This window comes from Oncorhynchus nerka, linkage group LG10, assembly GCF_034236695.1.
Source record: "Oncorhynchus nerka isolate Pitt River linkage group LG10, Oner_Uvic_2.0, whole genome shotgun sequence".
Taxonomy (NCBI): Eukaryota; Metazoa; Chordata; class Actinopteri; order Salmoniformes; family Salmonidae; genus Oncorhynchus; species Oncorhynchus nerka.
This window is the reverse complement of record NC_088405.1, coordinates 42,543,427-42,687,605: the sequence shown is the minus strand read 5'-3', so window position 1 is coordinate 42,687,605 and position 144,179 is coordinate 42,543,427. Positions and strand designations below refer to the sequence as shown.

At 42.9% G+C, this 144,179-nt stretch overlaps 3 protein-coding genes and 1 long non-coding RNA gene across 7 annotated transcripts; 2 read left to right on the top strand and 2 right to left on the bottom strand.

Moving 5' to 3' along the window:
- The first annotated feature begins 35,673 nt into the window (after window positions 1–35,673).
- Window positions 35,674–56,929, top strand: si:ch211-223a10.1 (putative ZDHHC-type palmitoyltransferase 6). The gene is made up of 10 exons (XM_029669964.2): window positions 35,674–35,987; window positions 42,844–42,979; window positions 43,395–43,505; window positions 46,746–46,878; window positions 47,269–47,447; window positions 47,665–47,738; window positions 47,883–48,045; window positions 48,157–48,242; window positions 51,612–51,802; window positions 55,764–56,929. The coding sequence occupies exons 1-10, from the start codon at window positions 35,876–35,878 to the stop codon at window positions 56,238–56,240; spliced, it is 1,662 nt and encodes a 553-aa protein (XP_029525824.1). The 5' UTR covers window positions 35,674–35,875; the 3' UTR covers window positions 56,241–56,929.
- Window positions 56,930–59,322: 2,393 nt separating this feature from the next.
- On the bottom strand, window positions 59,323–64,713 carry LOC115135345 (uncharacterized). 2 transcript variants are annotated; one of them, XR_003864484.2, is made up of 4 exons: window positions 64,601–64,713; window positions 62,071–62,217; window positions 59,762–59,906; window positions 59,323–59,606 (listed from the first exon to the last, which is right to left on the bottom strand). It is a non-coding gene; the product is annotated as an uncharacterized LOC115135345 (long non-coding RNA). The 2 variants fall into 2 exon arrangements; XR_003864485.2 differs by lacking the exon at window positions 62,071–62,217 and having other exon boundaries at window positions 64,601–64,705.
- A 229-nt stretch (window positions 64,714–64,942) lies between these two features.
- On the top strand, window positions 64,943–89,578 carry LOC115135344 (rho GTPase-activating protein 22). The gene is made up of 10 exons (XM_029669959.2): window positions 64,943–65,180; window positions 71,247–71,425; window positions 72,416–72,503; window positions 79,762–79,887; window positions 80,068–80,284; window positions 80,669–80,801; window positions 80,919–80,992; window positions 83,485–83,606; window positions 84,344–85,526; window positions 85,675–89,578. Exons 1-10 carry the CDS (start codon window positions 65,138–65,140, stop codon window positions 85,889–85,891), a joined length of 2,382 nt encoding a protein of 793 aa, XP_029525819.1. The 5' UTR covers window positions 64,943–65,137; the 3' UTR covers window positions 85,892–89,578.
- An 8,226-nt stretch (window positions 89,579–97,804) lies between these two features.
- On the bottom strand, window positions 97,805–125,959 carry LOC115135343 (mitogen-activated protein kinase 8-like). Of its 3 annotated transcripts, none has more exons than XM_029669955.2 (12): window positions 125,758–125,959; window positions 111,350–111,528; window positions 109,222–109,351; window positions 108,759–108,817; window positions 108,217–108,355; window positions 102,454–102,619; window positions 102,196–102,267; window positions 101,213–101,395; window positions 101,005–101,129; window positions 100,774–100,837; window positions 100,242–100,322; window positions 97,805–99,904 (listed from the first exon to the last, which is right to left on the bottom strand). In XM_029669955.2, exons 2-12 carry the CDS (start codon window positions 111,475–111,477, stop codon window positions 99,741–99,743), a joined length of 1,311 nt encoding a protein of 436 aa, XP_029525815.1. In that variant the 5' UTR covers window positions 111,478–111,528; window positions 125,758–125,959; the 3' UTR covers window positions 97,805–99,740. The 3 variants fall into 3 exon arrangements, with proteins under 3 accessions (XP_029525815.1, XP_029525817.1, XP_029525816.1); XM_029669957.2 differs by lacking the exon at window positions 102,196–102,267 and adding an exon at window positions 101,707–101,778; XM_029669956.2 differs by having other exon boundaries at window positions 99,791–99,909.
- Window positions 125,960–144,179: the final 18,220 nt, after the last annotated feature.

Below are 144,179 nucleotides of genomic sequence, written 5' to 3'. Positions count from 1 at the left end.
AGATGTCATCTAGCCAATGAACCGACATGCACCTAAGGACACACACATTCAAGGTCCTCACAAGTATAGTAATACTAACAAACAGTGTAGTTTGGTCATGTTACCTCCATAGCACCCGTCTCGCTCCCCAGTCATTTGTGGACAGAGCAAATAGCAGAGCTGATTACACCACGTTTCCTCTGGGGGTTGCTAGTCAGCTTCCTCATATTGTCTGACGAGACAGAAAACATCAATCAATCAATTAATCAGTAAGTCAGTCCTTAAGTCAGACATATACACAAAATACACAAGTGCAGACCTGAGGAAGAATAGTAGATCATATTGAAGTGTTTCACTTTTTTATGGCAGGCATAAAAAACTGATATTCTGTGCAGTCTTGCATCTCACCTGTGTGTATACCTAAGTGATGTGTTTGTGCGTCCATGCATGTGTGTGGTCTCACCTTTGTGTAACTGCCAAGCCTTGAGTGATGTCTCCTCCCCTATCCTCTAAATCTGATTGGCTGAAAGCTCACACTTATAGGTGTCTTCTAGAATGGTGCGTCTCTCAGTCAGGATCTTAGACCACACACTCTCAACTAGGGACATCGGCTCTGTAACACACACTCAGCTCAATCTAATAGGTGATGGGTGCAGGCCTCGACCAGGGACATCTGTCACTACTGTCACACGTGCGGTAGTGCGTCTAGTCTTGATAGGGAAAAGATGAGACAGGGTTCTCCGCTGGTGTTTCTTGTGCGTTTCACACCCAAAGCCTTCTGGGCAACTGTAGGGCACAAACAATATCCCACAGCATAGACCTACAATTAATGCAAAGCATCCATGATCACAAAGCCAATCATACAGCAATCACATGACTAACTCTTCAACACCCTGTGCATGTTGTGTCTGTGCATGAGCGTGTGTGTGTGTGTGTGTGTGTGTTTGTGTGCGCATGGGTGCTTACTCATGTGCATATGTAACCGATGTGAAATGGCTAGCTAGTTAGCGGTGGTGTGCGCTAATTGCGTTTCAATCGGTGACGTCACTCGCTTTGAGACCTTGAAGTAGTGGTTCCCCTTGCTCTGCAAGGGCCGTGGCTTTTGTAGAGCGATGGGTAACGATGCTTCGTGGGTGTCAGTTGTTGATGTGTGCAGAGGGTCCCTGGTTTGAGCCCGGCGAGGGGACGGACTAAAGTTATACTGTTACACACGTGTTACCTACCTGTCAAATTGTATAAACAGCAGACAGTGCAGTAGGCAGGTGTTGAAGTTCACTCTGGAGCTATAGTTTGCCATGACTACGTCCGAGCTCGCCATTACCACTCGCAGTGTGCTGAAGACAGCTTCCTGTTCGGCCTGTGTGTGTGGTGGGCGGGATAGGAGGTAGAGGAGGCCTGGTGTTGGTGTTGATGTGACAGGCCTTTCTCCAGAACCTGACAGGAAAGAGCAGGTGAAAAGTTCAGACCATTGCAGATAGGTAGAAGAACTGCGTTCTCGGCAGACTACGTTGCTGTCGCACTGTATCAAATGATGTGGTTAGCTATATGGCAGCTGACTGCAATGTAGTCAGCCTGGAACACCACCAAAGATTTTATGAATAGAGTTGACATGACTCCTTACTTACTCTGTACATGAAGGACAATCATTTTAATCTGAACACTCAGAGTGTTTCCCACCAACACTATCTGCTCAGCCAGGAAGATGAGCAGGTTCTCTGGCTCAACCAGAAACAAGTCGCTGAAGAGTCTCTCCAGAAACATTTGACTGAAAAATACCATGTTCTCCATCTAAGTGTCCATCTGCCCCTCAGGTCTCTGGGAGTTTGAGTCTGGTGACGGAGAGGGAGAAAGATCTGTTGAGTGATACAATACTTTATTGCCCATTCCCAAATGGAAATTCCATTTGTGTGTGTGTGTGTGTGTGTGTGTGTGTGTGTGTGTGTGTGTGTGTGTGTGTGTGTGTGTGTGTGTGTGTGTGTGTGTGTGTGTGTGTGTGTGTGTGTGCATGGGAGACGTGTGTGTGTGCATGCGTGAGTGCATACAATGCATTCTGAAAGTACTCAAACCCCTTTAACTTTTTCCAAATTTTTCTACGTTACAGATTTATTCTAAATTTGATTAAGTTGTTGTTTTCCCCCCTCATCAATCTACACACAATACCCCATAACGAAAAAAGTAAAAACAGGTTTTTAGAATTTTAGAAAATGTATAAAAAACAACTAATTACATTTACATAAGTATTCAAACAATTTACTCAGTACTTTGTTGAAGCACCTTCGGCAGCAATTACAGCCTCAAGTCTTCTTGGGTGTGACGCTACAAGATTGGCACACCTGTATTTGGGGAGATTCTCCCATTCTTCTCTGCAGATCTTCTCAAGCTCTGTCAGGTTGAATGGGGTACGTTGCTGCACAGCTATTTTCAGGTCTCGCCAGAGATGTTCGATTGGGTTCATGTCCAGCCTCTGGTTGGGCAAATCAAATCAAATCAAATGTTATTTGTCACATACACATGGTTAGAAGATGTTAATGCGAGTGTAGTGAAATGCTAAAGACATTCAGAGACTTGTCCCGAAGCCAACCCTCCATATCCCACAGCATGATGCTGCCACCACCATGCTTCACCATAGGAATGGTGCCAGGTTTCCTCCAGACGTGACGCTTGGCCTTCAGGCCAAAGAGTTCAATCTTGGTTTCATCAGACCAGAGGATCGTGTTTCTCATGGTCTGAGAGACCTTTAGGTGCCTTTTGGCAAACTCCAAGTGGGCTGTCATGTGCCTTACTGAGGAGTGGCTTCCGTCTGGCCACTCTACCATAAAGGCCTGATTGCTGGAGTGCTGTGGAGATGATTGTCCTTCTGGAAGGTTCTCCCATCTCCACGGAGGAAGTCTGCAGCTCTGTGAAAATGACTATTGAGATCTTGGTCACCTTCCTAAACAAAGCCCTTATCCCCTGATTGCTCAGTTTGGCTGGGCGGCCAGCTTTAGGAAGAGTCGTGGTGGTTCCAAACTTTTTCCATTTAAGAATGATGGAGGCCACTGTGTTCTTGGAAACCTTCAATGCTGCAGAAATGTTTTGGTACCCTTCCCCAGATCTGTTCCTCGACACAATCCTGTCTCAGACTCTACGAACAATTCCTTCAACCTCATGGCTTGTTTTTTTGCTCTGACATGCACTGTCAACTATGGGACTTTACCATAGATGGACTCCAATTAAGTTGTCGAAACATCTCAAGGATGATCAATGGAAACAGGATGCACCTTAGCTCAATTTCGACTCTCATAGCAAAGGAATATTTATTTAAATAAGGTATTTCTGTTTTCATTTGTAATAGATTTGCAAAAATGTCTAAAAACCTGTTTTCGCTTTGTCATTATGGGGTATTGTGTGTATATTGATGAGAAAAAAACATTTATTTAATCAATTTTAGAATAAGGCTGTAATGTAACAAAATGTGGAAAAAGTCAAGGGTTCTGAATACTCTCTGAATGCATTGTATGTGAGGTGTGTGCATGAGTGCCTGAGTTGTGTGTGTGTGTGTACTCTACCCTGTGTGTTGAGGTGTGTGTTATGTCCATCCTCCTGACTGATCATGTGGAGGACCTCCATGAGAAAGTCAAGCAGTTCAGTCTGGATAACCTGTCTCTGCCCCAACACCGCTCCTTCTGGGGAATACTGCAACACACATACACAGATTGGTGAACATGTGCTCCTAAGGTAGCAGCCAGCCTTGTCTTCTCTCCATCTCCCATGGTGTTTAACTACAACGTGTGACTCAATTAATACTTTGCCACTCTGTCTCATAGCTGGGCCAAGAGCGGCACCTTCTGGAGAAAGCAGGGGAAGACAGTCATTTAGGAAGTTCACCAGTGTGTGTGTGTGTGTGTGTGTGTGTGTGTGTGTGTGTGTGTGTGTGTGTGTGTGTGTGTGTGTGTGTGTGTGTGTGTGTGTGTGTGTGTGTGCGTGCGTGCGTGCGTGCGTGCGTGCGTGCGTGTGTGTGTCTACCTCCAGTAACAGCAGTAGGGTGTGTGTGTGTTCCTTGGCAGGCATGTTGAGCAGGCTGTCCAGCAAGAGGATGCGGATTAAGTCACACACCTGCTTCCTGGTTGGCTGACAATCCCCCTTAGGTGCCTTCCCTGAGGGAGAGGAGAGTAGAGCTAGAACATCACTATTTATCAAAACCCCATTCTAGATCTGATGCTCCCACAGGAGGAAGATTAAGAAGAGCAGAAGAAGGACACACACCTCAGTGTCGTCTGGGGGAAACAAAGTGCTGGCGAGTGTGTGTAGGAACTCCGTAGTCCGTCTCAGGGCAGTGATTGTGTACCAGACACAGGAACTGCATCACACTGCTGGGAAACGCCAACTCCCAAGATGCATCAGTGGCAGACAAACGCTATACATGGAGAGAGATTACAGACAGGACAGTCCCCAGAAATACCATAAGGTTTGATTTGGTAAACCATCATGAAAATTGGCACATTTCAGCAAAGCCTATAGGTCAAAAGTGTAAATGCATTTGCCTGCTTGCACATTGTGGGTCATAGCTTCCCTTGTGTTGGGTCTACCTGGCTCCCAAATAGTTTAAAATGTTTGTATTTTAAGCTACTTTGGTGTTTGCTTTTACCTTGATGATCACAACAATGATTTTTAAAAAACATCCGAAATTGCAGTAAAATTGTTATATTCTCACTTTCAAGGTGGTGTATTAAATACAAAGTTACCTTTTACAGTCTACGTTATAAGTCTTCCCTGAAGTCTACTGGTTACAATGATACGTAATATGATATTATACACTGTGTCACCTTTAAAAAATGTGACAGAAAACCGGCCCTGTACATGTCACTCTAGGTAAAATCCCTTGAGAATGTATTATGTGAATTATGTGAATGAATTATTACAAATTCCCTTCCAGATGACTGTTATTAGCACCTCACAACCTGGGCTGCACACTCCCCTCCCCATCCCCCATGACTTGAGCCTGAGAGTCTTGGGGGTACCATAAACCTGCCTCTCAAACTCTCCCTGACCTGTATGACCTGTGCCCTGATAGGTTGCTAGGGAGGTTACTAGGGGGCGGACATCTGCCCATCTTCTTGACTATACAGGTCAAACAATACTTGCAGTATCCCTCAAGAAGCTGCTCATGAACAACTGGACTCACTCATATCTTTGGACTTGTGGGATGGTGTGCGTGCCCAAAGTGAGTTGCGTGACACGTATATATTGTTCTTAATAGTTAGTTGTTAGTTTTGTGGTATGCTGCCTTTGTGTACATGTATAGCTGTATTGTAATATGTGCAGGCAGCATATTCACTTTCATACAGTCCGTCCCTTGTTTAATAACCTTGTTGCTCTGTTTGTGCTATCAGTTATAGTATTGCGGGCAGTGTATTCATTACCTCTGTTTCTCTTGTTTCAGAACCACTACCATTTCCACTTTTCATCCCCAGGATCACCTTCGTCGGTGTGTTTCAATAAAGTTCCCTGTGTGTAACTCTTGGGCTGGGTTATTCCCCTCTAACTGGGGGGCGGTGTCAGTGAGTCACAAACCAGTAAAATACTGGGTCGCACTCTTTCAAACCTGTATTAACAAAATGCCTGTATGATGACACAACAAAACTTTTACGACAAGCCAGAATAAGTCCAACTAAAGATGTCTAGGTATATTGCCATTGTAGATTTAGCCTATTAGGGAGCTGTTTTCCAATATGCCCACCAACCAGCTCCATGGGGCCAAATAGAACAGGTTTCACATGGGTTGAAAATAGCAGATTTGGGCACTGATAAACACCTAAATTGGGACACAAGAATATGTACAGTAACATGCTATACATGACGTCGGAGCTCAGGCACAGCGCTTCACAGCGCTGTATGGGTTTTGACCAACGGCTAACTGGACAACTTTGGAATTTGTTTTGTTGTCTGATAGGGGGAAATGCTGTAAATCGAGAGGACTCAATGTATTTTGAAATATGAGACATTTAGGACTATAATATACACAGAAGTATGTGGACAAAGCCTCTTGGACCTAGACTTGGTGGTCTGGTACCGCTTGCCGTGCGGTAGCAGTGAGAACAGTCTATTACTAGGGTGGCTGGAGTCTTTGACAATTTTTAAGGTCCTGGATGGCAGGATGCTTGGCCCCAGTGATGTACTGGGCCTTACTCACTACTCTCTGTAGCGCCTTATGGTGAGAGGCTGAGCAGTTGCCTACCAGGCAGTGATGCAACCAGTCAGGATGCTCTCGATGGTGCAGCTGTATAACGTTTGAGGATCTGAGGACCCGTGCCAAATCTTTTCAGTCTCCAGAGGGGGAATAGGTTTTGTTGTGCCCTCTTCACGACTGTCTTGGTGTGCTTGGACCATGTTAGTTTGTTGGTGATGTGGACACAAAGGAACTTGAAGCTCTCAACCTACTCCACTATAGCCCCGTCGATGAGAATGGGGGCGTGCTTGGTCCTCATTTTCCTGTAGTCCACAATCAATCGTGCAGTCATGAATGAACAGGGAGTACAGGAGGGAACTGAGCACACACCCCTGAGGGGCCCCTGTGTTGAGGATCGGCGTGGCAGATGTTACCTACCCTTGCCACTTGGGGGCGGCATGTCAGGAAGTCCAGGATCCAGTTGCAGAGGGAGGTGTTTAGTCCCATGGTCCATAGCTTATTGATGAGCTTTGAGGGCACTATGGTGTTGAACGCTGAGCTGTAGTCAATTAATAGCATTCTCACATAGGTGTTTCTTTTGTCCAGATGTGAAAGGGCAGTGTGGAGTGCAATAGCGATGGCATCATCTGTGGATCTGGTGGGGCGGTATGCAAATTGGAGTGGGTCTAGGGTTTCTGGGATTATGGTGTTGATGTGAGCCATGACCGATGTGACCCATGACCAGCCTTTCAAAGCAATTCATTATTACAGATGTGAGTGCTATGAGTCGGTTGTCATTTCGGCAGGTTACCTTGGTGTTCTTGCGCACAGGGACTATGGTGGTCTGCTTGAAACATGTTGGTATTACAGACTCAGACAGGGAGAGGTAGACAATGTCAGTGAAGACACTTGCCAGTTGGTCAGTGTATGCTCGGAGTACACGTCCTGGTAATCTGTCTGGCCCTGTGGCCTTTTGAATGTTGACCTGTATAAAGATCTTACTCACAAAGGCTACGGAGGGCGTGATCACACAGTCGTCCGGAACAGCTGATACTCTCATGCATGTTTCGACCATACTAGGCCGAACACAAAAACCAACATAGAAAAACAAACATAGACTGCCCACCCCAACTCACGCCCTGACCATACTAAATAAAGACAAAACAAAGGAAATAAAGGTCAGAATGTGACAGTCCCCCCCCCCCAAAGGTGCGGACTCCAGACGCAAAATATGAACCTATAGGGGAGAGTCTGGGTGGGCGTCTGTCCGCGGTGGCGGCTCTGGCGCGGGACATGGACCCCACTTCACCACAGTTTTTCCGCCTCATTGTCCGCCTCCATGGCCTCTTACGAGCGGCGACCCTCGCCGCCGACCTCGGACTGGGGACCCTAGAAACGGGTCACGAATGGAAGGGAGACTCCGGCAGCGAGGGACAGGCGGGAGACTCCGGAAGCTCCGGAGTGAAGGGAGACTCTGGCGGCTCAGGACAGATGGGAGACTCTGGCAGCGCTGGAGAGGAGGAAGGCTCTAGCAGTGCTGGACAGGCGGGAACACCTGTAGGCAGAAGACGGAGAGACAGCCTGGTGCGGTGGGCTGCCACCGGAGGGCTGGTGCGTGGAGGTGGCACTGGGTAGACCGGACCGTGCAGGCGGACCGTGCAGGCACCGAGCCTGCCCAACCTTACCTGGTTGAATGCTCCCCGTAGCCAGGCCAGTGCGGCGAGGTGGAATAGCCTGCACTGGGCTGTGCTGGCGAACCGGGGACACCATGCGTAAGGCTGGTGCCATGTACACCGGCCCGAGGAGACGCACTGGAGACCAGATGCGTAGAGCTGGCTTCATGGCACCTGGCTCGATGCCCACTCTAGCCCGGCCGATACGAGGAGCTGGAATGTACCGCACCGGGCTATGCACACGCACTGGGGAAACTGTACGCTCCACCACATAACATGTTGCCTGCCCGGTCCCTCTCTCTCTCCGGTAAGCATGGGAAGTTGGTGCAGGTCTCCTACCTTGCTTCGCCACAATCCCCGTGTGCCTCCCCCGAAGAAATTTTGGGGGCTGCCTCTCGGGCTTCCAGCCGCGCCGCCGTGCTGTCTCCTCATACCAGCGCCTCTCTGACTTCGCTGCCTCCAGCTCTACTTTGGGGCGGCGATATTCCCCTGGCTGTGCCCAGGGTCCTTTGCCGTCCAGAATCTCCTCCCATGTCCAGGAGTCCTGTGTTCTTTACCATGCTGCTTGGTCCTCTGTTGGTGGGTGTTTCTGTAACGGCATTCCTCCTCCTCTTCTTATCAACGGAATACTGTTGTGAATAGAGTTTGGCCGTTTTAAATGGTGTACATTGTGAAATAAAATAAGCATGTTTTTTTTCAATTATCTGCTGATTGATGACCAACCAAGAGAATTGAGCATGACTCAACAGAAGAACCATATCTCCACCTTAAAACAATCCTTGCTCCTTTGTTCTGTGCAGTCTGCAGCCTCCTAATTTCACTTGCTTTTGTATTTCCCCAGACCACAGAACAGTAGTTCACCTGACTCTCAATTAATGCTTGGATTAATTGCTTAAGAATCTTTCCCGGTAAATATTTAGCTATCCTTCTGATCATGCATGCAGTTGTATTTTTTTTAATACATACTGTTGTGTAGATGAGTTATTTGAGACGACCATGATAAGCAGTTGTCTAGCTGCACAACTAGTAGTATGGTTTCTGCCACTCCCTCAATTTGTACTTCCCCCATACTTAATTGTATTTCATACTGTGTTGACCTTTTCCTGGTGGAACAGACCAACATAACCTTGGTTTTCTTGGTATTCAAAGCAAGTTTGTTACGGTAAACCCGTTCCTGTTATGCAGGTGAGTGAGGACCCAACAGCGATTCAACAGAAACAGAGTCTTTTAATGTCCAAACAGGGAAAACATAAATCCTCTATCTTTGCAGGAGAGTCCTCCTTCTAGTAGTAGAGGAGAATTGCAGGGCTAGCGGCAACAGACTGCAGGTCCCTCTGGGTAGGCGCGGGCCGTAGAGGACAGAGACACCTGCTCACACGCAGCATCTGATGAAGAGGCAGATTACGACAGGACGGGACAGGGGCAAAGCAAACAAGAATCCGACAAGGACAGAAGCAGAAACAGAGAGAGAAATAGAGACTTAATCAGAGGGCAAAAGAGGAGACAGGTGTGAGAGAGTAAACGAGGTCGTTAGGAGAATGGGGAACAGCTGGGAGCAGGAACGGAACGATAGAGAGAGAGAGATAGTAACCTAATACGACCAGCAGGGGGAAACGAAGAGAAGAGAAAGCACAGGGACAAGACATAACATGACAGTACCCCCCCACTCACCGAGCGCCTCCTGGCGCACTCGAGGAGGAAACCTGGCGGCAACGGAGGAAATCATCGATCAGCGAATGGTCCAGCACGTCCCGAGATGGAACCCAACTCCTTTCCTCAGGACCGTAACCCTCCCAATCCACTAGGTACTGATGACCACGGCCCCGAGGACGCATGTCCATAATCTTCCGGACCCTGTAGATAGGTGCGCCCTCGACAAGGACGGGGGGGGGGACGAACGGGGGCGCGAAGAAAAGGCTTGACACAGGAGACATGGAAGACCGGGTGGACGCGACGAAGATGTCGCGGAAGAAGAAGTCGCACTGCGACAGGATTAACGACCTGAGAAATACGGAACGGACCAATGAACCGCGGGGTCAACTTGCGAGAAGCTGTCATAAGGGGAAGGTTACGAGTGGAGAGCCATACTCTCTGACCGCGACAATACCTAGGACTCTTAGTCCTACGCTTATTAGCGGCTCTCACAGTCTGCGCCCTATAACGGCAAAGTGCAGACCTGACCCTCTTCCAGGTGCGCTCACAACGTTGGACAAAAGCCTGAGCGGAGGGGACGCTGGACTCGGCGGCTGGGACGAGAACAGAGGAGGCTGGTACCCGAGGCTACTCTGAAAAGGAGATAGCCCGGTCGCAGATGAAGGAAGCGAGTTGTGAGCGTATTCTGCCCAGGGGAGCTGTTCTGCCCAAGATGCAGGGTTTCGAAAGGAAAGACTGCGTAAGATGCGACCAATCGTCTGATTGGCCCGTTCTGCTTGACCGTTAGACTGGGGTGAAAACCGGAAGAGAGACTGACGGAAGCCCCAATCAAACGGCAAAACTCCCTCCAAAATTGAGACGTGAATTGCGGACCCCTGTCCGAAACGGCGTCTGACGGAAGGCCATGAATTCTGAAAACATTCTCAATGATGATTTGTGCCGTCTCTTTAGCAGAAGGAAGCTTAGCGAGGGGAATAAAATGAGCCGCCTTAGAGAACCTATCGACAACCGTTAGAATAACAGTCTTCCCCGCTGACGAAGGAAGACCGGTAATAAAGTCTAAGGCGATGTGAGACCACGGTCGAGAGGGAATGGAAAGCGGTCTGAGACGGCCGGCAGGAGGAGAGTTACCGGACTTAGTCTGCGCGCAGTCCGAACAAGCAGCCACGAAACGACGCGTGTCACGCTCCTGAGTGGGCCACCAGAAACGCTGGCGAATAGAAGCAAGCGTACCCCGAACGCCAGGATGGCCGGCTAACTTGGCAGAGTGAGCCCACTGAAGAACGGCCAGACGAGTAGGAACGGGAACGAAAAGAAGGTTCCTAGGACAAGCGCGCGGCGACGGAGTGTGAGTGAGTGCTTGCTTTACCTGCCTCTCAATTCCCCAGACAGTCAACCCGACAACACGCCCCTCAGGGAGAATCCCCTCGGGGTCGGTGGAGGCTACTGAAGAACTGAAGAGACGGGACAAAGCATCAGGCTTGGTGTTCTTTGAGCCCGGACGATAAGAAATAACGAACTCGAAGCGAGCGAAAAACAGCGCCCAACGAGCCTGACGCGCATTAAGTCGTTTGGCAGAACGGATGTACTCAAGGTTCTTATGGTCAGTCCAAACGACAAAAGGAACGGTTGCCCCCTCCAACCACTGTCGCCAATCGCCTAGGGCTAAGCGGATGGCGAGCAGTTCGCGGTTTCCCACATCATAGTTACGTTCCGACGGCGGCAGGCGATGAGAAAAATACGCGCAAGGATGGACCTTATCGTCAGAATGGGAGCGCTGGGACAGAATGGCTCCCACGCCCACCTCTGACGCGTCAACCTCGACAATGAACTGTCTAGAGACGTCAGGTGTAACAAGGATAGGAGCGGATGTAAAACGCTTCTTGAGGAGATCAAAAGCTCCCTGGGCGGAAACGGACCACTTAAAGCACGTCTTGACAGAAGTAAGGGCTGTGAGAGGAGCTGCCACCTGACCGAAATTACGAATGAAACGACGATAGAAATTCGCGAAACCGAGAAAGCGCTGCAGCTCGACACGTGACTTAGGGACGGGCCAATCACTGACAGCTTGGACCTTAGCGGAATCCATCTGAATGCCTTCAGCGGAAATAACAGAACCGAGAAATGTGACGGAGGAGACATGATAAGCGCACTTCTCAGCCTTCACGTAAAGACAATTCTCTAAAAGGCGCTGGAGGACACGTCGAACGTGCTGAACATGAATCTGGAGTGACGGTGAAAAAATCTGGATATCGTCAAGGTAAACGAAAACAAAGATGTTCAGCATGTCTCTCAGTACATCATTCACTAATGCCTGAAAGACAGCTGGAGCGTTAGCGAGACCGAACGGCAGAACCCGGTATTCAAAGTGCCCTAACGGAGTGTTAAACGCCGTTTTCCACTCGTCCCCCTCCCTGATGCGCACGAGATGGTAAGCGTTACGAAGGTCCAACTTAGTGAAAAACCTGGCTCCCTGCAGGATCTCGAAGGCTGAAGACATAAGGGGAAGCGGATAACGATTCTTAACCGTTATGTCATTCAGCCCTCGATAATCCACGCAGGGGCGCAGGGTCCCGTCCTTTTTCTTAACAAAAAAACCCCCCCCGCTCCGGCGGGAGAGGAGGAAGGGACTACGGTACCGGCGTCGAGAGCTACAGACAAATAATCTTCGAGAGCCTTACGTTCGGGAGCCGACAGAGAGTATAGTCTACCCCGGGGGAGTGGTACCCGGAAGGAGATCTATACTACAATCATACGACCGGTGAGGAGGAAGGGAGGTGGCCCTGGACCGACTGAAGACCGTGCGCAGATCATGATATTCCTCCGGCACCCCTGTCAAATCACCAGGCTCCTCCTGTGAAGAGGGGGCAGAAGAAACAGGAGGGATAGCAGACATTAAACATTTCACATGACAAGAGACGTTCCAGGAGAGGATAGAATTACTAGACCAATTAATAGAAGGATTATGACACACTAGCCAGGGATGGCCCAAAACAACAGGTGTAAAAGGTGAACGGAAAATCAAAAAAGAAATGGTTTCGCTATGATTACCAGAGACAGTGAGGGTTAAAGGTAGCGTTTCACGCTGAATTCTGGGGAGAGGACTACCATCCAAGGCAAACATGGCCGTGGGCTCCCCTAACTGTCTGAGAGGAATGTCATGTTCCCGAGCCCAGGCTTCGTCCATAAAACAGCCCTCCGCCCCAGAGTCTATCAAGGCACTGCAGGAAGCTGCCGAACCGGTCCAGCGTAGATGGACCGACAAGGTAGTACAGGATCTAGAAGGAGAGACCTGAGTAGAAGCGCTCACCACTAGCCCTCCGCTTACTGATGAGCCCTGGCTTTTACTGGACATGAAATGACAAAATGACCAGCGGAACCGCAATAGAGACAGAGGCGGTTGGTGATTCTCCGTTCCCTCTCCTTAGTCGAGATGCGAATACCCCCCAGCTGCATGGACTCAGCACCTGAGCCAGTGGAGGAAGATGGTAGTGATGCGGAGAGGGGGGAAACGGATAATGCGAGCTCTCTTCCACGAGCTCGGTGACGAAGATCTACCCGTCGTTCTATGCGAATAGCGAGTTCAATCAAAGAATCCACGCTGGAAGGAACCTCCCGGGAGAGAATCTCATCCTTTACCTCCGCGTGGAGACCCTCCAGAAAACGAGCGAGCAACGCCGGCTCGTTCCAGTCACTGGAGGCAGCAAGAGTGCGAAACTCTATAGAGTAATCCGTTATGGATCGATTACCTTGACATAGGGAAGACAGGGCCCTGGAAGCTTCTTTCCCAAAAACTGAACGATCAAAAACCCGTATCATCTCCTCCTTAAAGTTCTGATACTGGTTAGTACACTCAGCCCTTGCCTCCCAGATTGCCGTGCCCCACTCACGAGCCCGTCCAGTAAGGAGAGATATGACGTAGGCGATACGAGCTGTACCCTGGAGTACGTGTTGGGCTGGAGAGAGAACACAATATCACACTGGGTGAGGAACGAGCGGCATTCAGTGGGCTCCCAGAGTAACACGGTGGGTTATTAATTCTGGGCTCCGGAGACTCGGAAGCCCTGGAAGTAGCCGGTGGATCGAGGCGGAGATTGTGAATATGTTTCGAGAGGGCGGAGACTTGGGCGGCCAGGGTCTCAACGGCATGTCGAGCAGCAGACAATTCCTGCTCGTGTCTGCCTAGCATCGCTCCCTGGATCTCGACGGCTGAGTAGAGAGGATCCGAAGTCGCTGGGTCCATTCTTGGTCGGATTCTTCTGTTATGCAGGTGAGTGAGGACCCAACAGCGATTCAACAGAAACAGAGTCTTTTAATGTCCAAACAGGGAAAACATAAATCCTCAATCTTTACAGGAGATGTCCAAACAGGGAAAACATAAATCCTCTATCTTTGCAGGAGAGTCCTCCTTCTAGTAGTAGAGGAGAATTGCAGGGCTAGCGGCAACAGACTGCAGGTCCCTCTGGGTAGGCGCGGGCCGTAGAGGACAGAGACACCTGCTCACACGCAGCATCTGATGAAGAGGCAGATTACGACAGGACGGGACAGGGGCAAAGCAAACAAGAATCCGACAAGGACAGAAGCAGAAACAGAGAGAGAAATAGAGACTTAATCAGAGGGCAAAAGAGGAGACAGGTGTGAGAGAGTAAACGAGGTCGTTAGGAGAATGGGGAACAGCTGGGAGCAGGAACGGAACGATAGCGAGAGAGAGAGAGATAGTAACCTAATACGACCAGCAGGGGGAAACGAAGAGAAGAGAAAGCACAGGGACAAGACATAACATGACAGTTCCCTGATATTTCCCAGATCTACTTGTAGAGCTTGCTGTACCTGTTGAACCGATTGTCTTGCTGTATAAACTGTAGTATCATCTGCAAATATAGTAATTTAAGTTTCAGATAAGGTTTGTTGGTATGTATTAAGGTTGTTGGTATGTATTAAGTAAAGAAGTGGCCCAAGGCAGCTACCCTGCAGTATTCCACAGTTTAAAGCATGAGTGGAAGAAAACTACCCATTGATATAGGTGGACTGTTTCCTGTCAGTTAGATATGACTGTACCCAATTCATTGCTACCTCCTTAAACCAATAATGCAATAATGTCGTCAAAATTATTTCATGATGCACTAAATCAAATTCTGCACTCAAATCTAAAAATAGTACACCCACAAACCTGCCAGTATCCATAGCATCGGACCACTGGTCAGTCATGTCAACCAATGCAGTGGCAGTGGAATGGTTTTTGCGATAAGCATGATCATTGGCTGTAATCAGGTCATTATGTTTGATGTACTCCCATATTTGTTTATTTCAGTGGAGCTGCAATATGGGGAGCAGCATAGCAAAGTAGAAAATTGTCCATAAGATCATAACCTGTACATTTATCATCGGATGATGACTTCAATAGCTTTACCACTTCCTTTGACACCCTTTGTAGATTAAAAGAGCAGATTTTTTTTGCTCATAATATGATCATCATCCATTGGACAATAGCTTGTTTGGAAGAATGGGCGTTGAAATGATCTCTCAGTAAATACATTTTCTTTGTAAAAAAAATGATTCTTCTCCCATCAACCTTCACACTAGATGGGCATGATGAAATAGACAAACTAAGTAAGCCCTTAACTGTATCCCATACCTTTTCAGAATATTTTTTTACAATCAATAAAAGCATTTTTGTCAAATATATTTTTCTTACAATTTAATTTAACTGCATAATTATGTAGTGTTCTATAATTCTGTTAATCATTTTCTAGTTTAGATGTGGCTGCTAAAACTTTTGCCATATTTATTTGAGAAAATGCCTCACCCAGTTCATCATCAATCCATGGAGATGGACGCACCCCAACTGTACAGTACTCTTTTTTACTGGGGCATGATGGTCCATTACTCCTTTGGTCGTAATGGACCAATTATTCCGTAATTATTCCTCCTTTGGTCGCCTTTCCTTCCAGTTCTCTGCTGCCCATGACTGGAACGAATTGCAAAAATCTCCCTCACTAGCTTTAAGTACCAGCTGTCAGAGCAGCTTACAGATCGCTGCAACTGTACATTGCCCATCTGTAAACATCCCATCTATCTACCTACCTCATCCCCATACTGGTATTTATTGATTTATTTTGCTCCTTTGCACCCCAGTATCTCTACCTGCACATTCATCTTCTACCGATCTACCATTCCAGTGTTTAATTGCTATACTGTAATTACTTCGCCACCATGGCCTATTTATTTCCTTAATTTACCTCATTTGCACTCACTGTATATAGACCTTTTGTTTTCTTTTGTTCTACTGTATTATTGACTGTATGTTTTGTTTATTCCATGTGTAACTCCGTGTTGTTGTATGTGTCGAATTGCTACGCTTTATCTTGGCCAGGTCGCAGTTGCAAATGATAACTTGTTCTCAACTAGCCTACCTGGTTAAATGAAGGTGAAAAAAATTTATAAAATAAAAACCTCAGTGAGCAAATAAATAAAACATTCTGTAGCGTGATTTAAATCATGTTCTAGTTAAATCAGCTCCCAGGGTACAGCAGCCAAATCATTGTAAAATAGCTCATGATTAAATGTTTAAAAATGTCCTTAGGCCACAATCTTTGGGGTTTCTTTGGAACCTTGATGTTCATGGTTATGGTCACAATATTATGGTCTGTCCAGCCCACTGGCATTGATCTGGCTTTTAAGCATTGCAATGGTATATTAAAGAAGATCAGATCAATGCACATGTCCGAATGATGACCTAACTTAGTTGATGATCATATCTCATTAATTTAGTTATTTCTGAATTATTGTGATCCTTCCAATTGTTGTAGCGTTTGCTGTCATAATGTGAAGCTTGTTATTTAAAAAAAAATCAATTCTCTATGTGTAATTAAACAAATCACGGAATAGTAATTAACTAGGAAGTCGGGGCACCACGGGAATATGTTGTTTATAGATTTGCAATTTTCTGAATATAATGCTTCAGATATTTTATTATCTTATCGATTACAGTCTTCTATTAATGTATTATTACCTCATCAGTCTCATTCCTGAACATCACAAACCCTTGGATATCTGTACAAACCCTAGCATCATAAATCATGAATCAGCGATATACAAATTGGCTTAATTATTTATTTCCTAACTAACTAATCAATCACAGAATTATATAAACAAACACACACAGTAGGTCATACATTTGTTACTAACATGACACAAAGAAACGTCCCTAGTGGACGAAACTGATATGATGGCTTGGTAGACAAAGGAAAGGGTTGGGGACATCTCAAGAGCTGGAAAATTCAGAGTTGATAACTACACTCATGGAAATGCTAATACTTTGAACATGAATAACTGCTCATTCGAAAATAAATCACAATTGACATATTTATGATTGTATGCCTTTGTCCCTCTCTGCGATCGCCGTTCTGTCTGCTGGGTTAGATTGTCGACAGAAAGTTTCTGGTTTGTCCACCAGAGATCAAAGTCTTTCGTAGTTGTAGCTTGTTATAATGGATATGTCAGAGTACCATTCGGTCGTTCGACGAATGGTGCAGGTCTACAATTTTGTTTCTGGTGTCCTTTGACAGCTCTTTGGTCTTGGCCATAGTGGAGTTTGGAGTGTGACTGTTTGAGGTTGTGGACAGGTGTCTTTTATACTGATAACAAGTTCAAACAGGTGCCATTAATACAGGTAACGAGTGGAGGACAGAGGAGCCTCTTAAAGAAGTTACAGGTCTGTGAGAGGCAGAAATCTTGTTTGTTTGTAGGTGATCAAATACTTATTTTCCACCATAATTTGCAAATAAATTCAATAAAAATCCTACAATGTGATTTTCTGGATTTCTTTTCTCATTTTGTCTGTCATAGTTGAAGTGTACCTATGATGAAAATAACAGGCCTCTCTCATTTTTTTAAGTGGCAGAACTTGCACAATTGGTGGCTGAGTAAATACTTTTTTGCCCCACTGTATATGACACAATTTATATTAAAATCACCCAAGATAAATACATCTCTGTTACTGTCTGTGGTCAGGTCAAACACAGTGCATAAGTCATCCAGATCGAACACCTTAGACGTAGGAGGTCTATACACACATTCTACCAATATGGGTGCCTGGTGAGGCAGATATACTTGAACCGATAGTGCCTCTATTTGACATACATTAAGGTCATCCCTCCTCATCCCTCCTGTGAAAAGGTATGTGATTTTGAATATACAGTGCTACACCCCCAACAATCCTATTCCTGTCCCTTATCGGTAGACTATATCCATGAATGTGCATTTCGGTCAAAGCTAAAATATGAATATTATTTATGTTGACTAAGTTAAAAACCTCATGTAGTTTGTTAGTGTAAGGGGTGCGAACTGGCGGCAGAGAAGTCAGACGCAGGAGAGCATAACTGTGTTTCCAACAGCGTAGTTTATTAACAAACAAAACCCTGGAAAACAGACTAATAAAATAAATGGGTCCATAACCCAACACACACCAGGACAGACGAGCACAAGCACTTACAACAAACAATCACCGACAAGGACATGAGGGGGAACAGAGGGTTAAATACACAACATGTAATTGATGGGATTGGAACCAGGTGTGATGGAAGACGAGACAAAACCAATGGAAAATGAAAAGAGGATCAGCGATGGCTAGAAGGTCGGTGACTTCGACCGCCGAAAGCCGCCCGAACAAGGAGAGGGACCAACTTCGGTGGAAGTCATGACAGTTAGGAAGGCTACATACATTAACCTTAGTTATATGCAACCCTTTCCTTGTCGAGTGAAGATCAAAAGAGCATGTATTCATTATAGTTGAAGTTGTTATGATACACTACAACACACAAACTCAGATTTGAACATTGGATTAAAATAGCCAGGAAGTTACTCTAGAGTCCCGATACAGTTGCCCATTGATGTAAAGTTTATCCATCACCAAGGAGACTCGTTGATTCAGACAATGCTTTGCCATCATGATAGGATACAGTTTTTTTTCTCCTTTCACTGATCTCAGTGTGGAAGTGATCATTCATTCTAAAATCAGTGTTTCTGAGTTCTCTGCTCCTGCTCTTCGCCATTTCCTTTTGCTTAAAATGTTCAAAACATCAAATAATATCCCCTGGCCTATTCCCAGATGCCTTACTCATTCTATGGACTCGGAGAAAGTGACATTACGCACGACATCTGTGGGCAGTTTCAGCTGAGTTGGGACAGTGTCCTCACAGCTTCTGCTGTTGTCATTCTCCGGTATCCCTGAAAAGATTGTGCTGCATTGAAAAGATTGTCCAGCATTGATTGACACTGTACATCAAGCAAGGTTTCTTTAAGTTGTTTGTTCTCCCTTTGCACCACCTCCACCTTGCCATGAATAGAGTCTACAGTACCTTTCACCTCCACCTTGCTATGAATAGAGTCTACAGTACCTTTCACCTCCACCTTGCCATGAATAGAGTCTACAGTACCTTTCAGCTCCACCTTGTCATGAATAGAGTCTACAGTACCTTTCAGCTCCACCTTGCTATGAATAGAGTCTACAGTACCTTTCACCTCCACCTTGCCATGAATAGTCTACAGTACCTTTCAGCTCCACCTTGCCATGAATAGAGTCTACAGTACCTTTCAGCTCCACCTTGCTATGAATAGAGTCTACAGTACCTTTCACCTCCACCTTGCCATGAATAGAGTCTACAGTACCTTTCAGCTCCACCTTGCTATGAATAGAGTCTACAGTACCTTTCACCTCCACCTTGCCATGAATAGAGTCTACAGTACCTTTCAGCGCCGTGTTCTCTTTCCTTCGATCATCAATCTGACGTTGGCTGAATTCTAGACACATAATGCATTGTTGTCCTCTCGTAGTATATCCAAGATATCAAGTTTGGCAAGCTTTCATTTCATGGATTTCAACAAGTCAACATCCATATCCGTAAACCTCTCCCCCCTCTCCAAGCACCCCCTCTTGCTTGGGGTTGGTTCGATGCTTTCATTGATACTGCTTGGCCAATTTGGCTTTGGTTTGTTTTGTTGATTGGGTTTGTTGTCCTTAACAGTGCTTGAATCCTCCGAAACCATCGACATGTTTCTTTGAGCTCGTAAGTATCTCTTGTCAATGAATCTTTCAAGCTCTCAAGCTCATCCAGTGTGTTTGCCGGCAGTGTAAAACAAAAATAACAAAAGAACGCATGTATCTTTCCGGACCTGTACAGGCCATTTGTAGATACACCCAATAATGTTTTGTTTTTTACGATTGTGTACTCACTGAGTGTAGAGGGATGGTTCCCTACAGAAAGATCTTCCTATATAAGGAGTAGTACAGAGGACCTGGAGCAGGTATCAGATATCAACCCTGACAAGTTCATACCTACGGTTATAGGAGCTCTCTGTTCCTCTACACAACAGGAGCTGGGCCTTAAACATGAGTCCCAACAACTGCTGCAGGTTTACACACACACGCGCACACACACACCACACACACACACACACACGCACACACACACACACACACACACACACACACACACACACACACACACACACACACACACACACACACACACACACACACGCACGCACACACACACACACACACACACACACATCTCTAATGTATTATGGATTGTTGTCCAACACAATCTGCTAAAGCATGAGGTGAAATGGACTGATCTGCAGATTTTATTTTCACATCTAATTGTAGCAAATTGTAACACATTTAAAGCATAATAAGCCGGTGAATTTGTTATCTCATCCTCCGGGAGCCTTATTGCATTACAGACAAATGCAGATTGATTCGCTAATACAGGTTTAGCTGTTAGCCAGGGTGCTATTCGATTACCCCTCCAGCCTTGTTCTGTAGCTCTCTGAAGATTAGGACCTCTTTTACATCAGAGAATGGCTGATAAACCTGATTAGGTCTAAATGAGTTAGCGTCTTACTGTATGTGTCCATTTTTATAGATCAGAGTGAAAGGAGTACTAACTCGCAGACGGTGTGTGCGTGTGTGTGTGTGTGTGTGTGTGTGTGTGTGTGTGTGTGTGTGTGTGTGTGTGTGTGTGTGTGTGTGAGCGCGAGTGTGTTTATGTGTGTTAAACTTGGTTAAAGCGCATGGCAATCCAATTGTGTGACCTGGGTTGGCGTGTGTTGATAGCCGTTGTGATTACTCCAATTCTTGTTAATCACATTTCTCCCTGCGTTCTGCCACTCCATTACATATCTGATGGATTAGACCACTAAATTAGCAGGAAGCTTATCACATTTAGCTTTGTCCTCAACAATGGTTGCCCCAAATAATTTATGATTTAGTGATTTATTTATGTCTGGACTATTTTTCATCTGTTCATGACCTGCTTGTTTTAATTGACTGAACAGAACCACGAAAGAGATAGGACTTCGATTTAGCTTCTCGAAAGGCAATTGAATGCATTGTACATTATTACTCATAACATATCTAGCCGCTGGTCATCAATGTTTCTGTGACTGCATACTCACATACCTCATACATCTGAATACTGATTGTGAACTGAATAGCTTGGTCCAGGCTTTTCTGTTCGTGCTGTCCTGTAAAGGGTTAATTCTGTATTGGTTCAAGGACCTGGATTTATGCCTGTATTGTTGCCATATTATCTCCTCAGCAAACACGTTAACTGGTATCTCTCTGCCTTATCCATAGTCAGAAAGGACTAGAGCACGGATGGAGTCAGAATATCGTATGTGATTCTTCTGTAACTCTCTATCCCCGTCTTTCCAATCAGTTCTGAAGGTCCTGAAGACAACCATTTCTGTGAACGGGGTGGTTCACCTAATAAACTGGCCACTGGGTGTATATTAAGTAGCCTTTACATATTGTTTTGCACAGAAGTGGTTGAAAAAGTGTCGGATTACTCTTTTTTTGTCAATGTTTTCACCCCTTTTTAAATGTTGTTTGACATTTAAACCTTTTAAAATGATATTTTGTGTTCCCTGAAGTCTACTGGTTACAATGATACAGTACCTTCAGAAAGTATTCTCACCCCTTGACTTTTATCACATTTTGTTGTGTTATAGCATTTAAAAAATGTCACAATGAGGCCAATGGTGACTTTAAAACAGTTACAGAGTTGAATGGCTGTTGTTACGTTATAGACTTATTCTAAAATTGAATAAATATTTTTTTGTTCCACAGCAATCTACACACAATACCCCATAATGACAAAGATAAAGGTTTTTGCAAATGTATTATATATAAAAACAGAAATACCTTATTTACATAAGCATTCTAACCTTTTGCTTTGAGAAATTGAGCTCAGGTGAATCCTATTTCTATTGATCGTCCTTGAGATGTTTCTACAACTTGATTGGAGTCCACCTGTGGTAAATTCAATTGATTGGATATGGTTTGGAAAGGCACGATATAAGGTCCCACAGTTGACAGTGCATGTCAGAGCAAAAACCAAGCCATGAGGTTGAAGGAATTGTCCGTAGAGTCTGAGACAGGATTGTATCGAAGCACAGATCTGGCGAAGGGTACCAAAACATTTCTGCTGCATTGAAGGTCCCCAAGAACACAATGGCCTCAATCATTCTTAAATTGAAGAAGTTTGGATCTACCAAGAGTCCGCCCGGCCAAACTGAGTAATCGGGGGAGAAGGGCTTTGGTCAGGGAGGTGACCAAGAACCTGATGGTCACTCTGACAGAGCTCCGGAGTTCCTCTGTGGAGATGGGAGATCCTTCCAGAAGGACAACCATCTCTGCAGCACTCCAGATATCAGGCCTTTATGGGAGAGTGGCCAGATGGAAGCCACTCCTCAGTAAAAGGCACATGACAGCCCGCTTAGAGTTTGCCAAAAGGCACCTAAAGGCTCTCAGACTATGACAAACAAGATTATCTGGTCTGATGAAACCAAGATTGAACACTTTGGCCTGAATGCCAACCGTCACGTCTGGAGGAAATCTGGCACCATCTCTATGGTGAATCATGGTGGTGGCAGCATCATGCTGTGGGGATTTTTATATGATTTTTTAAGTAATTTGTAGACTGCAAATTGACCCCAAGAAGACCGAACATATTTCAAATGTGACTAAAACATAATAATTTCAAACCTTTCTTACATTTGTATATGATGACGTGTCTCTCTATTATGTGTGAAAATACATTTTACATTTACGTCATTTAGCAGACTGTCACGACTCCCGCCGAAGGTGGCTCCTCTTCCTGTTCGGGCGGCGCTCGGCGGTCGTCGTCACCAGTCTACTAGCTGCCACCGATCCCCTTTTCCTTTTCTGTTAGTTTTGTTACACCTGTTTCTTGTTTGGGTTTTGGGTAGGGCTATGTAAGCCGGTTATGCCCGCCTGCTTTTGTGCGGGCTTGTTCCTCTGTTGGTTTGTGGATGTGCATTTGTATTTTATTTTCTCCGGACTGTTTGGGTCCTGTTTTTGGGCCGGTCAGTTTAATGTGTTTTTGTTGTGACTGTTTTGTACCGGAATAAATACGATTGTCCTAACCCTCTGCTCTCTGCGCCTCCAAACCCACTACTCCTAGAAGACCTGACACATACGCTCTTATCCAGAGTGACTTACAGGAGCAATTAGGATTAAGTGCCTTGCTCAAGGGCCCAGAAAGATTTTCCACCTAGTCGGCTTGAGGATTTGAACCAGCAACCTTTCAGTTACTGGCCCAGCGGTTACTGACCCAGCACTCTTAACCGCTAGGCTACATGCCGCTCAGATTTCCCAAATTAAAATCACTTGGAGCTGATTTCCTGATTTCCTGATTTCCTGATTTTTGTATGTTCAACAATGAAAATTAAACAGTTGGACCACCAGTTGGGGAACCCTGGTCTATGACTAGGGTAGCTGGAGACTTTGGCAATTTTTAGGGCACTCCTTTGACACTGTCTTGTATAGAGGTCCTACAGAGGTCCTGGATGGCAGGAAGCTTGGCCCCAGGGATGTACTGGGCCATACGCTCTGTAGCGCCTTGCAGTTGGAGACTGAGCAGTTGCCATATCAGGCGGTGATGCAACCAGTCAAGATGCTCTCGATGGTGCAGCTGTAGTTGTAGAGTGTTTTTGAGGATCTGAGGACCCATGCCAAATCTTTTCAGTCTCCTGAGGGAAAATAGGTGTTGTCAAGCCCTCTTCACGTCTGTCTTGGTGTGTTTGGACCATGATTATTTGTTGGTGATGTGGACACCAAGGAACTTGAAGCTCTCAACATTCTCGACTACAGCCCCGTCGATGAGAATGGGGGCATTCCTGTAGTCCATGATCATCTCCTTTGTCTTGATCAAGTTGAGGCTTTGCTGAATGGGACAAACTTCTCTCTTCAATGAGAGCCCAAGCACCTCCCCAGTGATTCCCCCGATCAGGTATGCAGACATTTGCACAATCTAGCACAAACTTTTTCCCCCTGTCACATTTTCTAGATGGCGCTCGTATTACCTTCACTGTTGTTTTCTGTACAAATAATAACGTTGGACATGTATGCGTTCCAGTCAAAGTAAATGCCTTATGTTCTGTATATCTTGTTGTTGTTTCTTCTGTAGTATACCGTATGTATGTATGGAGCATAATGTATTTACTGTTTTATTCATATGTTTTAGACTACTGGTGACAGTACTGGTATCAGGCTTTACGATTCTTGCATGGATTGTAATGGACATATGGTGTGTGTAATATACTTTTTGAAGGTTGTACTGATTATGATGAGCTAATGCTAAACTATTTGCCAAGCTATGTGTGGCACCATGTTTGTTGACATTATACAATACATTCTGGGTGTCAGGTAAATGTCTATCAGACAAAAGATGTTATAACAAAATGAGGTGAGTAATGGTTCACTCATCTTTCGAGTAAACTTTCCGGAAGTGAAAGGGGAGTGAATGATGGTAGATGACACACCCCCTTCAACATGCATACTGAAAACAGACCAAACTCATCTTGTCTCCTCTTCTTATCTTTGGTTGACCTGAAAAAACAAACATAGAGGCATGCACAAACTACCCAACATCAGATTATTTAGATCAATGGTGAGCTCACCCCTGATGTGATGAATTGTAAATAGTAATTTATATTAGCTAATTCATATTATGGTTTCTGTCAGTCAAGAGCTAGGTAAATATGTCAATGTCTGAACATTGCATCCAAAAATAAACTGGTCACATTCAGGACATAACGTTGTAAGGAATGTGTTCTTGCAAAATATTTCTGTGGAAAAAACAGTGTTGCCAGCTCAAACAGTTACTGTTGCTTCAAACCGGATGTTCTAAATAAGTGTTCTAATCAAACCGGTTTGAGCGTACGCTGCAGGGAACACTGTAGAATGATCACACCCATGTACTGTCAAAAGGGCTTAGGGAGTTTTTTAGGATAAAAATAAATGGAATAGAGCTCAGCACAGGCAAAATCCTAGATGAAAACCTGGTTCAGTCTGCTTTCCAACAGACACTGGGAGACAAATTCACCGTTCAGCAGGACAATAACCTAAAACACATGGCCAAATATACACTGGCGTTGCTTACTAAGACAACATTAATAATGGGAATTGATGGGAAATTATGTAAAATATATCACTAGCCACTTTAAACAATGCTACCTAATATAATGTTTACATACCCTACATTATTAATCTCATATGTATACGTATATACTGTACTCTATATCATCTACTGCATCCTTATGTAATACATGTATCACTAGCCACTTTAACTATGCCACTTTGTTTACATACTCATCTCATATGTATATACTGCACTCAATACCATCTACTGTATCTTGCCTATGCCACTCTGTACCATCACTCATTCATATATCTTTATGTACATATTCTTTATCCCCTTACACTTGTGTCTATAAGGTAGTAGTTTTGGAATTGTTAGCTAGATTACTTGTTGGTTATTACTGCATTGTCGGAACTAGAAGCACAAGCATTTCGCTACACTCGCACTAACATCTGCTAACCATGTGTATGTGACAAATACAATTTGATTTGATTTTGATTTGATTTGATGATTTGAATGTTCCCGAGTGGCCTAGTTACAGTTTTAAATTGGCATGGTAACCTATGGCAAGACTTGAACAAATATTGTACAATCTAGGTGTGCAGATCTCTTAGAGACTTACCCAGAAAGACTCACAGCTGAAATCACTGCCAAAAGTGATTCTAACATGTTTTTACATCATCATGGGGTATTTTGTATAGATGGGTGAGCGAAAACAAATATTGAGTTCTGGCTGTAACACAGAAAAATGTGGAATAAGTCAATGGGTATGAATACTTTCTGGAGGTACTGTATTTATGGACGCGAGTCCACTAGCTACTGCTAACACAGTCACTACCTCTGCAGACGGAGCATTTGAACTGTTTTTCTATTTACATCCATTTGGATACGTCCGTAACAATGAGCTAATGTTGGCCGATTTTTACCTGTCATAGCTAGAAAAGTTTGCCTTCTCATCAGGACACTCGACACTGTTCATTAGGAGGAGATCGCATTGCATATCAAACACACTAGACTAGAAGCTAGCTAGAAAACTGGGACAATATAACAACCACATTTTCTTTTTAAACAGAACACTCGTGAGAATTGGCCTCTATAGATAGGGCTACATTGAAATGTTTCCTACAGAAGAAATATGGAAAGCATATGCATAACCATGGTACTAAATGAAAGGGAACAGTTTGGAGATCATGTATTAGACCAAAGGGGAGGACAGAACAGTTCACCTGACACAAGGCTGAATCCAAACATTACACTGTTGATTTGATGTACATTTAGCATTTGCTGTACTTTTCGCCGTATTTGTTGATAACAAAATCTGAAAATACTCTGGGATACATTCAGTAACATGATAAGAATATTCCTGGAAAATATGGGGTAGCTGCAACATAAGACAAAAAAAGTACAAAGGTTTGAGAGAGAGGACTAACTGGTGTCTCCAAGTCGCCACACACCTCTGCAAAGCATGCACAGTTCCTAAGTCATTTCAATGCACTTTTATGACTCAAAAGAATTACAGTCGTTTAACATTATCGGTGTGGAAACGTTATTTGTAGAGTTCACAACCTACTACACTTGTGAGAAGTAAGCTTTTTATTTATTTCATAACCATTACGAGTTTTGTCAACCTTTTCATTGTCTTTTTGTTTGGAGTGCTCCATGAGCAATGAGTATGAGTCTGGTTTCTCTGTCCTGATAACATTGAAGAAGCATGCGTGCCTGTGCAAGCATAGAAGTAGATCTAACTGGCCTGCTGCGTGCAAATGTAGGAAAGTACCCATTTGGCAATGTCTGATTTCTGATTGTCCTAACAGACCACATAAGTTGGTCGTAGAAAAACACGATCTGATCCACCCAGTGGAGGTCTGGCCATGGATGAATACGCTTTGGGGACCGAGCCGTAACATAAGTCAATGATCTTATTTTTCCTTGTTCGACAGGTCACATACTGGGGTTAAGTACTCAAAGTGCAGCCATTGAAATCCCCCCTGATGAATTTGGGGTAAAAAATCATGTCAGCTGCAATGACAATGTTTGCTCTTGAATGCACTGATCAAGTTTGGAAGCGCAGAATTGTCAGAATATTATGAGAGGGTTTTCTATTTAGGAGCTGTGATGTGGAGATGTTTGTGGTAATCAAATATATATAAATATATAAGTGGTTTGTAATACCCTACATTTTTTACTTGTAATCAAAATCACATCACAGGCAAATAAGATCATCTTAAAACAATGTGGTCTCTACGCTGGCGAGATGTGCTCCTCTAGGTGATAGATGGGCTGTGTGTGTGTGTGTGTGGTGTGTGTGTGTGTGTGTGTGTGTGTGTGTGTGTGTGTGTGTGTGTGTGTGTGTGTGTGTGTGTGTGTGTGTGTGTGTGTGTGTGTGTGTGTGTGTGTGTGTGTGTGTGTGTGTGTAAGTGCGTGAGATCGATGCGTAGCCTCTGTACAGTGGTGTTTTATGAATGCGGTGTGTGTGTTAACAGAGTTACGACAACAGACTCTACTTCATCATCTTAGACATAATCACCTCATGGCCTGTTAACCTGAGAGGGTGGCTGGGGGGCAAGAGCGAGAATGTAGGGAGGGGTGCAGGGGGTTGTTTGGAGAGTACAAGGGATGAGTGCGGGGAGGAGAGGAGCCATCTGGTGGTGGGAGGCACACAAGGTTGTATTTTGAGATGTGCCTTGTAAGAGGCTTTTTTTGTTCCACCCATTAGTGAGAGTGCTGTAAGCAATGTAATAACTGTATGTGGTAGTCAGTGGCGGCTGCTGAAAGGAGGACGGCTCATAATAATGGCTGAAATGGAGCGAATGGAATTGCTTCAAACACATGGAGATCACGTGTTTGATGTATTTGATACCATTCCACCTTTTCCGCACCAGCCATTCCAACGAACCTGTTCTTGCGTGGTGGTAGTAGTGCCCCATCAATTTAAAATGTATAGGGTACAGATTGGGGTGGCAGAAAGTCTTAAATCTTGAGCATTTTGCCATGTCAATTTCGTCTGCTTTGCCATGTAGTTGCTGCCAGCTTGGAAGCCTTTGTTAAGGCCTCTAAACGTGGAAGTGACATAAAACACCAAATATTCAGTCATATGGAGAAGGTGGAAACGAGTTTCCTAGGGTTAGAGACAGAAGCTTGACATTTGGAGTGGGAGAAAGTGGCTTTAGCAGCAGACACAGAGGAAGAGAAGGTAGAGATCAGGGAGTGAAAGGATGATAGGTCCTCCGGAAGTTTAGTTTTCCTTCATTATCGCTCAGCTGCCCGCAGCCCTGTTACGTAAGCTCGCAAGGAGTCACTCAGCCACGGAGCGGGATGGGAGGGCCGAGCCGGCCTGGAGGAAAGGGGACAGTGCGAGTCGTAGGATGCGGAAAGGGAGGGGAGTAGGGTCGAATAGACGGAATCAGGAGACAGGAGGGAGAAGGATTTAGCATTAGGGATGGATGATATAAAAGGAGAGAGTAGAGGGAGAGAGAGCGTTTGGGCTTCTTGTGTACAATTTGCTGTCTACAAATTATTTGTAATTATGTTCCCTGACCATCCGCTCAAGAAACTCTATATTAGGAAGGTGTTCCTAATGTTTGGTATACACACTTGGGATTCTTATTTTCCTGAAAATCTTTCCCAGCGTCCTGGCAAATGCCGCAGAAATCATAAGTGCCAATTTAAAACGATTAAAACCAAGACATGTTCACTATGCCATGCTTCTCCAAAATAAGATTGTTGCTGCAACACAATGCCAGCTTGATTGCGCCACTATGTAAACATGTCACGGCAAGTGAAAATGATATTTAACAATGATAGAGTAACTTTGATTGCCAATGACATTGTTGTGAATTTTTGAAACAGGCCGTTCATAAGTTCAGAGCGTTATCATGTTCCTCAATTAATTCAGCACATTTCAGCAGTAGGCCTAAGCTATCTCGACACAGAGCACGCTCAGGACGCACAGAGCACACCCCGAGTAGGCTATAGCATTGTCGAATCATACAAACTTTGACAAGCTTTAATAATGCGACCTATAGATTAAAGAACTAAGTTTTTAGAATCTAGTGATTTGGGGTTTTAGTGGGATTGGGACGATAGCAAAATAGCCTACGCTCTAATCACAGCAATATAAGGCTAGTTTGTGAGTCAATAGATGAAAAAAATACACTTGATTTAGACGACATTGTTGCATGCTAAATATTTCTGATCAGTGAGAGATGAGCAAAGTATCTAATGTGCTTCCACTTCCAATTGTACAGCCAGGGATTCATTAACCAAATTCAGTGCATTTGGAAAGTATTCCAACATTTTGCATCAATCTACAGACAATTCACCATAATAGCAAAGCAAAAACACGTTTTTTGAAATTGTTGCTAATTTATTAAAAATAAAAAACAGAAAATACATTTACATAACTATTCAGACCCCTTACCCTTTGTTGAAGCACCTTTGGCAGCGATTCCAGCATTGATTCTTCTTGGGTATGACATCACAAGCCTGGCACACCTGTATTTTGGGAGCTTCTCCCATTCTTCTCTGCAGATCCTCTCAAGCTATTTTCAAGTCTCTCCAGAGATGTTCGATCGGGTTCAAGTCCGGGATCTGTCTGGGACACTCAAGGACATTCAGAGACTTGTCCCGAAGCCACTCCTGCGTTGTCTTGGCTGTGTGCTTAAGGTTGTTGGCTTGTTGGAAGGTGAACCTTCGCCCCAGTCTAAGGACCCGAGCGTTCTGGAGCAAGTTTCAAACTTCATTGTTTTAAGGAAGATGGAGGCCTCTGTGTTCATGGGGGCCTTCAATGCTGCAGAAATGTTTTGGTACACTTCCCCAAATCTGTGCCTCGACACAATGCAGTCTCGGCGCTCTGCGGGCAATTCCTTCGACCTCATGGCTTGGGTTTTGCTCTGACATGCAATGTCAACTATGGGACCTTATATAGACAGGTATGTTCCTTTCCAAATCATGTCCAATCAATTGAATTTACCACAGGTGGACTCCAATCAAGCTGAAGGGGCATCTAAAGGATGATCAATGGACATTTCAAGTTTCACAGCAAAGGGTCTGAAAACTTACAGTTGAAGTCGGAAGTTTACATACACCTTAGCCAAATACATTTAAACTCAGTTTTTCACAATTCCTGATCAGCTTTTATTTCTTTCATCACATTCCCAGTGGGTCAGAAGTTTACATACACTCAATTAGTATTTGGTAGCATTGCATTTATATTGTTTAACTTGGGTCAAACATTGCAGGTAGCCTTCCACAAGCTTCCCACAATAAGTTGGGTGAATTTTGGCCCATTCCTGCTGACAGAGCTGGTGTAACTGAGTCAGGTTTGTAGGCCTCCTTGCTCGCACACGCTTTTTCAGTTCTGCCCACACATTTTCTATGGGATTGAGGTCATGGCTTTGTGATGACCACTCCAATACCTTGACATTGTTGTCCTTAAGCCATTTTGCCACAACTTTGGAAGTATGCTTGGGGTCATCGTCCTTTTGGAAGACCCATTTGCGACCAAGCTTTAATTTCCTGACTGGTGTCTTGAGATGTTGCTTCATTATATCCACATAATGTTCCCTCCTCATGATGCTATCTATATTGTGAAGTACACCAGTCCCTCCTACAGCAAAGCACCCCCACAACATCAGACCAGAAGACATTTCTCCAAAAAGTACGATCTTTGTCCCCATGTGCAGTTGCAAACTGTAGTCTGGCTTTTTTATGGCTATTTTGGAGCAGTGGCTTCTTCCTTGCTGAGCGGCCTTTCAGGTTATGTCGATATAGGAGTCATTTTACTGTGGATATAGAGACTTTTGTACCTGTTTCCTCCAGCATCTTCACAAGGTCCTTTGCTGTTGTTCTGAGATTGATTTGCACTTTTCCCACCAAAGTACGTTCATCTTTAGGAGACAAAACGAGTCTCCTTCCTGAGCGGTATGACGGCTGCGTGGTCCCATGGTGTTTATACTTGCATACTATTGTTTGTACAGATGAACGTGGTACCTTCAGGCGTTTGGAAATTGCTCCCAAGGATGAACAAGACTTGTGGACGTCTACTATTTTTTCTGAGGTCTTGGCTGATTTCTTTTGATTTTCCCATGATGTCAAGCAAAGAGGCCCATAGTTTGAAGGTAGGCCTTGAAATACATCCACAGGTATACCTCCAATTGACTCAAATTGTGTCAGAAGCTTCTAAAGCCATGACATCATTTTCTGGAATTTTCCAAGCTGTTTAAAGGCACAGTCAACTTAGTGTATGTAAACCTCTGACCCACTGGAATTGTGATACAGTGAATTATAAGTGAAATAATCTGTCTGTAAACAATTGTTGGAAAAATGACTTGTGTTATGCACAAAGTAGATGTCCTAACCGATTTGCCAGAAATATAGTTTGTTAGCAAGACATTTTTGGAGAGGTTGAAAAACGAGTTTTAATTCATCTAAGTGTATGTAAACTTCCAACTTCAGCTGTATGTAAATAAGGTATTTCTGTTTTCTATTTTATTACATTTGCAAACATTTCTAAAAAACAGTTTTTCAATTTGTCATTATGGAGTATTGTGTGTAGAATGATGAGGAACATTTGGTATTGAATACATTTTAGAATAAGGCTGTAACGTAACAAAATGTGGAAAAAGTCAAGGGGTCTGATTACTTTCCAAATACACTGTATATCATATTAACATTGCATAAGTCATTACAAAATGTGTAGAATTGCAGGAAATTTGTTTCTAACTGCAAACATTTCTCTCCACCCCATGTCAAAATGGGTAGATTTGTAGGAAATGAGCTGTAAAACAAAACAAAAAATCTCTTATGCTATATTGGCATAAGTCATTGCAAAATGTGTAGAATTGCCGGAAATGTGTTATAAACTTGCAATCTTCTCTCCGCCCCATGGCAGAATGTGGAGAATTGCATTTTTCTCTTCACAGTCAAGAGGGGAGCCCCCCAAAAAAGGCTAAGGACTTCAATCTTACAGTGGTGAAGTAATTGCAACTTCAATTTGTGCTGGAGGTAGATGGTAAACATCAAAAGGTTCCTTTTGCCATATTAAAGAGTGACAAACCACTCATCATTGGGTTAAAGTCATGTAACTTACTGGATCTAGTGAATCCAGTACTTACAGTGAATTGTCAAATGACTCATTTTGAGAATGCATATGCTGAGGTTTTTGAGAGAATAGGAAAACTCAAGGTGCAGCACGAAATCAAGTTACAGCAGCCAAATAGACCAGTGATCCATGCACCTAGAAAGGTACCATTATCCCTAAGAGACAAGCTAAAAGCAGAGCCACTGAAGCTCGAGTCCTTAGATACCCTGAATGGGTCCACTCACTAGTAATAGTTGAGAAGAAAGGCGGCTCTCTCAGGCTGTGTATGGATCGAAAAGAGAACAAGTATTTTAGCTGCCTACCAGGGGGGGGTTGATATTTGGGGAGATGGCATGGGATAAATACTTCTTAAAGCTAGACGCCTTCTCAGGGTTTTGGTAACCAGGATGTTTATAGAGAATTGTTTTATCTCTTACGGAACAAAACGTATCTTGATAAGGTGGATGTGGCATATTGTATGTGATTTCCCAATCTAATTCCTGCGCAACCTCCATAAATAACCCCCTTGACAGGCGCCCTGCTTTGGAAATCCATACACAAAACATTCCATTCAAAAATATTTTTGGGGCACAAAGCTGTCATGGTTCTTTCAGGCACCAGAGGGTGGCAGAGACAACCCTAGATACTTTCTTTGTTACTCAGGTGTTGCTTATCATTTCATTATGATTTCCCTTTGAAAAGAGCTGTGTTTTCTGTCCATGTTTGCAGAAGCGTGATTTCGGTTGCTCTGTGTGTTTGTCGCCTGAGTAAGTTTTTGAGTCCTTGTTGGTTTTTCCAGTATTACTGTGATCCTTCTTTTACCTTATTTTCAGGAAAGTAATTTATGTTTATCCTGAACCATTGATTCCTGGTCCATTCTCTGTACCTGGGCCCAAACCCACCATGTCACAAAAGCACACTTCTTCTGTTCCGCGGAACACACACAAAATCCGAGTAAGAACAGGGCTTGTTCTTCTCACCGACGTCACCTTACCCAACTCTTCCATGATACTCCTCGTGACTTCGAACGAATCCTCCAGGCAACATTGATTTTGTTTCCTTTACTTTTCACGACTGTAGCCCTCTCCCTCTCACTCTCTGTACTCTCATCTTCACCCGACCCACCATTAGTTTTCAAACAGAACATCTGTTTCCACCATCTTCCTCCTTCATCCCGTGGGAGCCTCCTGCTGCTCCTTTTCCCTTCTGGTCCCTCACTCCACATTGAGACCTGTTTGGCTTGTTATAGACCTGTCATGTTACTAATCTTGATGATGATGATAGCAGGGGAAAAGTGTTGCCAAACATCAACAACAATATTTTCTGTGATATTGCACTTCCCTATACACCTCAAGATATGGAAATGTGTCCATATGAATCATTACGTTATAAGTACTGATAGTTTATTCTCACTTAATATACACTCTAGGTACTATAAAATAGATAATAAATAACTGTACATCAAAGGCAATCACTTTGTGTAATACTGTAGTTTTTTTAATGGGTGAAGAAGTACATGGCTCTCACTATAGTAGTGCTGTGTGAGAAGCCTGCCACTAGTCCTGGTAGATAGCACCATCTTGTGGTGTGTAAACTTCAAATGAGCAGCGGGTACTGATGAGAATTACAACCCTGGATTATCATAAAATAAGGCCTATACATTGTATCTTTCGCTCGAACTGTCCAGTAAAATTCCCATTAACTATGTCTTTTGCATCCCCTACTTTTAGCCACTGACTTTCTTAACAGTAAATTCAACAAGTGGTTATTATTAAACATTACCAACATACTGTATTTCTTCAGAGTTTATTATTTCAATAAAACCCAATTCTTGTGTTCTTTTTTAGGCAGCTCTACAGCGTTGTCCATATGGGTTGGAATATTCTACTGGTTTTGAACCTAGGGGCAAGTAGACCCCCAGCTCCGCTAAAACCATTGACAACCATACTGAACCAAAATATAAACGCAACATGAAACAATTGCAAAGATTTTGCTGAGTTACAGTGCATATGAAGAAATCAGTCAATTTAAATATATTAATTAGGCCCTAATCTTCGGATTTCACATGACTGGGCTGGGGCACAGCCATGGGTGGGCCTGGGAGGGCATACGCCCGCCCACTTGGGAGCCAGGCTCAGACAATCAGAATGAGTTTTTCCACACAAAAGGGCTGTGAGGCCGGTTGGACGTACTGGCAAATTCTCTAAAACGACGTTGGAGGTGGCTTATGGTAGAGAAATTAACATAAAATCTCTGGCAACAGCTCTGGTGGGCATTCCTGCAGTCAAGATGTCAATTGCATGCTCCCTCAAAACTTCAGACATCTGTTGCATTGTGTTGTGTGACAAACTGCACATTTTAGAGTAGCCTTTTATTGTTCCCAGCACAAGGTGCATCTGTGCAATGATCATGCTGTTTAATAAGCTTCTTGATATGCCACACTTGTCAGGTGGATGGATTATCCTGACAATGGATAAATTGCGCACTGTTGGCTGATAATGTTTACTTTGCAAGCTACGGTAGAAACTTTTTGTACTGTTAGCTAAACATAGTGTTGGCTATGCCAGCAACATTCATTTTAAATATGTCTTTCAATGGAAGAGATTTATTATTGAGATTTTCAGTTTCTCTGATATAAATCAACAAATCCATATACGCAGCCTGGTCTCATAGACTAGACGTAACAGTAAAAGTAAATCCGGGACCGTAAAAATAGTATGATTGATATGCTATGTTTGATATGGTTAAATATGACAGAAGGTTACGTCTAGCAATCAAAGGTTTCATATTCGAATCTCATGGACAACTTTACTATTTAGCTAATTAGCTACTTTACAACTACATAGCATGTTAGCTAACCCTTCCCCTAACCTTAACCCTTTATACTAACACCTAGCCTAGTTAATGTTAGCCAGCTTGCTAACGTCAGCTTTAGCCATCTAGACACCTAGTTAACGTTAGCCACAACAAACTGGAATTAGTCAAATGTCATATGTTTAGCAAAATTGTAACATTTTTTAGCTTTAGAAAATTCATAACATATCATACAAATTGTAATTCGTAACATAGTAAGTAATAGATGATGGACATCCACAAAATAATACCATACGAAACGTAACATATAGATGGAGAGTATTGGGTTTACATACAGAATAATACTAAATACTCTGTGACCAGGTTGCAGCCAGCACTGCATGGTTTTATTTCTAGGAACACAAGTTAAAAATACATATATATTATGAATACAACAAATACAAAAAACAGAAATATACAAACAAGAGTACATAAACCTCACAGACAGGGGTATTACATATCAAGATTGATTTTTAATTTTGTTAAATACTTTTATCGTGCGTAATGCTTTTTTGTTTTTACATTTACTGATCATTTCAAAATAATATTTAAATGATATCTTAAATAATGTGAAGGGGGGTTTGTTCTCTGCCCACTTCATTTTATGGATAAATAATCTCCCATGAAAGATAAACAAATTAACAATGAAAGTTAAATCAGGGTCCATATCATTTGGATCAAAATAAAACATAAACATCAGAGTCTCTCAAATTAACATTAATAGTCGTTTCTTTTCAAAGAAAATCTTCTAGGAACACAAGTCGTGATGAGGAAAACTCAGAGCCGGGTCACGTGTGTCTATATCTATTCAGATGCGCTAGGCGGGGTCCGTCCTGCCAACTGCAGTCTAATCTAACGTGAACGTAGCATGCATGCGTGACTGCAGACAGTTTAAAGACAACAACAAAAAAATGTAAATCCTTGATAGACAAGGGTCTTTACTAAATGAACGTATGATTGGTGTTACAATGTATCGTCTCTGTAAAGATATGTTGTTTACATTGACAGAGTGATAGTCAGGCGTCACAGTATTCGCATTATGCATCCGATGCCTAGGATCGACGGGGACATTTTTGACTGTATCCAACGAGGGAACATTGATCAGTGTGCACATTTCATTCAACATGATCGATCTATCCTCAAAGAGAAAGGTACGTTTATAGGCCTGCCTATGCATTTACTGTGCACACATTTGGGGAATGATTTTTTTATTAATCCAAAAGCCTACCACATTGAAGAAGAGCATTTGTGGAAACCAAGACTGTTCTCAGGACAGGCCTGGTAGCTAGATATTTTCGCTTCCGAGACAATTTCAACAAACCCAACCCTTTTCGTGCGCAGCCGGCTATACAAGTATATGTATCCCCGTGGAGCGGTTCGTACATAACATTGTCCATTCAGGCTGCAAAGGAGTCTATTTCCCCTTTAACTCGATTTAATGGCGAGAAGAAAACAGGGAAATACGCATACTGTATTTATGAAACACCATACTACAATGCTTGTCCCGGATGTCGCATACTGTGTTCTGTCAATTTGGTTGCAGCGGTCCGTTTTTTTTTCAACCCTGGGGTGTAATCATTAGTCCAAACAGTACCGCTTTGCTACTAAAACAGAGGAAGACCCGAAACATTGTAAAAGACTCCAGCCACCCAAGCCATAGACTTTTCACTTTGGTACCGTCCGGCAAACGGTACCGGAGCATCAGCTCTCGGGCCCCCAAGCCATGCTGTGCTGTAGTCTTAGGTCTCTCTTTATGTAGATTTGTGGTGTCATTTGTCGTGATCTGTGTTTTGTCCTACATTTAAATGTTTCATCCCAGCCCCCATCCCTTCATTGTAAATAAGAATTTGTTCTTAATTGACTTGACTTAATTGAATTGACCATTTTTACCAGAGGTGGACTCAAGGATGATCAATGGAAACAGGATGCACCTGAGCTCAATTTAGAGTCATAGCAAAGGGTCTGAATACTTATTTAAATATGGTATCTGTTTTTTTTTTTTTTTATAAATTAGCTAACAATTCTAAACCCGTTTTCACTTTATCATTATGCGGTATTGTGTGTAGATTGATCAGGATTTTTTTCCAATCAATTTTAGAATAATATAACTATGCACTGTATATACAATGCCTTCAGAAAGTATTTACACCCCTTGACTTTTTCCACAAAAATATTACAATTAAATCCATTTTAATCCGACCTTGTAACACAATTTGTTGTGTTACAAGGTCGGATTAAAATGGATTTAATTGTAATTTTTTTGTCAACGATCTATACAAAAAAATGTAATGTGGAAGACAAATTCAAACTTTTTTGTAAAAAAAAATATATATACATACATACACACTATATTTTGATTACATAAGTACTCAAGCCCTGAGTCAATACATGTTACAATCACCTTTTTGCAGTGATTACAGCTGTGAGTATTTCTGCGTAAGTCTCTAAGAGCTTTGCACACCTGGATTGTACAATATTTGCACATTATTCTTATAAAAACCCTTCAAGCTCTGTGAAGTTGGTTGCTGATAATTGCTTGACAGCCATTTTAAAGTCTTGCAATAGATCTTCAAGCCAACTATATCTTGACCACTCAGGAACATTCAATGTTGTCTTGGTAAGCAACTCCAGCGTATATTTGGCCTTGCGTTGGAAAGCATACTGAACCAGATTTTCCTCTAGGATTTTGCCTGTGCTTACCTCTATTCTGTTTATTTTTATCCCCCAAAATATTATAGTCCTTGCCAACAACAAGCACACTCAGAACATGATGCAGCCACCACCATGCTTGAAAATATGAAGAATTGCACTGTGATGTGTTGGATTTGACCAAAATATAACGCTTTGTATTAATTTTTGGAATATATATACTTCTTGTCACCCTGTCATTTAGGCTATTATTGTGGAGTAACTACAATGTTGTTGGTTCTAAGCTGACATATGGAATTGTTTTAAGAAGGTCATACCATGGATCATTTAGCTATTTGATTTGCAATTGTGGGACCCCTTTAGGTATCAAAAAATATATATTTAAAAACAAAAAAGTTAAAATATACAATTTGGCCTTTACTACTACAGTATAGCCCATATAAATACATTGAATAACACATTCATTAAAAAAGACAGTCACAAAACTACCAACGTACTTCCATTCATTTATATGGGTTACCTTTAAACGAGTCCCGTGTCAGTTTGGGAGGGGGGGGGGGGTGTCATAGAGCAAAACGTGTTCGTGAGATTCACCCCTTTCTATAGAGGGGTTCGTTTGTAGGCCAAACTGTTCTAATCCTACAGATGTTTTTGTGAGAAGACAATTTTAAGGATGTCTTCTGGTCTGACAAACAGCACTGTAGCTCTGACACTTTTCACCTGCCATATGAGTTCTGTTATACTCACAGACATCATTCCAACAGTTTTAGAAACTTCAGAGTGTTTTCTATCCAATACTAATAATAATATGTTATTATATTAGCATCTGGGACAGAGTAGGCGCACTATTCATCCAAAAGTGAAAATGCTGCCCCCTATCCCAAAAATGTTAAACACGGTTTCCCATTCTTGTTCAGTGAACCATAAACAATTAATGAACATGCACCAGTGGAACGGTCATTAAGACACTAACAGCTTACAGACGGTATGCAATTAAGGTCACAGTTATGAAAACTTAGGACACTAAAAGAGGCCTTTCTACTGACTCTGGAAAAACACCAAAAGAAAGATGGCCAGGGTCCCTGCTCATCTGCGTGAACGTGCCTTAGGCATGCTGCAAGGAGGCATGAGGACCGCAGATGTGGCCAGGGAAATAAATTGCAATGTCCGTACTGTGAGATGCCTAAGACAGCACTGCAGGGAGACAGGACGGACAGCTGATCGTGCTTGCATTGGCAGACCATGTGTAACAACACCTGCATAGGATCGGTACATCCGAACATCACACCTGCCGGACAGGTACAGGATGGCAACAACTGCCTGAGTTACACAAGGAACGCGCAATCCCTGCATCAGTGCTCAGACTGTCTGCAATAGGCTGAGAGAGGCTGGACTGAGGGCTTGTAGGCCTGTTGTAAGGCAGGTCCTCACCAGACATCACAGGCAAATCTAGTGCCTCCATGAGGAGGAGATGCACTGCAGTACTTAATTCAGCTGGTGGCCACACCAGATACTGACTGTTACTTTTGATTTTGTTCAGGGAAAAAGTATTCCATTTCTGTTCGTCACATGTCAGTGGAACTTGTTCAGTTTATGTCTCAGTTGTTGAATCTTATGTTCATACAAATACTTACACATGTTAAGTTTGCTGAAAATAAACACAGTTGACGGTGAGAGGACGTTTCTTTATACAGTTGAAGTCAGAAGTTTATATACACTTAGGTTGGATCATCTGGCAGTCCGACAGACAAATCTGGGTTTGGCGGAAGCCAGGAAAATGCCACCTGTCCCAATGCATAGTGCCAACTGTAAAGTTTGGTGGAGGAGGAGGAATAATGGCCTTGGGCTGTTTTTCATTTTGAAACTATCAGACCAGGGGTGAAAATACAGACTGCTGCAACTTGATTTGCTTAACGTGGTACTTGGCTTAACGCGGTACGCGACATCCGGGACTAGCAATAGCCACTCTAGCATGGTAGTGGAAAAAGGTGTTTCATAAAGAATGTATGCATCTTTTTTCATTTTCTCCCGCCGCCTTCAGTTAAGGAGGAAACCGACTTTGGGCTAACCACACTATTCTAAGGCCACATCCGGTAGTGTGCCTAAATTATCATATCGTTATTCTCGGGAATTTGTTCTTAACTTCTATAAGTAAATGCTGAATAATAAGTACCGTAATTGCTGGACTATTAAGCTCACCTGAATATAAACCGCACCCACTGAATTATTAAAAAATATGTATTTTGTACATAAATAAGCTGCACATGTCTATAAGCCGCAGGTGCCTACCGGTACATTGAAACAAATGAACTTTACACAGCCTTTAAACGAAACACGGCTTGTAACAAAAAATTAAACAGTGGCCTACCAAGAAAGTCATTGGTCACTATCTTCCTCCTCCTGTGCACTGAAACCACTGAAGCCATCTCCTTCGGTGTCGGAGTTGAATAGCCTCAGAATTGCTTCATCCGATGTTGGATCATTTTCATTGTCGCTCTCGTCACTTTCATCCGGAGGCAAATACCCCGCTGAGCTCATGCTGCCCCTTCAACACGCAGCAGTCCAGCCTTTCGAATCTCGTTGATGATAGTGGATTTTTTGACAATGCTCCACGCTGTCAGGACCCACTGGCAGACTTGACCATAAGTTGCTCTTCGCATGCGGCCCGTTTTAGTGAAGGATTTCTCCCCACTTGTCATCCAAGCCTCCCACTGAACAAGGAGCGCCACCTTAAATGCACGATTTACACTGATGTCGAGTGGCTGCAAATACTTTGGGCCATCTGCTTTTCTTCCCTCTGAAAGCTGTTGTTGTCAGTTCCTCACGCTGCTTTCCAACGTCTTATCATCGACTCATTAAGGCCAAGCTCCCGTGCAACAGCTTTATTTCCTTTTCCAACAGCCAGATCGATCGCCTTCAACTTGAAAGCTGCATCATATGCATTTCTCCGTGTCCTTGCCATGATGAGGGTGACAAAATTACTACCGTAATCAGAATGATGGGAAGTTTGAGCGCGCTCGATTTACGTCACATTATGTGACGGTGCTCAGTTTTTTTGGCGGCATGAATCTTGTGAAAGCGGGAAAAATCCATAAATTAGCCGCGTCATTGTATAAACCGCGAGGTTCAAAGCGTGGGAATAAAGTAGCGGCTTATAGTGCGGAAATTACGGTATGTCAGAGGTGATCATATTGAGATGACTGTTGTCAGAGCTTTTCCAGAAGCCTTTTTCACACAGCTATTGCTTTGCAGCATCAAACATGCATGAGCAAATTGCTTTGTTACAGGCAGCAGATATTGATACATATGTATATGTTTATATACACTGCTCAAAAAAATAAAGGGAACACTTAAACAACACAATGTAACTCCAAGTCAATCACACTTCTGTGAAATCAAACTGTCCACTTAGGAAGCAACACTGATTGACAATAAATGTCACATGCTGTTGTGCAAATGGAATAGACAACAGGTGGAAATTATAGACAATTAGCAAGACACCCCCAATAAAGGAGTGGTTCTGCAGGTGGTGACCACAGACCACTTCTCAGTTCCTATGCTTCCTGGCTGATATTTTGGTCACTTTTGAATGCTGGCGGTGCTTTCACTCTAGTGGTAGCATGCGGCGGAGTCTACAACCCACACAAGTGGCTCAGGTAGTGCAGCTCATCCAGGATGGAACATCAATGCGAGCTGTGGCAAGAAGGTTTGCTGTGTCTGTCAGCGTAGTGTCCAGAGCATGGAGGCGCTACCAGGAGACAGGCCAATACATCAGGAGACGTGGAGGAGGCCGTAGGAGGGCAACAACCCAGCAGCAGGACCGCTACCTCCGCATTTGTGCAAGGAGGAGCAGGAGGAGCACTGCCAGAGCCCTGCAAAATGACCTCCAGCAGGCCACAAATGTGCATGTGTCTACTCAAACAGTCAGAAACAGACTCCATGAGGGTGGTATGAGGGCCCGACGTCCACAGGTGGGGGTTGTGCTTACAGCCCAACACCGTGCAGGACGTTTGGCATTTGCCAGAGAACACCAAGATTGGCAAATTCGCCACTGGCGCCCTGTGCTCTTCACAGATGAAAACAGGTTCACACTGAGCACATGTGACAGACGTGACAGAGTCTGGAGACGCCGTGGTGAACGTTCTGCTGCCTGCAACATCCTCCAGCATGACCGGTTTGGCGGTGGGTCAGTCATGGTGGGGGGTGGCATTTCTTTGGGGGGCCGCACAGCCCTCCATGTGCTCGCCAGAGGTAGCCTGACTGCCATTAGGTACCGAGATGAGATCCTCAGACCCCTTGTGAGACCATATGCTGGTGCGGTTGGCCCTGGGTTCCTCCTAATGCAAGACAATGCTAGACCTCATGTGGCTGGAGTGTGTCAGCAGTTCCTGCAAGAGGAAGGCATTGATGCTATGGACTGGCCCGCCCGTTCCCCAGACCTGAATCCAATTGAGCACATCAGGGACATCATGTCTCGCTCCATCCACCAACGCCACGTTGCACCACAGACTGTCCAGGAGTTGGCAGATGCTTTAGTCCAGGTCTGGGAGGAGATCCCTCAGGAGCCCATCCGCCACCTCATCAGGAGCATGCCCAGGCGTTGTAGGGAGGTCATACAGGCACGTGGAGGCCACACACACTACTGAGCCTAATTTTGACTTGTTTTAAGGACATTACATCAAAGTTGGATCAGCCTGTAGTGTGGTTTTCCACTTTAATTTTGAGTGTGACTCCAAATCCTGACCTCCATAGGTTGATAAATTTGATTTCCATTGATAATTTGTGTGTGATTTTGTTGTCAGCACATTCAACTATGTAAAGAAAAAAGTATTTAATAAGAATATTTCATTCATTCAGATCTAGGATGTGTTATTCTAGTGTTTCCTTTATTTTTTGTGTGTGTGTGTGTGTGTGTGTGTGTGTGTGTGTGTGTGTGTGTGTGTGTGCCAATCTTACCATCTTATCACCACTACTGGCCATATTCCACCTGGTTTAAAATCATACAAAATTTAAGGTCCAGCATTCCATCACAGTTCCAGAATGCATCACCACTCACTGTTCTTAGATGACTGCTGAAAGCTGACTGCTGATGTCTCTTGTTGGGATTTTGTCATGTCTAGTTTAACTACTCATCTCAGATCATTGATAATCAGTCTATCCTTTCAGATAGATCTCCTGTGACAGTATGGCAGGAAGTCACAGCAGCTAAAAAGACTGTGGTATAGAGACAATAGTAGACCTACTGCTCTTTGGGTGGTTAGGTTGGAAGTGACTAAGTAATAAAATAAATGTGATCATTTACAGTTATAGCACCCTAATCATCTTTGTGTGTCGGTCTGTATCTGCGTCTGTGTGTAGGCTGGGGTGGTTTCACTCCTCTCCACTTTGCGGCCCTCCAAGGTAACCGTTGGATAGTTAACCTGTTGCTAAGCAATGGAGCTGACCCCAACCTGACCTGTGATGCAGGAATGACGGCCTTCCATTTAGCCTGCAGGTCAGTAACACTACCTGTCTCCTACCACGTCAGTATCTGCAGATTTTAATGGATTGAATATTAGATCTATGGAAAGGGACTAGGGGAAGTGTGTTGGGCCCCTGGAGCATCTAGAAATGCCCCTGTCTCTCCCTCTTCTCCCTGAAATGTGTACTTGTACACTCCCCCTCATTGATGTGAAAGGAATGGACTGGTGTAAGAAATATGGTGGAACCTCCTTCCAGCCTGTGCTTACATCAGTCCAATGCTTTGAAATCCTTGAGGGGGAGTGATCAAGTGCAAATCAAATTGTATTGGTCGCATACACATATTTAGCGGGTGTAGCGAAAAGCTTGTGTTCCTAGCACTAGTAAAGAATTAATTGTACTATTAATGCTAGTAATTATTATTGACTGTAATGTCTGTGTCTCTCCAGGCATGGTAATGTATATGTGATGCACCAGATTATGCAGCATGGAGCTGATCTACGCATAGTAGACCATCAGGGAAAAACCGCCCTGCACCATGGAGTGTCTGGAGGCAACATGTAAGGACACACACACACACACACACACACACAGCTACATAATATTACACGTGTGTGTGTGTGTATACAGTGGGGGAAAAAAGTATTTAGTCAGTCACCAATTGTGCAAGTTCTCCAACTTAAAAAGATGACAGAGGCCTGTCATTTTCATCATAGGTACATTTCAACTATGACAGACAAAATGAGAAAAAAAATCCAGAAAATCACATTAATGAATTTATTTGCAAATTATGGTGGAAAATAAGTATTTGGTCAATAAACAAAACTTTATCTCAATACTTTATTATATACGCTTTATTGGCAATGACAGAGGTCAAATGTTTTCACTCAGGTCAAAAGTCTTCACTCAGCAAAAAAAAGAAACCTTCTCTCACTGTCAACTGTTTATTTTCAGCAAACTTAACATGTGTAAATATTTGTATGAACATAACAAGATTCAACAACTGAGACATAAACTGAACAAGTTCCACAGACATGTGACTAACAGAAATGAAATAGTGTGTCCCTGAACAAAGGGGGGTCAAAATCAAAAGTAACAGTCAGTATCTGGTGTGGCCACCAGCTGCATTAAGTACTGCAGTGCATCTCCTCGTGGACTGCACCAGATTTGCCAGTTCTTGCTGTGAGATGTTACCCCACTCTTCCACCAAGACACCGGACAATTCTGGGGTGAATGGCCCTAGCCCTCACCCTCCGATCCAACAGGTCCCAGACGTGCTCAATGGGATTGAGATCCGGGCTCTTTGCTGGCCATGGCAGAACACTGACATTCCTTATTTGCAGGAAATCACACACAGAACGAGCAGTATGGCTGGTGGCATTGTCATGCTGGAGGGTCATGTCCGGATGAGCCTGCAGGAAGGGTACCACATGAGGGAGGAGGATGACTTCCTTGTAACGCACAGCATTGAGATTGCCTGCAATGACAAAAAGCTCAGTCCATTTATGATGTGACACACCACCCCAGACCATGATGGAGCCTCGATCCCACTCCAGAGTACAGGCCTCGGTGTAACGCTCATTCCTTTGACGATAAACGCGAATCCGACCATCAGTGTGTTAACTGCCTTGTTCAGGGGCAGAACTACAGATTTCTACCCTGTCTGCTCTGGGATTTTATCTTGCAACCTTTCGGTTACTAGTCCAACGCTCTAACCACTCTAATCACCCCTGGTGAGACAAAACCGCGACTCGTCAGTGAAGAGCATTTTTTTTGTCAGTCCTGTCTGGTTCAGTAACGGTGAAATACATCCACAGGTACACCTCCAATTGACTCAAATGATGTCAACTAGCCTATCAGAAACTTCTAAAGCCATGACATCATTTTCTGGAATTTTCCAAGCTGTTTAAAAAGGCACAGTCAACTTAGTGTATGTAAACTAGTGACCCACTGGAATTGTGATCCAGTGAATTATAAGTGAAATAATCTGTCTGTAAACAATTGTTGGGAAAATTACTTGTGTCATGTACAAAGTGATGTCCTAACCGACTTGCCAAATCTATGGTTTGTTAACAAGAAATTTGGGGAGTGGTTGAAAAAACGTGCAGTTTTACGAGTTTTAATGACTCCAACATACGTGTATGTAAACTTCCGACTTCAACTATATGTGAACCCTTTGAAATTATCTGGATTTCTACATCAATTGGTCATGAAATTATATCTGATCTTCATCTAAATCACAACAACAGACACACAGTCTGCTTAAACTAATAACACACAGATTATTGTATTTTTCTTGTCTCTATTGGAATACATAATTTAAACATTCACAGTGTATGTTGGAAGAAGTATGTGAACCCCTAGGCTAATAACTTCTCCAAAACCTAATTGGAGTCAGGAGTCAGCTAATGTGGAGTCCAATCAATGAGACGAGATTGAAGATGTTGGTTAGAGCTGCCCTACCCTTTAAAAAACACTCACAAAATGTTGAGTTTGCTCTTCACAAGAAGCTTTGCCTGATGTGAACCATGCCTCGAACGAAAGACATCTCAGAAGACCCGAGATTTAAAAAATGTGACTTGCATAAAGCTGGAAAGGGTTACGAAAGTATCTCTAAAAGTATTGATGTTCATCAGTCCACTAAGACAAATTGTCTATAAATGGAGAAAGTTCAGCACTGTTGCTACTCTCCCTAGGAGTGGCCGTCCTGCAAAGATAACTGCAAGAGCACCGTGCAGAATGCTCAATGAGGTGTGTGTCATCTAAAGACTTACAGACATCTCTGGAACATGCTAACATTTCTGTTTATGAGTATACGATACGTAAAACACTAAACAAGAATGGTGTTCATGGGAGGACACCACGGAAAAAGCCACTGCCGTCTAAAAAAAACAACATTGCTGCACATCTGAAGTTCGCAAAAGAGCATCTGGATGTTCCACAGTGCTACTGGCAAGATATAATGTGGACAGATGGAACAAAAGTTGAGTTGAATGGAAGGAGCACACCAACATCAACCTCATGCCAACTGTAAAGTATGGTGAAGGGAATATCATGGTTTGGAGCTGCTTTTCTGTCTCAGGGCCTGGACAGCATACTATTGTCGACGGAGAAATGAATTCCCAAGTTTAACAAGACATTTTGCAGGATAATGTAAGGCTATATGTCCACCAATTGAAGCTCAACAGAAGTTGGGTGACGCAACAGGACAACGACCCAAAACACAGAAGTAAATCAACTAAATGGCTTCAACAGAAGAAAATAGTCCTTCTGGAGTGGCCCAGTCAGAGTCCTGACCTCAACCCGATTGAGATGCTGTGGCATGACCTCGAGAGTGGTTCACACCAGACATCACAAGAATATTGCTGAACTGAAACAGTTTTGTAAGGCGGAATGGTCCAAAATTCCTCCTGACCATTGTGCAGGTCTGATCCACAACTACAGAATGTTTGGCTGAGGTTATTGCTGCCAAAGGAGGGTCAACCCGTTATTAAGTCCAAGGTTTTACATACTTTTCCCACTCTGCACTGTGAATGTTTACAGTGTTTTCAATAAAGACATAAAAACATATTATTGTTTGAGTTATTAGTTTAAGCAGACTGTGTTTGTCTATTATTGTGACTTAGATGAAGATCCAATCAAATGTTAAGACCAATTTATCAAGAAGTACAGGTCATTTCAAAGGGTTCACATACTTTTTCTCGAACCACGTATGTATGTGTGTTGTGCATCAGTAACATATGTCACGCCCGCACGCACACACACAAACGCGCACACTTACCCCGCGTCGTGTCTCCTAGTGTTGCGATGCAGTACCTGTGGGAGACGGGAATGTTCAGGTGGTGCGATGGAGACATGTACAATGTCACACCTCTACACCTGGCTGCTGATGCTGGCAACACCGAGGTGATCCGCTACCTGCTCCGAAACAAGGTGAGGTGGACACACTTACTTGCTTGGAGAGTAAGTCTGATGATGACTTCCATGTTCCCCTTCTATTGGGGAGTTTCGCTATGGAGTTTACCTTACAGAGTTAGGTGCGTCACGATATCTCCTTTCTCCTGGAGTGTGCACTCATTCACTACTTCCCACAAATGTAAAATCTTTTAAATTAGTGAAGGCGGAGGAAAGTGGGAGTTCCACCATATTTCCAGGCAGGTCTGTTCAAGTCAGTCAGAGGTGAACAAGTACACAACCTCTGTAACATACGCTGCTTGCTGAAAGAGCTGGGGCCCGATGGAGCACTCGGCTGCAGTACCCTTCAACTACTTAGGATTGCTGCCTCACTATTTAAAATATGTTTTTTGTGTGTGTGTGTGTCAGAGGTGTATGGTGGAGACTGTGGATGAGGATGGGTTGACAGCGGTCCATGTGGCATCAGAGAGAGGCTGTATAGAGATGTGTTGGACGCTGCTACAGAGATCAGGCTTCAGGATACTACACTTGAAGACCTACAGCGGACACACGCCTCTGGACCTCTGCAGGCAGGGAAGGACATTCAGGTGGGTCGCAATAGCTCTAACCTTTACCTGGGTATTAATTAGGCACAAAACGGAGGACAACAGACAAAAACAGGGACTTTTATTTTCAGTTGCAAAAAGTTTTAAAATGTTTTCCATTGTGTGACAAATACCACCCAGGAATATATCACACTGTCAACCTCTTCTGTCCCATTGCCATACCACCATCACTTTCTGTGTTGGGGTTGTATTTCCACAGACATCTGCAGCTGGCCAAACTACTGACCCGCTACATGAAGGAGCCACCCTTCAGCAAACCTGACGAGTCCCCAAGTTAGTGCTACGCCTTTAGTCTCTGTGATAAGTTTAACTGTAATAAACATTGTGTGCCAACGAATCATGTTCATGTGTATAATTGTTTCTGTGTGTATCCGTGCATGCGTGGATCTTTGTTTGTGTGTGTGTGCGTGCGTCCAGTCCTGTACTACTGGACATTATTCTTCCCGTGTCTGATCGGAGGAGTGATTCTGATTATCGCAGCGATGTTGGGGGGCTACGGAGGGATAACGTGCGCCGTCCTCTTCCCTTGGCTGGCCAGGAGTATTTTCTCCCAGTTACACCGCATGACCACCTACCAGAGGTACAGACTGTGTGTCTATGTGCATTCTAACTGTGTGTTTGTGTATGTCTGCGTTATACATTATATTCATCCATTGTATTGTTCTTTGTTCCATTAACTGTTGTGTTGCAGGTTGGCCAATCCCGTCTACCTAGGGACTATGATAGCTGGACTGTTCCACTCTCTAGTCTGTTTCTACTACAAAATACTGCCGCCTAATATCCTTTATCTTACAGTGATACTGTACTGCTTGTGCTTCTACACCTGCATTGCTTGCTGTTTGGGGTTTTAGGCTGGGTTTCTGTACAGCACTTTGAGATATCAGCTGATGTACGAAGGGCTATATAAATAAATTTGATTTGATTTACTGCCTAATGTATACATACAGTTGAAGTCGGAGGTTTATATATACCTTAGCCAAATACATTTAAACTCAGTTTTTCACATTTCCAAATATTTAAACATAGTAAAAATTCCCTGTCTTAGGTCAGTTAGGATCACCACTTTATTTTAAGAATGTGAAATGTCAGAATGATAGTAGAGAAAAGGATTTATTTCAGCTTTTATTTCTTTCATCACATTCCCAGTGGGTCAGAAGTTTACATACACTCAATTAGTATTTGGTAGCATTGCCTTTAAATTGTTTAACTTGGGTCAAACGTTTCGGGTAGCCTTCCACAAGCTTCCTACAATACGTTGGGTGACATTTGGCCCTTTCCTCCTAACAGAGCTGGTGTAACTGAGTCAGGTTTGTAGGCCTCCTTGCTTGCACACGCTGTTTCAGTTCTGCCCACAAAATGTCTACAAGATGAGGTCAGGGCTTTGTGATGGCCACTCCAATACCTTGACTTTGTTGTCCTTAAGCCAATTTCCACAACTTTGAATGTATGCTTGGGTCATTGTCCATTTGGAAGACCCATTTACGACCAAGTTTTAACTTTCTGACTGATGTCTTGAGATGTTGCTTCAATAAATCCACATAATTTTCCTCACTCATGATGCCATCTATTTTGTGAAGTGCACCAGTCCCTCCTGCAACAAAACACCCCCACAACAAAGAGTTCTATTTTTGTTTATGTCAATATAGGACTCGTTTGACTGTGGACATAGATACTTTTGTACCGGTCTCCTCCAGCATCTTCACAAGGTCCTTTGCAGTTGTTCTGGGATTGATTTGCACTTTTCGCACCAAAGTACGTTCATCTCTAGGAGACTGAACGCGTCTCCTTCCTGAGCGGTATGATAGCTGCGTGCTCCCATGGTGATTATACTTGCATACTATTGAATGTGGTACCAAGGATGAACCAGACTTGTGGAGGTCTATTTTTTTTCTGAGGTCTTGGCAGATTTTGTTTGATTTAACCATGATGTCAAACAGAGGCACTGAGTTTGAAGGTAGGCTTTGAAATACATCGACATGTTCACCTCCAGTTTACTCAAATTATGTTAATTAGGCTATCAGAAGCATCTAAAGCCATGACACTTTCTGGAGTTTTCCAAGCTGTTTAAAGTCACAGTCAACTCAGTGTATGTAAACTTCTGACCCACTGGAGTTGTGATACAGTGAATAATAAGTGAAACAATCTGTCTGTAAACAATTGTTGGAAAAATTACTTTTCTTCCAAATGCACAATGACCCCCAAGCATTCTTCCAAAGTTGTGGCAAAATGGCTGAAAGACAACAATGTCAAGGTATTGGAGTGGCCATCACAAAGCCCTGACCTCAATCCCATAGAACATTTGTGGGCAGAACTGAAAAAGCGTGTGCGAGCAAGGAGGCCTACAAACCTGACTCAGTTACACCAACTCTGTCAGGAGGAATGGGCCAAAATTCACCCAACTTATTGTGGGAAGCTTGTGGAAGGCTACCCAAGTTAAACAATTTAAAGGCAATGCTACCAAATACTAAGTGAGTGTATGTAAATATATATGTGTATAAATATCTACAGTGGGGCAAAAAAGTATTTAGTCTGCCACCAATTGTGCAAGTTCTCCCACTTAAAAAGATGAGGCCTATAATTTTCACACTTCAACTATGACAGACAAAATGAGAAAAATACATCCAGAAAATCACATTGTAGGATTTTTTATTTATTTATTTGCAAATTATGGTGGAAAATAAGTATTTGGTCACCTACAAACAAGCAAGATTTCTGGCTCTCACAGACCTGTAACTTCTTCTTTAAGAGGCTCCTCTGTCCTCCACTCGTTACCTATATTAATGGCACCTGTTTGAACTTGTTATCAGTATAAAAGACACCTGTCCACAACCTCAAACAGTCACACTCCAAACTCCACTATGGCCAAGACCAAAGAGCTGTCAAAGGACACCAGAAACAAAATTGTAGACCTGCACCAGGCTGGGAAGACTGAATCTGCAATAGGTAAGCAGCTTGGTTTGAAGAAATCAACTGTGGGAGCAATTATTAGGAAATGGAAGACATACAAGACCACTGATAATCTCTTTCGATCTGGGGCTCCACGCAAGATCTCACCCCGCGGGGTCAAAATGATCACAAGAACGGTGAGCAAAAATCGCAGAACTACACGGGGGGACCTAGTGAATGACCTGCAGAGAGCTGAGACCAAAGCCTACCATCAGTAACACACTACGCCGCCAGGGACTCAAATCCTGCAGTGCCAGACGTGTCCCCCTGCTTAAGCCAGTACATGTCCAGGCCCGTCTGAAGTTTGCTAGAGAGCATTTGGATGATCCAGAAGAAGATTGGGAGAATGTCATATGGTGAGATGAAACCAAAATATAACTTTTTGGTAAAAACTCAACTCGTCGTGTTTGGAGGACAAAGAATGCGGAGTTGCATCCAAAGAACACCATACCTACTGTGAAGCATGGGGGTGGAAACGTCATGCTTTGGGGCTGTTTTTCTGCAAAGGGACCAGGACAACTGATCCGTGTAAAGGAAAGAATGAATAGGGCCATGTATCGTGAGATTTTGAGTGAAAACCTCCTTCCATCAGCAAGGGCATTGAAGATGAAACGTGGCTGGGTCTTTCAGCGTGACAATGATCCCAAACACACCACCCGGGCAACGAAGGAGTGGCTTCGTAAGAAGCATTTCAAGGTCCTGGAGTGGACTAGCCAGTCTCCAGATCTCAACCCCATAGAAAATCTTTGGAGGGAGTTGAAAGTCCGTGTTACCCAGCAACAGCCCCAAAACATCACTGCTCTAGAGGAGATCTGCATGGAGAAATGGGCCAAAATACCAGCAACAGTGTGTGAAAACCTTGTGAAGACTTACAGAAAACGTTTGACCTCTGTCATTGCCAACAAAGGGTATATAACAAAGTATTGAGAAACTTTTGTTATTGACCAAATACTTATTTTCCACCATAATTGGTAAATAAATTAATAAAAAATCCTACAATGTGATTTTCTGGATTTTTTTTCTCATTTTGTCTGTCATAGTTTAAGTGTACCTATGATGAAAATTACAGGCCTCTCATCCTTTTAAGTGGGAGAACTTGCACAATTGGTGGCTGACTAAATAACGTTTTGCCCCACTGTATATAAAAAATGTGTGGCCTACATGTAGTATATTGTTGGTTGAGCCTTAACCCGCTGTGACGCTTGTGGGGGGATAGTGTTCTGGGTCATGTGTCGCTGGTCCAGTTCTCTATGGTTTTGGCCATGTTCTGGAAGATTCTAACCCAGGATCCTGGGGAGCTGGGACCGGGAGATGCAGATCCTCGCTTCTCCTCCATAGCAGACCTGCTGGAGAAAAAACAGAATCCTCAGAGGTTCTGCATCTACTGTGAGGTGAGGAGAACCAATCCATTAATCAATGCCTTTTCCCACATCTTTTTTTCATCCATCCTCCATATTCCCGAACAAAACTGTGCACATCCACAGAGAACTACATTTCCTAAATGCTCACCAAACAGCGCCTCGATCCAGCCGGCAGTTTTCTTTATCTAGATTACTCAACTTTGGCAAATGTGTTGAGACAACAAAGGAATCTATGTACCCAGAACTTTCCTGCCCCAAAATTTTGTTAACTAAAAATCGTGTTGCAGCAGATTGCCTTGATTAAAAACTTAACTCAACTTAAAAATTAAAAATAAAAATGTTTTACAGTGGTGTTCATCAATAGCAGCAGATGTAATAAGCTGAGTTTTCTGTAAATGTTTTGTTCAAATGTAAAATATATTGTTACTTAATTGAATTTCGTGTATTTTTTGGGAATTGCCAACACTGTCACTTAAAACCAGGGTTTGGAACCAAAATTACTTTCCAATCGTTTCATTCTGAACAGAACCATCGGTTGCAGTCCAAACACTTAAAAGACAGACCCTCGTCCACTTACCCTCGCCTTATGCCCTTGGGGGAATCCCCGTCGCCATCTTGGTGGGTGGTCCAAATGATTAGCCAAGCAAGGGAAGTTTGTAACGTAAGCCCCTCAGCCCTCGTTTTTAGTCAGCTTTGTGAGTGTACCATTTATGTTCACTCCTGGCCTGAAACTCCCCATAATTCAATTTGCGACGATTGTACATCCGCTAAGAAAAGTCTGCGAAAACTTCTTCTTTTTTTAAAAATATCAATGGAGAAGTCAACATACAAGTAAGTATAAACGAATGCAAATAAGTTAGACATTTTGCTACTACGTAAAAAGTAAATGGTTTTGTTTGGTTATCTTTTGGAAATTGTAGAGATGAAACATTTCCCTTGTTCAGAAGTTCCAGCTAGGCAGGCTAACGTTAGTTAGCTAATTTATTTGCTAGCTATTATACAGTAGGCTTATATCAATAATGAAATATTTAATATGTAGACATACACTCATAATTGACTGTAGTGCATATAAAGCACCCACAAGTTACCGGTGGCTGGAAACACAATCATCGCGTGATGAATGAGTGACAAATTTCCAGCCAAGGGTGGCCCATTTAAAAATCATTCCTGTCTTTTTCTTTTTTTGGAGAAAAATCAGTATACATACAATAACTATACAGACAATGATAACATATGCTAGGGGGTACAACAAATGACAGATTATGGAAAGACCTTAAAAGATGCACACATATTGATTGTTTTAACAGCTTTCTTATTAAAATAATGTATAATGGTCTTAATATAATGCTCGAATTCCTTATAGAGAACAGTGTTTTTTTTATTAGTGAATTTACATTTTTGAATATGAAATTTTGCCATTAGCACAATTCGATTTATAAGGTAAAATTGTTTTTCTTTCTTATGATTAAGGAAACCGAACAGCACATTATCCCATTAAAAAACAAAAGTCATCAAGAATATTAACAATTATAAAACCGTGAATATCTTTCCATAATTGTTTTACATGTAGACAATGCCAAAATAAATGTGAAACTGTTTCTGGGTGCTCAACACAAAAAGTACAATCAATGTTAATGTATTTTTTGACTTTCTTCAGGTAATGATTCGCTGGGTAATACTTATGGATCATTCTGAAAGGGACCTCCTTTGACCTTGTTAACAAGCAAGTATGTGTGGTAATAACCATACTTTTTTCCCAACAGATAATGTATTCCATTAACTTGTGACATAAGGGATGGATACAATATCCCTTTGAAATAAAGCACGTATAGATCTGTTGTTCTGAGGGAGCAAGGAGAGAAACATATTTTCCCTATTGGAGAGTCAACTGGATTAAGAGAAGGTAGGTCAGGAAGGTGAGGTCTGGTTACACCTCTAAATAACATGAGAGTTCCAGATGGAATAGCATCAAAGACTATGGCGAACTCTCTAGGTGTTACAGGGATATTGTAACGAGATAAAAAAAATCCTCATAATTGAGTAACAATCTTTCTGCATTAAAAAGTTGACTCACCAGCAGGATATGATTATTGAACCAGTTGTTAAAAAATAAAGACTTTCTATACAAAATGTCCTTACTGTTCCAAATGAAATACCTATGAGGGGAAAAATTATGTTTATATGTTAACGGCCACGCTACGAATACTTGTCTATGAAAAGCAGATCATTTTGCAGGAATCTTATCAATGTTATAGTTACAAAGTAACAAAATTGAAGCCACCAAAACGCGAGAAGAAATAATGAGGGATGAAATTCCAAATTGAAGTAGGATTCTTTACAATTTATCTTAAAAGTATTAATCAAAGTAGGAAAATCTACAACATTTTGTCCACCATATTCATATGTGTTCATAACGACAAATTTCCTAATATAATGTGTACGATTTTTCCAGGTGAAGTTGAAAAGCACCTGGTCAACCGCTTTACCTATGTTTTTGTCAAGATATAGGGACCTTTCTTAGCCCTCCAAGTGTATACTCCTCAGACGTCATGAGACGTCAACAGAAATGTCCACTTCATTTGAAGGCTGAGGGGTTAGGGTGTGTCTAAGTGTTTGGACCGTAAGCCATCATTTTTTTGGATTCCGTTCCGACCAGAAAAATAAAGTTCTGAATCGGTTCTAACCAAAACATAGTAACGGTTTATATCGTTTCTTTCTGTTCCTTTTTAAACCTCAAAACTATATTTTTGTACATTTAGCTAGACATTAAATTACTTAACCAATGGATATAACAGCTTACTATGTAGCTACATGCGTTGGACAACAAGTGTAGGGTGTGCGAGATGCAACTGAAATTTCACAGAGAGCGCTGGGCATCTTGTTGTTATGACATACATTATCTGAACAAGGCCCATGGAATTATACATACGGTGGAGTGGCTTATATGAAGGAACTTTTGAATGTCTTTGAACTTCAGCGAGTTGGTTTAACTAACGTTGGATTTAGAGAATTAAAATAACACGTCTTACCTTTCTGTAGTTAATAAATCCATTGTGAAACGTGATAACTGTGGTATCTGTAACTAGCATTGAAAAGTAAATCCATTCTTCTAATAAAAAATATAAAAAATCTCCCTAATTTTTTAATCATGCTTGTAATGTCAGTAGCTGCCGTAGACTATGCTTCCGAGGGAGGGGAGAGGCAGGTAGCCTACACACTGTTAAAAACTTCCAGCTGGCAGGCAGACACTGGAATAAGTTTGAGTGACAGCAAGGGCTTTGCATAGACTCCTTGTTGCGTTTTTTGTGGGACTGAAAAAAATAATGCTCAGAACGTTAACCGGTTCCAATGCTTTTAAAATAACTGTTCTGTTATGGAATAGTATAGATCACTTTCGCTCTGGTTCTGTTCCTCAAATTTCGTTATTTTACAGTTTTCAGTTATTTTCCCTGAGCCGGTTCCAACCCCTGCTTAAAACAGTTGTGTTTATGATATGATTTATAGAAGTGCGTAGATGCGATAAACAAGTCACTCGAACATAACCATGGAAACACGTGGGGGAAAGAACCAGTCTCCCCATTGCCCTCCAGCAAAATGTGCCTACATTTAGGCATATTTCACTCTGTTGAGGCACAAATTGGAGTATAATGCTTGTATGGATGTCAACCCCAACACATGTTCATATCATTACCAATCAACTGCATTGGTTAAAAAAAAAAACTGACTACCACCATCGATTTATACAAACGGGAATTAGCATTTAGTAGTCACTTCTTCTAAATCTGAAAAGGGACATCTTCTACATTTTAATGCACGAAAACGGACATATATCCAAATGTAACTTAAATACATAAATCGTGACGGATTTGAAATATCCACTTTGCTAGATCAAATGTGCTAAATGTGCACCAATCTGGTCCGCATCTATCCCTTCTCAAGTTAACCACTCAAACAGGAAGTGTTTCTCACTGCTGTTCCCTCTCTTCTCTAGTTGTTCCAGCCGGACCATACTAAACACTGCAAATTGTGTGATGTGTGTGTGAGGGATTACGACCACCACTGCCTGTTCCTGAACCGCTGCATTGGTAGGGGAAACCACCGCCTCTTCATCATCTTCATCCTCTCCATGGCCGCAGCACACCTCATTTTTGTGGCTGCGGCAATTTACCACCTGTATGTGGTGGTGGTGTCCCTTGAGGACCAGTCGTTGGTTAGGGCAGTAGCTGCACAGTTCTGGGTGGTCACATTGACAATAATGAACGCTCTGACAATCCTTTGGGAGGCTTGGCTGTTGACAGAACAGTTTGATGCCATCGCCATGGGGACTACAACCTACTTCAAACCTACCTGCGAGACTCGGCAACGGTCACTAGGACACCGCTGGACAACGGTTCTTACCTTCCTATTGGAGGGGAGGAGACGGTTAGATTATGGACAGACGGAGGACAATATCTCCATAGACATTTAGACAATATGCACTCTAAAAACCTGTGGTATAATGAAGAACAATGTATATATGAATTCTATATTCCATTCTTGAAACCAACTGGATCATCTGTGAGACTGTTAGCATGGTGAGCTAGAGTCTAGGCATTACCTTGGGAAGCTAATACCGCTATTAAACATATAACAAGTGGTGTGTAGACCAGAATTGGTTGTAATAGATCTTAACATTAGAGATTCCTTAGATTGTCTTTGGGGGTGTGGCCGTCAATACATCTGTTTAAACTTTATACTTGAACATAGGTATTGAAAAATTATACTTTTAACATATAGACTACAGTAGACTGAATGCCGAAATCTTGCCAGCTAACAAATCAACATGTCACACTCCTCACATAACGCACTGACTTAACACTATGTCCTGGTTAAGCATTTCCTATGTATACAGTACATGTAGAGCTAGTTTTATGTGATGCTCTGAGCTATTTTAAAGCTGACAGTACTTCTACAACAATGTAGCTAGTTTATGAACAGCTGATCTTGTGCTGTCCTGTGAAGGATCCCACTATTTTACTACAGTATATCCCGTGGAGTTAGCTTTCTGTTTTACATTTGAATGCATTGGTGTATTTAAAACAGTGTTTCATGGGAGATAACTGGTCACTTGAAACGTGACCGGTTTCTTTTTACTTAAATAAAGAGTAATAATGATGATGTGATACGTGCTTTTATGTTATTGGTGGCGTAAACCATAGGTAACAGTGACTAGACTTTAGCTTATAAGTACAATGTAATTTGGCTAATCGTATGGCTATGTTAGTTCAGGGAGCTAACACAAGTCTACAGGTCTCAGGCAAAATGACTTATTAGGCAAGAGTGGTTCGACATGTGAAACCACCTTCGTCACATGTTAACATTGGCTAATAACATGTCGTGACTCTGACCTACTCTAATAGCAAAACCAAGACTCAGCACTGCTAACAGACCACATCCAGTCATCTCCCGTTACTCTCACTGATTTCCTCAATGGGGACATATTGCTAGATTAAAGGATGATGATTCAGTAGCCATCTAAGCGTGGTGTAGTCAGGTAATGAATATACTGTACAGTGCCTTCGGAAAGTATTCTAACCCCTTGACTTTTTCCACATTTTGTTAGGTTACAGCCTTATTCTAAAATGTATTAAATAGTTTTTTCCCCTCAATCTATACACAATACCCAATAAAAAAAAATATATATATATATTACATTTACATAAGTATTCCGACCCATTACTCAGTACTTTGTTGAAGCACCTTTGGCAGCGATTACAGCCTCGATTCTTATTGGGTATGACGCGACAAGCTTGGCACACCTGTATTTGGGGAGTTTCTCCCATTCTTCTCTGCAGATCCTCTCAAACTCTGTCAGGTTTGATGGGGTGCAGCAACGCACAGCTATTTTCAGGTTTCTCCGGGGCTGTTCGATTAGGACTAAGTCCGGGCCACTCCCAAAACATTCAGAGGCTTGTCCTGAAGCCACTCCTGCATTGTCTTCGCTGTGTGCTTAGGGTCATTGTCCTGTTGGAAGGTGAACCTTCACCTCAGTCTGAGGTCATGAGAACTCTGGAGCAGGTTTTCATCAAGGATCTCTCTGTGCTTTGCTCTGTTCATCTTTGCCTCAATCCTGACTAGTCTTCTATTCCCTGCCAGCATGCTTCTACCACCACCATGCTTCACCGTAGGGATGGTGCCAGGTAGCCTCCAGACATGACGCTTGGCATTCAGGCCTAACAGTTAAATATTGGTTTCATCAGACCGGAGAATCTTGTTTCTCGTGGTCTGAGAGTCTTTAGGTACCTTTTTGCAAACTCCAAGTGGGCTGTCAGGTGCCTTTCACTGAGGATTTGGCTTCCATCTAGCCACTACCATAAAGGCCTGACTGGTGGAGTGCTGCAGAGATGGTTGTCCTTCGGGAAGGTTCTCCCATCTCCACAGAGGAACTCTGGAGCTCTGTCAGAGTGACCATCGGGTTCTTGGTCACCTCCCTGACCAAGGCCCTTCTTCCATCTCCACAAAATAACTATTGAGCTCTGTCAGAACTTTTTTGGTACCCTTCCCCAGATCTGTGCCTCGATATATTCCTGTCTCAGAGCTCTACGGACAATTCCTTCGACCTCATGGCTTGGTTTTTGCTCAGACATGCACTGTCAACTGTGGGACCTTTTTATATAGATGTGTGTGCCTTTCCAAATCATGTCCAATCAATTGAATTTACCACAGGTGGACTCATCTCAAGGAGGATCAATGGAAACAGGATGCACCTGTGCTCAATTTCGAGTCTCTGTTATCAAAGGGTTCTTATGTAAATAAGGTTTTTCTGTTTTGCATTTTTAATACATTTCCAAACATTTCTAAAAACCTGTTTTCGCTTTGTCATTATGGGGTATTGTGTGTAGATTGAGTATTTTTATTTATTTAATCCATTTTAGAATAAGGCTGTAACAAAAATGTGGAAAAAGTCAAGGGGTCTGAATACTTTCCGAAGGCACTGTATCTGAGCAATTTAGCCATTTGTGTCACATGCAATATTATTGAATGTCCTCTGCATGGCCTGCTCTATATACAGAGTGTTTAAGATGGGAGAAAGCAGTCTGTACAGGTTGAGGAGGCCAGAAGACCTAACATCCATTCTACTCTCTACCACTCTCTCTCTCTCGTCACTCGCTTACAAACACTCACTTGCACTCTCTCATGCGCACACACACACACACACTCCCTAAATCGGCATTATGGATTCTAGCAGTAGCAATTTTCTGACGTGGCATCGCCTCTGTTCCTGGCATTCCATTCCATCTGGTCCTTTTCCATTAGCCAATCAAATCGTATAATGTTAATTATCTCTGTCTTATTGGTGAGCTGGTCTGGTTGAGTTTCCAGGATCAGAGGGGATTGTATGTGTCATGATGTGATTATTGTCTTGGACTGCTGCCGGTGACCATAGCAACGGAATAAACAAACATTAACAAAGTGTGAAAAGTGAATAGCTAGAACACCATAAGCGGAGGCTAGTGATTTAAAAAATGGAGGTGAATGAGAGACCCACGGTATAGATGCAGACCGCAACGGAAGTGATAATGCGTGTTTTAAAAAAGAAATGATTTTAACCTAAAACATTTAATAAAGACATGTATATTAAAATATTATGGGCAATGAGATGACTACTTAGTGTTAGGAAGATATCACAGCAGTGATTGAATGAGACTATGAGTTGGGGTGTGTTCGGAGGCTTGACTTCAGTCCAGGACAGGGGTTGAGGTGTTCAGAGGCTTCAGTGCAGGACAGGCTCATCATGGATGGATGGTGTTGGAGAAGAGCTCAACTCTTCCACTGAGGGCAGGACAAGATTTGACTGGGAAGACATAACACAACACAGTTAGACAAAAAAGCTAAGAATTAATTAGTCCAAGCAAAGATTTTTTAAATCCCATTGATGTGTAATAATGTGATGGTGTTTATCTGATTTTCTCTCATCACTGTATGTAGTCAATTGACAGGGCTACTCACAGTGCATGGAGATGAAACATTCAATGCACCAGTGGATGAGAGGGCACATGAGACATGGCTTCAGTTCATGTCAGGAGAGTGTTGACACTGGTAGTGGAGTGGAGAGGGCCATCATGGCTTAATCAGGGAACAGGAGGGGACTTAGCTGTAAATACAAATAGCAGATACATCGAGTTACACATGAATCACTGATTTGAAAATGTAATTCGCTCTCCATAAAGTAATTTACTCCGCTGCAAATAGAACTAGCGGTTACAGTCCTACAGCAACGTCTTCATAATGGGCAAGCACGTTTCTCCATTAAATTAAACTCAGACATCTGAGAATTCACAGAGTCAAACTCAAACTGCGCATCTCGCCCTCTTGACGTATCAAGGTAGCCCAGAAACCTGATCATCCGCATACCTGATGAAAAATGACAACTGCGAGCTACAGCTGATGTCTGTGGTTTAATCCATTTGCCATGCGAAAAAATGCGCTGAGTCAACCTCTTAATCTCACTTTTAATGGATGATGCAATGAAAGCTATTAAATCATTCTGAATTGATTTCGACATTCCAGAGAAGACCGTGGGATCTTCCACATGCTCAGTAAGTAAAGCATTGTAAAGTGCAATTTCCTCTGCAAGCTCCTTGTAAGAGGAACTTCCCTTTCATCGTGCCCCCGAAAAGCCCAAAATTACTTGGCCAGAAATACAGTAGTGTCGATAAACTGCTTGAGAACATCCCAGTTTATTCTTACAGTACCTTCTCATTGTGTTGCACAGTTGGAATATGCAGACCTTTGTGCATTACATGATCGATGCAGTTTTTTCCCAGAAGCTTGAATCTGATCTGGGCAATAAAATAAACAACAAATAAACGCGCTACATTGTTGTAGGAAGGCATGCTGGCAGAGAAAACTGCACTCTGGTAGCTATCTAGCTTCTTGTTACTAAAGTTAGCAAAGCAAACTGAAATAAATCAACTCAACACAAAAATGAAGTTCTAAAACCAAGAAAACAATATGTATAATTTACCTAATTTGTTTCCTGTAATTTGAAGAAATTCATTTTAATCTAATAGTTTTTTGGGGATATTATCTCACTCTAACTGTCCAACAATGTCACCGATTCACCAAGCTTCTCCACACATAGGACCCCCATGATGTTCTAAAGCCCAACCCCAATACACCACACTAGATTAATGATCTGTTCCTATGATTGGATGGACAACGTGTCAGTTCATACTGCAAAAGCATCGATTGGTTGGACATCCTCCGGAAATCGTCAAATTACCAAGTAGGTTTATGGAAGGGGGTGAGAAGTATGAGCCTCCTAGGTTTTGTATTGAAGTCAATATAGCCGGAGGAGGACAGAAAATAGCTGTCCTCCGGCTACACCATGCTAGCCTAGAGGGTGCTGTTGAGACTACTGTAGGCCATTGCAAAACAGTGTGTTTTATTTAATATATTGAGTATAGTTTTATCTTAAAGGATAACTTTTTAATGTATTTTATTTATTTTTTTAACTTCTGAAATTCACTGATTAGGATGGTCCTCTCCTTCCTCCTCTAAGGATCCTCCACTGATAAGCATGCATACATGTATTTACATGCAACAGAAATTACTCATCCAAAAATAGATTTTTATTGGTAAACTCTGTTAACAGATAGTGTTAGCCAGCTAAATAGCTAGAGTGGGAAATTTATGAAGCTTTCAAGACAACTTGGAAATTTCCGACTTAGAAAGACGTTGTAGAAAAATGACCTCAGAGTTTCCCAATTGGAAAATATCAGAATCAACCACACTCTTGGCTGCATCTAGCTGATCTAGGGTGTAATCATTTGTCCAACAGTTGCAAACGAGAGTTTCTATTGGCCACATTCAGGTGTGCTTAGCCCCGTTTCGTTCCGTTTGCTTCCGTTCTAAGAAAAGTTTTTCAACAGAATCGGTGGAATGAATACACTCCTGATCAGACAGGTCACTTTCATAGCAGCAACGTTGTATTCCTTCTCACGTTTACGCTCTCTCTTCCTCTCACCTTTTCCCTTCGCTTGTGGACTTCAATGCACAACACATCAGCTGCCTGTAACCAGGCGAAAAAAACGTGGCAAAGCCAAACCATATCATAAATGTTGACAACTACACACAACCTACATCGTTGTCACCATATTAGCTAACGTAACGTCATACTAAACATACTGTAACTATTAGAACTAATGCGTTAGTAAACCCGCTACAATCATGCAGTACAGTGTACAGTCACTAAGCAGTTTAGCAGTTACACCGGTGGGCCCCGGTGACAATAAATTAGTAAAACATTAGCTTACCTTGACCTAGAAGAGCTCCAGTTTTGGATAGTCATAGCCAGCTAACTAACATAGCATCCCTCTGTTTGAGCCGGGTGTTTGAGTAGGCTAAATGTACCCAGAGGAGGACGGAAGCTAGTTGTCCTCCGCATACACCATTGTGCTACCCTACAGAGTGCAAAACGGTGTGTTTTATACATTTTATGGTGACATGCATATATTTAGTATAGTTTTATCTAAAAAAATATACATTTTTTAATATTTCAGTATTTTTATTTTTATGACATTCACTGAGGAGGATGATCCTCCTGTTCCTCCTATGAGGAACCTCCACTGGTGCTGACGTATCACCATGCAGGCTACGTTTGCTATTGTGATTGGTCAACAATGATGGCACCTCTTGAAAATTAAAGCAGATTCCTATTTTCTCCGACTCAACTGAGCCACTTCCAGCACCGCAGATCACTCCACCTCTCTTTCAGAACAGAACAGATATTTTTGCAGGTTTTGCAACCATGGGGTGGTCAACCTTCCTCCTGGAGAACGATGGGATGTGCAAGCTTTTTTCCCGTCCTGCTTTAACACACCTGATTCAGCTCATCAAGATCCTGATGAGCAGCTGATTAGAGTTAGGTGTAAGAGCAGGGTTGGACTTGGAACTAAATCCTGCACACCCAGTAACTCTCCCAGGAAGATGGGGGTTTGCCAGACGAAAATGAGAATGTAAATGCTACGACTGTCTGTATGGACTGTCTATTAATACCCAGAGGAACCAACATGTGTTTAGCCAGAGGGCTGCACATTCACTTCTCCATGCTGACTACCCACTTCCTGAGACAGAGAGAGAGAGGAAGCACATGATTCTCACCCCACACTATGTGAAGACCTGTGTCTGCATTTCGTACCACTGTCTCCGAGCTGTGTGTTTCTTTCTGTGTGTGTGGATGCCTATGTGTATGTAGGTCTGTGTGTGTGTGTGTGTGTGTGTGTGTGTGTGTGTGTGTGTGTGTGTGTGTGTGTGTGTGTGTGTGTGTGTGTGTGTGTGTGTGTGTGTATGTGTGTCTCCTATCTCCACAGTGAGCTATTGAGGACTGAAAGGCATCTCTCTCTCTCTGTCTGAGATGACGTGGCAGGTAATAGTCTCTTCTATTTAGTAGCATCATCAGTCCTGAGCATAGCCTTCTATAGCTCCAGACTATCACTGCTCTGTTATGCTGGTGTCAACTCTGGGTATAGAGCATTAGCGCTATCATTATCATCTGAATGCCTCTCACAATTATCAATTATATGACTGACCGACTGAGCATTCAGGCTGTTGAATACATCTTGTAAGTGGAGTGAGGGTCATGGTGTGAGATAGTTGTTGACTTTCTGTTGTAGTTTTTCTCAGACTCTCTCTCTCTCACTGTGTGTGTGTGTGTTGACTCTGAATGTTTGTGTGTCCGGTCAGCATTCCAGATAGTGGTACCGAGCAGTAGACAGATGGAGTAGTGTCTGTGATTAACCTTTCCAAGACTCTACCCATGGACAGACAGAGACGAGACTCAGGTAATGACCAGCTCAATGTTCTAACAACACCTGAGCTATGTTCGAATACCCATACTAACATACTGTATACTACATACTAATGAGTATATGTATGTTATTCCCCCTAGCAGAGCTGGATAGGCTGATTTCATGTTATTTGGAGCTTTGGTGACTGTAACTGTGCTGCTGGCAACAATTTTGAATTACCCTATTTGCCGACGTTTACTGACACCGGCCATATTCAACGGATGTTGAGCGTTTGTAAATTCATCAGTTATTCTGCTCTCTGGCACACTCAGACACGAGTGCTCTGAAATCGGAGTAGAAGGCCAGAGCGAATTAACAATGACCATTGAGAACGCACAACAACTATACCACTTAGCTAAGGTAAGAATGACATATAGTTAATATACTGGCAGTTCAATGTATTAGTAGCCAACTAACGTTAGGTAGCTAGCTAACATACCAGTACGTACTGCTGTAATGATATGCTACGAGGATAACGTAGCTAACAAATTGTCAGCCAACCTAACTGATTTGAAAAAGTCATTACTTTATTTACATTGCTGAAAATGTTCTTAACATTTGTCATAATTACTTAAAGCAAAGAGATTGTATCCGCTCTCGTCGGCCTTCGGCTGCATATTTTCTGCCATTTTCTTGAAATCTGAAAATGTTGTGAAGCCACGCCCATTTTCGGAAGAATTGTATTATCGGCCCTAAAAGCACAGAGTGTCCAGAGCTGGTATTCTTCGTATTTTGCCGAATTTAGTACGACATCCTAGAACTCTTGGCATACTAACTCTATCCATACTATAACCAATAGGCATACTACATACTCAATTTACATCACAAATAGTACGGTTAGTGCACTTAGTATGAATATTCGAAACACAGCTCTAGAGTTTGGTGTCCACAGAATTTGCTGTTCTAAAATGATACGGACAGCATTTGTAGTCTTTTCTGGGTGCAGAAGGCTAGGGAATGGTTTACCTGAAAACAAGAGTAGAATAGTTTTACATACCTGGCTAGTAACCTGAAGTGGGCTATGGCAAACTTATGTGTGTTTGTGCATGTGCTTGAGTGTGTGTGCACCCTTCTGTGTCTGTCTGAATAATGCAGCAGGAGTAATATTAGAACTGAGCATGTGCAGGAGAAGTCTACCCCTCGCAAAACCTCTAAATCGCTCTAAACATATACATCTCTCTCTCTCTCTCTCTCTCTCTCTCTCTCTCTCTCTCTCTCTCTCTCTCTCTCTCTCTCTCTCTCTCTCTCTCTCTCATTGGGCAGGGCTGTAAGTACACTGGGCTAGTGAGACAGAGAGAGAAGGGGAGAGAGAAAGGGGAAGGGAGAGAGAGTGTAACTGGAAAGGAGACAGAGAAAGAGAGGGAGAGTGGAAAGAGAGGGTGCTTGCCCGGAAGGAGATTGAGTGGCAGTGAAGAAGAGAGATAGAGAAAGGGTGGTGCCTTAGGGAATAAAAAACAGGGTGAGGCAGCAGAGTGAGAGGAGAGAGCAGTGTGCGGTGTGACTGGAGGGATCCAGACATGGGACTAGCGCTGCAATGACAACCATGCTTAGCCCTAAAAACAGACAGACACGCAGGGGTAAGGACAACCTTTCATCCTCTCCTCCCCTCTTTCTCTCTGCAGCATCTCGGCAGTATGCCGGTCTTGCTGTCTCACGCTCTCTGCGACTGTTATAGCAACTGTGTCTCCATAATGCATGCAGCACACTTTATCTCTTAGTGGTTTGGCTGTGTGATAGTTTACTTCTGTTTTTGGATGATATGATTATTGCATTTCCTTGCATGTGATAAAGCCACTATCTGATGAGAGCTGTTCTCTCTTTTCCAGTCTCTGCTAGACTCAATGAAGTTTATGGAATTGATAACAATTGATCAAGTATTCAGAACACTTGACTTTTTCCACATTTTGTTACGTTAAAGCCTTACTCTAAAATTGATGAAAAAAATGTGTCATCAATCTACACACAATACTCTATAATGACAAAGCAAAACAGGTTTTTAGCCACTCTTCAGTAAAAGGCACATGACAGCCCGCTTGGAGTTTCCTAAAGGGCACCTAAAGACTCTCAGACCAAGATAAACAATATTCTCTGGTCTGATGAAGCCAAGGTTGAAATGATTTGGCCTGAATGCCAAGCATCACGTCTGGAGGAAACCTGGCACCATCTCTACGGTTTAGCATGGTGGTGGCAGCATCATGCTGTGGGGATGTTTTTCAGTGGCATGGATTGGAAGACTAGTCAGGATCGAGGGAAAGATGAACGGAGCAAAGTTCATCTTTGGACCTCAGACTGGGGCATCGCAGGAGTGGCTTCGGGACAAGTCTCTGAATGTCCTTGAGTGGCCCAGCCAGAGCCTGGACTTGAACCCAAATGAACATATCTGGAGAAACCTGAAAATAGCTGTGCAGCAATGCTCCCCATACAACCTGACAGAGCTTGAGAGCATCTGCAGAGAAGAATGGGAGAAATTCCTCATATACAGGTGTGCCAAGCTTGGTAGCGTCATACCCAAGAATACTTGATGCTGTAATCACTGCCAAAGGTGCTTTGTCATTATTGGGTATTTGGTGTAGATTGATGAGGGGGGAAAACAATTTAATACATTTTATAATAAGGTTGTAACGTAACAAAATGTGGAAAAAGTCAAGGGGTCTGAATACCTTTCAAAATACACGATCTACCACAGCGACCATGTTATTTTTGTGAAGCCTATTTGATTTTGAGTTCAGACATATAAAGTTTATTTGTGAAAGTCTCCTTTGCCAAGATAATCCACCCACCTGACAGGTGTGGCATATCAAGAAGCTGATTATACAGCATGATCATTACACAGGTGCACCTTGTGCTGGGGGACAATAAAAGGCCACTCTAAAATGTGCCGTTTTCAGGGTGCGTGCAATTGGCATGGTTACTGCAGAAATGTCGAACAGAGCTGTTGCCGGGGAATTGAATGTTCATGTCTCTACCATAAGCCGCCTATAACGTTTTTTCCGAGAATTTGGCAGTCCATCCAACCGGCCTCATACCACGTGTAACCACGCCATCTCATGACCTCCACATCTCCACAGCTTCTTCACCTGCGGGATCATATGAGCGTGGGGAGGGAGGTGCTCAGGATTATTTCTGTCTGTAATGAAGCCCTTTTGTGGGGGAAAAGTAATTCTGATTGGCTGGGCCTGGTTCCCCAGTGGGAGGACCTGTTTCTTAAGTGGGTGGGCCCATGCCCAGTCGTGGAATCCATATATTAGGGCCTAATTTATTTATTTAAATTGACTGATTTCCTTCTATGAACTGTAACTCAGTAAAATCTTTGAAATTGTTGCATGTTGCATTTATATTTTTGTTCAGTTTACAAATCACTGATGCATTCTTTAAAGGTCCAATGCAGCCATTTTTATCTCAATATCAAATAATTGCTATTTAACATTTAAGTACCTTACTGTGATTGCTTTCAATTACAATACTAAAAAAGAAACCAAAATAGCTTCTTAGCAAAGAGCAATTTCTCAAGCAAGAATTTTGCTAGACTGTCTAGGAGGGGTCTGGCGAACCGGACACCCCTACAGCCTCCGCAAGGTGTGGGGCCCACGAGCTCTGGGGGCCAATGCTCCATTCATCATTGTCTATTTTGAAATATACATCATTTTAACAGTAACCCTCCAAAAAGTGTTTCATAAACCTTTTTATATTCCCATATGTACTAGGAAGCTAAGTGTTTGTTTCTTGGGCTTGAAGAATATGACTGATCAAAGTGCCTCAGACCTTGAAAAATAAATAATTGAACTGATTGAAAATAAGGGGATATTGTAGCCCTTGATTCTGACTCTCAGTTCCATTCCATTACACATACGAGTCATTGGACAAAGGCGTCTTCTGTATGGGGGAGTTTTATTAAGAGCTGCAATGCTCAGTCTAAACATTAACACGTATCGTTTGCAGTACGGTTTTGGAAACATATCAGCGAGAAATAATTTTTAAAAAGGTTCAATTGATACACACGGCCATATTTCCATGGTACATCGCTTGTTTGCGGAAAACAGAAGACAGAGTGGACTACCTGTGCTAATTAGCTATCTGTGTCTCCCAACACCTGTGTGTAAATAAAAGACTGACTCCAAAAATGTGTTGTCAGCTGCAACTGTGTTAAAACCAGTTAAAACAGTGTACAACAAGTGTGTATTTTACATTTGTGAAATTATTTTGACGTGATATGAAAGTAGAGTGATTTATGTTTCTAGAACCGTACCGCAATTGAGAATCGATTGACGTTTAGATGGAGTATTTGGCTGTTTTGGCTTCCAGAGCCAATTCACCCTTTAATCAGAACATGTAATGAATGTCCTTGTGAAACTGGACAGAAAGGAGTGGTGCTTCAAATACAGTAGTTCTGGAACCTCTTTAATTCAGCCTCTTGCGTTCCCTTTTATTTGCCTTTCTCAACAGGTTGCGGGAAGAGATTAACCTCTTTAATTCAGCCTCTTGCGTTCTCTTTAATTGCCAGCCTCAACAGGTTGCGGGAAGAGATTAACCTCTTTAATTCAGCCTCTTGCATTCTCTTTAATTGCCAGCCTCAACAGGTTGCGGGAAGAGATTAACTGTAGGCTATTGGAAGCTCTGGGCAAAGGGTGGCTACTTTGAAGAATCTAAAATCTAAAATATATTTAGATTTGTTTAACACTTTTTTTGGTTACTACATGATTCCGTGTCTTATTTAGTCGTTTTTATGTCTTCACTATTATTCTACAATGTAGAAAATAGTGAAAAAAACTACAGAATATTATTTAGTTTATGTAAAGACAAGATTAAATCAAGAATAGTCTGATGGGTGACAATATTACACTATCACTTTTGCCCTTCCCCAGATCTGTGCCTCGACACAATCCTGTCTCTGAGCTCTATGGACAGTTCATTCAACTTCATGGCTTGGTTTTTGCTCTGACATGCACTATCAACTGTGGGACCTTATATAGATAGGTGTGTGCCTTTCCAAATCATGTCCAATCAATTGAATTTACCACAGGTGGACTTCAATCAAGTTGTAGAAACATCTCAAGGATGATCATTGTAAACAGGATGCACCTGAGCTCCATTTTGAGTCTCATAGCAAAGGGTCTGAATACTCGTCGCCAAACCCACTGGCTCCAGGTCATCTACAAGATCCTGCTAGGTAAAGTCCCCTCTTATCCCAGCTCGCTGGTCACCATAGCAGCACCCACCTGTAGCACGCGCTCCAGCAGGTATATTTCTTTGGTCACCCCCAAAACCAATTCCTCCTTTGGCCGCCTCTCCTTCCAGTTCTCTTCTGCCAATGACTGGAACGAACTACAAAAATCTCTGAAACTGGAACCACTTATCTCCCTCACTAGCTTTAAGCACCAGCTGTCAGAGCAGCTCACAGATTCCTGCACCTGTACATAGCCCATCTATAATTTAGCCCAAACAACTACCTCTTCCCCTACTGTATTTATTTATTTATTTTGCTCCTTTGCATCCCTTTATTTCGATCTCTACTTTGCACATTCTTCCACTGCAAATCTACCATTCCAGTGTTTTACTTGCTATATTGTATTTACTTTGCCACCATGGCCTTTTTTTTTGCCTTTACCTCCCTTATCTCACCTCACTTGCTCACATTGTATATAGACTTAGTTTTCTACTGTATTATTGACTGTATGTTTGTTTTACTCCATGTGTAACTCTGTGTCGTTGTATGTGTCGAACTGCTTTGCTTTATCTTGGCCAGATCGCAATTGTAAATGAGAACTTGTTCTCAACTGGCCTACCTGGTTAAATAAAGGTTAAATAAAATAATAAAATACTTATGTAAATAAGGTATTTGCTAAAATTTCTAAAAGTATGTTTTCATTTTATCACTATGAGGTCTTGTGTGTAGATTAATGAGGATTTGTATTTATGTAATCCATTTTAGAATAAGGCTGTAATTTAACAAAATGTGAAAAAATTCAAGGGGTCTGAATACTTTCCGAAGGCACTGTAGGTATGAAACACAGTTAAATCAAGTTTATGACTGCACTGGTCCTTTAATATTATTTACATGTTGCCTTTGAATTGAATGAATCAGCACTAACTTTTTCAGAAACAACTGTACAGTGAAGGCTATCATTACAACAGTTATTATCTAGGTGATTTTCTTTCCAGGTTGCATAGCAAAATATCTAGGAAACAAAATGGTCGCACTTTAGAGCCCTGGTTACGGATATGCATACATATGCATCTTACAGTGTACAATTCCACACTAGGGACTTATAGCTTAATGAAATATTTGGTTGCTTGGCCCTCTTATCTCAGAAGGATATATTTCAATAGAAGACGGAGCTGATCATAGTGTACTGTACATACTACGATGTTGTATTTATTCCCGGTGATGAATTGTCGTTGTGGCTGTGTGACATGTCGACTTACTACTGTTGTATATCACAGCTTACTACTACTGTAAGGGCTAAAAGTGTCCATCACGACAGCTGAGTGATAAACATAGTTTCTCTCACACGGTACTAATCACTGACGCAGTAGACGGCTCCAGGCCTACAGGCAGGCAGGCCTGCCCGCAGCGTGACACACCTTCATGCATGACTGGATGGACATGGCTGTGGAGGCAGCGAATCACAGGACTGAGACTAGGCACAGACTGTATGGTGTACCACCACTTAACTCTTGCACTTGTCGTTCATCCACTCGCATTTGAAGAAGGTTTTTACTTGAGAAGATGGTGATCAGTGGTTATTTTACCGACCAAATGTGTTGCGCAGTACACGTAATCCATTGCGATCATGACTCTGCAAAATACAAGGGGGAGGTGGAGAGAGGGAGAGAGAGCTCAGCCCTGAGCTGTCCTCAGCAGAAACAAGGGGTGCAATTAACAAGAAAAATATAAATAATTGATTTTCTCTCTGTCTCCTCTCGCTCTCTCTCTCTCTCAGCCTGACACTGAGGTTTATCCGATACACACCAGTGTCTGATGTGTCATTTCTCTTTTAATCAGTCTGTTATGGTTGTTCTGAGCTGTTGGAGAGAGACACATAGGACCTCTACAGCATTTATATCTACTCGATTGGAGGGTTTTGTTTCAACCTTATTTCAACATACTTGATTCCTATAATCATCTGCCCCATTGGCTGTATCAGGTGTGTTAGAGCAGGGCTAGAGCAAAAGCCTGGACAGCCAGTAGCTCTCCAGGATGGTTTTTGATTACAGATAATAGACTGGTCCAGGTAGTAATGGATAAATCAGCATGTGCGGCTCAGACTCTGAGATCAGCCTGCTCTCATGTTATAGGGACCTCAGTGAATAGGGGTTAGGGATGCTCTAGCTGTGTGTGCCTTTGTACACGCATAGGTTATGTGTGTGTTCATCTCTGTGGAGAATAAACTAGGATCCAGGTGTGTTAGAGCAGGGCTCCAGCAGCTGAGGGTTGTCCATCCCTGATAATAGACTGGTCCAGTTGATAATGAATAAATCATTATGCACGGCTCAGACACTGGAATCAGACTGTTCTCATAGGGAACTCAGTGGAGAATGATTAGGGATGGTGTGTGTGCGTGTGTTGCGTGCATTTGTATGTATATAGGTTAAATGTGTTTGTGTTCATGTTTCTCTCCCCTCCCCCATCTATAACTCCCCAGCCCGCTCTAAGAGCATGGTGCTGGGCCGCTGCAGTTCTCCTCTAGGCCAGGAGATGACGTTGAAGGCCGGCTGGCTGAAGAGACAGAGGAGCATCATGAGGAACTGGCAGCTGCGGTGGTTCGTTCTCCACACTGAAGCACTGTACTTCTATAAGGACCAGGATGAGACTAAACCTCAGGTATACTACACTCTAGTTTAATGCACATATTCAGGACACTTTCAAGCCACTCGAAATATATCAAGACTAAAGGAGACGATGGAGTCTATAATGTTTCGTAACATTTCTGTAATGTTTTTCGTGCACAGCACGTCTTCCTTCCCTGTGCTCTAAGTGATTTCAAACAGAGAGTTAAGTAATGTTTCTATTTGATTATAGCAAACCACACAATGCTCTACCTTTTAATACTGTATTCTCGCCTTTCTTTGTCTCTCTGTTTCTGTCTCTCTCTGTTGCTCTCTCTCTGTCTCTCTCTGTCTCTCTCTCTCTCTCTCTCACACTCTCTCTCTCTCTCTCTGTCTCTCTCTCTCTCTCTCTCTCTCTCTCTCTCTCTCTCTCTGTCTCTCTCTCTCTCTCTCTCTCTCTCTGTCTCTCTCTCTCTCTCTCTCTCTCTCTCTCTGTCTCTCTCTCTCTCTCTCTCTCTCTCTCTCTCTGTCTCTCTCTCTCTCTCTCTCACACTCTCTCTCTCTCTCTCTGTCTCTCTCTCTCTCTCTCTCTCTCTCTCTCTGTCTCTCTGTCTCTCTCTCTGTCTCTCTCTCTCTCTCTCTCTCTGTCTCTCTCTCTCTGTCTCTATCTCTCTCTCTGTCTCTCTCTGTCTCTCTCTCTCTCTCTCTGTCTCTCTCTCTCTCACACTCTCTCTCTCTCTCTCTCTCTCTCTCTCTCTCTCTCTCTCTCTCTCTCTCTCTCTCTCTCTCTCTCTCTCTCTCTCTGTGTGTCTCTCTCTCTCTCACACTCTCTCTCTCTCTCTCTCTCTCTTTCTCTCTCTCTCTCTCTCTCTCTCTCTCTCTCTCTCTCTCTCTCTCTCTCTTTCTTTCTCTCTCTCTCTCTCTCTCTCTTTCTCTCTCTCTCTCTTTCTCTCTCTCTCTCTCTCTCTCTCTCTCTCTCTCTCTCTCTCTCTCTCTCTCTCTCTCTCTCTCTCTCTCTCTCTCTTTCTCTCTCACACTCTCTCAGGGATGCATCATTCTCCAGGGCAGTCAGGTCAGTGAGCTGTCGGCCAATCAGGATGAAGCTGGTCGCCACCTGTTTGAGATTGGTCCAGGTAAGAAACCATGGAGACAACTAAGCCCTCCCTCTGATGATGCACTTCCTGGTTCAAATCAAATTGTATTCATCACATGCTTGGTAAACAGCAGGAGTAAATTAACAGTGAAATGTTTACTTACAGGCCCTTCCCAACAATGCAGAGAGAAAGACAATAGAGAAACGGTAGAAAAGTAAAACACATAATAAAAGCAACAATAAATACGTGAGTAATGACAACTTGGCTATATACACAGGCTATCAGTACCGAGTCGATGTGCAGGAGTATGAGGTAATCGAGGTAGATACAGTATGTACATAAAACTAGGAATAAAGTGACAGAAAATAGACAGTAGCAGCAGCGTATGTGATGAGTCAAAAAAGTGAGTGCAAAACGGGTCAAAGCAGATAGTCTTGGTAGCTACAGATGAAGTCGTAAGTTTACAGACACCTCAGCCAAATACATTTAAACTCTGTTTTTCACAATTCCTGACATGTAATCCTAGTAACAATTCCCTGTCTCAGTTAGGATCACCACTTTATTTTAAGAATGTGAAAAGTCAGGATAATAGCAGCGAGTGATTTATTTCAGCTTTTACTTCTTTCATCACATCCCAGTGGGTCAGAAGTTTACAAAACTCAATTAGTATTTGGTAGCATTGCCTTTACATTGTTTAACTTGGCTCAAACGCGTCGGGTAGCCTTCCACAAGCTTCCCACAATAAGTTGGGTGAATTTTGGCCCATTCCTGCTGACAGAGCTGGTGTAACTGAGTCAGGTTTGTAGGCCTCCTTGCTCGCACACATTTTTTCAGTTCTGCCCACACATTTTCTATGGGATTGAGGTCAGGGCTTTGTGATGACCACTCCAATACCTTGACATTGTTGTCCTTCAACTTTGGAAGTATGCTTGGGGTCATTGTCCATTTGGAAGACCCATTTGCGACCAAACTTTAACTTCCTGACTGATGTCTTGAGATGTTGCTTCAATATATCCACATCATTTCCCTCACTTATGATGCCATCTATAATGTAAAGTGCACCAGTCCTGCAGCAAAGCACCCCCACAACATGATGCTGCCACCCCAGTGCTTCACGGTTGGGATGGTGTTCTTCGGCTTGCAAGCCTCCCCCTTTTTCCTCCAAACATAACGCTGGTCATTATGGCCAAACAGTTCTATTTTTGGTTCATCAGACCAGAGGACATTTCTCCAAAAAGTACGATCTTTGTCCCCATGTGCAGTTGCAAACCGTAGTGTGGCTTTTTAATGTTTTTTTTTATGGTGGTTTTGGAGCAGTGGCTTCTTCCTTGCTGAGTGGCCTTTCAAGTGACGATATAGGACTCGTTTTACTGTGGATATAAAAACTTTTGTACCTTTTTCCTCCAGCATCTTCACAAGGTTCTTTACTGTTGTTCTGGGATTGATTTGCACTTTTGGCACCAAAGTACGTTCATCTCTAGGAGAGAGAACGCGTCTCCTTCCTGAGCGGTATGACGACTGCGTGGTCCCATGGTGTTTATACTTGCGTACTTCTGTTTGTACAGATGAACGTGGAAAAACTATAGAGCTTACATTTTTACCGTTGGCCATTGTCCCTAATGCTACTTCACCACTAACCTGTTTTTCAGGGGAAACGGAACATTGGTTGAAAATACTGTACCCCTGAAAACCGGATGTTAGTGTTTTCTGGCGACTCATAGGCTACTTCATTACTTTGCCTTTCACCGTCAAAATCCGAATAGAGAGCAGTCAAGCTGTGATCGGCCCAGAAACCTGATGAATTGCGTTTCAGTAGAATGCTACAGGCTCTGTTCATTACATCGAATTTAAGTGAACGATTGCAGTTGCGATATTGTTTGGTGTGAGATTGTGAAATCCATGTGGGGATGCAATGTATTTGTGAGAACGCCGTAACTTCTGAGTCTTGACGTTTAGCAAGTATCTGCAAAACAAAACTAAAATCTCTGTTCTAGAATTCATATTTTGCGTGTTGCAATAATGTTCTGATCACTCAAAGTGACACTTGCAAGTGCAACTCAACTTTAATTTGCGTGACCCCTGCTGCCTACCCGCTTGTGGGACCCGTCCTCTGCTCGCTCGACCACATTCTGCGCTCTCGACTGGCCTTTATGCTTGTGGAACCCATCCTCTGCGCTCTCGACTCAGTGTTTGCTTGCTCAATTATGTCTGATCTTGTTCGACAGCTCCATCTCGCACGTGCTCGACTCCAGAGATCCATTTGACACCATACATATAGACAGACAGGACTGACCATGCCCTGTAGTATCTAGGGGCTCCCGAGTGGCGCAGCGGTCTAAGGCACTGCATCTCAGTGCTAGAGGCTTCGCTGCAAACCCTGGTTCGATTCCGGGCTGTATCACAACAGGCCATGATTGGGAGTTCCATTGGGCGGCGCACAATTGTCTCAGTGTAGTCCGGGTTAGGGAAGGCAGGGGTAGGCCATCATTGCAATAAGAATTTGTTCTTAACTGACTTGCCTAGTTAAATAAAAAAATATATAATAATAATAATAATAGATTGATATTAGGAGCAGAACATCTTATATTTGAGTAATACATCGAAAAAATCAAGAGAAAACTGCAAGACTCAATAGAAGACAAAACAAGGAACAAACCAAAAAGACAGGCTCTTGAAGAATTAACAGAAGAAAGGAAGACAAAATAAGGACAGAAGAAAAAGGAAAAGAAAAAGGACAACAAAGTGAAACCTCTAAAGAAACAAGAGACCATAATACAAGAAACAGCACTATAGAGAGATCGAACAACAACAACGCAGCCACTGCCAGCTAGCCTACTTCAGCAGTACTGTATCATTTGAATTATTTTAGTCAATAAGATTCCTGCTACGTAAGCTTAACTTTCTGAACATTCGAGACGTGTAGTCCACTTGTCATTCCAATCTCCTTTGCATTCGCGTAGCCTCTTCTGTAGCCTGTCAACTATGTGTCTGTCTATCCCTGTTCTCTCCTCTCTGCACAGACCATACAAACGCTCCACACCGCGTGGCCACTCTAATCTGGTGGTCCCAGCGCGCACGACCGACGTGGAGTTCCAGGTCTCCGGTAGCCTCTGGAACTGCCGATCTGCGGCCAACAAGGCAGAGTTCATCTCAGCCTATGCCTCCCTCCAGTCCCTCGACTTCTTGGCACTGACGGAAACATGGATCACCACAGATAACACTGCTACTCCTACTGCTCTCTCTTCGTCCGCCCACGTGTTCTCGCACACCCCGAGAGCTTCTGGTCAGCGGGGTGGTGGCACCGGGATCCTCATCTCTCCCAAGTGGTCATTCTCTCTTTCTCCCCTTACCCATCTGTCTATCGCCTCCTTTGAATTCCATGCTGTCACAGTTACCAGCCCTTTCAAGCTTAACATCCTTATCATTTATCGCCCTCCAGGTTCCCTCGGAGAGTTCATCAATGAGCTTGATGCCTTGATAAGCTCCTTTCCTGAGGACGGCTCACCTCTCACAGTTCTGGGCGACTTTAACCTCCCCACGTCTACCTTTGACTCATTCCTCTCTGCCTCCTTCTTTCCACTCCTCTCCTCTTTTGACCTCACCCTCTCACCTTCCCCCTCTACTCACAAGGCAGGCAATACGCTCAACCTCATCTTTACTAGATGCTGTTCTTCCACTAACCTCACTGCAACTCCCCTCCAAGTCTCCGACCACTACCTTGTATCCTTTTCCCTCTTGCTCTCATCCAACACTTCCCACACTGCCCCTACTCGGATGGTATCGCGCCGTCCCAATCTTCGCTCTCTCTCCCCCGCTACTCTCTCCTCTTCCATCCTATCATCTCTTCCCTCTGCTCAAACCTTCTCCAACCTATCTCCTGATTCTGCCTCCTCAACCCTCCTCTCCTCCCTTTCTGCATCCCTTGATTCTCTATGTCCCCTATCCTCCAGGCCGGCTCGGTCCTCCCCTCCTGCTCCGTGGCTCGACGACTCATTGCGAGCTCACAGAACAGGGCTCCGGGCAGCCGAGCGGAAATGGAGGAAAACTCGCCTCCCTGCGGACCTGGCATCCTTTCACTCCCTCCTCTCTACATTTTCCTCTTCTGTCTCTGCTGCTAAAGCCACTTTCTACCACTCTAAATTCCAAGCATCTGCCTCTAACCCTAGGAAGCTCTTTGCCACCTTCTCCTCCCTCCTGAATCCTCCTCCCCCTCCCCCCTCCTCCCTCTCTGCAGATGACTTCGTCAACCATTTTGAAAAGAAGGTCGACGACATCCGATCCTCGTTTGCTAAGTCAAACGACACCGCTGGTTCTGCTCACACTGCCCTACCCTGTGCTCTGACCTCTTTCTCCCCTCTCTCTCCAGATGAAATCTCGCGTCTTGTGACGGCCGGCCGCCCAACAACCTGCCCGCTTGACCCTATTCCCTCCTCTCTTCTCCAGACCATTTCCGGAGACCTTCTCCCTTACCTCACCTCGCTCATCAACTCATCCCTGACCGCTGGCTACGTCCCTTCTGTCTTCAAGAGAGCGAGAGTTGCACCCCTTCTGAAAAAACCTACACTCGATCCCTCCGATGTCAACAACTACAGACCAGTATCCCTTCTTTCTTTTCTCTCCAAAACTCTTGAACGTGCCGTCCTTGGCCAGCTCTCCCGCTATCTCTCTCAGAATGACCTTCTTGATCCAAATCAGTCAGGTTTCAAGACTAGTCATTCAACTGAGACTGCTCTTCTCTGTATCACGGAGGCCCTCCGCACTGCTAAAGCTAACTCTCTCTCCTCTGCTCTCATCCTTCTAGACCTATCGGCTGCCTTCGATACTGTGAACCATCAGATCCTCCTCTCCACCCTCTCCGAGTTGGGCATCTCCGGCGCGGCCCACACTTGGATTGCGTCCTACCTGACAGGTCGCTCCTACCAGGTGGCGTGGCGAGAATCTGTCTCCCTCACCACGCGCTCTCACCACTGGCGTCCCCAGGGCTCTGTTCTAGGCCCTCTCCTATTCTCGCTATACACCAAGTCACTTGGCTCTGTCATAACCTCACATGGTCTCTCCTATCATTGCTATGCAGACGACACACAATTAATCTTCTCCTTTCCCCCTTCTGATGACCAGGTGGCGAATCGCATCTCTGCATGTCTGGCAGACATATCAGTGTGGATGACGGATCACCACCTCAAGCTGAACCTCGGCAAGACGGAGCTGCTCTTCCTCCCGGGGAACGTCTGCCCATTCCATGATCTCGCCATCACGGTTGACAACTCCATTGTGTCCTCCTCCCAGAGCGCTAAGAACCTTGGCGTGATCCTGGACAACACCCTGTCGTTCTCAACTAACATCAAGGCGGTGGCCCGTTCTTGTAGGTTCATGCTCTACAACATCCGCAGAGTACGACCCTGCCTCACACAGGAAGCAGCGCAGGTCCTAATCCAGGCACTTGTCATCTCCCGTCTGGATTACTGCAACTCGCTGTTGGCTGGGCTCCCTGCCTGTGCCATTAAACCCCTACAACTCATCCAGAACGCCGCAGCCCGTCTGGTGTTCAACCTTCCCAAGTTCTCTCAAGTCACCCCGCTCCTCCGCTCTCTCCACTGGCTTCCAGTTGAAGCTCGCATCCGCTACAAGACCATGGTGCTTGCCTACAGAGCTGTGAGGGGAACGGCACCTCAGTACCTCCAGGCTCTGATCAGGCCCTACACCCAAACAAGGGCACTGCGTTCATCCACCTCTGGCCTGCTCGCCTCCCTACCACTGAGGAAGTACAGTTCCTGCGCAGCCCAGTCAAAACTGTTCGCTGCTCTGGCCCCCCAATGGTGGAACAAACTCCCTCACGACGCCAGGACAGCGGAGTCAATCACCACCTTCCGGAGGCACCTGAAACCCCACCTCTTTCAGGAATACCTAGGATAGGATAAAGTAATCCTTCTCACCCCCCTTAAAAGATTTAGATGCACTATTGTAAAGTGGCTGTTCCACTGGATGTCTTAAGGTGAACGCACCAATTTGTAAGTCGCTCTGGATAAGAGCGTCTGCTAAATGACTTAAATGTAAATGTAAATGTAAATGTAATTTAGCTCTTATCCAGAGCGACTTACAGTTAGTGCATTCAGCTTAAGATAGCTAGGTGGGACAACCCCATATCACAGTATAGAAAGTACAGAGCTAGTGCTGTTTTTTTTTGGGGGGGGGGGGGGTCGTGGTGAAGAGGAGGTTGGGTGGCAGAACAGAATGCTCGGGTTGGGGTGTAGGGTTTGACCATAGCCTGATGGTAGGGAGGGACAGTTCCTCTTGCTGTTCCGTAGGTATGCACCATGGTCTTGTAGTGGATGCAAGCTGCGATTGGAAGCCAGTGGGCCTTGGGAAAGTTGAAAACCAGGCGGGCTGCAGCGTTCTGGATTGGTTTCAGAGGAGGGCGACACTGTGGAGAGGTCTTTAAGTGGCAGGCCTTCCCCGGGAGGAAGATCAGCTCCATCTTGTCGAGGTTGAGCTTGAAGTCGTGGGCCGACATCCAAGTTGAGATATCTGCCAGGCATGCAGAGATGCATGTCACCACCTGGGTGTCAGAAGGGGGAAGGAGAAAAGTAGTTGAGTGTCATCCGCATAGCAATGATTGGAGACACCATGTGAGGATATGATGGAGCCGAGTGACTTGATGTATAGAGAGAAGAGGCCTAAGAACCGAGCCCTGGGGGACACCAGTAGAGAGAGTGCGTGGTGCAGACACAGATCCTCTCCACGTCACCTGGTAGGCGCGGCCTGCCAGGTAGGATGCAATCCAAGAGTGTACAGAGCCTGAGACATCCAGCCCTGAGAGGGTGGAGTGGAGGATCAGATGGTTCACAGTGTCACTGGCATAGTTGCACCACCAACATCTAGTGGTCTACTCAGAAAAATACAAAGATTGGCACCACTGTTAAAGGCTCTTTGTATGGCACATAAGCACAGAGCATTGCATGATGACACTGACAATACCAATGACAACGTACTATGTAGATGGCATCAGTGCTCATGAAGACATCATCAGTGCACTCTGCATATAGTTACCAATGACAATGTACCAAGCATACAGATTCAATTAATCAATTTCCACCTGCCATACTTGATGCTAGTGATTCATGCATTGTTTTTAAATCCCCTCAGAGACTGAAGAGTAAGTGTTGAAATGTACAGTGTTGGCGGCATATCGGTTGCTCACACAGGGTGTGTGTGTGTGTGTGTGTGTGTGTGTGTGTGTGTGTGTGTGTGTGTGTGTGTGTGTGTGTGTGTGTGTGTGTGTGTGTGTGTGTGTTTGCAGGAGGCAGTGGAGAGAGGGATCGTTCAGGTCTGAGCGAGTCTTTCCTGTTGATGGCTAAGTCTCAGAGTGACATGGAGGAATGGGTCAGAGCCATACGAAGAGCTATATGGGCCCCGCTAGGAGGAGGTAACACACACACATGCTCATACACATACTCAAACACAAATACACACACAGACACAGACACACACACACACAAACATGTAAAGTCCTGTAAGAGCAAGTTGATTGTGTGTGTGTGTGTGTGTGTGTGTGTGTGTGTGTGTGTGTGTGTGTGTTCTTGGAATCTGGGTGTCATTGCTCTAGGTATTTTTGGGCAGCATTTAGAGGAGACAATGCAGTGTGAGAGTGGGTGTGGCAGCAGCAGCAAGCCTCTGGTGCCTCTGCTGGTGCAGCAGTGTGTGTGTTTTATACACCAGCACGGCCTAACGGAGGAGGGGCTGTTCAGAATGCCTGGACAGACCAATCACGTACGAGAGCTGCAGGACGCCTTTAACTGCGGGGAGAAACCACTGTTTGGCAGGTAGAAGTCCTTTCCCTTCACATCAACTTTTCCTTCACAGGTAACACAGCATAACACAACGTAAAACACAACATTTTGGGGGGCTCCCGAGCGGCGCAGCGGTCTAAGGCACTGCATCTCAGTGCTAGAGGCGTCACTACAGACCCTGGTTCGATTCCAGGCTGTATCACAACCGGCCATGATTGGGGGTCCCAAAGAGCTGCGCACAATTGGCCCAGTGTCGTCCGGGTTAGGGTTTGGCCGTGGTAGGCAGTCATTGTAAATAAGAATTTGTCCTTAACTGACTTTCCTAGTTAAATAAAGGTTAAAAACTAATTTAAATACACAACACAGACAGGTAGATGAGCTCTATTGTAAATCAGTCATAATTCTTATGTTTAACAGTAACACTGATGTCCACACGGTGGCGTCCCTGCTGAAGCTGTACCTCAGAGAGCTGCCAGAGCCTGTGGTGCCTTTCAACAAATACACAGAGTTCCTCTCCACTGCTCAGCTCCTGGCCAAGGACCAGGAGGAGGTGTGTGTGTGTGTGTGTGTGTGTGTGTGACACACACACACGTGCCCCTTTTCAAAGTAGTAATGCTCTCATTCAAATCCTAATGAATAATGATATTGGGGCTTTGTCTTTTTGAAGGGGATCCTTGAACTGGGCAGGCAGTTGAAGAGTCTTCCTCAGGTCAACTACAACCTCCTCAGATACGTCTGCAGGTAAAAATATGCTCTACCAGATGGTTGAGTTGCCCATTAAAGGAATGCTATTAAGTCAAAGCTAGTGATAATGGGCAATAAAGACATATTTTTATGGGATTTTTTTGTCTGTGCAAATATAATACATAAAAAATCCATATCATTATTTACTGTCTGCCTGTTATCTTCAATATGTTTCATAATATCATTCCGTACATGTCATTAAACTGTACAGTGCCTTGCGAAAGTATTCGGCCCTCTTGAACTTTGCGACCTTTTGCCACATTTCAGGCTTCAAATATAAAGATATAAAACTGTATTTTTTTGTGAAGAATCAACAACAAGTGGGACACAATCATGAAGTGGAACGACATTTATTGGATATTTCAAACTTTTTTAACAAATCAAAAACTGAAAAATTGGGCGTGCAAAATTATTCAGCCCCTTTACTTTCAGTGCAGCAAACTCTCTCCAGAAGTTCAGTGAGGATCTCTGAAGGATCCAATGTTGACCTAAATGACTAATGATGATAAATACAATCCACCTGTGTGTAATCAAGCCTCCGTATAAATGCACCTGCACTGTGATAGTCTCAGAGGTCCGTTAAAAGCGCAGAGAGCATCATGAAGAACAAGGAACACACCAGGCAGGTCCGAGATACTGTTGTGAAGAAGTTTAAAGCCGGATTTGGATACAAAAAGATTTCCCAAGCTTTAAACATCCCAAGGAGCACTGTGCAAGCGATAATATTGAAATGGAAGGAGTATCAGACCACTGCAAATCTACCAAGACCTGGCCGTCCCTCTAAACTTTCAGCTCATACAAGGAGAAGACTGATCAGAGATGCAGCCAAGAGGCCCATGATCACTCTGGATGAACTGCAGATATCTACAGCTGAGGTGGGAGACTCTGTCCATAGGACAACAATCAGTCGTATATTGCACAAATCTGGCCTTTATGGAAGAGTGGCAAGAAGAAAGCCATTTCTTAAAGATATCCATAAAAAGTGTTGTTTAAAGCCACCTGGGAGACACACCAAACATGTGGAAGAAGGTGCTCTGGTCAGATGAAACCAAAATTGAACTTTTTGGCAACAATGCAAAACGTTATGTTCGGCGTAAAAGCAACACAGCTCATCACCCTGAACACACCATCCCCACTGTCAAACATGGTGGTGGCAGCATCATGGTTTGGGCCTGCTTTTCTTCAGCAGGGACAGGGAAGATGGTTAAAATTGATGGGAAGATGGATGGAGACAAATACAGGACCATTCTGGAAGAAAACCTGATGGAGTCTGCAAAAGACCTGAGACTGGGACGGAGATTTGTCTTCCAACAAGACAATGATCCAAAACATAAAGCAAAATCTACAATGGAATGGTTCAAAAATAAACATATCCAGGTGTTAGAATGGCCAAGTCAAAGTCCAGACCTGAATCCAATTGAGAATCTGTGGAAAGAACTGAAAACTGCTGTTCACAAATGCTCTCCATCCAACCTCACTGAGCTCGAGCTGTTTTGCAAGGAGGAATGGGAAAAAATTTCAGTCTCTCGATGTGCAAAACTGATGGAGACATACCCCAAGCGACTTACAGCTGTAATCGCAGCAAAAGGTGGCGCTACAAAGTATTAACTTAAGGGGGCTGAATAATTTTGCACGCCCAATTTTTCAGTTTTTGATTTGTTAAAAAAGTTTGAAATATCCAATAAATGTCGTTCCACTTCATGATTGTGTCCCACTTGTTGTTTATTCTTCACAAAAAAATAGAGTTTTATATCTTTATGTTTGAAGCCTGAAATGTGGCAAAAGGTCACAAAGTTCAAGGGGGCCGAATACTTTCGCAAGGCACTGTAAATGCATACATTTACATGCATTTGAATTTTCAGATTTTGACACACAAATGTAGCATATTTTATTAACATTTCATATCCTTATATAACTAAGCTTATCTTCCATTATAAGTCAATTAAGCAGACATAATGTAAATTAATGTTTTTTTTTTTATTATTTAAAAAGTATATGCAAATTCCAATACAGTTTACTCTAATTGGGCAGCTCAACCTGCTGGTTGAGATGTTTGCCCTGTGTTATCTATCAAAGTTTAAGTAATGTAAACACAAATGATTCATTTATGGCCTATATGTAGTGAGGCTAAATACACATATTTCGCAGAACAATCATTTTGCAGATTTTTTCTTCTTGTTGTGCCAGTTAAAGGGTTAAGACTTGAAATAGATGTTTAATGGCATCAACAGGCAGCTGAGACAGCAGAATGAGGCAGATCACACAGACTGTGGCAACAGCATGACTCACCACCACTTCTCATACTGTATCTGTCTCAGTTTGAATCCAACTGAACATACAAGAGTTGAGATTTTCAGACAATCTTGGAGGAAATAAAAATGTTGCTTCGGGGGGATATTTATATTTCTCCTCGGTTTTATTCTTACCAGCCTTTACATGTGCGTGCATATATATGTGTGTGTGCTTGCATGTGTGTGTGTGCACTATAGATTCCTAGATGAGGTCCAGTCCCACTCAAGTCAGAACAAGATGAGTGTTCAGAACCTGGCCACTGTGTTCGGGCCCAACATCTTCCGACCCAAGATGGAAGACCCACAGATCATGATGGAGGGTAGATACCAGCACATTTTTCTCTGTGATGACAAGTGCTATGAGCAAACTAACCGCAACATTTTACATAGAGGGGATTTTCTCAAGTTTAAACTTTTATTTTTACAATATCAGTGAGAAGGTATGCATTGTTTAAAGAGTTTAAAGCCAATATATGATATCATGTATTTGTCAGCTAAACAGCAGCCCTGCTACTTTTTTTGCTATAATCTGTGGGATTAGGCTGGAGAAAGCATTTTCATTGTTTGGTGTTAGGTTCTGAACAAATTGAGTAAAAACTCAAACGGACAACTAGGAAAAGCTGAAACCAAGTTTATTCACCCACTGCGTCAAACAGCTACAAAGACATGTTTACACAAGCACATATATTTATACCCTCCTACTAGGAATGTTCAACTCCTTGCACATCTCGACAGCCAATAAGTACTTTGTTGCTAGTCAGGAACTTAACTGGTTCCTCTCATTGGTGTAGTCATGGCCCTGCCTCATGCTAGAACCTTCGTGGGCATGGAAATATATGCATGTGGGATAGGACTATTCCTTCTCACTTCATCTGACCTGACCTCGGGCCGAATTCCTTGCTCCTCCCTAATCCACCCGAAACCCTTTGCCTCCCTCCTTAGGAGCCATGAGATTGAACAATATTATGTTTTGACATTTCAAGCTAGAATCCCACACTGGAAAAGGGGTACATACAAATCCTCTAACTAACGATTAGCTTTTTATTGCATCCTGCAGGTAGTTCCCAGGTGCAGCACCTGATGACTGTACTGATCAGTGAACACTCTCGTCTGTACCAGGGGCAGGCAGAGACTCCCAGGGAGGACCAAACTGCCCCTTCTCCAACTCCCTATCCCCGGGTCTCCCCGATTCAGCGCTGCAGGGTGGAATGGCTCTCACAGGAGGACATCCTGCCCCCCAACCCCACCAAGGACTATCCATCCCTGGAACAGACCCCTAACACCCCAAGTCAGGAGCCACTTCAACCCCTCCTGACCTCCGCAGTGTCCTCTCTTGACACTGACCGCCCTGGATCAACCCCCAAGGAAAGAACAGAGGGATATTCTGAGGGAATGAATGGTGGAAGAACAGAAGAAAAGACGGAGAGAAAGAGTGAAGGAAAGAGCGAAATAAAACTCTCGGGTGGTAGTGGCGCAGACCTCGGCCCCAGTAAACAGTCCAAAAGCCAGTCTTCATGGAGGTCCTCTTTGAAGGGTAGGTCCGGGTCAGGGGGGGTAAGGGGGAAGTTGGGGGGGTCAGCAGTTGATGTGTCGACAGTCACCGGAGGCCACTGGCTGATGAATGGCCTGACGTCCTTCCGGAGTCACCGACGGACCGCTTCGACTGGCGAACGACTCAAAGAGTCCTCGCTTTGCCTGAAAGAGACACATATAGATTCTCTGCTAGACTCATATACTGAGTCCTCTTTGTCACTAAAAGTCTCCCAAAGAAGCATGCTAAAAGACTCATCTCCTTTACATATAGACTCCTCCTGTTCTACTATAGTCTCCTCCTGTCCCAATATAAAGCCCTCCCAATCTGTCAGAAACTCCCCCCATTCCAACAGGCTCTCGACCTATGATAACGTTAATGTCACTCCCTGCAGTCTGAGCTTGCCCATTGGCAGCCCCTCCCCCTGGACCTCTTGTGAGATCCCATTGGCTGAATCTACAGGAAGTGAGCACGGGACACTGATTTCGGGTTTAGGGTCAGGGCAGTCTGTGGCAGGACCCTCGATACCTGAGGACAGTAGCTCTCCTCTAGAGCTGTGTGTGAGCAGCGCTGACTGGAATGAGGGTGACCCTGGGGATGACATCAGAGGTCAGAGGTCAGGGGTCAATGAGGGTCTGTTCAGCCTGGTGACGGAGTTGAAGGAGGAGCTGAGGAGACAGAGGATCAGCTATGAGACACGCATACACAAGTAAGAACTAGCTTGTGTTCTTGTTGATATGGCAATGTTATGTTGTGGTGTTTGTGTATATGTGAGTGTGTGCACATACATGCATGTGTGCACATCCACGCGTGTGTGTCTGCTGTACTCTCAAACCTCTCTCTCTTGATGTTCTCAGGTTAGAGGATTCGTGTTCAGGTCTTCGTCTCCAGTCTGGTCGTTTAGAAGAGGATCTAGGCCAGGAGAAGAAGAGGTTATTCATGTTGGAGATCCAACTGGGGAACTCGGAACGCGCAAGGCAAGATGCTGAGACTCGGAATGTTCTCCTGCAGAAAGAGATGGAAGAGTTATTTGCTACACTGGGGAACCTGACCACTGGCACAGATACCAGCTAGACCTGAGCAGACAGCATTAGCCCACCGAGCAAAAGCCTACAAACTGGGCACAAACTGAATGACTCACTGTTGTTTCAACATAATATGTCAACGTATAGCGACATAGAATTTATGTGGAAAATGCATTCAATTTGAAAAAAGTAATGAACGTAAAATGTTGTTTTGAGGGTGATATTTCCTCCTGGTAACCAAATTTCAAAATAGACAAACCTTGTATCAAATATGTTGAACTTGTACCTTTAAGAAAACATCAGATCTTCAACCTTATATCCACGATAAAAAATAACTATAGGCTGGGCAGCACTTCCTACTGGATAATGTATCTATAGCTACCTGTTGGTCTCCCATCCAGGGTTTTAACCAAGCGTAGCCCTGCGGAACTATGATATTTGTCACTGACTATCACCAATGTTCTATTGCGAGAATGATTGTTAAGAGATCTCCACTTATTCCACAAACTGGAATTAAAGCCAGACTAAATCAGTGGCACAGATGGAACTATCCAAGCAGAAGACACATCTCCTTCAAATGTTGATATTTGGTTGTGTTGACAACCAAACACAATTCAATGTCACTTTTGAAATACTATAAATAGCCTATAAACTTGTCGACAAATTGTATGTTGGATTCACTTCTCTAACTCAACCAAAAATAAAAGTTAAAGAATAGGATTAAGCCAGTGGCTCAGATGCAACTATCCAAGAAGTAGATACATCTCCTAACACAATTCAATATGGGCCCGATTCAGACGTAGGAAAGGTGTATATTTCCTACGCACGCCTTTCCTACACACTTCTCAGTAGTTCCTATTCAGACTTACCTTATGCAGGTGCGTAAAGGGCTTTGAAGGTGTGGTTCCCTTGCACACTCAGAATAAATGTAATTCGACTGCTGAAAACCCTCCCACTTGCTAGCTAATAGATTTTCTTGTGGAGTTTTCATTGAATAGGGTTTTCAGTACGTTACCCCTTTAAATTAGGTGTACCTTTAATTTGAATTTTCTCAACAGACTCACTAGAATATACAGTGCCTTTGGAAAGTATTCAGAGCCCTTGACTTTTTCCACATTTTGTTACGTTACAGCCTTGTTCTAAAATTGATTAAATAGTTTTTTCCCCTCATCAGTCTACACACAATATCCCATAATGACAATGCAAAAAAAAAATGTTTTTGTGCAAATGTACATAAGTATTCAGACCCTTTACTCAGTACTTTGTTGAAGCACCTTTTGCAGCGATTACAGCATAAATTATTCTTGGGTATGACGTTACAAACTTGGCACACCTGTATTTGGGGAGATTCTCCCATTCTTCTCTGCAGATCCTCTCAAGCCCTGTCAGGTTGGATGGGGAGAGTCACTGCACAGCTATTTTCAGGCCTCTCCAGAGATCGGGTTCAAGTCCGGGCTCTGGCTGGGCCACTCAGGGACATTCAGAGACTTGTCCCGAAGACCCTCCTGTATTGTCTTGAATATGTGCTTAGGCTCTGAGGTCCTGAGCTCTCTGGAGCAGGTTTTCATCAAGGATCTCTCTGTACTTTTCTCTGTTCATCTTTGCCTCGATCCTGACTAGTCTCCGAGACACTGCCGCTGAAAAATATCCCCACAGCATGATGCTGCCACCCCCATGCTTCACCGTAGGCCAGGTTTCCTCCAGATGTGATGCTTGGCATTCAGGCCAAAGAGTTCAATCTTGGTTTCATCAGACCAGAGAATCTTGTTTATCTTTGTCTGGCCGTCTTTAGGTGCCTTTTGGCAAACTCCAAGCGGGCTGTCATGTGCCTTTTAATGAGGAGTGGCTACCATCTGGCCACTCTACCATAAAGGCCTGATTGGTGGAGTGCTGTAGAGATGGTTGTCCTTATGGAAGATTCTCGCATCTCCACAGAAAAACTCTAGAGCTCTGTCAGAGTGAACATCGCGTTCTTGGTCACCTCCTTGACCAAGGCCCTTCTCCCCCGATTTCTCAGTTTGGCCGTGCGGCCAGCTCTAGGAAGAGCTTTGGTGGTTCCAAACTTCTTCCATTTAAGGATGATGGAGGCCACTGTGTTCTTGGGTACCTTCAATGCTGCAGACATTTTTTGTACCCTTCCCCAGATCTGTGCCTCGACACAATCCTGTCTCTGAGCTCTACAGACAATTATTTCAACCTCATGTCTTGGTTTTTGCTCTGACATGCACTGTCAACTGTGGGACTGTATATAGACAGGTGTGTGCATTTCCAAATCATGTCCAATCAGTTGAATTTACCACAGGTGGACGCCAATCAAGTTGTAGAAACATCTCAAGGATGATCAATGGAAACAGGATGCACCTGAGCTCAATTTCGAGTCTCATAGCAAAGGGTCTGATTACTTATGTAAATAAGGTATTTCTGATTTTTATATTTTATAAATGTGCAAAAATGTTGTTTTTTTAAACTGTTTTCGCTTTGTCATTATGGGTTATTGTGTGTAGATTGCTGAGGATTCTTTTTTTGCATTTAGAATAAGGCTGACACTTAACACAATGTAGAAAAAGTCAAGAGGTCTGAATACTTTGCGAAGGCACTGTAAGTAGAGAACGGTTCAGAAAATTATGGATAATTTAATGATCATTTAATGAGTCATGTAAATACACACATATGTCTCATTTTCAGCATCTATTGGTATATTTAAAATGCTCTGAACTTGTATTATTTAGGGTTAGGAAAAAAAAACTGTTTTGTAGAGCCTTTACGCGCAAAATAATGGTGAATAAAACAATAGAACATTTTCCCACGTGAAAACCTCTCACATGTAAACATTTTAATTGGTAGATTCATGTAAAAACTTTTACATGTGATTGTTTTTCACGTGAACTTGCAATTCCAACATGTGAAAGTGAGAATTTAATGTGAAATATTTGAAACTGCAAATTCATTTTTTTTTTACATGTGATTGTTTGCAATTCCAACATGTGAAAGTGAATCTAATTTGCATTCTCATGTCAGAAAACTCCACATTTACAAAGTAAATGTAAACAAACCATATATAACCTAAAAACATGCTTTAAACTATAATATTGAAATCATAGATGGTCAGTTCTTGCAGCCATAGCGTCTATGGATTTGAGAGCAGTTGCATTTCTCCAGCCCCAGGCCTTACATTTTTTTTGCAAAACTGTGGTAGGATCACACTTATTTCATGTTGCCGCTTTAAACACCTTTAATAGAGTAGTAGTGTCATTATATGGTGCAATCCTCTAGTGAGTGAGTTACTTTTGTGCCATTAGTATCAAGCAAAATTGAAGTCGAGAAGAAAATTGTTATTGTTGCAAACAAAAATAATGATATTGAAAGCAAAACAAAATATTGCAAGGAAAACATTTTTAATGCGAGAGCAATAAATTGTAAATGGATGCAAAAAAGTGTTTTCAGTTAAACATTTTTTGATAACGCAAATAAATAAAACATCTCCCTCTTTCCTGCAATTTTCCCTATCTTTGATTGTTAACCTGGCCTTTTTTCCAGTTGCAAGTTTTAGCACACTTATTCTAGCAACATAGCACCCTGTATCGCACTTCTGGTTTGCTTCTGAAGCTAAGTAGGGTTGGTCCTGTTCGATCCCTTGGAAGTGGTGTCCGAAAACCAAGTCAGACTCATGAACATTTCACATGTCAAACAAATAAATAAAAGATATATGTGATTTGTTCACGTGTTTCAAAACCAAGCTTTTTTCACATGCTTTTTTCACGTTTTGTTTTAAGGTTTGAAAGGTGAGAAAAGTGTACAATAGGGGTTAAACAGTAGTCCTATAAATATACCCTAATAATCCTCACTAATCATGGAACTGTGATAACGTTCTTGAAAACACCAGGTGAAAGTTTTTTTTTTGCACCATAAAAGAAACACTGTAGAAATCATCCACACAACTGGACAGTTTTTGTGTTTTGCAAACTTATCTTTTGTGATGTCCTTACAATGTTCTCACCAGCCATATAGAAAACTCCCTGAGCCACAGACAGACTGCATTACTGCAACGCACAGCCCCCACAAACACCTTGAAACCGACTCGTTCCCATAGGCTTGTACTATCTATGAAAGCCTCAGCAGTTAGCATGTTTACATTTGGTTCGTTTTATCAGTGTTATTTAGATGGAAAACGTGCGCTAAATGCTGTAGCTCTATAACTAGATAACGTTAGCATAGAGGTAGCAATCTAGCTCTTTCACTCTTTCACTTTCCCAGTTCACTTCCATAAAAAAAGGTGCAAAAACAGCGAATAACGTTCTGTTTCCGTGCGCTTAACTCGGGTCGGAATTCCCCCCTATTACTTTTGTAATAAAGTTGTCTAATTGTAAACTAATGTAAAATTCAACCTTAAAATGTGTCTTAGGTTCTAAAATTTGAAGTTGTGTGTTTTTTTTATTTTTACATTGGATAAAAGTACAGACTCTGAGATTTAAAATGGCATATCATACACTGTAGTTGGAGGAAACATGGGTAAGTAATGTTGCTTTAAAAGTTGATACATTTATAATACCATTTAGGAGAAAAAATGATTAACGCACTTGCTCTCTATTAATCCTTGGGTAACATATATTTAGAAAGGAATACTTTCACCTAAATGCACTCTCTGAACATTATCGCATTAATAAACATAAAATCGCTTATTGTTGTATGATAAAGAACCTTTCACATTGAACAGCTACAGCGCTGTTCTTTGTTTACCCCCATTTACATTTACATTTACATTTAAGTCATTTAGCAGACGCTCTTATCCAGAGCGACTTACAAATTGGTGCGTTCACCTTAAGACATCCAGTGGAACAGCCACTTTACAATAGTGCATCTAAATCTTTTAAGGGGGGTGAGAAGGATTACTTTATCCTATCCTAGGTATTCCTGAAAGAGGTGGGGTTTCAGGTGTCTCCGGAAGGTGGTGATTGACTCCGCTGTCCTGGCGTTGTGAGGGAGTTTGTTCCACCATTGGGGGGCCAGAGCAGCGAACAGTTTTGACTGGGCTGCGCGGGAACTGTACTTCCTCAGTGGTAGGGAGGCGAGCAGGCCAGAGGTGGATGAACGCAGTGCCCTTGTTTGGGTGTAGGGCCTGATCAGAGCCTGGAGGTACTGAGGTGCCGTTCCCCTCACAGCTCCGTAGGCAAGCACCATGGTCTTGTAGCGGATGCGAGCTTCAACTGGAAGTTCAACTGGAAACATTTCGCATCGCTCACAACCTCCAAAGCCTGCGCCCATCCCATCGCTTCATTTTGGAACACGTGACTGTGGCCACGTGCTAAATCAGTGAGGTAGTACTTAAAAAAAAGGAAGGAAAGATTTCAAACATAAAATACTTGATTAACTAGGCAGTAGCCTACAATAACAGTACCAGTCAAAAGTTTGGACACACCTACTCATTCCAGGGTATTTCTTTCTTTTTACTATTTTATACATTGTAGAATAATAGTGAAACATCAAAACTATGAAATAACACATATATAATAATTTAGTAGCCAAAAAAGTGTTAAACAGATTTCTATTTATATTTGAGATTCTTCAAAGTAGGCACCCTTTGCCTTGATGACAGCTTTGCACACTCTTGGCATTCTCTCAACCAGCTTCATGAGGTAGTCACCTGGAATGCATTTCAATTAACAGGTGTGCCTTGTTAAAAGTTAATTTGTGCACCAGTCCCTCCTGCAGCAAAGCACCCAGACAACATGATGCTGCCACCCCCGTGCTTCACGGTTGGAATGGTGTTTTTCGGCTTGCAAGCCTCCCCCCTTTTCCTCCAAACATAACGATGGTCATTATGGCCAAACAGTTCTATTTTTGGTTCATCAGACCAGATGACATTTCTCCAAAAAAGTGCGACCTTTGTCCCCATGTGCAGTTGCAAACCGTAGTCTGGCTTTTTTATTGCGGTTTTGGAGCAGTGGCTTCTTCCTTGCTGAGCGGCTTTTCAGGTTATGTCGATATAGGACTAGTTTTACTGTGGATATAGATACTTTTGTACCTTTTTCCTTCAGCCTCTTCACAAGGTCCTTTGTGTTGTTCTGGGATTGATTTGCAATTTTCACACCAAAGTACATTCATCTCTAGGAGACAGAACACATCTCCTTCCTGAGCGGTATGACCATCTCCTTCCTGAGCGGTATGACTGCTGTGTGGTCCCGTGTTCCCATGGTGTTTATTTTCTGAGGTCTTGGCTTATTTCTTTTGATTTTCCCATGATGTCAAGCAACGAGGCACTGAGTTTGAAGGCAGGCCTTGAAATAAATCCACAAGTACACCACCAATTGACTCAAATTATGTCAATTAGCGCCATGGCATCATTTTCTGGAGTTTTCCAAGCTGTTTAAAGTCACAGTCAACTTAGTGTATATAAACTTCTGACCCACTGGAATTGTGATACAGTGAATAAGTGAAATAATTTGTCTGTAAACAATTGTAAAAATTACTTGTGTCATGCACAAAGTAGATGTCCTAACCGACTTGCCAAAATTATAGTTTGTTAACAAGAAATTTGTTGAGCGGTTGAAAAACAAGTTTTAAAGACTCCAATCTAAGTGTATGTAAACTTCCGACTTCAACTGTGTATCATAAGATCCTTTGAGTAACTTTGGTTCAGGTCATGTTATTATATGAACAAAGGAATCTAGCCTGAGGCATATTTCTGTCCTGCCCTTTGGAGCAGGACATGTAATGTCCACGGCCTTTTCATTGCAAAAGTGCTGATGTTCTCAAAAATACATGTTTTCCGGGTCATGGGGATGCTTTCACGTCTCTGGGAGGAAGGACGTCAACATTGCACAGCAGCTGAAACCAGGTTCCATCGGAGTGGAAGCTCCTTGGCCACAACAACACCGGGCTCCAGACAATTAAAGCTGTAAAGGAGGAAAGCAGAGAAAAAAATAGACAAGACATTAGAACATTGCATACCAGCGATAACATTAATTCACCCCCAAGTTCAAGCAACAAGCTCAAAGTACAAAGACAACATACCTGAAGTTTTACTTGTTCATCCTCGATCATCTCTTTGTACTGGTGGTGGAGAGCATATTCATGCTGAAAGACAAAATCCAGAAAAGTTGTTTAAAACAAGAATTCATTCATGTCATAAAGCTTGTTATTGTCTGTTGACTGCTACAGCTGCATTAAAATGCCCTGTACACACTTAACCTGCTTCCAGACCAACAATTGCAATAACTAGCTAGATTTAGCAAACATTTAGCTTCATAATTACCAGCTGGCTAGATGTAAATGGTATTCATCTAGCTAACCAGTTCAAGAAGCAAAAAAGTGACATCTAAAATCCCAATAGCTAGCTAGCTATTTAGCTATAATTTCATCGTTGCTAACTAGCTAGACAACTTAGTATGTATCCCTATGGCGTAACATGGGGTTTGATAAGCACTCGCACCACAGTGGCTATTTTCAGAAGCTAGCTAGTTAAACATCACAAACTGGCAAACATGAAAAATACTATTATCATATTATGCATGCCTGAGCACATCAGCAATCAACATTAACAGCAGAACGCAACTGGCCACCTCAGCTACAGTAGCTTGCTTAACGTTGCCTCGTCCCATCTGTAAACAATGGTTCATTGTGGAACAAAGCAAGCAAGTAGGTACAGTACCTGTAAGCAACTGTCTAACTGCCTAGCTATATACACTACATGACCAACAGTATATAGACACCTGCTCGTCGAACATCTCAGTCAAAGATAATGGACATTAATATGAAGTTAGTCCCCTCTTTGCTGCTACAGAATAACAATCTCCACTCTTCTGGGAAGGTTTTCCAGTAGATGTTGGAACATTGCTGTAGGGACTTGCTTCCATTCAGCCACAAGAGCATTAGTGAGGTCGAGCACTGATGTTGGGCCATTAGGTCTGGCTCGTAGTCGGCGTTCCAATTCATTCCAAAAGTGTTCGATGGGGTTGAGGTTAGGGCCAGTCAAGCTCTTCCACACCGATCTCAACAAACCATTTCCATACGTACCTCGTTTTGTGCACCAATGCCTCCGTGTGATGAAACAGGAAAGAGCCTTCCCCAAACTGTTGCCACAAAGTTGGAAGCACAGATATGTCTAGAATGTCGTGTTAAGATTTCCCTTCATTGGAACTAGCCCGAACCATGAAACACAGCCCCAGACCATTATTCCTCCTCCACCAAACTTTAAAGTTGACACAATGCATTGGGGCAGGCAGCGTTATCCTGGCATCCGCAAACCCAGATTCGTTCGTCGGACTGCCAGATGGTGAAGCGTGATTCATCACTCCAGAGAACCTATTTCCACTGCTCCAGAGTCCAATGGCGGTGGGCTTTACAACACTCCAGCCGACACTTGGTATTGCGCATGGTGAGTTTAGGCTTGTGTGCTGCTGCTCGGCCATGGAAACCCATTTCAGGAATCTCGCATTTTAACTGTAAACTCTTACCGGTGTATGGATTATGATGATTCACTGCTTTAGCCACAGAAGACAAAGCTGTCGATACCAGCAGCTGTATTCAGGACAACACTGGTATTGAAAGCTGCAGCTACACTTTACATAGTGCATGTCAAATATTAGTAAATCCAATGGCTCTTTCAAATATCCGCGGTAGCAGAGAGCCGGATGTTCCATTTGACAGAGAAGCCTTGAGTGACAGAATGGACTCTCTTTCTTGTGAATGTCCCATCCCCAGCAACATAATCAAAAAATCCCCATCAAAATCTGTCAGTTTAAGCTAGAGATGTGTTTTTTTTGCATGGGCTGTGTCTCAATCCACCGCATCTGCCTATTGCGGATTTCCGCATCTGCGGGGGAAGGTGGCCCGAGCTACAGCGGTGTTTGTCAGACCATATGACCACTCTATGGAGAAATGAGACTCTGACGAACACAATGGTGATGTTTTGCTCCACGACCCCCACAAGTGTCACGGGACTCGTCTGAAGTCGGTACCGTCAATGTGCCAACATCTGCCCGAACTGTTTGGGCTACAAACTAATGTGAGTAATGTCTTTACTAGATGCTGTTCTTCCACTAACCTCACTGCAACTCCCCTCCAAGTCTCCGACCACTACCTTGTATCCTTTTCCCTCTTGCTCTCATCCAACACTTCCCACACTGCCCCTACTCGGATGGTATCGCGCTGTCCCAATCTTCGCTCTCTCTCCCCCGCTACTCTCTCCTCTTTCCATCCTATCATCTCTTCCCTCTGCTCAAACCTTCTCCAACCTATCTCCTGATTCTGCCTCCTCAACCCTCCTCTCCTCCCTTTCTGCATCCCTTGATTCTCTATGTCCCCTATCCTCCAGGCCGGCTCGGTCCTCCCCTCCTGCTCCGTGGCTCGACGACTCATTGCGAGCTCACAGAACAGGGCTCCGGGCAGCCGAGCGGAAATGGAGGAAAACTCGCCTCCCTGCGGACCTGGCATCCTTTCACTCCCTCCTCTCTACATTTTCCTCTTCTGTCTCTGCTGCTAAAGCCACTTTCTACCACTCTAAAGTCCAAGCATCTGCCTCTAACCCTAGGAAGCTCTTTGCCACCTTCTCCTCCCTCCTGAATCCTCCTCCCCCCCCCTCCTCCCTCTCTGCAGATGACTTCGTCAACCATTTTGAAAAGAAGGTCGACGACATCCGATCCTCGTTTGCTAAGTCAAACGACACCGCTGGTTCTGCTCACACTGCCCTACCCTGTGCTCTGACCTCTTTCTCCCCTCTCTCTCCAGATGAAATCTCGCATCTTGTGACGGCCGGCCGCCCAACAACCTGCCCGCTTGACCCTATTCCCTCCTCTCTTCTCCAGACCATTTCCGGAGACCTTCTCCCTTACCTCACCTCGCTCATCAACTCATCCCTGACCGCTGGCTACGTCCCTTCTGTCTTCAAGAGAGCGAGAGTTGCACCCCTTCTGAAAAAACCTACACTCGATCCCTCCGATGTCAACAACTACAGACCAGTATCCCTTCTTTCTTTTCTCTCCAAAACTCTTGAACGTGCCGTCCTTGGCCAGCTCTCCCGCTATCTCTCTCAGAATGACCTTCTTGATCCAAATCAGTCAGGTTTCAAGACTAGTCATTCAACTGAGACTGCTCTTCTCTGTATCACGGAGGCCCTCCGCACTGCTAAAGCTAACTCTCTCTCCTCTGCTCTCATCCTTCTAGACCTATCGGCTGCCTTCGATACTGTGAACCATCAGATCCTCCTCTCCACCCTCTCCGAGTTGGGCATCTCCGGCGCGGCCCACGCTTGGATTGCGTCCTACCTGACAGGTCGCTCCTACCAGGTGGCGTGGCGAGAATCTGTCTCCTCACCACGCGCTCTCACCACTGGCGTCCCCAGGGCTCTGTTCTAGGCCCTCTCCTATTCTCGCTATACACCAAGTCACTTGGCTCTGTCATAACCTCACATGGTCTCTCCTATCATTGCTATGCAGACGACACACAATTAATCTTCTCCTTTCCCCCTTCTGATGACCAGGTGGTGAATCGCATCTCTGCATGTCTGGCAGACATATCAGTGTGGATGACGGATCACCACCTCAAGCTGAACCTCGGCAAGACGGAGCTGCTCTTCCTCCCGGGAAGGACTGCCCGTTCCATGATCTCGCCATCACGGTTGACAACTCCATTGTGTCCTCCTCCCAGAGCGCTAAGAACCTTGGCGTGATCCTGGACAACACCCTGTCGTTCTCAACTAACATCAAGGCGGTGGCCTGTTCTTGTAGGTTCATGCTCTACAACATCCGCAGAGTACGACCCTGCCTCACACAGGAAGCAGCGCAGGTCCTAATCCAGGCACTTGTCATCTCCCGTCTGGATTACTGCAACTCGCTGTTGGCTGGGCTCCCTGCCTGTGCCATTAAACCCTACAACTCATCCAGAACGCCGCAGCCCGTCTGGTGTTCAACCTTCCCAAGTTCTCTCACGTCACCCCGCTCCTCCGCTCTCTCCACTGGCTTCCAGTTGAAGCTCGCATCCGCTACAAGACCATGGTGCTTGCCTACGGAGCTGTGAGGGGAACGGCACCTCAGTACCTCCAGGCTCTGATCAGGCCCTACACCCAAACAAGGGCACTGCGTTCATCCACCTCTGGCCTGCTCGCCTCCCTACCACTGAGGAAGTACAGTTCCCGCGCAGCCCAGTCAAAACTGTTCGCTGCTCTGGCCCCCCAATGGTGGAACAAACTCCCTCACGACGCCAGGACAGCGGAGTCAATCACCACCTTCCGGAGACACCTGAAACCCCACCTCTTTCCGGAATACCTAGGATAGGATAAAGTAATCCTTCTCACCCCCCTTAAAATATTTAGATGCACTATTGTAAAGTGGCTGTTCCACTGGATGTCTTAAGGTGAACGCACCAATTTGTAAGTCGCTCTGGATAAGAGCGTCTGCTAAATGACTTAAATGTAAATGTAAATGTAGCCCACTTTTGTTCCCACGTTCGTGTAAACTGCATTGACGTTAAATGCTGCATACTGTATGTCGGCTCAATTACCTTTAAATGTCAAGCACGTTATAATCGCAGATATACAGTTGATTGGAATTAATCCCGGCCTTAATCTGTGTCTGGGATACTTCCCCTGTGTGTGCTAGACTGTTAGTTATCACTTTAAAAATAGCCCTGTAAATGGTTCCATTTGATACTTACTGAACTTACACTGTTAAAATATCTACCTCAGGTGTTCCAAACATTCTAGGCTAAGAGATGCTGCATCTCTATTCCCGCTCTTGAATACTCCTCAGAACCAAATAACTTTTACCACGCCACAGTTTCACCACACCACAGAAAAGTTTAGTGATTGCCGTTTCTGATTTTTTAAATGTACCTTGTTTATCATAGCGGTATCAGGTACATGTCCCAAAACTGACCAGACGCTAGTGAAAGCCTCCATTCATTTGTCAACATAAACGAATGTCCTTACAAGAAGTATGTGTTGAGAATAAAAACAATTCAAACATAATCAAATTCAACCCTTTATTTGCAGGAGTTGCAGGTTGACATTGTCTAACTTTTTCCAGTGTGTACATTAAGTCTGTAGTGAGGCCTTGTCCAGATAAAAAGGCTCAAATTTATACAACTGGCCTTTGCGGAAAACACCATGAAACCTGGGTTGCGCTCAGGAGGGTGAAACTTACTAGACGGATTCCACAGATTCCATCTGAACGTTCCAAAGTATTGAGCCCTCCTGAACGCAGCCATGTTTCTGGTGTGTGATAGGCCTGACCACAGCCAGGGATGGGGCCCAGTTCCAAACATACACAGGTCATATAGGGATTGAACGTTGAGAAGAGGGGTGAGGGATCGGTTTGGAATCGAGCCATCAAATACGTCTTCATCTAGAAAAAGGAAAACATGGCTGGCGGCAAACCTTTTGAAACCCCTGGAGAACATCCATCTAGCATACAAATCAACCACTCACTACCTACTCTATAGTCTACAAATCATAGGTATTGCACATCAACTGAAAATAAAACAAAAATAAATGTATATACATAGTACACATGGGTTGAATCAACATTATTTCCCACGTCATTTTCAATGAAATTATGTTGAACCATCATGGAATAGACATTGAATAGACGTCTGTGCCCAGTGAGTACGTACAATACTAGCAGTCTTCTAACATTGATAATTGTACATTTCCAAATAAATAAATAAAAATAAAACTTTATTCACATTTGTTTTTTTTTTAAGACCGTATGCTGTGGACTGTTATGTCAGTCAGAAACTCATATAGGCGAGGTAGTTAATGAAAACCAAGTCCTCTAACAGAGACGGCACAGAGAGAGGAGCTCAGGCGTACTAAGCTAACAAAACACTCTTCGAGTGCCTCAACAGCAGAGCGAGATAGAGAGGGGCTAAAAAAAACGCAGACAACTGTAAGAGCACTTAAATCAAATCGAATGAATTAGGGCTAGGGGTTTTGCCTGTTCATGTAACCTGAGGAAAGACTCCTGGCCCCAACAATAAAACATAAGCAGCCTTACCGCTACCCTTGGCCCCAACCCTTTGATGTTTGCAGAACTGTACAGGTGTTTCTACTTATCCAGAACTACTACTACTGCAAACGTCAAAGGGTGAGGGACAAGCAGGAGGGACAGGGAGCACATTGTAACTGGTTGAAGAAGTCAAGCAACGAAGAGGGGACAGTGTCTAAAGTATTTGGGACAGGTGATTTTATTGCCTTCCCATACTCCCATATCTGCTCATTAACATTTGATAACAAAGCTATCTCCAGATCCAACACCCCAAAAAACGTTACAATTACAGTCATATAATAAATAAAGAGATGTTCCATTACTAGAAAAAAGAAAGTTGTAGCCATGACTACAGAACACTACAGCTACGGGTAGGCAGAGTAACAGGGTGTCGAAATATGTTCAATGGTTTTTAGGATCCATTTAAATAGAGATGACCACTAAATACTAGAAAATAAAATATGTGTTTGTAAGGAAACACTTTCTAATAGAGAAAAGGGGGAAAAACTTCCATCCACTGTGAGATCCAAAAGACTACAACTTACAGCATAGAAATACTGTACACAGCTTGGAGGGACAGAAGCTGACACAAGAAAATAAATAAATAAATATAATAATTTACAGCATGTACACAATCGGCAATACAGAATATAGGAGACAGAGAAGTTAAAAGAAGCTGTACATAAAAAAAAATGTTTTTAACAAAGGACCCTTAAGTGTCTCAAACTATGTATACTATGACAGGATGTGTAGGGCTGTGTCTGTCTGTGTGTGTGTGTGTGTGTGTGTGTGTGTGTGTGTGTGTGTGTGTGTGTGTGTGTGTGTGTGTGTGTGTGTGTGTGTGTGTGTGTGTGTGTGTGTGTGTGTGTGTGTGTGTGTGTATGTGTATGTGTATGTGTATGTGTGTGTGTACGTGTGTTATCTGCAGCAGGCCAGTGCTCCCAGGGAGGTGTGGCTGTCCAGGCTGATGTCCGTGTCAGAGGTCATGGTGGGGTCACTTGGCTCAGTCGACATGGAGGATACGTCATTGGCCGAGGAGGAAGATGAGGCGGGCTGAGGGGAGCTGTCAATCACTGCTGCACCTGTGCTGCGAGAAACACACAGGATGACTGATACACCTGAACTAGGTACTAGCACGCACATTTTCAAACACACACACACTGTCCTTTAAGATACACCTGTGTGGCACACACCATAGGGTGCCGGAAGAGCCCCTCTGAGTCTGTAAGGTGTGCAGCAACCCCCCTACAGTATCCAACTACATAATTCACCTCCCTCCTATGAGTCAGATCTGCATGTTCTCTTTCAGTAACAGCGTTTTTCTCGTGGTGTTTTTCAAAGTGAAATGTAATACAATAACAACAGAGACCAGCTCACATAAGTACAATAAAAAACATAAGAAACAGTGTGTTAACTAACCTAAAGGAGGAGGTTGTCCTCTGATCACTCCATTCTGCTTGGTCCACTCGTCCCACTCATACACCTCCTTCCAGATCAGGTCTAGGAAGAGAGTGAAGGGAGGGAGGGAGGGAGGGAGGGAGAGAGAGAGATTTGCCCTCTTGACAAGTAACAAAACACAGAAATCATCACCGGGGGAAGATCATAAACACCCATTGGGGGGTCAGTACCAGTATGACCTCATCCTATTGGACCCTGACCCAGGCAAAACCGGTGACAGTGGTATTTACACCCAGCCGTTGAACCTGGCCAGCTCTGCAGCATCACGTTTCACACCATAACATAACATGGAAAAGTCGTAAACCAGTCAAATGTCAACGTTACAGTGAAAATGTTGTCGTGAAAAGTGAAAGCTCCTCTGTTACAATGGAACCAAAATAAAGTCCTAAAAGTGCAAACTCCAAGATAAATCGGGCATATACGTTCAAGTATTTCAAAGTTGTTGACATATGTTTGTGACCCATGTCTAGTGAAAAGTAGTAACGTCTCTAACCTTTCCACTCCTCCACAGTATGCTCTCGCTCATCCAGCTGCTTGTCTGTGATCTTTGGAGGGGGCTGAGAGGAAAAAGAAAGCAAAGGAAAGAGAGAAGAGAGGGAAGAAAGGTTCATCCCTACATCAAACCATTGACCGTAGTTCACTCTTCTGACTAGGAGTGTCAACCGTTTCAGTCCAATTTCCAAGTTTCCCCTACAATAGATCACACCACTTGTTAAACACTTACTGCCTCCACTTCTGCTGGGTCGTACCACACGTTGATATAGGGGTGTTTCAGGGCCTCGTCCACCGAGATCCTCTTAGACGAGTCAATCACCAACATCTTAGACAGCAGGTCTCTGGCCTGGCTCGCTGGGAATGGAGAGAAAATATAGTTCAGACCAGCACATGCATACACACAAACCCTACCCACACACATTCTCAGTCTCCAGTACCTTTCAGTTTGTTGTGTTCTGAGTCGGCAGGGAAGAGGACGTCCGGGAAGAGTTTGTCGAAGCTGTATCCTGCGTAGCGCGGTCGGTTCTCAACATACGTCCTCACTGATTGGTTGAGCTTCATCAGGAACTCCTGGGGCGGAGTCCCAAGCTGCTCTATCACTTTGTTCCACTGGTCAATGTCTGAGCGGGTGGAGTTAGGGAAAGAGCACACACAGATTTCTCCAACAAACACACACTTTTACTTTGTTAGAGAACTACTTTGCCAGAACTATCCCTATTTTCTAGAACTATCTGTATGTGCCGGCAGAAGCTGAGGTGATTATTGGGGAGGGAGGATGGGAGCATGGCTGTACTTGGATATGGTGGATATGGTGGTGGGTGGAGAGCAACAGCGGTGCGCTACAGAGCAGTGGTTGATGGTATGAACATGGTAAAAAAAACACACAGGCAGGATAAAAAAAATGATATCACGGTAAAAGAGGAAAGGATACGGTCAGTGCCTGGGAACAGCACACTACCTCTGACCATCTCAGCCACAATACAGCCCACTGACCACACGTCCACTACACGATGAATGGAGAGATGACATGCAAGCACAGCGGAGAGGGGGGGTGAAGAACAGAGGAAGGAAATGAGAGAGTAAAGAGTTTATGGGTTACAAAACAAAAATGGATATCGCAAATAAATCAGATGAATGAAACAGAAGACGGAAAGAGTGATACATCTGATGAACGAAGGAGAAGCATTGAATGAGTACATTGGGTAAATGAGAGTGAGGGTGGATGCAGCATGAAGAATCTGCAAGTCTCGAGCGGCGGAGCCCTCTGTCAAAATGGGAAGGAAGAAGCAGGAAATCAGGACGTGAGATTCATTTTCCATCTCGGAAACTGAGAGACTGAAGAGAAATAGCTCCGCAGAGGTGGCAAACTCTTTTATTACTTAATAAGGAGGTGATTCACAGCCAGAAGCACTAAGGATACAGTCCCTTCCTGGGAACAGGATTTTGTGACGGACCATTTCTGCCAGAATACACCCCACAGACCATATGTCCACTGTTTACAACATGGAGAAGAGGAGGGGAGGGGGGTGGAGACACAGAAACAAGCTAATTAGATTTTAGCCGTTAATAAAGAGGCCATTGTTTCTGCAGTGGTGGTAAACGCATACAATTGTTATGGGTAGAATAAATATTTGATTGAGTGATCAATTTATTCATTGTTTGATTGACAGTTACTGACCGTTGGCCTGGTAGCCCATCCCCAGTATGACCTCTGGTGCTCTGTAGTATCTGGTCACTACATAGGGGGTCATCAGTAAACCTGTAGCCGCTGTTCGAGCCAAGCCAAAGTCCAAGATCTTTAATGTACAGTCTGACTTCACCACAATGTTACTGGGCTTCAGATCCTAGAGGAGGGACAAAGAGAGAACAATATCATCAACGTTGTCATCATCATCATCAATAGCAGGGCCAAAACTGTCATTAAGCGACTTATCAGTTGCACACCACAATTTTGGGGGGGGGTTGTAGCCTGGGAAGTGTGTTCCAGCGCATTGTTTACTAAAATATTCTGGCAGACAGAATCTCCATCACAGAGCATTATTGCATTCTTGGCAATATGTTTTCTCTATTATGTCTCCTGACCCCTCCTGTCTCAGCCTCCAGTATTTACGCTGCAATAGTTTATGTGTCGGGGGGCTAGGGTCAGTCTGTTATATCTGGAGTATTTCTCCTGTCTTATCCGGTGCCCTGTGTGAATTTAATCTCTCTCAATTCAATTAAATTCAATTCAATTTGCTTCATTGGCATGACGCAAAAGTGTACATATTGCCAAAGCTTATTTTGGATATTTACAATATAAAAATGAGAATCAAAATTGTCAACGGGACAACAGTAACAACAATAACCAAGTGTCAAAATAACCATGCATTCAACAATAACAATAAGTATACAGTAGAGGACATGTGCAGGTTGATTGGTCTGTCAGACACTGTCCCTCAACTTATGGCAGGCAGCAATGTAGTGCGCTGCCAACCCACAGCTCTCTGCGTCCTCCCCCAACAGGACGGGTAGCCTACTCTCATCAGATAGGTCTTTGAAACCTTGAATAAGGGTTTCAAATTTGGGGAAATTACACTCTTTCCTGACATTTTGTCAGGAAATGCAGCTCCGTCTCAGGTTCTGCTGTTGTGCAGTGGTTGCGCAGCCTTTCCTCTACAGGGAGCCAGGTTTTCCTGTGTCTACCCTTCTCAATGGCAAGGCTGTGCTCACTGAGCCTGTACTTTGTCAAGGTTTTTCTAAGGTTTTGATCAGTAACCATGGTCAAATATTTAGCCACAGTGTACTGTCGATTTAGGGTCAGATAGCACTGCATTTTGCTTTGTGTTTGTGCTTGTGTTTCCCAATAAGCAATATAGTTTTGTTTTGACTGTGTTGTAATTTGGTTTATCCTGATTGATTGGATGTTCTGGTCCTAAGGCGTCAGTGTGTTATTAGAACAGGTCTGTGAACTCAGCCCCAGGACCAGCTGGATGAGGGGACTCTTTTCTTTGCTCAGCTCTTAGCATTGCAGGGCTTGGTAGTTATTTGAGAGGGGGTCACTGTATTTTAGATGTTTCCAAATCTCAATAGCTCTTTTTTGAGTTTTTATTGTTAGTGGATATTGGCCTAATTCTGCCCTGCATACATTGTTTGTCGTTTTCCTCTGGACATGTAGGAGAATCTTACAGAATTCTGCATGCAGGGTTTCAATGGGGTGTTTGTCCCATTTGATGAAATCTTGTTTTGCAATTGGACCCCACACCTTGCTGCCATAAAGTGCAATTGGTTCAATTACATATTCAATTAGTTTGAGACAAATTTTAATAGGTATTTCAATTTGAATTAGCTTTTTAATGGCGTAGAATGACCTGCGTGCTTTCTCTCTCAGTTAATTCACTGTCTCATTAAGGTGTCCAGTTGAGCTTATTTTTAAACCTAAGTAATTGTAGTGTGTGCAGTACTCTATATATTTTGTACCAATTGAGAACTTTGGTCTAATTCCCTGAGATCTGGATCTTCTCTGGAAAACCAGTATTTTAGTCTTTTTGGGGTTTTACTGCCAGGGCCCAGGTCTGGCAGTACTGCTCTAGCAGGTCCAGGCTCTGCTGTAGGCCATGTGCTGTGGGGGTTTACTGCCAGGGCCCAGGTCTGGCAGTACTGCTCTAGCAGGTGCCAGGCTCTGCTGTAGGTCATGTGCTATGGTCATCTGCAAAGAGTAGGCATTTAACTTCTGAATTGTGGAGACTAACACCAGGGGCTGAGGATTTTTCTAGAATAGTGGCCAATTCGTTGATGTAAATATTGAAGAGTTCAGGGCTCAGATTGCAACCCTGACAAAGGCCCCGCCCCTGGTTAAAGAATTCTATTATTTTCTTGCCAATTTTAATGCTGCATGTATTGCCAGTATACATTTATTTAATTATGTCATATGTTTTACCCCCTACACCACTTTCAATAACTTTGTAGAACAGTCCTGTATGCCAAATAGAATCAAATGCTTTTCGGAAGTCGATAAAGCAAGCATATATTTTGGTATTATTTTGGTGGACATGTTTATCTATCAGGGTGTGTAGGGTGTAAATATGATCAGTTGTGCGATGTTTTGGTATAAATCCAATTTGGCTTTTACTCAAGACATTGTTCTTATTTAGGAAGTTTAGAACTCTTACATTTATAATACTACAGAAAACCTTCCCCAGGTTACTGTTCACACAAATGCCTCTGTAATTGTTAGGGTCAAATTTGTCTCCATTTTTAAAGATTGGGGTTATGAGTCCTTGATTCCAGATGTCAGGGAAATAACCTACGCTCAAATTAAACAGTTTTAATATAGCCAATTGAAACTTTGCACTAGTGTTTGAGCATCTCATTTAGGATGCCATCAGGTCCGCATGCTTTTTTAAATTAGAGAGCCTGAAGTTTCTTATAGAGCTCCTGGTCAGTAAAATGGATTTATTTTGTCCTTTATAGCTTTTTCTAATTCATTCAACTTCTCATGAATTTTCTCTCTCTCTCTCTCTCTCTCTCTCTCTCTCTCTCTCTCTCTCTCTCTCTCTCTCGGAGGGAGGAGGAGGACCTGAGCCCTAGGACCATGCCTCAGGACTACCTGGCCTGATGACTCCTTGCTGTACCCAGTCCACCTGGTCATGCTGCTGCTCCAGTTTCAACTGTTCCGCCTGCGGCTATGGAACCCTGACCTGTTCACCGGACGTGCTACCTGTCCTAGACATGCTGTTTTCAACTCTCTAGAGAAAGCAGGAGCAGTAGAGATACTCTGAATGATCGGCTATGAAAAGACAACTGACGTTCACTCCTGAGGTGCTGACCTGTTGCACCCTCTTCAACCACTGTGATTATTATTATTTGGCCCTGCTGGTCATCTATGAACATTTTAACATCTTGGCCATGTTCTGTTATAATCTCCACCCGGCATAGCCAGAAGAGGACTGGCCACCCCTCATAGCCTGGTTCCTCTCTAGGTTTCTTCTTAGGTTCCAGCCTTTCTAGGGTGTTTTTCCTAGCCACTGTGCTTCTACACCTGCATTGCTTGCTGTTTGGGGTTTTAGGCTGGGTTTCTGTACAGCACTTTGTGACATCCGCTTATGTAAGAATTTTATAAATACATTTGATTTATTGATTGACTGATGGTAAGGGAACATAAACAATGAGAGCGACAGATGGGGGACATTAGTGAAGCTACGTAGGAGTATTGGAGTGGCGTCAACATAATATATTATAAAACCGTCAGCATCCATTTTCCTCACCATATTAACAACAGTAATGAGTCACACCATTTTAACTACAATAGTATAGTGAGTCATCTTTCACAGATTTGCATGTATGCTAGCAGCTTAGTAGTATAACATACAAACCAGTTACAATGTTATAGAATCAAGATTATTCATTGGGATTTTCCCATTCTTGTCTAAGGTGTACAGTTGAAGTCGGAAGTTTACATACACGTATGTTGGAGTCATAAAAACACGTTTTTCAACCACTCTACAAATTTCTTGTTAACAAACTATAGTTTTGGCAAGTCGGTTAGGACATCTACCTTGTGCATGACATAAGTCATTTTTCCAACAATTGTTTACAGACAGATTATTTCACTTATAATTTACTGTATCACAATTCCAGTCAGAAGTTTACATACACTAAGTTGACTGGACCTTTATACAGCTTGGAAAATTCAAGAAAATTATGTCATGGTCTTAGAAGCTTCTGATAGGCTAATTGACATCATTTGAATTTTTGGAGGTGTACCTGTGGATGTATTTCAAGGCCTACCTTCAAACTCAGTGCCTCTTTGTTTGACATCATGGGAAAATCAAAAGAAATCAGCCAAGACCTCAGAAAATAATTTAGACCTCCACAAGTCTGGTTCCTCCTTGGGAACAATTTACAAATGCCTGAAGATACCACGCTCATCTGTACAAACAGTAGTACGCAAGTATAAACACCATGGGACCACGCAGCCGTCATACCGCTCAGGAAGGAGACGTGTTCTGTTTCCTAGAGATGAACGTACTTTGGTGCGAAAAGTGCAAATCAATCCCAGAACAGCAGTAAAGGACCTTGTGAAGATGCTGGAGGAAACAGGTACAAAAGTATCTATATGCACAGTAAAACGAGTCCTATATCGACATAACCTGAAAGGCCGCTCAGCAAGGAAAAAGCCACTGCTCCAAAACTGCCATAAAAAAGCCAGACTACGGTTTGCAACTGCAAATGGAGAAAATGGAGAAATGTCCTCTGGTCTGATGAACCAAAAATAGAACTGTTTGGCCATAATGACCATCGTTATGTTTGGAGGAAAAAGGGGGAGACTTGCAAGCCGAAGAACACCATCCCAACCGTGAAGCACGGGGGTGGCAGCATCATGTTGTGGGGGTGCTTTGCTACAGGAGGGACTGGTGCACTTCACAAAATGACTGCATCATGAGTGAGGAAAATGATGTGGATATATTGAAGCAACATCTCAAGACATCAGTCAAGAAGTTAATGCTTGGTCTCAAATGGGTCTTCCAAATGGACAATGACCCCAAGCATACTTCCAAAGTTGTGGCAAAATGGCTGAAGCACAACAAAGTCAAGGTAATGGAGTGGCCATCACAAAGCCCTGACCTCAATCCTATAGAAGATTTGTGGGCAGAACTGAAAAAGCCTGCGTGAGCAAGGAGGCCTACAACCCTGAAGCTTGTGGAAGGCTGCCCAAACCATTTGACCCAAGTTAAACAATTTAAAGGCAATGCTACCAAATACTCATTGAGTGTATGTAAACTTCTGACCCACTGGGAATGTGATGAAAGAAATAGAAGCTGAAAGAAATAAGTCTCCTTACTATTATTCTGACATTTCACATTCTTAAAATAAAGTGGTGATCCTAACTGACCTAAGACGGGGTATTTTTACTTGGATTAAATGTCAGAAATTGTGAATAACTGAGTTTAAATGTATTTGGCTAAGGTGTATGTAAACTTCCGACTTCAACTGTACCTGCTCCATTGCTCCAAATATGTATCCCAAATGGCACCCTATCTATCCCTCCCTATACAGTGCACTACTTTGACCAGAGCCCGGGAATAGGGTGCCATTTCAGACGCAAACACAGTTAATTAGAGCAGAAGCAGTGTTTAGATCATTAGCAGGTTCCTCTTGATCTCCTGTGGATGTAGCCAACATCAAAGCTCTGACATCATCACCTACTCTTTGTGGAGGAGTTACTGTAATCAGAGCTTTGGGCTTACTTTTCTAGGAAATACAAAAATACCCCAGAATTTGTAATGACGAGCTACAAATTATAATGATGAGCTTCTTTATTGCTACATTATTAGCTTAGTGTTACCCTGAGCCATACCCTGCGTCTACCTGTTAGCTAAGTGTTAGCACGTACAGCATGAGCCTTACCCTGTGTCTACATGTTAGCTTAGCGTTAGCGTGTATGAGCCAGCATGAGCCTTACCCTGTGTATGATGCCGGCATTGTGGAGGTGTTTGATGCCACACAGCATCTGGTACAGCAGGTAGGACAACCTCTCATGGTCCAGCTCCATCTGAATCACCTGGCACAGGTTGGCATCCATCAGCTCCATCACAATGTATCTACACAGGTAGGAAGTGAGATGAGAATATGCACACACATGCGCGTACACATACGGGCACACACACATAGGCGCAAACACACACACAAACAGGAGCGGGCACACAACACCCTCATCGTGAGGTAACTGTGGAGCCGGCTGGATGGCTTGAACAGAGAGAGCTGACATGTATGCATAAATAAGACCTTATAGATGCCAAGTTTTGGTCATGATATGGTTTCAGGTTTTTTTTAGCTGGCAGAGAGATTTCACACAGTTATTCTGGTAATGGCCGAGTTATTCTGCCACTGATGACAGACAGGCCTGTTCAAAAGGTCCTCCTATGTCTTAATTCCTAACAGCATGTAACCATTTTACACTGTCAAAGGTTGATCATGTTATTCGACACCAATTAATGTACTTACACATCTGCAAATTCTTCTAATGATTTTTGTGGGCTGAATACGTTTAATAAACCAATGATCTGTAGAGGTAACAACATAAGCACATAAACACAACAACATTAAGTCATACAGGTTGCTTAGATTAGTTTCCTCAATGTAAGAAAACACAGTCCACATGTTTGTAACTCAATTCAATTTCGAATGTATTATACAATAAAACAATAAAAAGTCCCTGGATGCTGATTGACTGAAAACCGCGTTCTAGTCCTCTGTATATTCACAATATAAGCTACCATGGCAAATGCCTGTTTACTGTTCTATCTCTCTGAGTATCATTACGCATTCATAACATATTATTCCTACTGTTCCTGTCCAGCCAGGCCAATCATAAACATAATCGAGCATTATTGTCATAGAGTCTCATCTAGAATAGAATCGAAACAGCAGGAAGAAGTCGTTGACCAGTGTTGCTCGGCAGACTTACATTTTTGTGATTGACACATTTCATTAACACCAGTTCTCTGTACGCTCGCTTGGCGTGCGTCTGGTTCTGGAACGGCCGACTCAACTTCTTAATAGCCACATTTCTCTCAAGGTTGTGGTCATACGCTGAACTAAAAGGCAAGACAAAGAACATGGCAGTACCTGAACACATCTGCGACAATGGCGTGATACAGTCTGTGGTAAATAGGAATTTAAATGGATGTCTGATTGGTGTTTCTTTTCATTGGGTATTTTACAGCATATGACCTTGAAACATAACCTAAAATGAGGACACTGTCCAAATGAATGAATTCCAATTCCATTTTGCCATTGATGAACCAGCTTTGGCATTAGCCTTGGTCCATTGATTCAGCACCACAGTGTTTAGACAAATTCAAACATCGGGGGAAATTGGTATGTAGCTCTGAATTGTAATGTTACCTTGGAAACCAATTGAATCTGAAATAAAGGTATTTCATTGGGGCTAAATAAATAAAAAATATCTCAAGCAAAAAGGATTTGGAAACAATAAACTGCAACACTTTATTTTGCATCCCATCGTTTACTGGTAATTACCTGGCACAAACCACTGTTCAAACATTAATGAAGTAGTATATGACTGGCAGAAAAAAACTAAGGGGAGGAAAAAGTACCCAATTGTCATACTTGAGTAAAAGTAAAGATACTGTACCTTAATAGGAAATGACTCAAGTAAAAGCAAAAGTCAACCAGTAAAATACTACTTGAGTAAAAGTATAAAAGTATTTGGTTTGAAATATACTGAAGTATCAAAAGTAAATGTAATTTCAAAAATGTACTTAAGTAGCAAAAGTAAAAGTATAAATCATTTCAAATTCCTTATACTAAGCAAACCATTTGGCACAATTGTTCGTGTTTTTTTTTTTTAAATGTACGCATAGCCAGGGACACACTCCAACACAGACATAATTCAGAAACAAAGCATTTGTGTTTAATGAGTCGCCAGGTCAGAGGCAGTAGGGATGAGTGTGTGAATTGGACCATTTCTGTCCTGCTTTCAAAATGTAATAAGTACTTTTGGGTGCTGGAGGGGCCTCCCGAGTGGCACAGTGGTCTAAGGTTCTACTAGCTGATTCGAGTCCAGGCTCTGTTGCAGCCAGCCACAGCGGGGGTGGCAAGCAATTGGCCCAGTGTCGTCTGGGTTAGAGGAGGGCTTGGCCGACAGCGACTCCTGTGGCAGGCCGGTTCCAGTGCACGCTGACATTGTCGCCAGGTGTTTCCTCCGACACATTGGTGCAGCTGGCTTCCGGGTTAAGTGGCCATTGTGTCAAGAAGCAGTGTGGCTTGGCTGGGTTGTGTTTCGGAGGATGCATGGCTCTCGACTTTCGCCTCTCCCGTGTGCGTATGGGAGTTGCAGCGATGGGACAAGACTGTAACTACCAATTGGATACCATGAAAAAGGGGTAAAAAAAAACTTTTTTTAAACTTTTAGGTGTCAGAGAAAATGTATGGAGTAAAAAGTACATCATTTTCTTTAGGAATGTAGTGAAGTAAAAGTAGAAGTTGTCAAAAATATAAATAGTAAAGTACAGTACAGATAGTACAGATACCCCCCAAAACTACTTAAGTTGTACTTTAAAGAATTTTTAAAGTACTTTATACCAATGCCACCAAATTAGATTTTGTTTTTCAAATGTATCGTGGGGCTGACATTTTCCATCAAGGCACTCTTGAAGAAAACAAATTGATGAACTTGTTGATTAAAAGCATTTATTTCTAAATATTTAAAAGCATAACAAACAAACGCCAATGCATTTCGGCATGATGTCAGCCTTCATCTGGGGGTAAAGGTTGTAATGTCCACATGGGGGCTCTATGAATCACATTTGAGTGGCAGAATAACCAATAAGAAAACATGTGACATAAACAAAATAACAGCACAAGGAAATTAAACAGGGGTCTGAACATAAAGTAAATTATATAAGAATAATTCAAATTGGCCCCAAGAAATCATACAAATAGCATAAAAGATATATACATAAAAATGACCAAGTCTCCATGGCCTTATAGCTTTTACCCATTTGAGCCCACCAGCACATTGTTTTTTCTTCTCAGTAATGAAATAGTAATTGCAAAGTGATTACACTTACCAGACGATTCCCTGTGCTCCTGAGCCAATGGGCCTTAGATTCTGGTAGCGCTTCAGAACTTTGAAGGTGGAATCTCCGACATCTAAACTATAGAACTCCCTCTCTCCTCCTCGCTTGTTTTTATTCATGATGAAACCTGGAGGAGCTACTTTCTGGGCATCCAAACTAGGCTCTCTGTACTATGGACCCGCACACACACACACACACACACACAAGAGTGCAAGCACACGTGCACAAACACACACACACACACAGAGAAAGAGAGAGCATAACATATTTTTAGGATACAGAACACAGGTAGCTACGGTATGTTCGGAAGTGCATGTTTCTAGCTTTAAGATCAAATCTGCATTAGGGGAAATAGCACCACGGATCACCCCCAGCGCCATTGTTATTGTTTTTTTGCTGTTGATAAAAACGAAGGAGAGTTGCATTCGGCAGTGTGGTAAAAGGGCATATTCTGCTGTCCTATCGTGAGTGCAATGATGTCACATAAAAAGTGTTTGAGGTTTGCAATAACTTCTTTATTGTAGTAATATTCCGAACGGACATGGCAGTTTCACAAATGAAGGATTCCAGCTTTAACCTATTATTCTTATTAACCTTATCCAATGCTACAGTTTTCTTTCTTAAACCTAAAAGGTTTAAAAATCAGATGATCAGATGTTTTCAAAACTCAGAAGCAATCTTCTTTTGAGATAAGTCCACGTCCCAGGCCATGTGTATATGCCACAATCAAAAATGAATGGAGAAGATAAGCACCATGCAATTTCCAGATCTGCGGTGCTTATCTTTCAATGATTTTGTTGGTTGAGGTATTGTATATACAGTGCCTAGTGAAAGTCTTCACTCCCTTGCAGAGTTGTCACATATTGCTGCCTTAAATTAAAATCTAAAAAGGAATATAAAATTATTTATTTTTTCTACAGATCTACATAAACTGCTCCACATTTTCAAAGAGTAAGACAAATTGTAGACGTGCGGAAATGAATAAAAAATAGAAAACGAAGATATTTTAATTGCGTAAGTCTTTACACATCTTCCTGGGTGAAGAGCAAATATTTTCCTGAAGAAAAAAACACTCCATTTATTGAATGGTGTCCACCTGTTCGCATAAGTAGTGGTTCTCATTATTTAATAATAACTTACACTGTCTTTGTAAGATCCCCCTGTTAGATCGTGATATGCAAACAATGATTCAACCTCAGAGCCACCAATTAGTTTTAAAAACATGTCAGTGATTCATTTTTAGACAGGGGAGGTTCCAAAATATTTCATAGACACTGAATATTTTGGGCGGCAAGTAGCCTAGCGGTTAGAGCATTGGTTCAGTAAAAGAAAGGTTGCTAGATCTAATTCCTGAGCTGAGAAGGTAAAAATCTGTCGTTCTGCCACTGAACAAGGCAGTTAACCCACTGTTCCTAAGCCATCATTGTAAATAAGAATTTGTTCTTAGCTAACTTGCCTAGTTAAATAAAGGTTAAATATATATATATATGTCACTTTGGGTAAATAATGTGTAGGCGGTGTATCATATCACTGGGGATCTGGCTGTCCTTCCTAACTGAGCTGCAGGAAAGAATGGAAACTGTTCAGGGATATCACTATGTGGCCAAATATGATTTTAAAACAGCCACAGAGTTCATTGGCTGAGCATTGATCAACAAACTGTGCATTGATCAACAACACTGCATTCACTCCACATTACTGGCTTGTTTGAAAGAGTGAAAAATGAATATTCTACAACAACAAAAATCACTACTGTTTGCAACATGGCCCTTAAAGTTATACTGTACTTCAAGTCAGCATGGCAGAATATTAAACTTTTGGGTCAAATCCAACACAACACATCACAGAGTGAAGCCCTCTACATTTTCTTGAATTGTGGTGGTAGTATTATGTTATAGGTATGCTTGTCACAAGCAGGGACTGGGGACTTGTGTCAGGCATAAAGTAAATATGAAAGGGGCAAAGCCCAGGGAAAAACTTTTGAAGACCTGCATCAGTCTTTTGAAGAACTAACACTTGTTTTTCCAAAGGGAAAATTACACACATTTTAAGACATATGACACACCAGCTGTCCACAAGGTGTTGTGTGTTCCTGAGTGGTCCAGTCTCAGTGCTGACATAAATCTGTTTGAAAACCTGAGATAAGACTAGAATATTGCTGTCCATCAATGATCCCCAAACAAATTGACTTAGCTTCAGCAAGAGGACTGTTATTAGCATGTTTAACCACTCGTCTGTAAATGGTAGATTATCAGACACTCAACAAGGTCTGATTTAATTATTACTGAAACAGGATACAAGTGGGAAATATAATGATCCAGTCCATTAAAAAAAATTGGAGGCCCCTTACACTTCAGTGTTGTGATGCAAAAATTAGAGCAAAATGTACAGCCCATCGAATTAAAAAGGTATTGTCTGACATTGTTCATTCAGACATTTTTTTTACATGGACGACACATATAATAATATAAAAGAAAGTACTGGAAACAATAGAAAAATATGGGAAACCAGGCCTGCTATTCATAGTTGACTTGCCTGGTCATTTCAATTTGAGAGAATCTCTTATAAAATGGGTTAAAATCATGTATAGTAAAATAGTAAATAATGGCTACATCTCAGAAAGTATTAAACTGTCAAGAGGAGTAAAACAAGGTTGTCCACTATTGGCATACATGTATGTTAGCTATTAAATTCAGGTCCAACAATGATATCAAGGGATTAGAAATGTGGTGTCATTGTTTGCTGATGATTTAAATCCTCAGAGGATCTCTGGATTACAAACCAATTTTGGTAAGTTTACTCTATTATGTGTTTGATCTTTTTTTACATTACCGTGTAGTTTACCAATAAAATGCTCTGATGGTGATGTGGATATACTCTGTATACATATTCCGAAATAAATGATCTCACTCCAATAAATGTTTATAGATAATATCTTGCTACCATGGACAGGTAAAATACCTGTCTATTTGTGGGGGGAAAATCATCCTGATTAACTCTTTAATCATATCCCAGTTTACCTATTTGCTTATGGTCTTGCCTACACCTAGAGAACAGTTCAAAATGAAATGAGAAAACAGTATTACATTTAATTTGGTATGGCAAGCCAGACAAAATTAAATGGGCCTATTTATCTAATGATATATATTATATAAATAGGCCTGTTTGTAATGAATACTCAGCGAGAAAAAGGTGTAGATTAACACGCAGAGCACAGCAGATGTTTATTAAGCCTTTGCAGAAGGCAGGAATCATGGTCACAGGCAGGCAATGGTCAAACACAGGTAGGCAGTCAAAACCAAACAATACCTCACAACCATAAAAACAGAAAGAACTGAACTAAATAGGGAGCTGATGAGACCATGTGAGAAACGAACACGTGAAATCAATGAACAAAAATGAAAGACAGGGCTACGTTCAAGAACACAAAGAAACAGGGCTACGTTCAAGAACATAAAGAAACAGGGCTAGGTTCAAGAACATAAAGAACACAAGGTTGACTACGAAAACAAAAGCAGAACATTACATCATTTTAATTAATTATTATACAAAATTCTCGCAATCAATATCATGTTATTTATATGGGAGATACAACCTTCCCAGCTCTGCAGATTTAGTTGTGAAGAGACAGAATCAGTTGAAGTAATACGGCTACAGATTCATCTGCCTCATCTAAAGCCCATTCTTGTGGGAAGCTGCTATAGACTAGAGGTCGACCGATTATGATTTTTCAACGCCGATACCGATACCGATTTATTGGAGGACCAAAAAGAAGCCAAACCCGATTAATCAGACAATTTTTTTATTTTATTTGTAATAATGACAATTACAAAAATACTGAATGAACACTTACTTTAACTTAATATAATACATCAATAAAATCAATTTAGCCTCAAATAAATAATGAAACATGTTCAATTTGGTTTAAATAAGGCAAAAACAAAGTGCTGGAGAAGAAAGTAAAAGTGCAATATGTGCTATGTAAGAAAGCTAACGTTTAAGTTCCTTGCTCAGAACATGAGAACATATGAAAGCTGGTGGTTCCTTTTAACATGAGTTTTCAATATTCCCAGGTAAGAAGTTTTCGGTTGTACTTATTATAGGAATTATAGGACTATGTCATTCTATACCATTTGTATTTCATTAACCTTTGACTATTGGATGTTCTTATAGGCACTTTAGTATTGCCAGTGTAACAGTATAGCTTCCGTCCCTCTCCTCGCTCCTACCTGGGCTCGAACCAGGAACACAACGACAACAGCCACCCTCGAAGCAGCGTTACCCATGCAGAGCAAGGGGAACAATCACTCCAAGTCTCAGAGCGAGTGACGTTTGAAACGCTATTAGCGCGCACCCCGCTAACTAGCTAACCATTTCACATCGGTTACACCAGCCTCATCTCGGGAGTTGATAGGCTTGAAGTTATAAACAGCTGCTGGCAAACGCACGAAAGTGCTGTTTGAATGAATGCTTACAAGCCTGCTGCTGCCTACCACCGCTCAGTCAGACTGCTCTATCAAATCATAGACTTAGTTATAACATGATAACACACAGAGATAGGAGCCTTAGGTCATTAATATGGCCAAATCGGGAAACTATAATCTCAAAAACAAGACGTTTATTCTTTCAGTGAAATACGGAACTGTTCCGTATTTTATCTAACGGGTGGCATCCATAAGTCTAAATATTCCTGTTACATTGCACAACCTTCAATGTTATGTCATAATTACGTAAAATTCTGGCAAATTAGGCGGCCCAAATTGTTGCATATACACTGACTCTGCGTGCAATCAACGCAAGAGAAGTGACACAATTTCACCTGTTTAATATTGCCTGCTAACCTGGATTTCTTTTAGCTAAATATGCAGGTTTAAAAATATATACTTCTGTGTATTGATTTTAAGAAAGGCATTGATGTTTATGGTTAGGTACACATTGGAGCAACGATACGCACCACATCGATTATATGCAACGCAGGACACTCTAGATAAACTACACTGCTCAAAAAAAATAAAGGGAACACTAAAATAACACATCCTAGATCTGAATGAATGAAATATTCTTATTAAATACTTTTTTCTTTACATAGTTGAATGTGCTGACAACAAAATCACACAAATATTATCAATGGAAATCAAATTTATCAAACCATGGAGGTCTGGATTTGGAGTCACACTCAAAATTAAAGTGGAAAACCACACTACAGGCTGATCCAACTTTGATGTAATGTCCTTAAAACAAGACAAAATTAGGCTCAGTAGTGTGTGTGGCCTCCACGTGCCTGTATGACCTCCCTACAACGCCTGGGCATGCTCCTAATCAGGTGGCGACTCCTGGACAGTCTGTGGTGCAACGTGGCGTTGGTGGATGGAGCGAGACATGATGTCCCAGATGTGTCCATAGCATCAATGCCTTCCTCTTGCAGGAACTGCTGACACACTCCAGCCACATGAGGTCTAGCATTGTCTTGCATTAGGAGGAACCCAGGGCCAACCGCACCAGCATATGGTCTCACAAGGGGTCTGAGGATCTCATCTCGGTACCTAATGGCAGTCAGGCTACCTCTGGCGAGCACATGGAGGGCTGTGCGGCCCCCCAAAGAAATGCCACCCCCCACCATGACTGACCCACCGCCAAACTGGTCATGCTGGAGGATGTTGCAGGCAGCAGAACGTTCACCACGGCGTCTCCAGACTCTGTCACGGCTGTGACGTGCTCATTGTGAACCTGCTTTCATCTGTGAAGAGCACAGGGCGCCAGTGGCGAATTTGCCAATCTTGCCAAACGTCCTGCACGGTGTTGGGCTGTAAGCACAACCCCCACCTGTGGACGCCGGGCCCTCATACCACCCTCATGGAGTCTGTTTCTGACCGTTTGAGCAGACACATGCACATTTGTGGCCTGCTGGAGGTCATTTTGCAGGGCTCTGGCAGTGCTCCTCCTGCTCCTCCTTGCACAAAGACAGAGGTAGCGGTCCTGCTGCTGGGTTGTTGCCCTCCTAAGGCCTCCTCCACTTCTCCTGATGTACTGGCCTGTCTCCTGGTAGCGCCTCCATGCTCTGGACACTACGCTGACAGACACAGCAAACCTTCTTACCACAGCTCGCATTGATGTTCCATCCTGGATGAGCTGCACTACCTGAGCCACTTGTGTGGGTTGTAGACTCCGCCTCATGCTACCACTAGAGTGAAAGCACCGTCAGCATTCAAAAGTGACCAAAACATCAGCCAGGAAGCATAGGAACTGAGAAGTGGTCTGTGGTCACCACCTGCAGAACCACTCCTTTATTGGGGGTGTCTTGCTAATTGCCTATAGTTTCCACCTGTTGTCTATTCCATTTGCACAACAGCATGTGAAATTTATTGTCAATCGGTGTTGCTTCCTAAGTGGACAGTTTGATTTTACATAAGTGTGATTGACTTGGAGTTATATTGTGTTGTTTAAGTGTTCCCTTTATTTTTTTGAGCAGTGTAGTAATACCATCAACCATGTGTAGTTAACTAGTGATTATGATTGATTGATTGATTGTTTTTTATAAGATAAGTTTAATGCTAGCTAGCAACTTACCTTGGCTTACTGCATTGGCGTAACAGGCAGTCTCCTCGTGGAGTGCAATGTAATCAGGTGGTTAGAGCGTTTGGACTAGTTAACTGTAAGGTTGCAAGATTGAATCCCCCGAGCTGACAAGGTAAAAATCTGTCGTTCTGCCCCTGAACGAGGCAGTTAACCCACCGTTCCTAGGCTGTCATTGAAAATAAGAATGTGTTCTTAACTGACTTTCCTAGTTAAATAAAGATTAAATAAAGGTGTAAAACTTGAAATCGGCCCTAATTAATCGGCCATTCCGATTAATCGTTCGACCTCTACTATAGATCACCAAGTGCTAACAGTCAGTATCTGGATAATATGTGTGAAAGGCTTGATAATGTATGTGACATCATCAGAGAAGTATATTTTCTGGGCGATTTAAATATTGACTGGCTATCATCAAACTGCCCACTCAGGAAAAAACTTCAAAACTGTAACCAGTGCCTGCAACCTGGATCAGGTTGTCAGTCAACCTACCAGGGTAGTTACAAACAGCACAGGAATTAAATCATCAACATGTATTGATCACAGTTTTACTAATGCTGCAGATATTTGCTTTAAAGCGGAATCCAAATCCATAGGATGTAGTGATCACAATATAATAGCCATATCTAGGAAAACCAAAGTTCCAAAGGATGGGCCTAATATAGTGTATAAAAGGTCCTACAAGAAGTTTTGTAGTTATGTTGATGATGTAAAGAATATTTGCTGGTCTGTGGTGTGTTATGAGAAGCAACCAGACGCTGCACTTGATGCATTTATGAAACTACTTATTCCAGTTACTAATAAGCACACACCAGTTAAGAAAATGACTGTAAAACGGTTAAATCCCCTTTGATTGAGAGGGATGAGGCAAAAGGTATGGCAATTAAGTCTGGCAGCCCAACTGATTGGCAAACGTACTCCAAATTAAGAAATCATGTGACTAAACTAAATAAAAAATACAAATAAACTACACTATGAAAGAAAGATAAATTATATAAAGAATGATAGTAAAAAGCTTTGGTGCACCTTAAATTACATTTTGGGAAAAAGGCCACCTCAGCTCCATATATTGAATCAGATGGCTCATTCATCACAAAGCCCACTGATATTGCAAACTACTTTAATGATTTATTCATTGGCAAGATAAGCAAACTTTGGGATGACATGCCAGCAACAAATGCTGACACTACACATCCAAGTATATCAGACCAAATTATGAAAGACAAGAATTATACTTTTGAATTCCGTAAAGTCAGTGTGGAGAGGTGAAAAAATTATTGTTGTCTATCAACAATGACAAGCCACCAGGGTCTGACAATCTAGATCGAAAATTACTGAGGATAATAGCAGACAATATTACCACTCCTATTTCCTAAATCTTCAATTTAAGCATGTGCCCTCAGGCCTGGAGGAAAGCTAAAGTCTCCCTTTACTGGCTCAAATAGCCGACCAATCAGCCTGTTACCAACCCTTAGTAAACTTCTGGAAAGAAATTGACCAGATACAATGCTATTTACAGTAAACAAAAAAAATCAGCATGCTTATTGGGAAGGACACTCAACAAGCACAGCACCTACACAAATGATGGATGATTGTCTGAGAGAAATTGATGATAAAATTATTGTGGGGGCTGTAAGACATCAGTGCAGCTTTTGACATTATTGATCATAGTCTACTGCTGGAAAAACTTATGGGTTATGGCTTTACACCCCCTGCTATAATGTGGATAAAGAGTTACTTGTCTAACAAAGAGAGTGTTCTTTAATGGAAGCCTATCAAATATAATCCAGTTAGAATCAGGAATTCCCCAGAGTAGCTGTTTAGGCCCCTTGCTTTTTTCAATGTTTACTAACGACATGCCACTGACTTTGAGTAAAGCCAGAGTTTCTATGTATGCGGATGACTCAACACTATTACACGTCAGCTACTACAGCGACTGAAATGACTGAAACACTCAACAAAGAGCTGCAGTTAGTTTCAGAGTGGGTGGCAAGGAATAAGTTAGCCCTAAATATTTCTAAAACTAAAAGCATTGTATTTGGAACAAAACACTCACTAAACCCTAATCCTCAACTAAATCTTGTACTAAATAATGTGGAAATTGAGCAAGTTGGGATGACTAAACTGCTTGGAGTAACACTAGATTGTAAACTGTCATGGTCAAAACATATTGATGCAGTAGTAGCTAAGATGGGGAGAAGTCTGTCTATAATAAAGCGATACTCTGCCTTCTTAACAACACTATCAACAAGGCAGGTCCTACAGGCCCTACTTTTGTCGCACCTTGACTACTGTTCAGTCGTGTGGTCAGGGGCCACAAAAAAGGACTTAGGAAAATTGCAATTGGCTCAGAACAAGGCAGTACTTTTACTTATGAGAGGTATTGACATGTTGAATGCACCGAGCTGTCTCGGACACCCATGCATACCCCACAAGACATGCCACAAGAGGTCTCTTCACAGTCCCCAAGTCCAGAACAGAGTATGGGAGGCACACAGTACTACATAGAGAGATGACTACATGTAACTCTATTCCACATCAAGTAACTGACGAAAGAAGTAAAATTAGATTTAAAAAACAGATTCAAAAAACACCTTATGGAACAGCGGGGACTGTGAAGCAACACAAACATTGGCACAGACACATGCATACACACACACACACGATAACATACACACTATACGTACACATGGATTTTGTCATGTAGATATGTGGTAGTGGTGGAGTACGGGCCTGAGGGCACACAGTGTGTTGTGAAATCATTAAGACAAAGTGTGTTTAACACATTTTGGTTACTACGTGGTTCCATGTGCGTTATTTTATAGTTTTGATGTCTTCACTATTATTCTACAATGTAGAAAATAGTCCAAATAAAGAAAAACCCTTGAATGAGTAGGTGTGTCCAAACTTTTGACTGGTACTGTATATATATTTGCAAAAAAAATATCTACAATCTATCTGCAAAATATACAAGCTGATCTACCCCCCCCCAAAAAAAAAAATTTAAAAGAAGGATATTTGCTGCTCCAAGAGTTGCGTAAAGTTGGTGAAATCTTACTCAACATGATTCACAGCTGTAATGATTGCTTCCCAAGGTGCTTTGAACAAGTATTAACTCTGGGGAGTGAAGACATACGCAATCAAGATTTACATTGTTTTTTTAATGCATTTTTTAAAGTGTATTTTTGATTTACTTTTAAGTGTAGAGTAGGTTGTGTAAATCAGTTGGGAAAAAATCTAATGTAATCCATTTTATATTTAAATATAAGGCAGCAAAATGTGACAACTGTGCAAGGGGTATGAAGAGTTTCCCTAGGGACTATAGCTGGATCTAAACAACGGATGGTGTGGGATGTTGATTCTTCTTGACATAAGACTACTTTTGTGGTATGAGAACACCTGACAAAACGTGAAGCGGAATGTAATGTCCCTTAAACTTTACAAACAGAAGAGGTGGGAGTATACAATATCCTCAGAAGCCACTGGTCTGAGTGTGAACCATAGGTGGTCTACTTCTCTCAATAACTATAAATTTGAATATGAAACATGAGCCGAAGAATATCTCTCTTAGGGTTCAATGGGATGGGGTCATACTGATACTGACCCTCCAATGAGTGTTTCCCCCTCTTTCTCTCTCTCCCATCTTCTCACTGATCTATACTGAACAAAAATATAAATGCAACATGTAAAGTGTTGGTCCCATATGTCATCAGATGAAATAAAAGAGCACAGAAATGTTCCATACGCACAAAAAGCTTATTTAGCTTTTTGTTAATTTCTCTACCATAAGCCTTCTTAACCACACTATCAACAAGGCCTCCAACGTTGTTTTAGAGAATTTGGCAGTACGTCCAACCGGCCTCACAACAGCAGACAACGTGTAACCACGCCAGCCCAGGACCTCCACATACCGGCTTCTTCACCTACGGGATCGTCTGAGACCAGCCATCTGGACAGCTGATGAAACTAAGGAGTATTTCTGTCTGTAAAAAAGCCCTTTTGTGGCAAAAAAACTCCTTATGATTAGCTGTGTCTGGCTCCCCAGTGGGTGGGCCTATGCCCTCCCAGGCCCACTCATGGCTGTGCCCCTGCCCAGTCATGTGAAATCCATAGATTAGGGCCTAATTTATTTATTTAAATTGACTGATTTCCTTATATGAACTGTAACTCAGTACAATCTTTAAAAATGTTGAATGTTGCATTTATATTTTAATTCAGTGTAAGTTTTCATTACTGTCTTAAGCCCAGTCTGAACTGGACTAAAGCCCAGAGACATTGGCCCGATTTGACTACATTGAAAATACATCTTTTGTAACCATCGGATAGTAACGTCTGCGTTCACCTATCATGTCAGGCAGCCTAGTGGTAGCCTCGTGGTTAAGTGCATTGGGATAGTAACTGAAAGATTGCTGGTTTGAATCCCTGAGCCGACTAGGCAAAAAATCTTTTGATGTGCCATTGAGAACTTAATCCTAATGCTCTGGATAAGAGTGACTGCTAAATGACTCAAATGTAAATCAATGATTTCCCTCCATTTTGAAATACATCCTTCTTTACCATTTGAGGTAACAGCCACTAAGGGTTTCATTAGCTTTCACATATCTTATCAGTTCAAAACTGTGGTTTCCCAAGGAAGGGAGGACGGAAGCATGCATTGTGATTAGTCCATCATAATAGGGCTAAATATGTTTCAGCCCATGCTGTTTCCTCTGACATCCTGACTGTCCTGCTTACGTCACACTTGCGCATCAGAGACATCCCCCGCCGTGTCAAAGTAAACACTCAGATTCCACACACACACACCCGCACAGTGTTACAGTAATTATTTATATCAATCATCAGACAAAAGCCAGGCATTCATACGATCATGGTTCAGGTGGATCAGGTGAGTGGATGGAGTGTGGTGCTTAGCGTACTGCTTTTAATTGTAGGTTATATACCTGCATGGGTATACTGTAAGTCTGAATGAATAAATTAACAATTGCTGTATAATGATTACAAACATACTATGGTTAATGGATAAAGCATAACATTATGTAGCCAACTTATGCTATACCAATTGAGCTGATGTTCTACTTGGCTCTTGGATGATGTCAATTACTGTAAGATGCAGTTACCAGTGAACAGTAACACCTGTTAATGTATTACAGTGACTGTTTATTATGTGTAATCATTACGTGACAAAAGGATGAATACGGGCTATAAATGCAGTATCTTATCTTTCCACTTCAGTCAGTGGCTGGCTGCACCAACAGCAGCTCTCTTTCTCTCTCCCCCTTTCTATAGCTCCCTCCTCCTCTCTCTCCTTTCTCTGTCCATCTCCACTTGGCATTATTAGGTAGGTCTATCAAGGGCCTATGAGTCAGGCCGGCAGCTACACTTCTACAGCCCTGCAATTACAGTCAGGGGCCCTCCACTCCAGTTGTCTTCATAATTAACATGATAAACAGCCCCTCAACACTGGCAGTCAATCCTGAGCCCCACCAATACAGGGACTGACTATAGCGTATATCCGACAAAACATCCACAATTATGAATCTCCCCTCAAGATATTAAAGGGGCAATCCAGTCACAAATGTGATTTCCCTATGTTTTACACATATTTCCACACTATGAGTTTGGAATAATACCGTTAAATTGTGAAAATTATGATAGTGCCATTTTAGTGTAAGAGCTGTTTGAAAAGACCACCTGCAATTTCTGCTTGTTTGCACGGGTGGGGTTTTTGGACCACCTGGCGACATCACCAGGTGGTGTAAGTTAATACACCAATAACAAAGAGTTTTCCCTTCTCTCTGTTAAAGATGCACTATGCAGATATCGCTCCGCCATTTCCTGGTTGCTAAAAGTCTAATAGATCACTTAATTTCAGTTTATGTGACAAAACAAGCAAGTATAGTGTAGAGAATCATTGTACCAGGGGCCAACTTTCACTGGGGACGGGGAGGGACATGCAAATAGAAATAGCACACATAGAACAGATCTACCATGTCGTAGACTTGCTTTCAATGAGAATGACAGATCTATAACACACATTTCTATGTGAATTTGGTTACATATTGCAGTTAGTTAATAGCAGCTGATTTTCAGGTTACATATCCCTCCCATTAGGCTCCTCCAATTAGGCCCTTCACTCAGGCCACTCCCAGACAGTCCTAGCTAAATTATTGCTTGAGAAATTGATTTTTGCTAAGAACCTATTTTGTTTCCTTTAATTGAAAACAATTACTTAATTTCTGTTACCTAGAAATTATTTGATATTGACACAAAAACAGCTGCATTGGACCTTTAATACAGTATAACTAAGCAATAAATAACATTGGAACATACACATAAACCGTCTGATTAAATTCCTACATTTCCCTCTGTATTTTTATATAGAATAATAGATTGTTCACCAGTGTCATTACCTATATGGGCTTAACCTCTACGGGATCGGGGTCCCCCCCACGCAATGGTTGAGCTAACATAGGCTAATGTGATTAGCATGAGTAACAAAATAAATCCCAGGACATAGACATATGTGATATGGGCAGAAAGCTTAAATTCTTGTTAATCTAACTACACTGTCCAATTTACAGTAGCTATTACAGTGAATGAATACCATGATATTGTTTGAGGAGAGTGCACAATTATGAACTTGAAAATGTATTAATAAACCAATCAGGCACATTTGGGCAGTCTTGATACAACATTTTGAACAGATATGCAATGGTTCATTGGATCAGTCTAAAACGTTGTACATACACTGCTGCCACCTAGTGGCCAAAATCTAAATTGCGCATGGGTTGGAATAATACATTATGGCCTTAATGGCATTTGAAAGATGGTACAAAAAAATATATATATATATATATTTTTTTCTTTGTATTATCTTTAACCAGATATAATGTGTTATATTCTCCTACATTAATTTCACATTTCCACAAACTTCAAAGTTTTTCCTTTCAAATGGTATCAAGAATATGCATATCCTTGCTTCAGGTCCTGACAGACAGGCAGTTAGATTTGGGTATGTCATTTTAGGTGAAAACTGAAGGAAAAAAAAGGGTTGGAGGTTTTTAAGTCTTGAACATGTTATTGTATAAGTGGGTGGGTATACAGATAAGACCATAAAATAATATAGGCCTATTCTGGCACTAGACTATATGTAAATACTAGGCCTATACTTTCCAATTGTTATTTTACCTTAAATATATCCCAGGCATAGCTGCCTTCATCATAACATTGTACACTGAACATCGTGTTGCCAAGACTTCAAGAATGACAGAGGGAAGATCTTCAGGCTTAAATATCGACAATTCAGATTGTTTATAATTCAGTAGTGATCAATTGATTTAATGGCCCTGACAATCCCCGGTATGTAACTACAGTCATGATAACCTTGGCCAGCCGACCCTTTATCGTTATATGTAGATGTGACTGCCAGGTAAAAACAAACACAGGTGCCTTGAAAACATGACAATAATATGACAATAACCAACCTCGCTACAATGTAGCAAGTGAGTCTATACTTCCAAAGCCGGCTTTTTGGTAATAGCCTGGTTATTACAGCTTGTATGTAGCCGAGCCTATGCGATGCAGTATTGTGCTACACATAGCAGGATAACTTATTTTGAGCGCTATCTATGCCAATCCAACAATCGAAATCATCGTGGTACAGCAACATTAAATCCTGGAGACGTTGTGCTTTTAGCTAAATATGATAGAATAAATTGCACATTTCCAACAAACAGCATCTGTAAATTGTGTGCGGTGCGGCGAAAACGACCCTCCCCCACAGCTAAACAATACCATGGACAGCGGCGCGGAAACATAAGGCTTACCTCCGTCAACAAAATACAGAATGTCAGTTCTGGATTAGCCACAAAAGTCCGAGTCCTCGAAGATGAATTAATTTGAATTATTTGGATAATAAATGATGGCTATTCTGTTGTCCTGCTACAAAACATGACCTCACGGAATTCACTACAATCTCTCTGCATTGACAGGCCGAGCGCGCACTGCAAGAAGACATGCGTACTACGTCACTAAAGCCCTACGCATCCGTGAGATAGGAGCTACCGCCCTATCCTTTCCTTTTATCAATAGAAATACATACAAAAATATCCTCTTCCCTGTAATGAATAAAATCAATACAAATCTCTCTCTCACACGCACATTTATAGGCCTACCTCAACCCTTTTGGCTGAATGCTGGTTTTAAGGCCTGTCTATTTGGGATGGTACCATATCAAATGATTATCTTCCACACAACAGCCAATCCACAGACTTTGCAATTATATTTATACAGGCCTATTCATCCACCTCTGTTTTGGAATGCTCGGAGACTGATGGCAGACATGCTGCGACAGAGGCAGTAAACTGAGGGATAATGAAACGAGAACATTAAGAATGTCAGCTTTGGCACCCAGCCAATGAGTTAGTACATTCACACTAATGAGTCATGCCAGTAGTTATTTACACAGTGCCAGCGGGTCAAAAGTCAGACAGAAAGGGTTAAAACACAAAGCGAAGTACAGTGCATTAGGGAAGAATTCAGAACCCCTGACTTTTTCCAAATTTCGTTACGTTACAGCCTTATTAAAAAATTGAATCGATCTACAATCTATGGGCTCCCGAGTGATGCAGTGGTCTAAGACACTGCATCGCAGTGCAAGAGGGGTCACTGCAGTACCTGGTTCGAAACCAGGCTGCATCACATCAGGCCATGATTGGGAGTCCCACAGGGTGGTGCACACTTGGCCCAGGGTAGGCATTCATTGTAAATAAGAAATTATTCTTCACTGACTTGCCTTTTTAGACATTTTCCCAAAAACAGAAATATCAAATTTACATAAGTATTCAAACCCTTTACTCAGTAATTTGTTGAAGCACCTTTGGCAGCGATTACAGCCTTGGCTCTTCTTGGGTATGACGCTACAAGCTTGGTACACATGTATTTGGGGAGTTTCTCCCATTCTCCTGTGCAGATCCTCTCAAGCTCTGTCAGGTTGGATGGGGAGTGTCACTGCACAGCTATTTTCAGGTCTCTCCAGAGATGTTCGATCGGGTCCAAGTCCGGGCTCTGACTTGGACACGCAAGGATATTCAGAGACCACTTGGCTGTGTGCTTAGGGTCGTTGTCCTGTTGGAAGGTGGACCTTCGCCCCAGTCTGAGGTCCTGAGCGCTCTGGAGCAGGTTTTCATCAAGTATCACTATGTACTTTGCTCCGTTCATCTTTCCCTCGAACCTGACTGGTCTTTAAGTCCCGTTAACATCCCCACAGCAGGATGCTGCCACAACCATGCTTCACTGTAGGGATGGTGCCAGGTTCAATCTTGGTTTCATAAGACCAGAGTATCTTGTTTCTCATGGTCTGAAAGTCTTCAGGTGCCATTTGGCAAACTCTTGGTTGGGCTGTCATATGCCTTTTACTGAGGAGTGGCTTCATTCTGGCCACTCTATCATAAATGGTGGAGTGCTGCAGAGATTGTTGACCTTCTGGAATATTCTCCATATCTCCACAGAGTAACTCTGGAGCTCTGTCAGAGTGACCATCGGGTTCTTGGTTACCTCCCTGACCAAGGCCCTTCTCCCACAATTGCTCAGTTTGGCCGGGCGACCAGCTCTAGGAAGAGTCTTGGTGGTTCCATTTAAGTATGATGGAGGACACTGAGAGCTATACATACATACATACATACATACATACATACATACATACATACATACATACATACATACATACATACATACATACATACATACATACATACATACATACATACATACATACATACATACATACACTACCGTTCAAAAGTTTGGGGTCACTTTGAAATGGCCTTGTTTTTGAAAGAAAAGCTAATTTTTTTGTCCATTAAAATAACATCAAATTCATCAGAAATACAGTGTAGACATGTTTAATGTTGTAAATGACTATTGTAGCTGGAAACGACCAGCATCCCAGAGTCAGGAAATGTATTCAATCGCGAAATGTATTCAATTGGAAATGTATTCAATCACGATCTGCTGGCATTTCGGGGGAAAGCAGACAGGTTTTATTTAAAGCAGACAGTTTATTTATGGAGCTTACCGCATGAGTTGTGTTTTGGGAGCCTATTTTGTCTGCACTGTGGATGGCTCAGTTTTCTATAGAGCCTGCCTGTGGGCTAAATTGAAGTGTGACGATTTGGTCATGCATCTGATCGTAGATTTGGGGTCAGTCCGGGAGACAGGCTTTCTTTGGATGGGATTTTGTTAAAAGGTAAAATGTATTACTTTTATCTTAGGATCAACGTTGTCACAGTTGCCTCTTGTTGAAGAGGCATCAGCTAACATTTGGGGCGGCAGGGTTTCCTAGTGGTTAGAGCATTGGACTAGTAACCGGAAGCTTGCAAGATCGAATCCTGAGCTGACAAAGTAAAAATCTGTTGTTCTGCCCCTGAACAAGGCAGTTAACCCACTGTTCCTAGGCCATCATTGAAAATAAGAATTTGTTCTTAACTGACTTGCCTAGTTAAAAAATGCTATAGCTAGCTATCCTCTTCCTCCGTTTCTGAATACATTTTTGTCTTGCAAAATAAGTGAGCTAGATTTTGTTTGTGCACTACCATATGTCGATAGCCAAGTTTGTCACTGGTATGGGATAGTAAATGACCTAAAGCTAGCCAGCCAGACAGTGATAGCCGCAAGCTAAAACCGGAGAGAGAGTGAGAGAATTCACTTTCTGTTTAAAGTGTTGAATTGATCAAGTTCACTCAAATACGTTTTTCTACATTTAATTGATGAAATTACATTTTTATTCTATAAAGATAGTAATTGTGGCTTTAAAACCTTCACAGCCGTTTTCCATACTAAAACATGAAGTACAACTTCATGCACGCCAGCTTTCCGTGTACAGTAAGCTCACTGTGTGAGCCATCAAAATTGCAATCTTGAATTTGGGCGTTTCCAGTAGACTTCATGGTTTTATATGCGGGGAACAAACATTGTCCAATCGTAAAATAACAAATAATTTCTCGAGTTAGAACACATGTATGCTGAACCAAGATAATCTATCTACCTGACAGGTGTGACATAACAAAAAGCTGATTAACAGCATGATCATTACACAAGTGCAGCTTGTGCAGGGGACAATAAAAGGCCACTAAATATGCAGTTTTGTCACACAACACAATGCCACATTGGTCTCAAGTTTTGAGGGAGCATGCAATTGGCATGCTGACTGCATAAATGTCAATCAGAGGTAGAAAATGGCAGAAAATGTCATGTTCACCATAAGCTGCCTCCAACATCATTTTAGAGAGCTTGGCAGTATGTCCAACCGGCCTCAAACCACGGACCACGTGTAACCATGCCAGCCCAGGACCACATCCGGTTTCTTCACCTGCGGAATCGTCGGAGACCAGCCACCCGGACAGCTGATGAAACTATGGGTTTGCACAGCTGAATCATTTCTGCACAAACTATCAGAAACCATTTCAGGGTGGCTCATCGCGTGCTCAACGTCCTCACTAGGGTCTTGACCTGCTTGCAGTTCTGCGCCGTAACCGACTTTAGTGGGAAAATGCTCACCTTTGATGGCCACTGAAGAAGTGTGCTCTTCACGGACGAATCCTGTTTCAACTGTAGATGGCAGACAACGTGTATGGTGTTGTGTGGGCCAGCGGTTTGCTGATGTCAATGTTGTGAACAGAGTGCCCCATGGTGGCGAGATCCTGAGGCCCATTTTTGTGCCATTCATCCGCCACCATCACCTCATGTTTTAGCATGACAATGCACAACCCCATGTGGCAAAGGATCTGTACACAATTCCTGGAAGCTGAAAATGTCCCAGTTCTTCCATGGCCTGCATACCCACCAGACATGTCACCCATTGAGTATGTTTGGGATGCAATGGATCGTTGTGTACGACGAAGTGTTTCAGTTTATAGAGAGGAGGAAAGGGCCTAGAAACGAGCCCTGGGGCAGACCAGTAGTGAGAGTATGTGGTGCAGACACAGGTCTTCTCCACGTCAAATGGTAGGATCGGCCTACTAGGTAGGATACAATCCAAGAGTGTGCAGAGCCTGAGATGCCCAACCCTAAGAGGGTGGAGAGGAGGATCTGATGGTCCCCAGTGTTGAAGGCAGAGGATAGATCTAGGAGGATGAGCACAGAGGAAAGAGAATCAGCTTTGGAAGTACGGAGAGCCTCTGACACAGACAAGAGCAGTCTCGGTTGAGTGACCCGTCTTGAAGTGTTTTGGAAAGGAAATAAAGATGTTTGATGTCAGAGGAGTGGAGTGTTGGTTTCTTGAGGAGGGGAGCACTTGGGCTGTTTTTAAGTCAGAGGGGACACAGCCAGTGGTCAGGGATGAGTTGATGAGGGAAGTGAGGAATGGGAGAAGGTCCCAGAGATGGTCTGGAGAAAGGAGGAGGGGATGGTGTTGGTTGTCGGGCAGCCGGACCTCATTAGTTCCAGGATTTCATCTGGAGAGAGAGGGGCGAAAGAGGTCAAGGCGTAGGGTATTTCTGTGTCAGTGGGACCAGTGGACTCAATTGGCTGAGTGAATGAGGAGCAGATGTTGTCAACCTTCTTTTCAAAGTGGTTGACAAAGTCATATGGAAGGAGGTAGGGGGTGGAGGATTAAGGAGGGAGAAAAAGGTGGAAAATAGTTTCCTAGGGTTAGAGACAGAAGCTTGAATTTTAGAGTGGTAGAAAGTGGCTTTAGCAGCAGATACAGAGGAAGAGAAGGTAGAGATCAGGGAGTGAAAGGATAATAGGTCCTCCGGATGTTTAATTTTCCTACATTATCACTCAGCTGCCCAAGCACCGTTCTGTAGGCTCGCAATGAATCAATCAGCTATGGAGCAGGAGGGGAGGGCCGAGCTGACCTTGGAGGAAAGGGGACAGTGAGAGATAGGATGCAGAGAGGGAGGAGAGTAAAGTCGAAGAGGCAGGATCAGGAGACAGGATGGATAAGGATTTAGCAGAAGGGAGAAATTATAGGATAGAAAAGGGCAGAGTAGTGGGAAAGAGAGCGTAGATTGCGACCATCTGGATAGGGCTGAGTGGGGGGGGGGTACAATGAGATTAGTAGGTGAACAGCCTCTAGTAAAGATGAGGTAAAGCATATTGCCTGCCTTGTGAGTGGGAGGGCACTGTGAAAGTGGGAGGGGACTGGGAAAGGATGAGGTCAAAAGAGGCAAGGAGGGTAAAGAAAGAGTTGAAAGAAATTAATGGAAGTCAGACATTGGGAGGTTGAAGTCGCCAAGTACGAAGAGCGGTGAGCCATTGTCAGGAAATGAGCTTATCAGGGTGTCAATGTAATTTGAGGAACTCTAAGGACACCTGGTGGTGCGAAAGATGACTACAATTTTAAGCTTGAGTGGAATTCAAATGAGGAGTTGGACAGGTGAGTGAGGGAGAAAAGAGAAAATCTCCACATAGGAGAATTTTGTAGCCCTGTGCCACCACCGCGACGACCAGATACGCTCGGACTATGAGCGAAAACGTTCTCTGGGGGCGATCCAGGTCTCCGTCAGGGCGAAAAAGTCAAGGGACTGTAGGGCATCATAGGCTTAAATTAACTCTGCATTTTTTACCGCAGATCGGCAGTTCCAAACGCTGCCCGAGACCAGGAATTTAACATGGGTTGTGCCCGCAGGGTACACTAAATTAGAAGGGTTGCAACCAAGGGGTGCGGAGCGTCTGTAAAGCCTACAGGGAGAGGAGTGGACAGGTATAGAAAACACACATAGTTGCCAAAGCTACAAAAGAGCTAAATAAGATCTGAAAATAACTAGGTAAGATACTCAAGTGAGAGAGTGGTGTGGAACCTTCCTCTCTTTACTTCCTCAAACAACTCCACGGAGAAACTCGATAGATACCGTCTTAGTTTTGCAACGAGACCGCCACTGACACAGCCCCCTCAGAGAAACCAGTGGAGACTGAAGTACTAATCACCTTGCAGAGGTGAAAAGCACAACTCCCAGTACTAATTGCTAACTGACTAGGAGAGGAGAAACCACCTCGCCTCCAATATACAGCCACCGATTTTACCAAAACAACAACAGTCACGTATTGCTCTGCCCCTTAATCCTGGTTGATGTGTCAACAATCATCTGCAAGTCATGAGCATTCAGCGTTTCACACACCAGGTAGGCTACTGGGAAGACAGGCAGCACTTAAAGTAGCAGGACCTAGTTAGTAAAAAGACAGTAAGTACTAGACAACGACAGACAAAAAAATGATTTAGCTCTCCTGGGGATATCAGGAGTCCTTTAGCTATAGAAGGACTAACCATTAACAAAATAAAACAATACTGTAGGTCTTTCTATGCATGTAATGTCTGTGGGTGAATTATGCAACAATTACTGTAAGCAGATGTGCTAAAAAAAATGTGATGTAGATTTGTTTATGCCATTGCTTGATCTAAATGTAAGAATATGTTGCAGATTTAAACTTGAATTGGTGCCTATGGAAACAAATAAAAATGTAATGAACAATGTTTTCAATATTCAACTTTAACCTCTGCAATACTTTTTACAGTAGGTAATAAGCTGTAGACAGGTGGGCATTGCCAGGTTATGATGAGGTCTTAACCATGACAGTACATAATATAGCACATTATGGCCTAGTGGTCAAAATTATGATAGAGGACACAATTAAAAATACATCATATTCGGGTCAGTAAAAATACATAGAAAATGTTAAATAGTTTGTGACCAGAAAAATATATACTGACATAGGTTTATAGTGCTTTCAAGACAACTGGGAACTTTGACAAAAAACAAGGTCAAATCATGACGTCGTTGGTCTTCAGGTCGGAAAGTTTGAGCTCTACAAAGATGCCCGAGTTCCCAGTTGTCTTTAACGCACTAAAGAAGGTTCAAATCGTCTTACCCAGGAACACACTTGTAATTATAATTTTTCACTTGCTTTTTTCAAGTGTCAAATGTTCTCTTTTGTACACGTGTTCTTTACACCTGTTCAGTGTGCATTTACAGGCGATTAGAACGCTTGTTATGGTCATGTTTACACGCGTTCAGCCTATTGGGTAAGGAATGGCGTTTTGTACTTGACTTTGGATAATTGTCGAAAACAACTTATTTGGTAGCTAACGTCACATGTTGTGATTTTTTAAAACATTTATGTATTGAAAAAAAGCTTTAAAAAAAAGCTTCATAATTGATAAAGGTCATGTTAAATGAATGATATTATCTCATAGAAGAAAACATATAAGATCTTAACCTGACTTTATTTTAGGGGTTTTGTCATATTTCTACCATTATTATATTTACATTTGAGTAATTAAGCAGACCTTCTGGTAATATTTTGCTAAATACATATACTGTAACTCACGTCTCTGGGCCATCTTTTAGCATTTTCCTCACAGTAAACACACATTTTCAGTCTTTATTGGTCTTGTTACACAAATTATTTATTCATTTCTGCCCAGAAAAATCTATTCAGTCCCTCCACATTGAAATAAATGGTGGCCAACTTGAAAATAGGCTGCTGTGACTGATTTTACACTGAATCCATGATGCCTCTATGAAACTTTTCCAATGGGTCTCCTTGTTCTGTGGGAAGTTTGGTGTAGTTATCGTCTAGGGTACCATGTGATAATAAAGCACATCCCAATGCTCCCCGTTCTGTCAAATCAATATACCCCAAAAGGCATACAGGTACTGTATGACCTTTGACCCCCCCCCCCCCCCAAGTTGACCCATGGAGATTTCATTAACATTCCAATTATTTTATACCTTATTTCATACCTCATGTTAATAACATATCAATTGCCTTATTTGTCAAAGATTGTTCCCTGATAACACATTCATTTCTATTTTCTGCATATCAACAATTTGGCCTCTGAAGTAACAAGCTATAAGTCCATGTGAAAACAAATCCCCTCCATTGTGTATTCATTATTTTATAGTAACAATATGTTCCTCCAGCCTGTCTTGAATAGTGATTTCCTACTCATTCTAATGACACTGTATATCCACTAGATGGGGATGTTTTGACTAAAGTACTTACTTTTCCAAAACCTCATCTGTTTGATTATTAAATGAATGTATTAATAATCACTACCCTTTCCAAGCCACAAAGCCTGGAGGAAAGGACCTGGCTGCAGTGGAGGAAGGACATGGGTCATTTCAAAGGCCATTTATTCTGGAACAGAGTTATAAATCAAATCAAGCTTTATTTATATAGCACATTTCAGACATGAACGCAACACAATCCACTTCACAGGGGGAAAAAATATGAAAATAAAAACTTAAATATTTACACCATAAACAAAAGAATAACAATTTTAAACTAATAGACTAAAAATCAACCTAAGGAAAATCAAAGCTAAAAAGGTGTGTTTTAAGATCCCTTTTAAATATGTCCACGGCTTCAGGCCCCCTCAGGTTCTCTGGCAGGCTATTCCAGAGGCTGGGGGTATACATTTACATTTACATTTAAGTCATTTAGCAGACGCTCTTATCCAGAGCGACTTACAAATTGGTGCGTTCACCTTAAGACATCCAGTGGAACAGCCACTTTACAATAGTGCATCTAAATCTTTTAAGGGGGGTGAGAAGGATTACTTTATCCTATCCTAGGTATTCCTGAAAGAGGTGGGGTTTCAGGTGTCTCCGGAAGGTGGTGATTGACTCCGCTGTCCTGGCGTCGTGAGGGAGTTTGTTCCACCATTGGGGGGCCAGAGCAGCGAACAGTTTTGACTGGGCTGCGCGGGAACTGTACTTCCTCAGTGGTAGGGAGGCGAGCAGGCCAGAGGTGGATGAACGCAGTGCCCTTGTTTGGGTGTAGGGCCTGATCAGAGCCTGGAGGTACTGAGGTGCCGTTCCCCTCACAGCTCCGTAGGCAAGCACCATGGTCTTGTAGCGGATGCGAGCTTCAACTGGAAGCCAGTGGAGAGAGCGGAGGAGCGGGGTGACGTGAGAGAACTTGGGAAGGTTGAACACCAGACGGGCTGCGGCGTTCTGGATGAGTTGTAGGGGTTTAATGGCACAGGCAGGGAGCCCAGCCAACAGCGAGTTGCAGTAATCCAGACGGGAGATGACAAGTGCCTGGATTAGGACCTGCGCTGCTTCCTGTGTGAGGCAGGGTCGTACTCTGCGGATGCTGTAGAGCATGAACCTACAAGAACGGGCCACCGCCTTGATGTTAGTTGAGAACGACAGGGTGTTGTCCAGGATCACGCCAAGGTTCTTAGCGCTCTGGGAGGAGGACACAATGGAGTTGTCAACCGTGATGGCGAGATCATGGAACGGGCAGTCCTTCCCCGGGAGGAAGAGCAGCTCCGTCTTGCCGAGGTTCAGCTTGAGGTGGTGATCCGTCATCCACACTGATATGTCTGCCAGACATGCAGAGATGCGATTCGCCACCTGGTCATCAGAAGGGGGAAAGGAGAAGATTAATTGTGTGTCGTCTGCATAGCAATGATAGGAGAGACCATGTGAGGTTATGACAGAGCCAAGTGACTTGGTGTATAGCGAGAATAGGAGAGGGCCTAGAACAGAGCCCTGGGGGACGCCAGTGGTGAGAGCGCGTGGTGAGGAGACAGATTCTCGCCACGCCACCTGGTAGGAGCGACCTGTCAGGTAGGACGCAATCCAAGTGTGGGCCGCGCCGGAGATGCCCAACTCGGAGAGGGTGGAGAGGAGGATCTGATGGTTCACAGTATCGAAGGCAGCCGATAGGTCTAGAACACATATGTCAGAGTCAAGGCCCGCGGGCCACATCCGGCCCGCAAGAAGGTTTTTTTACGGCCCCTGGGATGATCTTGATTTATTATTAGAACCGGCCCGCAGCAAGCCCGCAGCCCGCAGATCTTTTACACGCACCAATACTACATTTCCCACAATGCAAAGGTGACGCACCGAGCAGTAGGCTGCTTCATTTCAATATTTATTGGCACAGCAGTCGTCAGCATCACAGTAAAATTAACTTTCAGATACCCATCAAAAATGGCAAAACGGAAGGTGGATACTGAGAACCGGGGTTTCAAACAAGGTGGGAGTCGGAGTATATGTTCACGAAGGTAGCTGGAAAACCTGTGTGTCTTCTGTGTGGAGAAAGTGTGGCGGTACTGAAAGAGTATAATCTGAGACGACATTATGAAACGAAACACGCGGACAAAAACAAGAATATGGACATGGAACAAAGGCTACAAAAGGCAGAGGAATTAAAACGAGGCCTCAAATCTCGACAGGCTCTGTTCAAAAAGCCAAATCACAAGGCCAGGCTGCTGTCAAGGCCAGTTTTATTTTGGCAGAAGAGATCGCTAAATCAGCCCGGCCATTTACGGAGGGGATTTCATCAAAAACTGCATGATTAAAGTTTGTGACGAAGTTTGCCCAGAAAAAAGGCAACTCTTTTTAAATGTGAGTCTGAGCAGAAACACCATTGCCGAGAGAGTAGACCAGTTGTCCATCAATCTAAAAGAGCAGCTTGTGAAAAAGGGAAAAGATTTTATTGCATATTCCTTGGCTGTGGATGAGAGCACCGACATTTCTGACATTGCCCAGTTGTCAATTTTCATCCGCGGAGTGGACTCCAACCTAAGCGTGACAGAGGAGTTTTTGGCTTTACGTCCTATGCATGGCACAACTACGGGGCATGATTTGTATGAAGAGGTGTCAAGATGTGTAAATGAGATGGAGCTGCCTTGGGAAAACTCGTGGGTTTGACAACCGACGGAGCACCTGCGATGTGTGGACACAGGAGCGGACTGGTGGCGAAGATACGGGAAAAGATGCAAGAGGAAAACGCGACAGGTGAGCTGACAGCTTATCATTGTATCATACACCAGGAAGCGTTGTGCGGTAAAGCCTTGAAAATGGAGCATGTAATGAGCATCATCACGCGCACAGTTAACTTTATCAGAGCCAAAGGTTTGAATCACCGCCAGTTCAAGGCATTTCTGACGGAGTTAGAAACGGAGCATGGTGATTTGCCTTATCACACAGAGGTGCGATGGCTAAGCCAGGGAAAGGTGCTTCAAAGATGTTTCGAGCTTCGTGAGGAGATTTGTCTGTTCTTGGACAGCAAAGGGAAAGACACAACACAACTCCGAGACGAAATGTTTCTGTGTGAAATGGCTTTTCTGTGTGACATTACGAGTCATCTGAATGCAATAAACTTGCAGCTGCAGGGTCGGGATCGTGTCATCTCTGATATGTACAGTACAGTGAAGGCATTTAAAACCAAACTGACTCTGTGGGAGACGCAGATGCGGAAAGAAAATTTGAGCCACTTTCCCAGCTGCCAGACCATGAAAGAGAAGCTCTCTACCAGTGCGTTCCCGAGCACACAGTTGGCTGATAAAATAGGTATGCTTGCCGCTGACTTTCGACGCCGATTTGCTGACTTTGAAGCACAAAAAAGCAGGTTGGAACTGCTCGGTAACCCATTTGCTGTTGACGTGGAAAGCTCACCACCAAACCTCCAAATGGAGTTGATTGACCTCCAATGCAATGATGCACTGAGGGCAAAATATGCGGCAGTGGGTGCTGCGGAGTTCGCCCGTTCCTCCCGGCACAATGCCCCAGCTGCGCATCCAGGCTGCTCAAACGTTGTCTATGTTTGGCAGCACATACCTGTGTGAACAACTGTTTTCTTTGATGAACCTGAACAAAACATCACACAGAAGTCGACTTACTGCTGAACACCTCCACTCAATTCTGAGGATTTCTTCAGCTCAGAGCCTTACCCCGAACATTGATGAACTTGTGGAAAAGATGGGACACCACCAAGTATCACCCTCAACCTCAAACAAGTGAACATTACTGTGCAATCACATATTTAGAGTTTTTACTCAGTTCAAGTTTAAAAGTTAAAATTTAATATTTGTTTTCACTGCATGTTACTTCTCCTTAAACAAAGTGTTGTTTTTGATTAATAGATTTTTGCACTTTATTTTTTTGTATTTCAATCCAATTATATTTTAAAAATATTTCAGTTGAGTGGATGATAGAAAATTGCTATTATTGTTTTTTCTTTGAAGTAAATTTAGCCCACTTTTGCTAAAATAGAAAATATAGTCTACTGATGGTGCCTTGAATACCGGTTTCTTTCATTTAATGTTCATGTTATGGGGATATTTATATAAAGGAAATTTGTCTTTTGTGTCTGTTGAAAATTAAAGATTACTGACAGAGCCATAAGAAAATATTGCTTTATTTATCTGATCATATTGTAATATATTTGTTAGGTTTTCAGTAGGTTCAATTAGGTTCACTAGACTATATGCGTCATTTAAAAAATGTTCAATGAACATTCGAACAGTCCGGCCCTCGTCTTGTAGCTGATTTTTTTATTTGGCCCTCCGTCCATTTGACTTTGACACCCCTGGTCTAGAAGGATGAGAGCAGAGGAGAGAGAGTTAGCTTTAGCAGTGCGGAGGGCCTCCGTGATACAGAGAAGAGCAGTCTCAGTTGAATGACTAGTCTTGAAACCTGACTGATTTGGATCAAGAAGGTCATTCTGAGAGAGATAGCGGGAGAGCTGGCCAAGGACGGCACGTTCAAGAGTTTTGGAGAGAAAAGAAAGAAGGGATACTGGTCTGTAGTTGTTGACATCGGAGGGATCGAGTGTAGGTTTTTTCAGAAGGGGTGCAACTCTCGCTCTCTTGAAGACAGAAGGGACGTAGCCAGCGGTCAGGGATGAGTTGATGAGCGAGGTGAGGTAAGGGAGAAGGTCTCCGGAAATGGTCTGGAGAAGAGAGGAGGGAATAGGGTCAAGCGGGCAGGTTGTTGGGCGGCCGGCCGTCACAAGATGCGAGATTTCATCTGGAGAGAGAGGGGAGAAAGAGGTCATATTTACTTGAAGTTCAAAGTTCCCCAACCTTACCTGGGACAGTCACACCATTGGGCAAATGTCACGTTTGGTTCAAAGTTGTAAGAGAACAAATAATACACTGCATGAATTTACTCATGATCCAAGTTTTTTTTTAAACAAAGCTTTTAGCATTATATCACCATTTTTGAAAAATGTAAGTTAAGTTATATTAGTGTTTGCCATTATGGACAAAAAAGGGGGGTCCAATATAAGTTCTTAGAAGTACCTGCTGTGTGCTATAATAGTGTTTAATGTGATTTTTGAATGAGTACCTCATCTCTGTACACGACATATACAATTATCTGTAAGGTCCAATGGCGACCCGTCATTCAGGGCAGGTGGGGTAGAGCCCCACCAGTTTTGAGCCCCACCTGTTTAGCCAACTATTTTTTTATTATTATAAACAAAATTGCCTGTTTTGCATGTTATTTTTTCCTTTAATACGCATCACATATCAGTTTGCAAATAATGTATAAAAAAATAATCTTTGAGTTAATAAAGCCGGATACAAACATGGTCTCTTTTTTGATTTCTTGAGTAAGGCAGCTCCAAAATGGCTCAGTGTTCTGTCACTCATTTTTATTTATTTTTATTTTATTTTATTTTGTATTTAACCTTTATTTAACCAGGTAGGCAAGTTGAGAACAGGTTCTCATTTACAATTGCGACCTGGCCAAGATAAAGCAAAGCACATACAACGACACAGAGTTACACATGGATGGAGTAAAACAAACATACAGTCAATAATACAGTATAAACAAGTCTATATACGATGTGAGCAAATGAGGTGAGATAAGGGAGGTAAAGGCAAAAAAAGGCCATGGTGGCAAAGTAAATACAATTAAGCAAGTAAAACACTGGAATGGTAGATTTGCAGTGGAAGAATGTGCAAAGTAGAAATAAAAATAATTGGTTGCAAAGGAGCAAAATAAATAAAATAAATACAGTAGGGAAAGAGGTAGTTGTTTGGGCTAAATTATAGGTGGGCTATGTACAGGTTCAGTAATCTGTGAGCTGCTCTGACAGTTGGTGATTAAAGCTAGTGAGTGAAAGCTAGTGAGGGTGTTTCCAGTTTCAGAGATTTTTGTAGTTCGTTCCAGTCATTGGCAGCAGAGAACTGGAAGGAGAGGCGGCCAAAGAAATAATTGGTTTTGGGGGTGACCAGAGAGATATACCTGCTGGAGCGCGTGCTACAGGTGGGTGATGCTATGGTGACCAGCGAGCTGAGATAAGGGGGGACTTTACCTAGCAGGGTCTTGTAGATGACATGGAGCCAGTGGGTTTGGCGATGAGTATGAAGCGAGGGCCAGCCAACGAGATGGTACCGGTCGTAATGGTGGGTAGTATATGGGGCTTTGGTGACAAAACGGATTGCACTGTGATAGACTGCATCCAATTTGTTGAGTAGGGTATTGGAGGCTATTTTGTAAATGACATCGCCGAAGTCGAGGATTGGTAGGATGGTCAGTTTTACAAGGGTATGTTTGGCAGCATGAGTGAAGGATGCTTTGTTGCGAAATAGGAAGCCAATTCTAGATTTAACTTTGGATTGGAGATGTTTGATGTGGGTCTGGAAGGAGAGTTAACAGTCTAACCAGACACCTAGGTATTTGTAGTTGTCCACATATTCTAAGTCAGAGCCGTCCAGAGTAGTGATGTTGGACAGGCGGGCAGGTGCAGGCAGCGATCGGTTGAAGAGCATGCATTTAGTTTATCTTCTTTTAAGAGCCATTGGAGGCCACGGAAGGAGAGTTGTATGGCATTGAAGCTTGCCTGGAGGGTTGTTAACACAGTGTCCAAAGAAGGGCCAGAAGTATACAGAATGGTGTCGTCTGCTTAGAGGTGTATCAGAGACTCACCAGCAGCAAGAGCGACATCATTGATATATACAGAGAAGAGAGTCGGTCAAAGAATTGAACCCTGTGGCACCCCCATAGAGACTACCAGAGGTCCGGACAGCAGACCCTCCGATTTGACACACTGAACTCTATCAGAGAAGTAGTTGGTGAACCAGGCGAGGCAATCATTTGAGAAACCAAGGCTGTCGAGTCTGCCGATGAGGATGTGATGATTGACAGAGTCGAAAGCCTTGGCCAGATCAATGAATACGGCTGCACAGTAATGTTTCTTATCGATGGCAGTTAAGATATCGTTTAGGACCTTGAGCGTGGCTGAGGTGCACCCGTGACCAGCTCGGAAACCGGATTGCGGAGAAGGTACGGTAGGATTCGAAATGGTCAGTGAACTAACAGTTTGGGTCTAGAGTGTCACCCTCTTTGAAGAGGGGGATGACCGCGGCAGCTTTCTAATCTTTAGGAATCTCAGACGATATAAAAGAGAACTTGAACAGACTGGTAATAGTGGTTGCAACAATGGTCGGCAGATAATTTTAGAAAGAGAGGTTCCAGATTTACGTGTTGAAGGTCTTCATTGGGTATCTCTGTTGGGTATCTCTGTTGGGCCCAGGCCTTAATGGGCAGGGTTCCACTTGGTGAGAAGGGGAGCCTGTTCTTCGGATGGCCTTCTCCTTCGTTCTCAGGTGTAAGTCTCTGATTGGCCACAAGAGGTCTCAATGTCCTTCATCTTGGTTGTCTGTTAACTCGCACTCGTTCTGGAAGAGTGGTCTTCTGAGAACGGGCTATTCAGCCGTGTCGATGATCCCAAAGTGGTCATGAAAGCAGTGCAGGTAACGATGATTTGAAGAGAATAACTGGATGGTCCTACTTAAATCCCCCTTCTTAGATACAGTACAGCTACTCAACCGTAGCATTGATTGTTAAGAGGTTCCTCTTCTTCAACCTTGTGTTGCATCTTTCGGGGTCGTGACTAATGTGGATCAAGCTGCAGCTTGTGGTCCGTCTAGTCTGATATGTTCATTCTTAGCTCAATCCTTTTACACCCTCGGGTAGAAAGTGGGCATTTACGTCATGCTGACATGCTCTCTAGGCTCCCTGGGGTGTGGCTAGTTACGAGGCAAGGTATCATAATGTACTATGATCTCGTTAGAGAACTAAAATCACAATCTTATCATCACAAAAACACTCTTTATTCTTGATATTTTCTACACAACGTAAAGGGTGTAAACCTAACATACACCGTGTAAAATCTCTTCAAGTTGCAATGTTTCCGTTATAACATCTTCATAACAATTTTAATGACATCACAAAATAGACATACATTTTCCATATTCCATCTCTCATCATTCCTAACATTTGGATGTTGAAATACATTGTCCCAGTGTCCATTGTTTGATGTTGATGTTTTGGGCGGCAACAGTCTCTCGGTAACAAAGGGATTTTACCTTCCCAATACTGCAGGGCAAGAGAGAGAAAGTTCTCTCTAGATTTACGACCGGCTGTCATGTCATAAAACCGGCCCAACTATCTGTCAGCCATTGTCAGTTGATCTGGCACTTTGATCCTCACCAAGGAGAGAAAGTCATGACACCTCGTATCCGCTTCTTGTTCCCTTATGCCGTAGTTTGTACATCTCAATTGTCAGTAGAAACCACATTTGTTTAAGCAAGTCAGCGATATCAGCTATGTATTTTTAAAAGGCAGTAAATGAGGCTGAATGAACTGTTTTGCTGCCAGACAAGGCTGCGCTGACAGCCAGGTGTAGCAGTAGTAAGGATTCTGTAACGGTCTGAGTGTAGTGGGTGAGGAGTCAGGCCCAGGAAGCAGAGAGTTCAGGGGAGTGCTATTTTAATGCACAGAGAAACGGCGAACATAAGCCAACCCTCACGAAAACACAGGGCGTAATGAACAAACAAATGCCCCAAACGGGGGGACTTAAACTGTCCAGAAAAAACCCACAAAATGGGAAAAACACAAAACCCATAGACGTGCACACAAGTTCACCAACCAGACGGTCACAATAAATAATCCCGCACAAGGAACCATGCGGGCCGGCTGACTAATAAAGCCTTACACTAACTACCTAACTCAAAACAGGTGCACTCAATAAACACATAAGGAGGGGGAGGAAATAATCAGTGGCAGCTAGTAGGCCTGCGACGACGACCGCCGAGCGCCACCCGAATGGGAAGGGGAGTGTCCTTCGGTCGGAGTCGTGACAGATTCACTCCATGGTGCTGAAAAGAAAGCTCTGTTGTTGGGACAGCTTTATGTAGGCCCTAACAGTTTATTGGCATCATTTTTCACTGTTATAGTGCAATTAATGTATTGTTTAGTGTTGTGTTGTGGCTTTGCTGGCATGCATCTAAAAACATTTTTTTAGTTTGCCCCACCAAGATTTACATGCTAAAATCGCCACTGGTAAGGTCCCTCAGTCGAGCAGTGAATTTCAAACACAGATTCAACGACAAAGACCAGGGAGGTTTTCTAATGCCTCACAAAGAAGAGCACCAATTAGTAGATGGGTAAAAATGTTTTAAAGCAGACATTGCATATCCCTTAGATCATGGGGAAGTTATTAATACATATTTGGATGGTGTATCAATACACCCAGTCACTACAAAGATACAGGCATCCTTCCTAACTTAATTGCCAGAGAGGAAGGAAACCGCTCAGGGATTTCACCAAGAGGCCAACGGTGACTTTAAAAACAGTTACAGAGTTTAATCGCTGTGATAGAAGAAAATTGAGGATGAGTTCCCAGTTATTTTGAACGCAGCATTAGCAGGGGAACTCACCTATGGCAGCTCTCTTGCACTGAACCGTTGTCTGTTTGACAATAACATTGACATAGTGACACCTTTTCCAGCAGCAGTGGAAAAAAATCTATGGTGAAACATATTATTCAAGAAATGTATACAGCTCTTCAGTAAAAAAGTATGCCCATTTTCTTCTAGCGGTAGATGAATATCCTACGAATAAAACAATAAAATATTCCTACTTCTTAAAACACTCTCTGCATTCTCTCTATTTCCATTCTCTTCTTAGCCCTCTCTCCAATCTCTCCCCTGTCCTTCTCTCTAGTACCTTTCTTCAGTCTCGCCTAGTACATTCCTACCAAACATCCCTGTAGAGTAGAGGTGACTAACCATCTTCAAGCATGTGTAATTGAATTAGGGATAACTGTTATGCCCTTGGTTTGGGTCTACCCCAACCCCACTAAGGCATATCGCGCACACACACAAGGCAGACATGCACACACCAAGTGTACACGCCCACAGACTAGTGTCGTGTCTTTGGCTATGCCAGATTAAGTGATATGACATGCTATTCTATAAAATAATTTCTCCGTAATTAATATTACCTGATTGAGCTAATCATGTAAATGTAATTAACTAGAGAGTCGGGGCACCACGAAGAATATTTATAGAGCTGTTATCTTCCGAATAAACTCTTAAAGACCTAGTAATATTTTACATCAATAGCATTCAATATTAATCGTCACCTTAATTCAGTCTCATCTGTAAGTTGTAAATTCCTGGTTATCTTCACGAACCCTGGCTAACAAGTTGAAT

Coding starts and splice junctions, on each gene's coding strand:
- LOC115135343 (XM_029669955.2), bottom strand. CDS start 111,477: ATGAATAAAAACAAGCGAGGAGGAGAGAGGGAGTTCTATAGTTTAGAT. Junction 102,620..108,216: donor ATGCCGGCATCATACACAGG/GTAAGGCTCATG, acceptor TCCCTCCTCTAG/GATCTGAAGCCCAGTAACAT. Junction 99,905..100,241: donor AGGACAACCTCCTCCTTTAG/GTTAGTTAACAC, acceptor CTCGCAGCACAG/GTGCAGCAGTGATTGACAGC.
- LOC115135344 (XM_029669959.2), top strand. CDS start 65,138: ATGACAACCATGCTTAGCCCTAAAAACAGACAGACACGCAGGG. Junction 71,426..72,415: donor AGGATGAGACTAAACCTCAG/GTATACTACACT, acceptor ACACTCTCTCAG/GGATGCATCATTCTCCAGGG. Junction 85,527..85,674: donor TATGAGACACGCATACACAA/GTAAGAACTAGC, acceptor TGATGTTCTCAG/GTTAGAGGATTCGTGTTCAG.
- si:ch211-223a10.1 (XM_029669964.2), top strand. CDS start 35,876: ATGCATCCGATGCCTAGGATCGACGGGGACATTTTTGACTGTATCCAA. Junction 35,988..42,843: donor ATCTATCCTCAAAGAGAAAG/GTACGTTTATAG, acceptor GTCTGTGTGTAG/GCTGGGGTGGTTTCACTCCT. Junction 47,739..47,882: donor CAAACCTGACGAGTCCCCAA/GTTAGTGCTACG, acceptor GCGTGCGTCCAG/TCCTGTACTACTGGACATTA.